This window comes from Heterodontus francisci, chromosome 1, assembly GCF_036365525.1.
Source record: "Heterodontus francisci isolate sHetFra1 chromosome 1, sHetFra1.hap1, whole genome shotgun sequence".
NCBI classification, from domain to species: domain Eukaryota; kingdom Metazoa; phylum Chordata; class Chondrichthyes; order Heterodontiformes; family Heterodontidae; genus Heterodontus; species Heterodontus francisci.
In genome coordinates this window covers 48,704,123-48,848,301 of record NC_090371.1, presented here as the reverse complement: position 1 = coordinate 48,848,301, position 144,179 = coordinate 48,704,123, and the positions used below count along the sequence as shown (strand labels likewise).

The 144,179-nt window shown below is 44.1% G+C and overlaps 1 protein-coding gene and 1 long non-coding RNA gene across 4 annotated transcripts; one reads left to right on the top strand and one right to left on the bottom strand.

The window, feature by feature from the left end:
- Positions 1 to 72,416: 72,416 nt before the first annotated feature.
- LOC137369297 (uncharacterized) lies at positions 72,417 to 99,902 on the bottom strand. Of its 2 annotated transcripts, none has more exons than XR_010974919.1 (3): positions 99,601 to 99,902; positions 90,836 to 90,951; positions 72,417 to 73,671 (listed from the first exon to the last, which is right to left on the bottom strand). It is a non-coding gene; the product is annotated as an uncharacterized lncRNA (long non-coding RNA). The 2 variants fall into 2 exon arrangements; XR_010974918.1 differs by lacking the exon at positions 72,417 to 73,671 and adding an exon at positions 73,888 to 74,501.
- An 89-nt stretch (positions 99,903 to 99,991) lies between these two features.
- smad7 (SMAD family member 7) lies at positions 99,992 to 141,849 on the top strand. Of its 2 annotated transcripts, XM_068030296.1 has the most exons (5): positions 99,994 to 100,492; positions 100,610 to 101,253; positions 102,563 to 102,616; positions 110,031 to 110,105; positions 140,964 to 141,849. In XM_068030296.1, the coding sequence occupies exons 2-5, from the start codon at positions 100,626 to 100,628 to the stop codon at positions 141,500 to 141,502; spliced, it is 1,296 nt and encodes a 431-aa protein (XP_067886397.1). In that variant the 5' UTR covers positions 99,994 to 100,492; positions 100,610 to 100,625; the 3' UTR covers positions 141,503 to 141,849. The 2 variants fall into 2 exon arrangements, with proteins under 2 accessions (XP_067886407.1, XP_067886397.1); XM_068030306.1 differs by lacking the exon at positions 102,563 to 102,616 and having other exon boundaries at positions 99,992 to 101,253.
- Positions 141,850 to 144,179: the final 2,330 nt, after the last annotated feature.

The following is a 144,179-nucleotide window of genomic DNA, read 5'->3' as shown; positions in this document are numbered from 1 at the left end:
CTGCCAGACCTGCTGAGTGAATCCAGCATTTCTTGTTTTTGTTTCAGATTTCCAGCATCCGCAGTATTTTGCTTTTACTCTCTGTTCTTATACCCACTTTAAAATTGAAGCACTTATTTTATATTGACTCTCCTCATTCTTCCTTCAAAAATGTATTGCTTCACACAGCAGTTATGGGTATTACTGTGCTTTGATAAGACTGGGAATGGTTCCTGATTATGGCTGTAATTGTAGATGAAACCTGAAGTTTTGTAGCCCTGGGAAGTGGGATTTTGTTACTGGGTGATTCCCAAGGTAATGGACTGGGCAGCCATTCCATTCTTTGGCAAAACTGGAGGTGAGCACAATTAGCACTGTTAGGATGTTTCAGAGACTGGGAGTATTAGAAGATATCAGATTCTGTCAGGATTAGAGAGATACAGGGTCCCAGGTTTATTGCAAGGGGAATAGAGTATAAAAGGAAGTTTTGCTACGGTTGTACAGGGCATTGGTGAGACCACATCTGGAGTATTGCGTGCAGTTTTGGTCTCCTTACTTAAGAAAGGATGTAATTGCATTAGAAGCAGTTCAGAGAAGGTTCATTCGACTGATTCCTGGGAGTTATCATTATGAGGAAGAGTTGGAAAGGTTGGGCCTGTATCCATCAGAGTTTAGAAGAATGAGAGGTGATCTTATTGAAATATATAAAATCCTGAGGGGACTTGATGGGGTGGATGCTGAGCGGATGTTTCCCATTATGAGAGAGACTAGAACCAGGGGACACAGTTTAAAAATAAGGGGTCTCCCATTTAAGATGGAGATAAGGAGAATTTTTTTCCCTCAGAGGGTCATTAGTCTGTGGAATTCTCTTCCTCAGAGAGAAGTGGAGGCAGGGTCATTGAATATTTATAAGGCTGAGTTAGATAAATTCTTGATTGACAAGGGAGTCAAAAGTTATAGTGGGTAGACAGGAAAGTAAAAGTTGAGGCCACAATTAGATCAGCCATGATTTTATCAAATAGTGGAGCAAGCTTGAGGGGCCGAATGGTCTACTCCAGCTCCTAATTCGAATGTACATATCTTCGTATGGTGTGGGTATTTAGCTGCACTAGGGGCAGTCACAGCATATGACAGCAGTGGCGCAAGATAATGGAGTCTGGAACCACTGGTCGAGAAGCATTTAGGGAAGATACGTTATATGGAACAGAGTGTGCCAGGGTCTCTCAGTGGAAGGAAGTTTCGAAGTAGTTCTAGGGATGAGTGCTTTCCAGCAGAAGCCTTTGAGTCCTTTGGTAGCCCTTATCACAGGACAGCTAAAGTGCTCAAGAGACCTGTTGCTGGCTGTGTGCTGGCTGCTGCTACAAGGGCAGCCTGATCCTGGATAACTCTTGGAATGTGTGCAGGCATTTGATGGGGTTGCTGAAGGAATACACATGATATCATTCTGAAAGATAGCGTATATCTGCTGAGCCAGTTCTGTTGAGCAGTGCTCCTCAGGAAAACAGACTGGTACAGTTCAGTAAGGTTACTGAAGCCTTGACAGAGAAGTAGGAAACTAGGTTTGAAAGGGCACACAATTTCCAGCTTCTTAACAAAAAACAGTAGAACAGCACCCCTATTTCTATTGACTTCTATTGTTGGAACTGATGTTTACAAAATCGCTACAGCACAGACGGAGGCTATTCAGCTCGTCGTGTCTGCACTTGCTCTTCTAAGGAGCAATTCACTTAGTGCCACTCCTCCACTTTCTGCTCGTAGCCCTGCACATTCTTCCTTTTCAGATAACAATCCAATTCCCTTTTAAGTAATAAAAACAAGAAATGCTGGAACCACTCAGCAGGTCTGGCAGCATCTGTGAAAAGAGAAGCAGAGTTAACGTTTCGGGTCAGTGAAGAAGGGTCACTGACCCGAAACGTTAACTCTGCTTCTCTTTTCACAGATGCTGCCAGACCTGCTGAGTGGTTCCAGCATTTCTTGTTCTTATTTCAGATTTCCAGCATCCGCAGTATTTTGCTTTTATTTCCCTTTTAAGTACCTCAGTTGAACCTGCCTCCACCACACTCTCAGGCAGTGCATTCCCGATCCCAACCACCCGTTGCGTGAAAAAGTTTTTCCTCATGTCACCATTGCTTCTTTTACCAATTACCTTAAATCAGGGCCCTCTTGTTCTTGATTCTTCCACCATTGGGAACAGTTTCTCTCTATCTGCTCTGTCCAGACACCTCATGATTTTGAATACTCTATCAAATCACCTCTCAACTTTCTCTTCTCCATGCACTCTCCTACCGCCCCCACTCCCCAATGGCATATCACAACATTCCTGCCCTTCACCCTCCCAGAATACCTGCCTTGGAAATTTGAGTATTCCCCCCACCAACGTTCAGAACATTTATCCTTTATCCTTTATCCCTTCCCATCAACACCACGGACTAATCCACAGCATTGTAACCCTGCTCCCCCCCCCGCCTCCTGCACAGAGAAAATTACCTCCTCCCTCCTCCCCACAGGTATCACGCCTCATTTCCCCAAACAGGGATTCGAAGGCGCGGCATTGCCAGTCGGCAGAATAAAGATTGCACCATGGTGGCTGAATCGCTGCAGCCTGCATGATAAGTAGGCATTAACATATTTTAATGCGGGTCCCATTGCCGAGCAGCAGGGCGGCCGCCACGAGGCCTCTCTGCCGCCGCCGCCAAGATCGGTATGGGGCCTGCTGCCGGCGGGGTTGGTGGCGGGCCTCCTCCGTGCTGATGTTCATTGCCCCCCTGCCACCGTTCCCAGCGACGGAGAGGCGTTAAAATCTAGCCCTTTGTGTCCTCCTCACAGCTTACATTACAACCTAGCTTCGTATTGTCACCAAACCTGGATACATTACTCTCTGTCTCTTTGTCTAAATCATAAATATTGTTAGCCACTAATATAACTGAGGCCCCAGCACTGATCCTTGTGGTACTCTGCTAGTTACAGACTGCTCTCTACTGATCCCTACTCTCTATTTCCTGTCCATTAACCAATCCTTTATCCATGCTAATCTATTACTCCCAGCTCCATGAGCCCTTATTTTAAATAGTAACCTTTTGTGTGGATCTTTATTGAATGCCTTTTGTAAATCTAAATATATTACATCTACTGGCTTCCCTTTATCTTCCCTTTATTTGTCAAAAGCAATTTCCCTTTCCTAAAACCATGTTGAGCATATCTGATCATACTACGATTTTGTAAGTGCATTAAGACTTACTTAATAATAGATTCCAGCATTTTCCCGATGACTGATGTCAGGCTAACTGGCCTGCAGTTCCCTGTTTTCTTTCTCCCTCTTTCTTGAGTAGCAGTGTTATATTTGCTAACTTCCAATCCACTGGGACCATTCCAAAATCTAAGGAATTTTGGAAAATCATAACCACTACATCCACTATCTCTGCAGCTACCTCTTTTAGAATCCTTGGACGTAGGCCATCGGATCCTGGGCATTTGTTGGCTTTAAGTCCCTTACGTTTCTCTAATACCTTTTCTCTGCTGATATTAATTACTTCAAGTTCCTCATTTTTATTAGCCCCTTGGGTACCTTTGATTTCTGGTATGTAGTTTATGTAGTTTGTGTCTTTTACTTCCCTAGTGAAGACAGACACAAAATATTTCTTCAACATCTCTGCCATTTCCTCATTTCCCATGATAATTTCTCCTGTCTCTGCCTCTAAGGGACCAACTTTAGCTACTCTTTTTTATACTTGCAAAAGCTCTTAGAATCATTTTTTATATTCCAGGCTAGTATATTTTCATATTCTATTTTGTCCCTTTTATTTTAATCAACTTTTTGGTTGCCCTTTGCTGGTTTCTCGAACTCTTCCAATCCTCAGGCTTCCTACTATTCTTTGCCCTCTCTTTTCATCTAATACTATCCTTTACTTCCCTAGTAAGCCATGAATGAATTTTTCTTGCTGACTTTTTATTTTTTAATGGAACGTATTTTTGTTGAACTATTTGAATAATTTCTTTAACTATTTCCCACTGGTTAAATACTGCCATACATTGGAGTCTATTTACCCAATCAATCTCAGCCACTTCTCCATTGGCTTTGTTTAAGTTTAAGATTGTTGTTTTGGACTCAAGTTTTTTTTAAATTTGTTCATGGGATGTGGGCATCGCTGGCTAGGCCAGCATTTACTGCCCATCAATAATTGCCCTTGAGAAAGTGGTGGTGAGCTGCCTTCTTAAACTGATGTATACCGTGTAGGGTAGGTCCACCCACAGTGCTGTTAGAAACTGAGTTCCAGGATTTTGACCCAGTGACAGTGAAAGAACGGTGATATAGTTCCATTTTAGGATGGTGTATGGTTTGGACAGAAAGCGGCAGATGGTTGTGTTCCCATGCATCTGCTGCCCTTGTCCTTCTAGGTGGTACAGGTCAAGGGTTTGGAAGGTGCTGTCTAAGGAACCTTGCTGCTTTGCTGCAGTGCAACTTGTAGATGGTACTGCTGCCACTGTGCATCGGTGGTGGAGGGAATGAATGTTTGTGGATGGGGTGCCAATCCTGCTCCTCCTGGGAAAACAAAAATAATTTTAAACTTACTTTTTTGGGACCCTTTACCTACACTCCTCGTAAAAGTGGGCAAAGCGTAAAAGGCATGGGTTTCGCCCTTTTGAGTCCTAAAATGGCAAATGTTGGGAGTGGAGGGTGTTGTTATAGCACTACAATTTGCATATTAAAAGGGCATACTGCCTGAAACAGGCAGGCACTCCACCTGCCCTATGATAGGCCTCTTTCAGAATGACAGTGGCAGGACAGGGCAGTGAGTGCTGCACAGCTATTTTAATTCGGTCCACCTGCCCCGTTACACTGTCAGCCCAAGTTTAAATCTACCCCAGAAAATGTGTAACATATGACTGCTAGTACATTATAGATCTATGGACAGCAAATCAGTTGCTCACAGAGTCACCTATCAACATTTGATGAATATAACTCTTTTTTAAAGACATACACGCACAAGAAAGACCTCAGTAAATCAGTCAGATTTTAGATTTAGATTTGGAGATACAGCACTGAAACAGGCCCTTTGGCCCACCGGGTCTGTGCCAACCATTAGCCATCCATTTATACTAATCCTACACTAATCCCATGTTCCTACCGCATCTTCACCTGTCCCTATATTCCCCTACCACCTACCTATACTAGGGGCAATTTATAATGGCCAATTTACCTATCAACCTGCAAGTCTTTAGGCTGTGGGAGGAAACCGGAGCACCCGGAGAAAACCCACGCAGACACAAGGAGAACTTGCAAACTCCACACAGTCATACTTGAGTGTTATCGAATGGCCCCAGCTGAAAAGTGCCTTGTGTGTGGGCAGGACAGCACCTGACAGTGATGGTCACCATGCTTGAAAAGCTTGTGAACACTCAATGTCTATACTTAGATATGGAGAATCATCTCTCAGCTACTAGCACTTATACAACCGTATTCCAAGATGAGCCAGTGTCTTAAGACGGAAGGAGATTTGCAGAGAAGCTATGCTGAAATAAGTGTAGGCAGGCACACGGACACGATATAAAAGGCGGCATGCAGCCCCAAAGAGATGAGAGAATAAATAAAGCATAAAATTAAAGAGGAATAATTCTCTTACCCCCACCCCAGAAACATAACATCTGGAATCTGCCAGGGTCACCCACAAACCACTAATATTTATGTATTACATGCCATACAGTACTGAGTTTATACATTGTGTAAAACCAACACATTGCAGTCTATGTCCAATATGTAATATATCCCAAAAAACAGTAACCACAATGCAATTGCAGAGCAGAAATAAATAACATGTGTGTCAGAGAGAAGTCTTCAATCTAGGATATAGAAATGTTTCAGGACAATTCAAATTAGCATAGTCTTGATAAACATGTTGAATTTCTGCTGAAGATTGGCAAATTCAGAACTGGGCAAATCCAAATCCATTCTCTAGAAATGTGTTTGGCTTCTGTCTAAGTTAAGGCTCCTGTTTTTTGATGGTCTATTCCAGCAGAGCCATGACATCTACCCAACAATTTGCATCTGCAGAAATACCTGAAGCTCAACACTTCCAGGATTGACAGACTATTTGTTCAGTGCCCATGTCACAAATATCCACCTGTTATTGCAACCATAGTATACCAGTAATGTATGTGCAATTGTAAGAATGCATTGCAACAAATCACCAAGCTTACTTCAACAACACCTTCCAGCCCTTCAACCATCACCACCAAAATAAAAAAACAAGGGCAGCAAGACCATTGGAACAACATCACATCCATGTGTCTCTCCAAGTTACACATCAACCTGACTTGGACAATTAACACCATTCCTTCAACGTAGATTGTTTAAAATCCTGGAATTACTTGCCTAGTTCTATCACACAAATACCAATATCAGAAGGACTGCAGTGATTCAAGATGGCTCACCAGCATCTTTTTGGAATAAGTACTGGATGACAATTAGATGCAGCTTTGTCAGTGTTACCCACATCCTGAGCCACAGCCACGACCACAACCTCAAAATAGGCTCCCCACATTGCACCAGTGACTACAATAGTCATCCTCATGGCTTCTGTGATTGGGATTGCCTGTTTGCACCAACTGATATTTTATGTGTATAGTTTCTTGTTTTGTGCTGTATACTGTGATAGTAAAATACAGCCAGCAGTCTCAGTACAACTTCTAACGTATCTGTATATGGTCTGGGATGATATTTTGTATACTGTTGCGAAAATATTAAGTCCTGCAACCTGAACTCATGCAGGTGAAGTCCATTCCACTCTTAAATTGAGCCTTGCGGAGAAACGTTGGGTTGAATTTTCTTTTCTTGCCGCCGCTCATGGCAGCAGGTGACAAAAATTGCGGCCCGCATACACAGGCTGCACGCCGCCATACTGCCGCAATCTAGCATGTGGTGGCTCATTTAAATATGCCAGGCCACACCCCCCCAATCACCTGACAGGGGCAGCCTCAGCAGCGCCGTGAACGGTGTCAACAGTCTCTGCACCGACGCTGGCACCATTTTTAAAGGGCTGCCGGACTTGCCACAAAAACGGCGGAGTTGAACCCCATACCGCCACCCCCCCCGCCACCATTACACCGCAAATAAATTCTCCACCGCTACCCCCCCCCCCCCCCCTGCAAATCACAGAGTTGACTCCCCCCACCCAACTGCACCAAGTACAGTGGTCACCCCCATCCACCACCCCCCCATACTACACATGCAGATTTGACTCCATCACACTGGACGGGAAAGTGAAGGCACGTGAGTGCCGCCTGTCGCACGGAAGATCCCAGACAGCAGGTAAGATCACAGGGAATTGTATGTAAATGTATTCATGAGGTTTATTTAAATATTTAAAGTCAGGTCCGGTCGCCAAGTAGCGGGGGGAGGACCGCCAGGGAGCCTTGCCGCCGCCGGGAAGATCGAGCCCAGCAATCCTGGTGTCGGCCTCTATGGCGAGCCGCTGCTGCTGCGATCTTCCGGCCCTCCCATGCCACGGAGCCCGATGTTGGGAGCTCAACAAAATTCAGCCTGTTGAATGATCAGGCAGGTGAACCACTTTTATAAGGAATACTATGCTCCTGGAGTGCTGATCGTGATATGGGTGCTGCAGTTAAGCCTCTGGTCATTGGTGATCTCAGGATGGTAATGGTGGTGGGCTCAGTCATGGTAGTGCCACTGTAGGGCAGGGGAATGGTTGGGTCTTTTCTTGTTAGAGATGGTTATTGCCTGGCACTTACCTGCCGTGAGTGTTATCTGCCACTCAAGCCTGGATGTTTTCCAGGACTGCTTCATTATCAAAGAAGTTGTGACTGGAGATGAGCACTGAAAACAGATGATAATTTCAACAATTTATTCATACATAAGAACAAGACTAAGCCATTTAGCTCCTCTAGCTTGTTCTGCCATTCAGTGAGATTTTGGCTGATCTGTGACCTAACTCCATATACTCACCTTTGCCCCATATCCTTTACTACTCCTGGCTAACAGAAACCAATCAATCACAGATTTAAAATTAACAATTGACCTAACATCAGAGAGTTAAAAGTTTCTATCATCCTTTGCATGTTTTCCTAACTTCACTCCTGAAAAGCCTGCCTCTAGTTTTTGGGCTATGTCCCCAAGGTTCCCCAGTCGGCAGAAATTATTTCTCTCTTTCTAACCTATCAGTTCCCCTTAATATACTGAAAACTTCGACCAAAACACTTCGTAATCTTCTAAATTCCAGGAAATGCAACCCTCGTTTGTCTAATCTCTCCTCGTAATTTAAGCCTGGAATTTCAGGTATTATTCTCATAAATCTACACTGCACTTCCTCCATGACCAATATATTCTTCCTAGGTTGTGCTGCCCAGAACTGCTCACTGTACTTCAGGTGTGGTCTCACCAGGGCTTTGTATAGCTATACCATGACTTCTACCCCTTGTTTTCTAGTCCTCTGTATATAAAGGCCAGCATTCCATTAGCCTTTTGATTATTTTTGTACCTGTCTATGACATAATAATCCATGTACACGGATCTCCAAGTCTCTTTGGACCTCCAATGTTCCGAGTTTTTCACTATTTAGAAAGTATTCTGATCTATCCTTTTGGATCCAAAATGGATGACCTCACATTTACCTGTATTAAGTTCCATTTGTCACAGTTATATCCATTAATATCTCTTCGTAATTTTATGCTTCCATCGACACTGCTTACAATGCCACCTAACGTTGTGTCTTTGGCAAATTTGGATATGTGGCTCCCTGTCCAATCATCTAAGTTATTAATAAATACAGTGAATAGTTGAGGCCTCGACACTAACAATAATGGCATCCCTGTGGGCCATCACTCAGCCAATTTCCTAACCAGGTAAATAATTTTTCCTCAATTCCATGAGCTTCAATTTTAGCAAACAGTACTTTATAAGGGACTTTATAAAATGCCTTCTGGAAGTCCATACAAATGATATCCATAGGCATTCCCCGGTCTACTAGTTTAGTCACCTCTTCAGAAGTGGCAATCAAATTCATGAGGTATGACCTACCCTTTACAAATTTATGCTGGCTCTCTCTGATCAGCTGAAAATTTTCAAAGTGTTCAGTTACTCTATCATTAATTATAGGCTCTAATAATTTCCCGACAACAGATGTTAGACTAACTGGTTTCCTGGTTTCCTTCCCTCACCTTTCTAAATCGCAAACTGGTATATGCAATTTTCCAATCTAAAGGAACGGTTCCTGAATTGAGAGGACTTTGGAAAATTATAGTTAGGGCGTCTGCAATGTTCTCACCCACTTCCTTTAAAACTCTGGGATGAAAACCATCTGGTCCTGGGGATCTGTCACTCTTTACTGACACTATTTTCTTCATAGATTCATAGAATAGTTACTGCACAGAAGGAGGCACGCTGAGCCCATAATGGCTCTCTGCAAAACCAATTTAGCTAGTCCCACTCCCCATCCTTTCCCCGTAGACTTGCAAATCATTTCCTTCAGGAGCTTACCTATTCCCTTTTGAAAGCCACGATTGAATCTGCCTCCACCCACACTCTTGGACAGTGTATTCCAGGTCCTGACCACTCACTGCATAAAAAAGTCTTTCCTTATGTTGTCTTTGATTCTTTTGCTTATCACCTTAAATCTGCATCTTCTGGTTCTTGACCCTTCTGCCAATGAGAACTGTTTCTCATCGCTCGCAATTCTAAACATCTCGATCAAATCTCCTCTCAACCTTTTCTAAGGAGAACATAACTGTTAATTTGCTTACATCAATTTTGTTGAGTGCCCAAATACAACAATTGCTCCCCATTGGCTCATGAATTCTATCCGGTCAGTAGCTGGATTATGTGGACCACAAGGTCAATAGCTTGATCTTTGGTCTATGCTTAGTTAGTTAATATCAACCAGAGTGATAAACAATTGGCCTGAATAAGGATGAATTAGAGTTCCTGTTTCTGATTGTGAGCCAGCAATCCTTACTAGTAATGTTCTGTGGGTATCAGGTGAGAACAGGATTGAGAAAACTTGTAACACACCGAGCAGTTAGCTTCTTAATCCTCACTCTCAATGAATAATGACCATGAGGGCAAGGTAACAGATGGTGACTGAAGCCTGCAGAACAATATCCCAGCAAGGGGTTAATGGCTGCAGGAGTGGAGAGGAAGAATAAGCAAAAAAAAAAATGAAAGGAAAATGAAGCGACATAAAAACTAACCACCTCCTCAACAGGTTAGGAGGTAATTATGTGACACTGAGTTATCCGATCAGGGCTGGAAAGTGGAAAATCAGCAAGGATTTGTAATCCTGATGGCGCATTAGTGACTCCTGTAGAAAGTATGCATGTTTGGACATTGGGTGAGGGCATGATGGAGCTAGACGATGACACATCTCTGACCTAACAGCCTGCCAACACTCACGGTGCAGGGTCTCACTTTGACACAGCAGCTGGTGCTCATTGAATTATGGCCAGCATGAGTCACTGCCTTCAGGATTGTCAGGAGGGTTCAGGGAAAATTGAGAGAGGAGGAATAGAAAGAAGAAAAACTTGCATTTTCATAACACCTTTCATGATCTCAGTAAGAAACTCTCTTAAAAGTTTGTCACCAATTTAAAAACAATATTTGTTTACTATGATCAATGTTAAACCTGCAGGTAGAATTTACACATTCAGCCAAATCAGTCACGTCGTAATGATCAGAGGACTTTGGTTTACACACTTAGGGGTTTCCTAGCAACTTCCATTCATAGACTATAATTAGAGCAATTTCAAAAGAGAAGATATATATATACACCGACGTGTATGTGTAGTATGTGCAGTTATTACACAATCTATAAAGGCTGAACACCAGACAGTCTGTTTTAATTCTGGGTTTAATATGAGTAGGAAATGAATTAATCAAATTTTGGCTGCTTGTCAAATGACCCTGGTAACAGAATGTCAGGACCCCTGATGTCAGCAGTGAGCCGAGGTAACACGTACACTACAACCAGAGCCAGCAATCACTGATGACATGCTTGAGGTGGGCCGCACATCATCCACAGAAATACGGCGACAGTCATTTCCACATTATTCTGGAATTTGAGGAAGTTGACTTCCAATTAGATTCCTTCCTGATACTTTTAGGTTATTGTCAATTTTATAGTACAGTTAACTGTAGGTCACACAGCTGCAATTATTTTTTGTTTGACGAGCAAAAAGATAACAAAGAGCTGTGTAATTTTTGTCAATATAAAGTCCTAAATATTATTTTCCAGTCAAAGTTCTCCAGTACACCAAAAACTTCAAGCCTCTACAAACCTATAAATCCTGTCAGGTACTCAGCTGCTGCTGTGGATATTCTGCTGGAGGAAGCCAGGCAGAGGAGGGAGATCCTCTTTGGTACCAAGCAACATGGGCCGCAGAACGATCTGCCTAAGATCAAGGAAAGGAGGTGGCCCCTGCTGTGAGAGTGCACATTAAAACCAAATGTGCTGGAAAAGGTTTAATGATCTTACCAGGTCAGGCAAGATAATATGGGCCTGCTAAGCCTTTAAGGAATGCACTAGATTCAGCATGTCTGCCATTTACAATGACACCCTCCTCCCCCCTCAGACTTGTAGATGCTAAGAAGCCATGACATTATTCAAAGAAGAGTAGGAAACATCTTCTGGTCTACTGGCCAACATTTATTCCTCAATCAAAGCCACCAAAACAGATTACCTGGACATTATTCTCATTGCTATTTGTGGGACATTTTACTGTGCACACATTTGCCTATATTATAAGTGACTATAATATGTTCAGTGTCCCACAGTTCCAATACACCTCTTCCACCAGTCTTCATCAGAAGACAAGCTGCAGTGCTTTTTGATACTATCCCTTTGACCAAATCTCAATGGCACTTCTCAGCCACAGATGATCCAAGATTCTCCTAGTCTTTCTGAGGAAGTGAAAGGCGCTAGATAAATGCATTTTCTTTCTTTTCATAATGGGCTTCAGGCTGACAACTGTGTATTACTGCATGTTATGGAAATCAAAAGTAATTTGGCTCTAATTGAATTATTTTTTTAAGAACACAAAAGCCAGGAGAAAGCTACAATAGGTATGAACCCAAACTGCTGACCGCTTGGCCAATAGAGTGAGAGGCCATGAAGGGTGTTGGAGATGGCGATTTAGGCATGAGGCAGCTGTAGGTTTGTAATATTCTATTTCTTTATTGTTTTATTCATTCACGGGATGTGGGCATTACTGGCAAGGCCAGCATTTATCACCTCTTTGCCCTTTGAAAGCTACAGTATGTGTGGTGAAAGCAACTCCCACTGTGCTATTAGGTAGGGAGTTCCAAGACTTATAAGCAGCAATGATGAACGATCGGCGATATAGTTCCAAGTCAGGATAGTGTGTGATTTGGAGGGGGACTTGCAGGTGGTGGTGTTCCCAGGTGCCTGCTGCCATCGTTCCTCTAGGTGGTAGAGGTGGTGGATTTGGGAGATACCTTGCAAGTTGCTGCAGTGCATCTTGTGGATGGTACACACTGTTGCCACTGCCTGTGGCACTGCCAGAGCTTCACAGCAATACCTGTACCAGAGATATCAACCCTGAGCCAGAAGGAAGTGTATTAAGAGCAAGAGTGAGCTGGAACAGCAGCTGGTGGCTCATGAGGAAGAAGACATTGCTGGCTGGAGCCTCATTATGTATCATCTCTCAGCTGAAGAGCCAAAGGATCTAGATCTCAAATTCTGTTTCGAAAGAATAATGCTTACAGAGCATCGTGTTAATGCATGCACTGAGTTATGTCACAGTGCTGCAGTTAGCTCAGATGGAGAAGTCCATGAGCAGCATGTGTAGCACACTGGAAGACGATCTACCACAGAGAATATGGCAGCTCTGGGAACATCTGCAATAGAGGCCCATATGAAAAGATTTAAAGTAGTTTCTGTTCAACCATGGATTTTGAAATTAGTGGGGTACCAGATTGAAGAGGGCTGTTTCTAACCATGAGGGAAGATTTCACTGATTGTGTTGTCTCCATTATGTCTGCTTTCCTGTGGATCAGTGGCCAGTGCCTAGATTTTGTAGAATTCATTTGCAGGATTTGAGTATCGCTGGCATGGCAGTATTTGTTGCCCATCGCTAATTGCCCTTGAGAAGGTGCAGGTGAGCTGTCTTCTTGAACCGCTGCAGTCCACGCGGTGTAGGTAAACCCACAGTGCTGTTAAGGAAAGGAATTCCCACATTTTGACCCAGCGACAGTGAAGGAACGGTGATATAGTTCCAAGTCAGGATGGTGTGTGGCTTGGAGGGGAACTTGCAGGTGGTGGTGTTCCCATGCGTCTACTGCTCTTGTTCTTCTAGGTGGTAGAGGTCACAGGTATGGAAGGTGCTGTGTAAGGAGCCTTGGTGCGTTGCTGTAGTGCATCTTGTAGATGGTACACACTGTTGCCACTGTGTATCAATGGTGGAAAGAGTGAATATTTAAGGTGATGGATGGGGTGCCGATTAAGCGGCTGCTTTGTCCTGGATGGTGTCAAGCTTCTTGAGTGTTGTTGGAGGCAAGTGGAGAATATTCCATCAGACTCCTGACTTGTGCCTTGTAGATGCTGGAGAGGCTTTGGGAGTCAGGAGATGCAAAATTCCCAGCCTCTGACCTGCTCTTGTAGCCACAATATTTATATGGCTGGTCCTGTTAAGTTTCTGGTGAATGGTGACCCGCAAGCGGGGGATTCAGCGATGGTAATGCTGTTGAATGTCAACGGGAGATGGTTAGATTCTCTCTTGTTGGAAGATGGTCATTGCCTGACATTTGTGTGGCGCCAATGTTACTTGCCACTTATCAGCCCAAACCTGAATGTTGTCCAGGCCTTGCTGCATGCAGGCATGGAATGCTTCAGTATCTGAGGAGTTGCGACTGGTATTGAATACTGTGTAATCATCAGCGAACATCCCCATATCTGATCTTATGTTTGAAGGAAGGTTGTTGATGAAGCAACTGAAGATGGTTGGGCCACTACCTTAAGGAACTCCTTTGTGTTAGGTATGACTTCAACCAGTGGAGAGTTTTCCTCTTGGTTCCCATTGACTACAGTTTTGCTAGAGCTCCTTGATGCCACACTGGGTCAAATGCTTCCTTGATGTTTCTCACCTCACTTCTGGAGTTCAATTCTTTTGTCCATGTTTAGACGGGGAATGCGCATCCTGTGACATGTGGGAAGTCATGGACGCTTCCCGTGGCCTAGACGACCACATGTGTAGGAACTGACACCAGCTGCAGAAAGTTGAACTTCAAGTTTCGGAACTCGAGTGACAGCTAGAGTCACTGTGGCGTATCCGCGAGGCTGAGAACGACGTGGATAGCACGTTTGGGGAAGTGGGTCACACCACAGGTTAAGAGAGTGCAGGCAGAGAGGCAATGGGTGACTGCCAGACAGTTTAGGAGGATAAAGCAGGTAGTGCAGGAGTCCCCTGAGTCTATCTCGCTTACTAACCAGTTTTCCGTTTTGGATACTGGTGAGGGCAATGGTTCCTCAGAGGAATGCAGTCAGAGCCAAGTCTGTGTCACCACAGGTGACTAAGCTGCACAGGAGGAGAGGAAAAAGAGTGGCAGAGCAATTGTGGTAGGGGATTTAATAGTAAGGGGAACAGACAGGTGTTTTTGCGGCCGTAGACGTGACTCCAGGATGGTATGTTGCATCCATGGTGCCAGGGTTAAGGATGTCACTGTGTGGCTGCAGGACCTTCTTATGGGGGAGGGTGAACAGCCAGAGATCGTGGTCCACATCGGTACCAATGACTTAGGTAGAAAGAGAGATGAGGTCCTGAAAGCAGATTGTAGCTACCTAGGCAAGAGATTAAAAAGCAGGACTTCAAAGGCAGTAAGCTCAGGATTACTCCCAATGCCACGTTCTAGTGAGTACAGAAATAGAAGGATAGAGCAAATGAACGGATGGCTGGAGCAATGGTGCAGGAGGGATTTCTGAGGCATTGCGACAGGTTCTGTGGCTGGTGCCAGCTGTACAAGGAGGACGGGTTACACCATAGCAGGACAGGGAGCAATATCCTCGCAGGGAGATTTGCTAGTGCTGTTGGGGAGGACTTAAACAAGCTTGGCAGGGGGATGGACACCTGAGAAGGATTTCAGATAGGAGAGAAACAAAGCTGGTAATGGTAAGAAGAAAAGTAGTAAGCAGAATTGGAAGGCAGCAGAAACAAAGGCAAGCAACAAATAGGGTCAAAATATGGAAAAATGTTAAAAAGGCAAAATTCAAGGCACTCTATCAAACACGCAGCATTTGCAACAGGGTAGATGAATTGATGGCACAAATAGAAGTAAACAGGTTTGATTTAATTGCCATTACGAAGACGTGGCTGCAGGGCGACCAAGGCTGGGAACTGAATGTTCAAGGGTATTCGACATTTAGGAAGAACAGGCAAAAAGGAAAAGGAGATGCAGTAGTGCTGTTAATAAAGGATGAGATCATAGAAACATAGAAAATAGGAGCAGGAGTAGGCCATTTGGCCCTTCGAGCCTGCTCTGACATTCATTAAGATCATGGCTGATCATCCGACTCAGTAACCTGTTCCCGCTTTCGCCTCATATCCTTTGATCCCTTTAAACCCAAGAACTATATCAGTACATTAGTGAGAGAGGATGTTAGATCGGACATTCAAGATGTAGAATCAGTTTGGATGGAGCTAAGAAACAGCAAGGGGCAGCAAACATTGTTGGGAGTTATTTATAGGCCACCAAGCAGTAGTGGTAATGCAAGAAATTAGAGGTGTATGTAACAAGGGCAATACAGTAATCATGGGGGACTTCAATCTACATATAGATTGAGTAAGCCTAATTAGCACTAATGCTTTTAGTTTAGTTTAGTTTAGAGATACAGCACTGAAACAGGCCCTTCGGCCCACCGAGTCTGTGCCGACCATTAACCACCCATTTATACTAATCCTACACTAATCCCATATTCCTGTCACATCCCCAACTGTCCCTATATATTTCCCTACCACCTACCTATACTAGGGGCAATTTCTAATGGCCAATTTACCTATCAACCTGCAAGTCTTTGGCATGTGGGAGGAAACCGGAGCACCCGAAGAAACCCACGCAGACACAGGGAGAACTTGCAAACTCCGCACAGGCAGTACCCAGAATCAAACCCGGGTCCCTGGAACTGTGAGGCTGTGGTGCTAACCACTGCGCCACTGTGCCGCCCGCCTGCTGTGGAGGATAAATTCCTGGAATGTATACAAGATGGTTTTCTAGAACAGTATGTTGAGGAACCAACTCGAGAATGAGCTATTTTAGATCTAGTATTGTGCAATGAGAAAGGGCTAATTAATAATTTCATTCTAAAGGAGCCTTTAAAGCAGAGTGACCATAATACAATAGAATTTACATTAAGTTTGAAAGTGATATCGTTCAATCTGAAACTAGGGTCTTAAATTTAAACAAAGGAAATGATAAAGGTATGAAGGGCAAGTTTGATGTGGTATATTGGGAAACTACATTAAAAGGTATGATGGTTGACAGGCAATAGCTAGCATTTAAATAATTAATACATGATTCACAACAAATATACATTCCTTTTAGGCACAAAAACCCAACTGGAAAAGTGATTCAACTATGGCTAACAAGAGGTTTATAAGGTTGCCAAGAAAAGTAGTAAGCCTGAGGATTGGGAGCATTTTAGAATTCAGCAAAGGAGGACCAAGGAACTCATAAAGAAAGGGAAAATAAAATATGAAAGTAAACTATCAAGAAACATAAAAACGAACTGTAAAAACTTCTATAGGTATATAAAAAGAAAAAGATTAGCAAAGGCAAATGTGGGCCCATTTCAGGCAGAAATAGGAGAATTCATAATGGGGAATAAGGAAATGTCAGAGAAACTAAATGAATACTTAGGATCTGTCTTCACGGAGGAAGATACAAAAAACTCCCAGAAATACTAGAGAACCAAGGGACTATTGAGAATGGGGTACTGAAAGAAATCAAATTAGTAAAAAAGTAGTACTGGAGAAATTAATGGGACTGAAAGTTGGTAGGTCACTGAGACCTAATGATCTACATCCCAGAGTGTTCAAGGAGGTGACTGCAGAGATAGTGAATAAAGGCCTGCTAACCGACCCGGACCCGACGACTGCTAACATGCAGGTACAGCAAGGAATTAGGAAGGCAGATGATATGTTGGCCTTTATTACAAGAGAATTTGAGTACAGGAGTAAAGAAGTCTTGCTGCAATTGTATAGAGCCTTGGTGAGACTGCACCTGGAGTATTGTGTACAGTTTTGGTCTCCTGACCTAAGGAAAAATATACTTGCTCTAGAGGGAGAGCAGCAAAGATTCACCAGACTAATTCCTGGGATGGTGGGATTGTCCTATGAGGAGAGATTGGAGACTGGGCCTATATTCCTGGCGTTTAGAAGAATGAGAGGTGATCTCATTGAAACCTACAAAATTCTTACAGAGCTCAACAGGGCAGATGCAAGAAGGATGTTTCCCCTGGCTGGGGGTCCAGAACCGGGGGACACAGTTTCAGAATAAGAGGTAGGCCATTTAGGATTGAGATGATGAGGAATTTCTGCACTCAGAAGGTGGTGAATCTTTGGAATTCTCTACTGCAGAGCGCAGTGGAGTCTCAGTCATTGAGTATATACAAGACAGAGATTGATAGTTTTCTAGATATTAAAGGCATCAAGGGTTATGGGGATAGTGCAAGAAAATGGCGATGTCATATCAGCCATGATCTAGTTGAATGGTGGAGCAGGCTCAAGGGGCCGAATGGCCTACTTCTGCTCCTATTTTCTATGTTCCTAAGTTCCTAGTCCAAGGCTGTACTGAGGTTTGGAGCCAAATGGCCTTGGCAAAGCCCAAATGGAACATCGGTGAGCAGGTTATTGCCACTTGATAGCACTGTTCCCTCAGTTTGCTAATGATTGAGAATAGACTGATGAGGTGGTAATTGGCTGGATTGGATTTGTCCTGATTTTTATGGACAGGAAATACCTCACAGAATCACAGAAACGTTACGCCACAGAAGGTGACCATTTGGCCTTCGTGTCTGCGCTGGCTTCTGAAGAAGCAATTTACCTAGGCCTGCTCCCGTGCCCTCTCCCAGTAGCCCTGCACATTCTTCCTTATCAGATAACAATCCAATTACCTCTTGAATGCCTCGATTGAACCTACCTCCACCACACTCTCAGGCAGAACATTCCAGATCTTAACCACTCGCTGCGTGAAAAAGCTTTTCCTCATGTTGCTATTGCTTCTTTTGCCAATTACCTTAAATCTGTGCCCTCTGGTTCTTGATTCCTCCACCAATGGGCATAGTTTTTCCCTATTTACTCTGTCCAGACCCCTCATGATTTTAAATACCTGTATCAAAACTCCTCCCAACCTTCTCTTAAGGAAAACAGTCCCAACTTCTCCAATCTATCTACCTAACTGAAGTTCCTCATCCCTGGAACCATTCTTGTGCATCTTTTCTGCACCCTCTCCTGCCTTCACATCCTTCCTAAAGTGTGGCACCCAGAACTGGTCACAATACTCCAGTTGAGGTTGAATTTTGGCACGGATTAATCAAGAATAGTCAGCATGGATTTGTTAAGGGAAGATTGTGTCTGACTAACTTGATTGAATTTTTTGAAGAAGTAACAAGGAGGATTGATGAGGGTAGTGCAGTTGATGTGGTCTACATGGACTTTAGCACGGCTTTTGACAAGGACCCATATGGCAGACTGGGTAAAAAAATAAAATCCCATGGAATCTAGTGGAATGCAGCAAGGTGGATACAAAATTGGCTCAGTGGCAGGACACAAAGGGTAATTGTTGATGGGTGTTTTTGCGACTTGAAGGCTGTTTCAAGTGGGGTTCCAAAGGGCTCATTACTAGGTCCCCTGGTTTTTGCGGTATATTTTAATGACTTGGTTGTAAATGTAGGAGGCATGATCAAGAAGTTTGCAGACAATACAAAAATTGGCCGTATGGTAAATAGTGAGGAGGATAGCTGTAGGCTGCAGGAAGATATCAATGAACTGGTCAGGTGGGCAGAAAGGTAGCAAATGGACTTCAACCCAGAGAGGTGCGAGATGATGCATTTGGGGAGGTCAAACAAAGCAAAGGAATACATAATAAATGGGAGAATACTGAGAGGTGTAGAGGAAGTGAGGAACCTTGGAGTGCATGTCCACAGATCCCTGAAGGTAGCAGGACAAGTCAATAAGGTGCTTAAGAAGGCATATGGAATCCTTTCCTTTATTAAGGGAGACGATAGTGTAGTGATATGGTCACTGGAATAGTAATACAGAGTCCTAGGCTAATGCTCTGGGGACATGGGTTGGATCCCACCACGGCAGATGGGGAAATTTGAATTCAATTAATAGATCTGGAATTAAAAGCTAGTCTAATGGTGACCATGAAACTATTGTCAATTGTTGAACCATCTGGTTCACTAATGTTCTTTAGGGAAGGAAATCTGCCATCCTTACCTGGTCTGGCCTACATGTGACTCCAGACCCACAGCAATGTGGTTGACTCTTAACTGCCCTCTGAAATGACCTAGCAAGCCACATAGTTGAATTAAAACTGCCACAAAGTGTAAGAAAAGGAATGAAACCGGTCGACCACCCAGCATCGACCTAGGCACGGAAACGACAACAGCAAACCCAACACTGTTGACCCTGCAAAGTCCTCCTTACTAACATCTGGCGGCTTGTGCCAAAATCGCAAGACCTGATATAGTCATACTCAAGGGATCATACCTGACGATATCCCTGATAGCACCTTAACCAGAGGTGGCAGCTCAGTGGTATACAGTCAGGAGGGAGTTGCCCTGGGAGTCCTCAACATTGACTCCGGACCCCATGAAGGCTCATGGCATCAGGCCAAACATGGGCAAGGAAACTTCCTGCTGATTACCACCTAGCGCTCCCTCCCCCCCCAACCCCCCACACCCACTCCCCGTCTCCTCGGCTGATGAATCATGTTGAGCACCAATTGGAAGAATTCAATGTCCATCACCAAGAGTGGCTCGGTAGCACCACTACTGACTGAGCTGGCTGAGTTCTAAAGGACTAGACTATGTCTGCAGCAGGTGGTGAGGGAACCAACAAGAGGGAAAAACGTACTTGACCTCATCTTCACCAATCTACCTGTCGCAGATGCATCTGTCCATGACAGTATTGGTGGGAGTGAACACCGCACAGTCCTTGTGGAGACTGTCCCGCCTTCACATCAAGGATACCCACCATCGTGTTGTGTGTCATTACCACCATGCTAAATGGGATAGATTTCGAACAGATCTAGCAACTCAAAACTGGGAATCTATGAGGTGCTGTGGGCCATCAGCAGCAGCAGAATTGGATTCAACCACAATCTGTAACCTCATGACCTGGCATATCCCTCACTCTACCATTACCATCAAGCCAGGGGTCCAAACCTGGTTCAACGAAGAGTACAGGAGGGCATGCCAGGGGCAACACCAGGCAGACCTAAAAATGAAATGCCAGCCTGGTGAAGCGACAACACAGGACTCCTTCCATTCCAAACAGCAGAAGCAGCATGTGAGCGACAGGGCTAAGCAACCCCACAATTAACAGATCAGATCTAAGCTTTGCAATCCTGCCACATCCAGTCATGAATGGGGGTGGACAATTAAACCACTGACAGGAGGAGGAGACTCCACAAACATCCCCATTCTCAATGATGGGGGAGCCCAGCGCATCAGTGCAAAGGCAAGGCTGAAGCATTTGCATCCATCTTCAGCCAGAAGTGCCAAATGGATGATCCATCTCGGCCTCCTCCTGAGGTTCCCAGCATCACAGATGCCAGTCTTCAGCCAATCCGATTCACCCCACGCGATATTAAGAAATGGCTGAAGGACTGGATACTGCAAAGGCAACAGGCCCAGACAACCTTCCGGCAATAGTACTGAAGACCAGTGCTCCAGAACTAGCCGCGCCCCTAGCCAAGCTTTTCCAGCTACAATACCGGCATCTACCCAGCAATGTGGAAAATTGCCCAAGTATGTCCTGTCCACAAATGGCAGGACAAATCCAACCTGGCCAATTATCGCCCCCATCAGTCTACTCTTGCTCATTAGCAAAGTGATGGAAGGGGTCGTTAACAGTGCTATCAAGCGGCACTGTCCCACTGAAGTTCATGTTGCGTTCCACCAGAGCCACTCAGCTCCTGACCTCATTACAGCCTTGATTGAAACATGGACAAAACAGCTGAACTCCAGAGGTGAAGTGAGAGTGACTTCCCTGAACACCAAGGCAGCATTTGACCGAGTATGGCATCAAGGACACTTAGCGAAACTGAAATCAATGAGTATCAGGGGGAAAACTCTCCGCTGGTTGGAGTCATACCTAATGCAAAGGAAGCTTGTGGTTGTTGGAGGCTAATCATCTCAGTCCCAGGACATCACTGCAGGAATTTCTCAAGGTAGTGTTCAAGGCCCAACCACCTTCAGCTGCTTCATCAATGACCTTCCTTCAATCATAAGGTCAGAAGTGGGGATGTTCACTGATGATTGCACAATGTTCAACACCATTCGCGACTCCTCAGATACAGAAGTAGCCCGTGTAGAAATGCAGCAAGACCTGGACAACATCCAGGATTGGGCTGATATTTGTGCCACACAATACCAGGCAATGACCATCTCCAACAAGAGAGAATCTAACCATTTCCCTTTGATGTTCAATGGCATTACCACTGCTGAATCCCCCGCTATCAACATCCTAGGGGTTACCATTGACCAGAAACTGAACTGGATCAGCCACATAAATACTGTGGCTACAAGAGCAGGTCAGAGGCTGGGAATTCTGCGGTGAGTAACTCACCTCCTGACTCCCCAAAGCCTGTCCACCATCTACAAGGCACAAGTCAGGAGTGTGATGCAGTACTCTCCACTTGCCTAGATAGGTGCAGCTCCAAACAACACTCAAGAAGCTTGACACCATCCAGGAAAAAGTTGCCTGTTTCATTTGCACCCCATCCACAACCTTCAACTTTCACTCCCTTCACACTGACGCACAGTGACAGCAGTGTGTACCATCTATAAGATGCACTGCAGCAACTCACCAAGGCTCCAAATCTGCGACCTCTGACACCTAGAAGGACTGATGCATGGGAACATCACCACCTGCAAGTTTCCCTCCAAGCTACACACCATCCTGACTTGGAACTATATCACTGTTCCTTCACTGTCGCTGGGTCAAAATCCTAGATCTCCCTTCCTAACAGCACTGTGGGTGTACCTACACCCCAAGGACTGCAGTGGTTCAAGAAGGCAACTCATCACCACCTTCTCAAGGGCAATTAGGGATGGGCAATAAATGCATGCGATGCCCACATCCCATGAGCGAATTTAAAAAAATTAGCCGAGGTATAGCATATAAGAGCAGGGAGGCTATTCTGGAACTATATAAATCATTAGTTAGGCAACAACTTGAGTACTGTGTGCAGTTCTGGTCACCTCATTACAGAAAGGATGTAATTGCACTGGAGAGGGTAGAGAGGAGATTTACGAGGATGTTGCCAGGACTGGAAAAATGCAGCTATGAGGAAAGATTGGATAGGCTGGAGTTCTCCTTGGAACAGAGGATGCTGAGGGGAGATTTGATTTTGATGTACAAAATTGTGAGGCCTGAATGGAATGGATGGAAAGGATCTCTTTACCTTAGCAGAGAGGTCAGTGACTAGGGGGCATAGATTTAAAGTGATTTGCAGGGAGATGACAAAATGTTTTTTCACCCAGAGGGTGGTGGGGGTCTGCAATTCATTGCCTGAAAGGGTAGTAGAGGCAGAAAACCTCCAATCATTTAAAAAGTGTGTGGATATGCACCTGAAGTGCCATAACCCGCAGGGCTAAGAACCAAATGCTGGAAAGTGAGATTAGGCTGGGTGGCTCATTTTTTGGCCGGTGCAGACACAATGGGTCAATTGGCCTCTTTCTGTGCCATAAGCATTCTATGATTCTCTGATTCAATGTTGTATATAAATTTAACATAACTTCCTTGCTTTTGTACTCTATGCCCCTATTAATAAAACCCAGGATGCTGCACGCTTTATTAATCACTTTCTTAACCTGACCTGTCATCTTCAAAGATTTATGCACATATACAACCAGGTTCCTCTGCTTCTGCACCCCCTTTGGAATTGTACCCTTTATTTTACATTGTATCTCTGCATTCTTCCTACCAAAATGAATCACTTCATACTTCTCTGCATTAAATTTCATCTGCCACTTATCTGCCCATTCCACCAACCTGTTGAAGTTCTACGCTATCCTCCTCACTATTCACAATGCTTCCAAGTTCGTAACACTCACAAATTTTTAAATTGTGCCCTGTTCACCAAAGCCTAGGCCAGTAATATAAATCAGGAAGAGCAAGGGTCCTAACAATGACCCTTGGGGAACTCCACTACAAACCTTCCTCCAGTCCATAAAACATCAATTAACCACTACTCTCATCCAATTTCATATCCATGTTGCTACTGTCTCTTTTAGTCCATGAGCTACACGTTTGCTCACAGGTCTGTTGTGCGGAACTTTATCAGACGCTTTTTGGAAGTCCATGTACACCACATCAACAGCATTACCCTGATCAACTCTCTCTCTGTTACCTCCTCAAAAAACTGCAGCAAGTTATTTAAACATGATTTTCCCTTAAGAAATCCATGCTGGCTTTCTTTAATTAACTCGCATTTGCCCAAGTGACTATTGATATTGTCCCAAATTATTTTTCCAAAAGCTTTCCCACTGCCAAAGTTAAACTGACTGGCCTGTAGTTGCTGGGCTTATCTTTACACCCTTTTTTGAACAAGGATGTAACATTTGCAATTCTGCAGTCCTCTGGCACAAGCCCTGAGTCTAAGGAAGACTGAAAAATTATGGCCAGTGCCTCTGCGATTTCCACTCTCACTTCCCTAAGTATCCTTGGATGCTTCTCATCTGGTCCTGGTGCCTTATCAATTTTAAGTACAGACAGCCAATCCAATACCTGCTCTTATCAATTTTAAACCCTTCAAGTGTCTGAATTACCTCCTCTTTCACCACGACCTGCGCAGCATCTTCTTCCTTCGTAAAGACAGATGCAAAGTATTAATTTAATACCTCAGCCATGCCACCTGCCTCCTTGCGTAAATGCCCTTTATGGTCCCTAATCAGCCCCACTCATCCTTTTACCACCATTTTACTATTTATATGCCTATAAAAGACTTTTGGATTCCCTTTTATGTTAGCTGCCAGTCTCTTTTCATACTCTCTCTTTGCTTTCCCCATTTGCTTTTTTACTTCCGCTCTGAACCTTCGATATTCAACCAGGTTCTCAGTTGTATTATCCACCTGACATCTGTCATTAGCATTCTTTTTCTTCTTCTTAATCTCTTTCTCTTTCGTCATCCAGGGTCATAGAGTCATAGAGTTATACAGCACAGAAACAGGCCCTTCGGCCCATCATGTCTGTGCCGGCCATCAAGCACCTAACTATTCTAATCCCATTTTCCAGCACTTGGCCCGTAGCCTTGTATGCTATGGCATTTCAAGTGCTCATCTAAATACTTCTTAAATGTTGTGAGGGTTCCTGCCTCTACCACCTCTTCAGGCAGTGTGTTCCAGATTCCAACCACCCTCTGGGTGAAAATATTTTTCCTCAAATCCCCTCTAAACCTCCTTTCCCTTACCTTAAATCTATAAGGGTGCTCTGGATTTGTTTGCTCACCTTTCCCCTTCCTGCGAATATACCTTGACTATACCCAAACTATCTCTTCCTTAAAAATAGCCCCGATGTTCAGTTACTGTTTTGCCTGCCAACTTTGGAATCTCATTTACCTGGGTCAGAACCATTCTTATCTCACAGTTAATTATTCTTACTCTGGATTGTTCCTTGTCCTTTTCCATAGTCAACCTAAACCTTATGATACAATGATCACTGTCCCCAAAATGCTCCCCGACTGACACTCAATCCACTTGGCTCACCTCATTCTCAAGAATCAGGTCTAGCGGTGCCTCCTTTCTCATTGAACTGGAAACAGACTGCTGTAGAAAATATTCCTGAACATACTCTAGGAACTCTTGTCCCTCTCTGCCCTTTACACTACTACTATCCCAGTCTATATTCGGAAAACTAAAATTCCTCATTATAACAACCCTATAATTCTTGCACCTCTCAATAACTTCCTTGCAAATTTATTCCTCTGTATCTTTCCCACTAGTTGGTGACCTATAGACTACACCGAACAATGTAATTGCACCTTTTTTGTTCCTTAGCTCTAGCCAAATAGATTCTGTCCTTGAGCCCTCTGGGACATCCTCTCTCTCCAGCACTACAATGTTCTCCTTATCAATATTGCCACCCTCCCCCTTTCCTTTCTTTCCTGAACACCTTGTATCCAGGAATATTTAACACCCAGTCCTGCCCTTCTTTGAGCCAGGTCTTTGTTATAGCCGCAACATCATATTTCCACATGGCAATCTGCGTGTAACTCACCAAGCTTATTTACCACACTCTGTGCATTCACATACATGCACCGTCACTCTAATTTAGACTTCATTACTTTCTCCCTTACTCTACACCCACCTAGTAACTTACTAAATTTACTATTTCCTACTCTGGTGCTAGCTACCTTTCCTAGTATTCTGTGCATCTTGGCATTCCTCTCTGATATTATCTCCTGGTTCTCACACCCTGCCAAGTTAGTTCAAAGCCTCCCTAATAGCACTAGCAAATCGCCCCGCAAAGAAATTGGTCTCAGCTCTGTTTAGGTGCAACCCGTCCGGCAACTTTCCACATTGTTGGGTAGATGCCAACATTGTAGCTGTACTGGAACAGCTTGGCTAGAGGCGCAGCTAGTTCTGGAGCACATCTTCAGTACCACAGCCAGGATGTTGTCAAGGCCATGGCCTTTTCTGTAACCAGTGCTTTCAGCTGTTTCTTGATATCATGTGCAGTGAATCAAATTAGCTGAAGACTGGCATCTGTGATGCTGTGGGGACCTCAGGAGGAGGCTGAAATGGATCATCCACTCGGCACTTCTGGCTGAAGATGTTTGCAAATGTTTCAGTCTTGTCTTTTGCACTGATGTGCAGGGCTCCCCCATCACTGAGGCTGAAGATGTTTGTGGAGCCTCCTCCTCCCTCCTCCGGTTAGTTGTTTATTTGTCCACCACGATTCATGACTGAATGTGGCAGGACTGCAGAGCTTAGACCTAATCTATTGATTGTGGGATCACTTAGGCCTGTCTATCAAATGCTCATTCCACTGTTTGGCATGCATGCAATCCTGTGTTGTAGCTTCATCAGGTTGACACCTCATTTTTAGGTATGTGTGGTGCTGCTCCTGGGATGCTTTCCTACACTCTTCATTGAACCAGGGTTGGTCGCCCAGCTTGATGGTAATGGTAGAGTGGGGGATATGCCGGGCCATGAGGTTAAAGATTATGGTCGAATACAATTCTGCTACGGCTGATGGTCCACAGAGTCTCATGGATGCCCAGTTTAGAGTTGCTAGATCTGTTCAAAATCTATCCCATTTAGCACGGTGATAGTGCCACACAATACAATGGAGCGTATTGACAGTGTGAAGACAGGACTTCATCTCCACAAGGACTGTGCGGTGGTCTAATACTGTCTAATACTAATACTGTCACGGACAGATGCATCTGCGACAGGTAGATTGGTGAGGCTGAGGTCAAGTAGGTGTTTCCGTCTTGATGGTTCTCTCACCACCTGCCACAGGCGCAGTCTAGCAGCTATGTCCTTCAGGACTCGGCCAGCTCAGTCAGTGGTGCTGAGACCAAGCCAGTCTTGGTGATGGACATTGATGTCTCCCACCCAGAGTAAATTCTTCCACGTGGTGTTCAACATGGAGGAGCACTCATTCATCAGTTGAGGGGGGATCGGTAGGTGGTAATCAGCAGGAGGTTTCCTTGCCCATATTTGACCTGATGCCATGAGACTTCATGAGAGTCAATGTTGAGCACTCCCAGGGACACTGCTGTATACCATTGTGCTGCCACCTCTGTTGGGTCTGGCCTGCCAATGGGTGACGACATACCCAGGAAACGTGATGGAGGAGTCTAGAACATTGGCTGTAAGGAATGATTTGGTGAGTACCAGTAACATGACAAAGGTGATAATATAATCTCTCAGTACGAGCAGCCTTTGTGTACCCTTCCACCAATGTCTACATGTGGTGAAACATAGCTCTTGGGTTTAAAGGGATCAAAGGATATGGGGCAAAAGCGGGAACAGGTTACGGAGTTGGATGATCAGCCATGATCATAATGAATGGCGGAGCAGGCTTGAAGGGCTGAATGGCCTACTCCTGCTCCTATTTTCTATGTTTTCTATGTTTCTATAGGGACATTGGAACAGGATTAGACCATTTAGCCCCTTGAGCATGTTCTGATATTCATTGAGATCATGACGACCAAACTCCATATACCCAGTGGTAAGAAAGGGTAATACAAGAGGTATAGCTGCAGCTGGTTCATTTTAAGACTTAGCTGCTGTGAGATAAGGACTATCTCAATCACAGTAGGGTTCCTATTGCAACACAGCAGCCAGCCAACCACCTTGCATATTCCTGCTTCTGCGCTAGCAACTAGTAGAGGTACAAGGCTGAGTTTGAGTAAGTACATCACACAGTGATTTTGTTTTCATTTTCGTTGATATAAAGTCAGATTCAGATTACAAAGGGTCAACTCCCAGTTGTTAATAGGACCTTCCCGTGGGGATAGAAGATGGGTCAGCCATCAAAGACCATTTATTTCTGTGTGTTAGGTCAGCTATGGGACAATGGGAAGTTGTTGAGTGTGTTCCATTGCTGTTTACCCCTGGTGCTGAAATGGTTTTCATTCAATGCATCCCAAAGTCCAACTTAGATGAACAGACATAGAGGTTCTGCAAGCATTCCAGCAAAATCAATCAGGTTGGTAACTTTGATTGACAGCTCACTGGACCAATACTTGATACAGAGTAAAAGAAGTCTGAAGGCAATCACTGCTTTTCGCTTTGGAGAGAAAGTCCAAGGCATTTTGAGATGCAGAGAGATGTCTCTTATTAGTCGGCATGAGTCAGTCACATATTCACATGCACACACATACTGCTGTATGGCTGTGAAACATGGGTGACTTACAGTTACCAGGAAAAGAAGCTCAATAATTTCTATCTTCGCTGTCTGTGGCACATCATGGGTATATCCTGCCAGGACAAAATCACAAATGTGGCAGTTCTCTCAAAGGCAGAGTTCCCAGGTGTGTTGGCACTAATCAAACAGAGGTGGATTCGGTAGATCTGACAAGTCCGCAGAATGAAAGGCAGTCGCATACCCAAGGACCTTCTGTATGGTGAGGTAGCTGGGGCCAAATGACCAGTGGAACGCCCAAAGCTTCGCTTCAAGAATATTTGCAAGCGTGACATGAAGGCCCTAAACTATCGCACCTGGGAGTCACTAACTGGCGAAAGAGGGAAATGGCGACACATCCTGTGGACTGGTGTGCACTACCACAACGATCAGTTGCTACAGCAGCTTGGCAACAGGCGCCAATGTCAAAAACAACAACTCACAGCGTTACTTGGCAGCGTCATGTGCAGCACTTGTGGCAGAACCTGCCTCTCAAGGATTGGCCTTCAAAGCCATCAACAAAGGTGCACCAGCAGAAGACACCCCACCTAAATGGATTGTTTGCTGGGTGTCCATCTTTCGTAGATGGAAGGATGCCAACCAATAATGGTAGATTGTACTCATATTGCTGGGTAACCCAAAGACAAGACCAGCTTAGCTCGTGACAACCAGCTTGTAAAGGAGTCATGTACTCATATGTTTTTATTATGGCATATGGTGCAGAAGGAAACAAATTCACCTCAGTGGAAAACTGAATTCTGTTTATTCATATATTTTATGTGTAATAAACTGATGTTAGTTTGTAATTGTGTCTTTACTCACGGTTTTCAGTCCAACTTCCATAAAGATAGGAGAACATAAGTGGCAGCATTTGCAAGGTCATAGAATCCACTACATGCAGCAAGGATCTGTGTTATAATCCCGAGTCATGTTACCATTTAGCTAGATATTGGGAAGTGAAGGGTTCCTCCAGATCGCAGGGGTGTGAGCTCCATTTATGGAAGTGACTGGGAGTTGCTGGGTCTGAGAGAATAACTGAGGACTAGTGAAATTAGTGTGCAGTGATGGAATTGTACATGATGGGATCTTTGTAGAAGGAAGGGGGAGGATATAAACTGGACTGATAATGCATTGGCCAGATATAGTCAATAGAAGGTCTCCTGGATGAGAGTGGTACAAATGTCTCATATTGTGGGCAGCAGGTTGTCCTCAGTGCATCCACAATGAGGCCTCTTTGTAAGGTAAAGTTGTGCAGTAATCAGCCCACAATCACCATTGGAAAAGGAATAGGTCATTCAGCCCCTTGAGTCTGTTCCACCATTCAGTTAGATCTTGGCTGATCTGTATCTCAATTCCATTTATCCACCTTTGATCATATCCCTTGATGCCATTACTAACAAACATCTGTCAATCTCAGTCTTGAAAATTTCAATTTTCCCGGCGTGCGAAACCATTTGGGGAAGAGAATTTTACATTTCCACTACTGGCTGTGTGAAAAAGTGCTTCTGATCTCACACCTAAATGGTCGGCCTCTACTTTCAAGATTATGCCCCCTTTTTTTCTGGATTCCCCCACACAAAAAAATACCTTCTCTGTATTTACTCTATTTTATCATTTTAAGCACCTCAACTGAATCACCTCTCAACTGCCTAAACTCAAAGGAATACAAGCCAAGTTTATGCAAACTGACCCTTTAAGCCTTGGTAACATTCTGGTGAATCTATATTGTATCGCCTCCAAAGCCAATATATGCTGCCTGAACACAAAACTCCAGATGGGGTCTGACTATGGCTCTGCACAATGGAAGTATAACTTGCTCCCCTTCTTATTCCAACTCCCTGGAGTCTTTACAATTAATTTGATTACTCTTTGTACCTGTGCACTAACTTTAGTGACACTCAAATCTATTTGCTCCTCCACAGTTTCAAGTCTCTCACTATTAAGAAAATAGTTCAATTTTTCCTTCTTGGCTTCAAAATGGATGACCTCACACTTCCCCACGTTGAACTCCATTCGCCACTGTTTAGCCTACTCTTTTAATCTATGTCCCTTTGTAACTTCCTGCTCTCATCTGCACAAATTACCTTGCCTCCTAATGATTCTTGAGACTCTAGTGTCTTCAACCTGCAATATATGTGCTTATTTATTACTCTGGTACAGGAATGGATCTCATTATGCTGGTGCTAATCTCATATCCTGGGAAAACATACAGGTGTTAAGAGCCAAGGCTGCAGGAGGATTGCTTTGATCTCCCCAAACTAACCAAGAGCCTTGACTTTCTGGGTCAGAGTGCTGGCAGGCTGGATTGCTTTAAAATGGAGGTATTGTATCAATTCCTTGAAGCCGTGCTGCTAGATGTACATAGAGAGAGTGGAATGCCTTCCTGTTGATGTAATTCATTGTGTAAAGTGCTTTTACTTTGCAAGTGAAATGCATGATATGAATGCGAGCTGTCTGCTGATTTGTACTGAGTAGCTGATCTTTGCTGGGGTCACAGTTGAGCAGTTATATTGACAGCACCCGTGGACTCAAAATCAACCAAAATCCAGATCTCTATCATAGAATCATAGAAATTTACAGCACAGAAGGAGCCCATTCGCCCCATCATGTCTGAGCTGGTCAACACATCCAGCCTAATCCCACTTTACAGCTCTTGTTCCGTAGCCTTGTAGGTTACGGCACTACAAGTGCACATTCAAGTACTTTTTAAATGTTATGAGGGTTTCTGCCTCTGTAACCCTTTCAGGTTCCCACCACTCTCTGAGTGAAATATTTCCCTTCAAATCCCTTCTAAACCTCCTTACTCTTACCCTAAATCTATGCCCTTGGTTATGGACCCTTCAACCAAGGGGAATAGAACCTTTGTATCCACTCTATCTGGACCCCTCATAATTTTATACACCTCAATTAGATCTCCCCTCAACCTCCTCTGTTGCAAAGAAAACAACCCTAGCCTATCCAATCTTTCCTCATAACTAAAATTCTCCAGTCCAGGCAACATCTTCGTCACTCTCCTCTGTACCCTCTTGAGTGCAAACACATCCTTCATATAGTGCGGTGACCAGAACTGCACACAATACTCCAGCTGTGGCCTAACTAGTGTTTTATACAGTTCCAGCATAATGTCCCAGCTCTTATATTCTATGTCTCAGCTAATAAAGACAAGTATCCCTTATCTACCTGTTCAGCCACCTTCTGTGGGCATGCAATGACACTTCTCAGTATCCTACCGTTTATTGTGTATTCTCTGCCTTGTTAGCCTTCCCCGAACGCATTACTTCACATTCCATTTGCCACTGTTCCACCCACCTGACTAGTCCATTAATATCTTCCTGCAGTCAACAGCTTTCTTCTTCATTATCAACCAAACGGCCAATTTTTGTATCATCTGCAAACTTCTTAATCATATCCCCTACATTCAAGTCCAAATCATTGATATATACCACAAAAAGCAAGGGATCTAGTACTGAGCCCTGCAGACCCCCACTGGAAACAACCTTCCAGTCACAAAAACACCCATCGACCATTATCCTTTGCTTCCTGCCTCTGAGCCAATTTAGGATCCAACTTGCCACTTTGTCTTGGATCCCATGGACTTTTACTTTTGTGGCCCGTCTGCCATGTGGGACCTTGTCAAAAGTCTTGCTAAAATCCATATAGACTACATCAAATGCACTACCCTCACCTACCCCCCCCCCCCCTTGTTACCTCCTCAAAAAATTCAAACATGTTAGTCAGACACAATTTTCCTTTAACAAATCTGTGCTGACTGTCTTTGATTAATCCGTGTCTTTCTAAATGAAGATTTACCCTGTTCCTCAGAATTTATTCCAATAATTTTACAGCCACCGAAATTAGGGTGACTGGCCTGTAATTACTTGGTCTATCCCTTTCTCCCTTTTTAAGCAATGGTACAATGCTAGCTGTCCTCCAGCCCTCTGGCACCATATCTGCAGCCAGAGAGTATTAGAAAATGATGATCAGAGCCTCCGCTATTTCTTCTCTTGCTTCCCTTAACAGCCTAGGATGCATTTCATCCAAGCCTGCAGATTTATCCACTTTCAAAGATGTTAAACTTCTTAATATTTCCTCTCTCACTATGTTAATTTCATCTAATATTTCACACTCCTCCTCCCTGATTGCAATGTCTGTATCGTCCCTCGCTCTTGTGAAATCAGACGCAAAGAACCATACCATATCCTCCGCCTCCACAGGTTACCCTTATGGTCCCTGATAGGCCCTACTCTCTTTAGTTATCCTTTTGCTCTTTATGTATTTATAAAAAAAGCTTTGGGTTTTCCTTAATTTTCTTTTTAATTCCACCGCGACGGCGGCTCAGTGGCGCAGTGGTTAGCACCGCAGCCTCACAGCTCCAGGGATCCGCGTTTGATTCTGGGTGCTGCCTGTGCGGAGTTTGCAAGTTCTCCCTGTGACCGCGTGGGTTTTCGCCGGATGCTCCGGTTTCCTCCCACAGCCAAAGACTTGCAGGTGATAGGTAAATTGGCCGTAGTAAATTGCCCCTAGTGTAGGTAGGTGGTAGGAAATATGGGATTACTGTAGGGTTAGTATAAATGGGTGGTTGTTGGTTGGCACAGACTCGGTGGGCCGAAGGGCCTGTTTCAGTGCCGTATCTCTAAATAAAATACACTTTTTATACTCCGCTAGGTTTTCTGCAGTATTGAGCCCTCGGTATCTGTCATAAGCTTCCCTTTTTTTCTTTAATTTGTCATTTAAATCCCTTAACATCCAGGGTCCTCTGGATTTGTTAGTCTCACCCTTTTCCTTTAAGGGAACATACTTGCTCTGAACCCTCACTATCTTTTCCTTGAATGCCTCCCATTGATCTGGCACTGATTTACCTTCAAGTAACTGTTTCCAGTCCACTTTAGCTAAATCACATCTCAACTTAGTACAATTAGCTTCTCCCCAATTGAGAACTTTTATTCTTGGTCTATCTTTGTCCTTTCCCATAACTACCCTAAATCTAACTGAATTGCCCTTCCACCTGCCCAACTTCACTCCCTAAAACTAAATCTAGAACCACCCCCATCTCTTGTTGGGCTTGCTACGTACTGGTTAGAAATGTTCTCCGAAATGCATTTTAAGAATTATGCTACCTCTGTGCCTTTCACACTAATTCTATCCTAGTTCATATTAGGGTAGTTGAAATCCTTCAATATTACTGCCCTATTGTTTTGCATTTCACAGAGATTTACCTACATATTTGCTCTTCTATCTCACGTCAACTGTTTGGGGGTCAATAGTACACTCACAGTAACATGATTGCCCTTTTTTTGTTCTTCAGTTCAACCCATGCCCTCACTGGATGATCCTTCAACCACAGGGTTGTCCAACAAACGGCCCACAGGCCAGAATTCGGCCCGCCAAAATTTCCATCTGGCCCACAGATGTATCTCAGAGATGAGAAATTTTTCATTGACTTCTTTAAGACCGGCTTTAAAAAAAATTTCAAGTCAGTTTCACAGCTGACAGGTGCTGACATCGGGAACAGAGGTTTTCCAACATTGGACAGATTTGGGGTTTTCCAGCAAATTCCGACTTTTTTTTTAAAAGCGTGCTGGAAAACCCCAAATCTGTCTGAAGTTGCGAAACTGCCATCCCCGCTCCCACCACCTGTCAGCTGTGAACTCACAACGCGAAAAAAACTGACCAACCACAACGCTGCTGTGCTGTGCGCTATCGCTCCCTGCAACTGTGAGAGAAAGAGAGAGGGGTGGGAAAGGGGGAGAGAAAGTGGGGTACAGAGAGAGGAGGGACAGAGAGAGAGGGGGGCAGAGAGAGTAGGGAATGGAGAGCAGGGGGACAGAGAGAGAGAGGGAGGACAGAGAGAGGATGACCCAGAGAAAGAAGGGGAGAGAGAGTGATCAAGATCACTCCTGACAGATGGACATCAATCCGGAACTCTGCTCTGCTACAAGTATGTGGGCAAACATTACTTGTGCAAGCAAATAAATGCCAGGTATTTCACTAAGTCAGTGTCCAACATAGTGATGAGAAAGTAAGTCAATAAATTCATCTACTCATTTAAAGCTTCTTCACAGAAATGCATATTTGTTGTTTTGATTAATAGTAAGATAACTTTTTAATGTCTTTATCTTTCTGAAATTGTCTCACTGGTCCTCTATGTAAGACAAAAATTGTAATGTGGCCCTGCATGTGAAAAGGTTGGAAAACCCTGTTCTACCATATAGAGTCACAGCACTGAAACAGGCCCTTCGAGTCTGTGCCAACCATCAACCACCCATTTATACTAACCCTACATTAATCCCATATTCCCTACCACATCCCCTCAATTCTCCTACCTACACTAGGAGCAATTTACAATGGCTAATTTACCTATCAACCTGCAAGTCTTTGGCTGTGGGAGGAAACCAGAGCATCCAGCAGAAACCACATGGTCAACTTACAAACTCATAGGTAGTACCCAGAGCTGAAGCCAGGTCATTGGAGCTGTGAGGCTGCAGTGCTAACCACTGCACCACTGTGCTGCCAAGAGAGATCATCCCTCTTCACAGCTATAATTGTTTCTTTAATCAATATTGTGACCAGGGGTCAGCAATATGTCTGCAGACAGACACCAGTGTCCGTGGTAAAAGATTTTAAGGTCTGTGACTGGTAATTTCAAGGATGAGAAATGTCCCATTGGCTTCTTCTTTGCAACCAGAGTGGCTGTAAAAAGAATCGCCCTGTCAGTTTCACAGCTGACAGCTGACAGGTGCTGAGAGCAGGAAAGGCACTTTTGAACTTGGGCCAGAGTCAGGGTTTTCTGGCGAGTTGTAATTTTTTTAAAAGCCCGCCAGAAATGCCCAAATATGTCCAAAGTTCAGAAGTGCCATTCCTGCTCTCAGCAAAGGTCAGAAAGAGGGGTGGGGGAGAGAGAGAGAGAGAGGGTTTGGGTGGGGAGAGAGAGAGGGCAGTGTGAGAGGGGTGAAAAGAACGAGGGAGAGAGAGGCGGGGGGCAGAGAGGCCAGAGAGAGAGAGAAGGGGAGCGAGAGAGAGAGAAAGAGAGAGGGGTTGGCCACACCTGAGTGTGGCGACCAGAATTGCACACAATATTCTAAGTGTGGCCTAACTAAAGTTCTGTACAGCTGCAGCATGACTTGCCAATTTTTATACTCTATGCCCCGACCGATGAAGGCAAGCATGCCGTATGCCTTCTTGACTACCTTATCCACCTGCGTTGCCACTTTCAGTGACCTGTGGACCTGTACGCCCAGATCTCTCTGCCTGTCAATACTCCTAAGGGTTCTGCCATTTACTGTATACTTCCCACCTGCATTAGATCTTCCAAAATGCATTACCTCACATTTGTCCAGATTAAACTCCATCTGCCATTTCTCTGCCCAAGTCTCCAACCGATCTATATCCTGCTATATCCTCTGACAATCCTCATCACTATCCGCAACTCCACCAACCTTTGTGTCGTCCGCAAATTTACTAATCAGACCAACTACATTTTCCTCCAAATCATTTATATATACTACAAACAGCAAAGGTCCCAGCACTGATCCCTGCGGAACACCACTAGTCACATCCCTCCATTCAGAAAAGCACCCTTCCACTGCTACCCTCTGTCTTCTATGATAGAGCCAGTTCTGTATCCAACAGAGCCAGTTCTGTATCCATTACATTCACTTGGAACACAAACCTAGTGCCATGTTGAAAGTTGCTGGACTTTTACTTCTATATAAATGTCACAATTCCGCTGCTATCCATTTGGAGTCACATTGTTCCAGAACTTGTACTGAGCAGAAAATGGGCAAGGAAATCCAAGGAATCACCAGAAGTCAGCACTGTTAAGTTCCTCATGAATACAAGAGTATACGGTGTAATGGGGCTGTGTGATGTTGGCAAAAACAGGATGCTGCTGACTCATATACAATAGTTAGTAAATACAGTGGAACACATAGCTTTAATAAACCTTAATCTATGATGAACTGTCTATGATTCCTCAACAAAATTCATGCTGCATATGCAGTTTTAAAAACTGTCAGGGAAGACATAGTAAAAATTTATTATGTTTCAATGACCATGTTCGCAGCAGTCATTAACTTATTTTTTTTTGCTGTGAACTGGATTAAAGGACAAGTTTTACAAGTATGGCAAAGATCAGTAACTGCAATGTACATCATTTACTATCCAGTTTGAGGCCAGATAACCTGAGTGGTCAATGTCATTTGAAAGTTGTCTGTATCATATAATTATATTACATTAAAAGTGCACCTTTGCTAACAGGTAAGTGATTTAGTTTGGACATAAATTGGTTAGTCTGGAGTACAATCTTACAGATAGTGACTAAATATTTTATAACTGTATAATATATGCAGTAACAACTGCTCAGCCTTTGCAGAAAAGCTTTTTGTTAATAATTATCTTGTCAGAGCTGAATTAGAATCAACAGTGATAAACTGAGATATAGACATAAGTGAATTTAAGAGACTCACTTTATTGGAGGAACTGAAGGGCTCTCTTTATTTGTCATTGTTTTGTCTAATTTTGTCACTAGATTTGGTGAACAAATGACATTTTGGCGGAGAGAGATTCTGTTGTTTCTGTATTTTAGAATCTAGGACTTAGTTTAACATCTTGTCAAGATGAATAAACTAGTCTTGGCTACCTACTGTTAATCTTTCTGTCCCTTCCTGTTCCACTCTGCTTTTTCTGTACATGACTCTTTGGAAGTACTTTCTACTCCATCCTACAAAATTCTCCTAATTTGGAGATCACTGTCCTTTTGTTGGATACCTTGTCTTCAGATACATATTCAAGCAGGTGAAGAAGTTGCACAAACATTGACCATCACGGGTTAAATTATCTTGTGACAACAGCAGTGTGAAAAATGGTCCATCTTCCTATTGCTGATTTTTCTACTGCCTCACCTCAATAACCACAGTAACAATCCTCTCCTTGAGTTTCATAGTTTATTGGATGAATTTTCACTCCTGACACAGTGTGAATCCACAGAGGTTATCCGATAAGGTCTATCTACCACCTTGTGACATGGTGTAGCTAGCTCTATTCTGTCAACAAAGTCAATTTGCATTGGCATTGCATACTGTTTTGGTTGCTATATAGCTAATACAGTTGTACTACTCTCCATTGATATTTGTATGTTTAGCTACTTTATTTATAAGGAGAAATGTGTTTTAAATTGGACTGTATTTTGATGGCATTAGGTTGGCTATACACTTTAGATACAGATTAATTGCCCCCATGTCCCTGGCTGAGTCAATAATTTTGTCAAATATCCATGGTGCAACATGTCGGTGCCTATCCATGATTGTGACCACCCCCCCCCCCCCCCCCACTTCCCCTTTTGATCCCCTTCTCTATCTTGTGTGTTATGACCGAGGTGGGAGGATTGCACTGTCCTTTCTAGTTCCACTTCTCCACAGGTCACAACATATATTTTAAATGTTTACCCAGTCACTGATACGGTCAATCATAGACTCTACTCTTTATCCCAGAATAAAATACACCAACCAGGTTTCTTTAATAAACAACAAAATTATCAGTTTATTATAAAACAAGACATAACCAGTAATGAAGCAAAGTATTAACATACAGAGTGAAATATGAATGTTCCCCTTTACCTTAGACACACACACACACACACATACCGGTTAACTGAAAAAAAGAGATTTTCTTTTTAGAGCTCGGTTACAAAAAAAAAAGAATACTTTTGCCAAATACTTGCCAATTCTTGAAGAAAAAAAGAGAAGATATGGAAAGATGTTAGTTGTCCCTTTTTTGTTTTGGCGTCCCAAATACACTTAGATGGCTGTCACTGGGATCTTTCCAGAACAGTTCTTTTCAGGCGATGTTGAAGATCAGTTTGGCAGGCTTTCCAGAAGAAACATGGCAACAGGGGTTTCTGGCAGGCTTTTCAGGAGGAATACAGCATCAATATCTCCATTTCTTACACTTGCTTCAAAGAAACTCACAAAGAGAAAGAAAAGCTGGCAGGCTTTTTAAAGAGATGGAAAAAGCTGAGCTGGGGTGACTGCTCTCTTGGCTGTTTTTTAAAACTCCTTTTCGAACACTTTCCAAACCCGAACTGACTGTGCAAAGCGAAACCAAAAACAATCTCAAGAGTCAAGCCTCCTGACCCCTATAAATCTTAACCTGTCACTTCTTTGTAAACATCTTCGTCAAGTCTCCAGCTGGGCATTTATCTGAAGACAGGTGACTTCCAGTAAGGATTGTTTACAAACCAAGTCTTCTCAGTATCCTTTCAATGACCCCAGTGAAAAAAACATCCGTGGAATCCTTTTTAGTTTTCCCAAATTAAATAATGTCTGTAATTCTAAAGTACAAGTCCTCAAATAAAAAACTTAACAAATAATATGGTAGCACTGTCATAACACATGTGAAAACTCTGCCATTCCTGCCCTTTTTTCAGCTCTATCTGAGCAATAGGTATAATATCATACTCTGAGTCAATCTGTTCTCTCAGATCATCTACCTTATTCCCTAGACTTCTTGCATTGAAGTATATACCATTTAGCAATGCCAAACTCCTTTGCTGTCCATATTCTAGCCTTTGTTTCCTCTGCCTTCCGAACACACTTACTAATTTTCTGCCTTCCATTTCCAACTTTTTTATCCAGTGATCCCAGTTGAAAAGGCATGTTCGGAGAAGCTGAATGAGTATAGGAGCAAAGTTCAGTATTGAAACAACCTGCTGAAGTCTACAGTCAAGGCTCACTTAACAAATGAGCCATCTTGATGCTAACCATGGTCAAATAGGCTGCGAACATTTGCTGTCAAGATTCTTTTATGACTAATTGATATTGGAGTCAAGAATGAGAGCGAGCCAAACAGCACTGTGGTGAACTGTAGCACCTCCACAGCCGAATTAAGTAACTCAGCACAGACCTTCTTCTTCTTTGGCCTCCTTATCTCAAGAGACAATGGGTAAGCGCCTGGAGGTGGTCAGTGGTGTGTGGAGCAGCGCCTGGAGTGGCTATAAAGGCCAATTCTAGAGTGACAGGCTCTTCCACAGGTGCTGCAGAAAAATTTGTTTGTCGGGGCTGTTACACAGTTGGCTCTCCCCTTGCGCCTCTGTCTTTTTCCTGCTAACTGCTAAGTCTCTTCGACTCGCCACACTTTAGCCCCGCCTTTATGGCTGCCCGCCAGCTCTGGCGAACGCTGGCAACTGACTCCCACGACTTGTGATCAATGTCGCAGGACTTCATGTCGCGTTTGCAGACGTCTTTAAAGCGGAGACATGGACGGCCAATGGGTCTGATACCAGTGGCGAGCTCGCTGTACAATGTGTCTTTGGGGATCCTGCCATCTTCCATGCGGCTCACATGGCCAAGCCATCTCAAGCGCCGCTGACTCAGTAGTGTGTACAAGCTGGGAATGTTGGCTGCCTCGAGGACTTCTGTGTTGGAGATATGGTCCAGCCACCTGATGCCAAGTATTCTCCGGAGGCAGCGAAGATGGAATGAATTGAGACGTCGCGCTTGGCTGACATACGTTGTCCAGGCCTCGCTGCCGTAGAGCAAGGTACTGAGGACACAGGCTTGTACACTCGGACTTTTGTGTTCCGTGTCAGTGCGCCATTTTCCCACACTCTCTTGGCCAGGCTGGACATAGCAGTGGAAGCCTTTCCCATGCGCTTGTTGATTTCTGCATCTAGAGACAGGTTACTGGTGATAGTTGAGCCTAGGTAGGTGAACTCTTGAACCACTTCCAGAGCGTGGTCGCCAATATTGATGGATGGAGCATTTCTGACGTCCTGCCCCATGATGTTCGTTTGCTTGAGGCTGATGGTTAGGCCAAATTCATTGCAGGCAGCCGCAAACCTGTCGATGAGACTCTGCAGGCACTCTTCAGTGTGAGATGTTAAAGCAGCATCGTCAGCAAAGAGGAGTTCCCTGATGAGGACTTTCCGTACTTTGGACTTCGCTCTTAGACGGGCAAGGTTGAACAACCTGCCCCCTGATCTTGTGTCGAGGAAAATTCCTTCTTCAGAGGACTTGAACGCATGTGAAAGCAGCAGAGAGAAGAAAATCCCAAAAAGTGTGGGTGCGAGAACACAGCCCTGTTTCAAGCCACTCAGGATAGGAAAGGGGTCTGATGAGGAGCCACCATGTTGAATTGTGCCTTTCATATTGTCATGGAATGAGATGATGATACTTAGTAGCTTTGGTGGACATCCAATCTTTTCTGGTAGTCTGAAGAGACCACGTCTGCTGACGAGGTCAAAGGCTTTCGTGAGATCAATGAAAGCAATGTAGAGAGGCATCTGTTGTTCGCGGCATTTCTCCTGTATCTGACCAGGAACATAACATAGTGTAAAATGCCTCAATACCACACTGAGCAGTGCAGTTATCAACTGAGCCATTCGGAGAGCCTGACAAAGTGTTTTATTTTAATACTACATAAAGAGTTGTCAATGAGTCTTGTGCATCCAGCACTGTGCAAAACTAGGGAGGAACTTCCACTTCTCTGAAGTGGGCCCTACACGTGAAAAACATGCTGAAGCCAACATCTCCTTTTGGGACTTTGAGATCTCAAGCTTCGTGCAGCTTATCTAATGAACCGTGCCAGCTGAAAGCTGCTTTATTTGTAAACTGATTGGCAGCGTTTTATCTGTCTGACTCTCCTGCTAATCTTTGGAGAGTGTTGTGACACTTGGCTCTTTCAGCTTTTCGCATTTTAGGGAGTTTGTTTGTGTACTGTGAAGAAGAAATTGTAAAAGACTGACTTTTTTTTTAAAGAGCAAGGATCCCAGAATAAACTCGCAGGCAATGTGGCCTTGCCAATGTACATCTACTGTTTGTTGGTACAGCACCTGAAGAATTTGTAAATCATTGGCTGTGAAGCTGTATTGATGTGAAAGGTGCTATATAAATGCAAGTTCTCTTTCTCTCTCACTCTGTGCCTACCTGACTGCCCAGTGTGAGGTTTTTAGGCATGAAATCCCCAAACATCCCAGGTGGACTTGCAATGAGATCTCAGCCTGGTAGGGTAATAGGATGCTGCATTGGACATCAGAACCCCTATATTAGCCAGGAGAAAACCAATTCTGTTAAGATTTCTACTCCTCATTACTGCCCAGTGACACATGCCAGAAATTGCATATGTGTGGGCATTGGCTGAGGTTAGTCTCAGGCTGAGTTGAGATAACCTGTCAATATTCATTGTTTACATTCATGTATGAAGAATGGGCAAGGAACCAGAGGGAGACTGGAATGAGCAAGAAATTTTTACATACCAGCAAATATGTACAATTAATTTCTACGAATTGGGAAATCTGTACAAAGCAACACTTATAGAAATGTCCAGACACACCAGCAACTATAGAAATATTGGAAGGTAAAATAATCTAATTGTTATTCTCAATGTGAATATGACAGGCTTTCAGGTGGGTTTTATTACATGAACAGCTGCCCCCTTTGTCGATCTCACACTCATCTCTGCCGGTCCAACTTATCGTATCCAATTTCTGAGTGAAAAATAAGAGTTGGGGACATCAATTTCCATATGCGATCTCATCTCCTTCTCTTCTCTACCCCACCCCCACCAACTAGCCCCTGTTAAAACAGGCCCATTGTATATGCTAATCAGGGCCTAGCAACTGTTTCAGGGGGCCTATGCCAAATTCAGCAACAACTGGATGGAGCTTAGAATAGAATCATAGAAAGTCTATGGCACAGAAAGAGGCCACTTGGCCCATTGTGACTGTTTCAGCTAGAAAAAAGAGGCCCACCCAGCCTAATCCCACTTTCCAGGATTTGGTCCATAGCCCTGCAGGTTATGGCACTTCAGGTGTACATCCGGACACTTTGTAAATGAGATGAGGTTTTCTGCTTCTGCCACCCTTTCAGGCAGTGAGGTCCAAATCCCACCACCCTCTGAGTGAAAAAATGATTCCTCATCCCCCCTCTCATCCTTCTACCAATCATTTTAAGTCTATGCCCTCCAGTCACTGACTTCTCTGCTAATGTAAAAAGGCCCTTCACATCCACTCTATCCCCTCATAATTTTATACATCTCATTCAGATCTCCCCTCAGCCTCCTCCATTCCAAGGAGCTTAATCCCAGCCTATCCAATATTTCCTCATAGCTGCAATTTTCCAGTCTCGGCAACATCCTCGTAAACCTCCTCTGTACCCTCTCTAGTGCAATTACATCTTTTCTGTAATGAGGTGACCAGAAATGCACACAGTACTCAAGTTGTGGCCTGAACTAATGATTTATATAGTTCCAGCATAACCTCCCTGCTCTTATATTCAATGCCTCGACTAATAAAGGAAAGGATTCCATATGCCTTCTTAACCACCTTATTGACCTGTCCTGCTACCTTCAGAGCTCTGGGAACATTCACGCCAAGGTCCCTCATTTCCTCCACACCTCTCAATATCCTCCCATTTATTGTGTATTCCTTTGCCTTGTTTGACCTCCCTAATGCATCACCTCACATTTCTCTGAGTTAAGTTCCATTTGCCACTTTTCTGCCCACCTGACCAGTCCATTCATATCTTCCTGCAGTCTACAGCTATCCTCCTCGCTACCAACCAAGCGGCCAATTTTTGTGTCGTCTGCAAACTTCTTGATCATTCCCCTACATTTACATCCAAATCATTAATATATGCCACAAAAAGACAAGGGACCTGGTAATGAGCCCTGAGGAACGCCACTGGAAACAGCCTTCAAGTCGCAAAAACACCCATCAACAATTACCCTTTGTTTCCTGCCACTGAGCCAATTTTGTATCCAGCTTGCTATATTCCGCTGGATCATATAAGCTTTTATTTTTTAAACCAGTCTGCCATGTGGCACCTTGTCAACAGCTAAAATACATGTAGACCACATCAACTGCACTACCCTCATAATTCTTCTTGTTACTTCCTCAAAAAATCAGTCAAGTTAGTCAGGCATGACCTTCCCTTAACAAATCCATGCTGACTATCCTTGATTTATCTGTGTCTTTCTTTGGCCAGCACTCCCGTGCCTTCGGATCCCCGTCTGGGGAACCGAGGCGGAACACTGGTGGGCAGCAGGTAAGTTTGTCAGAGTGGGTGGGTGTGGGGTCAAACTAATATTATTGGTTTAGGGGATGTGGGAAGGGTTAGAGTTTAACGTTTATGTACTTGGGGGGTAAGGTCAGGTAGACAGGGAAATGTTTTGGGTGGCCATTTCCCAGAGGCATTTTATTTTATTTTTATTTTTATTTTAGAGATACAGCACTGAAACAGGCCCTTCGACCCACCGAGTCTGTGCCGACCAGCAACCATCCATTTATACTAATTCTACATTAACCCCATATTCTCTACCACATCCCCACCATTCTCCTACCACCTACCTACACTAGGGGCAATTTACAATGGCCAATTTACCTATCAACCTGCAAGTCTTCGGCTGTGGAAGGAAACCGGAGCACCCAGCGGAAACCCACGCAGGCACAGGGAGAACTTGGAGAACCGAACCCCGGTCGCTGGAGCTGTGAGGCTGCAGTGCTAATCACTGTGCCACTGTGCCCCCCCACCCTCCCGCCATGACCCCGCGTTGGGAGGTCTGCAAAATTCAGTCCTGTGTCTCTCTATATAACTAGGCTATCCATCAAAATACAATCGAATGCCACCATAATCCTGATCTCAGGGAGATAGAAAAACATCATAAGAAGGAATTTTCATTTATATACTACCTGCCATGACCTCAGAATGTTCCAAAGCCCTAACAGCCAATGAAGTACTTTGGAAGTGTTGTGACTGTTCTAATGTAGAAAAGGCAGCAGCCAAACTGCACACAGCAAGCTCCCACAAACAGTAGTGTGATAATGACTAGATAACCTGTTTTTTTGCAATGTTGACTGAGGGATAGATATTGGCCAGGACACCCAGGATAACTTCCCTGCTCTTCTTCAAAATTGTGCCACGAGATCTTTCACTTCCACCTGGGAGGGCAGATGGGATTTTAATTTAACATCTCCAACTGTAGTTAGGGCTAAAGCTATTAATGTGACTTTATTGTAAGCTGTGAAGTTTTGCAGCAGCAAGAATAACTGAGAAGTTTAAACAATGCTTAATTCTTACCTGTACTTCACAATGATTATTTTGTGACAAAGTAAGAAAAAGTTTAGAAAGTCTTCGCAATCTTTAATAATTTTACATTTTTTTTTATTTCCAAAATATACTTTATTCATAAAAATCTGTAAAAATTACATTGCCAAACAGTTTCCAAACAGCACCAAAAAATACAAACATTGCAAGGGATATCAGTTTCCTTCAATACTGTCATGAGTTTCTTCCCAACCCTTCCGTTTCACAATTGTCATGTCAATTACAGTTTTACATTTACAGCAATTGAGAATATTAACGATCCAGTTCGAGGGGTTTCCCATGGATCCAGCCCCTCAGTCCAGCTTGGTGGGGGAACCTTACACTGTGGTCTTTCCCCATTGAGCCTTTGCTGCGGCTGCCCCAAGCTTTAGTGCGTCCCTCAGCACGTAGTCCTGGACCTTGGAATGTGCCAGTCTGCAACATTCGGTGGTGGACAACTCTTTGCGCTGGAAGACCAGCAAGTTTCGGGCAGACCAAAGGGCGTCTTTCACCGAATTGATAGTCCTCCAGCAGCAGTTGATGTTTGTCTCGGTGTGCGTCCCTGGGAACAGCCCGTAGAGCACAGACTCCTGTGTTACAGAGCTGCTTGGGATGAACCTTGACAAAAACCACTGCATCTCTTTCCACACCTGCTTTGCAAAGGCACATTCCAGGAGGAGGTGGGCGACCGTCTCTTCCCCACCACAGCCAACGCGGGGGCACTGTGCGGAGGGGGCGAGACTTCGGGTGTGCATGAAGGATCTGACGGGGAGGGCCCTTCTCACCACCAGCCAAGCTACGTCTTGGTGCTTGTTTGAAAGTTCTGGTGATGAGGCATTCCGCCAAATGACTTTGACGGTCTGCTCGGGGAACCATCCGACAGGATCCACCGTTTCCTTTTCCCGTAGGGCCTTGAGGACATTCCGTGCAGACCACTGCCTGATGGACCGGTGGTCAAAGGTGTTTTCCCGCAGAAACTGCTCCACGAAGGATAGGTGGTACGGCACCACCCAACTGCACGGAGCGTTCCGCGGCAATGTGACCAGGCCCATCCTTCGCAACACCGGGGACAGATAGAACCTCAGCACGTAGTGACACTTGGAGTTTGCGTACTGGGGACCTACACACAGCTTGATGCAGCCGCACATGAAGGTGGTCATCAGGATGAGGGCCACGTTGGGTACATTTTTCCCGCCCTTGTCCAGAGATTTGAACATCGTGTCCCTCCGGACCCGGTCCATTTTACATCCCCAGACGAAGCGGAAAATGGCTCGGGTGACTGCCACGGCGCAGGAGTGGGGTATGGGCCAGACCTGCGCCACGTAGAGCAACAACGTGAGCGCCTCGCACCTGATGACCAGGTTCTTACCCACAATGGAGAGAGATCGCTGCCCCCACATGCCCAACTTTTGTCGTACCTTGGCTACTCGCTCCTCCCATGTTTTGGTGCACGCCCCGGCCCTTCCGAACCATATCCCCAGCACCTTCAGGTAATCTGACCTGACGGTGAAGAGGACAAAGGATCGGTCAGCCCAGTTGCCAAAGAACATGGCCTCGCTCTTGCTGTGGTTAACTTTGGCTCCCGAGGCCAGTTCGAACTGGTCGCAGATGCTCATCAGTCTGCGCACGGACAGCGGATCCGAGCAGAAAACGGCGACGTCATCCATGTACAGGGAGGTTTTGACCTGAGTGCCTCCGCTGCCTGGGATTGTCACCCCTCTTATGCTCGCATCCTTCCTAATAGACTCAGCAAAGGGTTCAATACAGCAAACAAACAAGACCGGGGACAGAGGGCAGCCCTGTCTGACTCCAGATTTGATCGGGAAACTTTCCGATTCCCACCCGTTGATTGAGACTGCGCTACTGATGTTTGTGTAGAGCAGTTGGATCCAATTGCATAATAATTTTACATAAAACCAAAAAGGTCCATCCTGCTGTGGAGTGTTCTATCTGCAGCTCGACCCAGGGTACAAGGTCAATAAAGCTAGAGGCACCTCAAGCTCAGAGTGGTTATGGTAACCACTCTCTATAAGGCAGATCATTCAGCATATTTATTCCACACTTGAGGGACCTCTGGACATGGGCTTGTCAATCAAGTTAGCATTAACAACACTGAAACACCTTGTCTATGGCACCCATTGATTGAATACCAGTGCACACATTATTCAAGACTTGCAGAATCTTACAGCACAGAAGTAGGCCATTCAGCCCATTGTGGCTATGCCAACTCCTTTAAAGAGCTGTCCAATTAGTCCGATCCAGCTCCACTGTACTCAATTAATGTCTTGTAACATATTAAACGTAGTATTAGTTTCAGGCAGATCCATCTAGCCCACCTGTTCACAGTATTCCCTTAGTGTATTTTTAATAACCCTGAAATCTATTTGATGACAAGACATAATCGGATTAGACCTGGAACTAGTTAGCTGAGCTGCAGGCCAAAGCACCTGGCTTGCAGTGTACAGACACTCATAGCTCTGACATCACATTGTAAACAATAAAGTGGATAAGAACCTCCCTGTGTAACAAAGAATCATATTTCCTCCACGCTCAGTCAGTAATCAGTGAACAAACAGTTGCCCTTTAAACAGTATCTCACTTCATTAGCTATAGTTCAAGGATTACTGAAGTCCCAAACTGTACAACGTACCTGCACTCACTCAACCTGCTCCCTTGTCATCACAGTAATACCAGGGGACATGTACCTGGGTCTGTACCTGGGTGGACTGGCACAGCGAATGCCAGAAAATTGAGTAAGTTGGAGCACACATCCGTGAAGATACCCACCTGATTGGCCGTACATTGAGTTCCTTTACAGGAAAGCACTCCGACGTACCCGACTCTCTGATATTTACTGTGCCCAGGTATTCCAGTGTGTGTGGGCACAGACCCAGCGAAACCTCCCCTACAAAAAAAAACAGAAATCTCCTCCAGAAAAGCGTCAACAGAAGTCATTTTAAATTCCAGTAAGGACTCCATTATTTTTACCTGCTTGTTTTATTCGTGCTTCTCTAAAAATTCATGCCTTATGAAAAAATTGATATTAGTAGCTTTCAACTGAACAGCCTGTTAGCATGGTATTTATCCATCTCTTTGGCAGATTAGGAGCATGGTGCATCCCATACTATTTCAATGTATTCTTTCTTTTCTTTTGGGCCTCCTTATCTCGAGAGACAATGGATACGCGCCTGGAGGTGGTCAGTGGTTTGTGAAGCAGCGCCTGGAGTGGCTATAAAGGCAAATTCTAGAGTGACAGGCTCTTCCACAGGTGCTGCAGAGAAATTTGTTTGTTGGGGCTGTTGCACAGTTGGCTCTCCCCTTGCGCCTCTGTCTTTTTTCCTGCCAACTACTAAGTCTCTTCGACAATGTATAATCCTGTGTTATAAGAACACCTTGTTATAGCTGTGGTACGCTGGTCCATATACCTTAAGGCAGCAGGAACATGAAAATACTATCACCTCCAAATTTCCCTCCAGGTCACACACTACCCCTATCGCTGTTTCTACATCGACACTGGATCAAAATCCTTAAACTCTAACAGTGACCATGAAACCATTGTCGATTGCTGTAAAAACCCAGCTGGTTCAGTAATGCCCTTTAGGGAAGGAAATCTGCCATCCTTACCTGGTCTGGCCTACATGTGACTCCAGACCCACAGCGATGTGGTTGACTCTTAAATGCTCTCTGAAATGGCCTAGCAAGCCACTTAGTTCAAGGACAATTAGGGATGGGCAGTAAATGCTGGCATTGCCAGTGATGCCCACAACCCACAAACAAATAAAAAAATGCTAGCCTTGCCAGTGATGACCATATCCCGAGAATTAACGAAAACCAAGAAGAATGAGTTTCAGTTTATAGGAGAAATCGAACAGTCCTGTGGAAGCCATCACTCATGTTAACCCCACGATAATTAAAGTCATCAGAAGCTGTAGTTCAAAGGCCAAACTGTTGTCCCAAAACAAACAACATACATGCATTCACCCAAACTTCGCCATCACAGACACAAAGACAACAGGAATTCCTTCCAGAAAGCAATCAGCAGATGTCATGTTAACGTCATAAGAGCAGGCACAGCTACCAATTACATTGAAGAAGATACAACATAGAATTAAATTGAAACAGAATGGATCACAGTTCCTCACAGCTTGCTCTCAGAACACAAACAAAGCTGAATACCACTAGTCACACAACTCAACCTATTTTTAAGGAAAAGGATCATTTATCCGAGCACAAAAAATTCAGTAAAGTTGAAGCAGTTTATAGAGGAAGACTGGGTTGCTTTATTAATGCAGTAAACTGCATTCCAGACACGGGATCAAACACATGTAATTCTCAAGACGCTCACAGGGTGTCCGGGCATTTTTAACTTGGTTGGCAGCAGCCCAGGACCACAGCAAGAAACCTGTAATATTCAGCTTTCCAAGCTTGTAAATGCTGTACTACAAAAAATGATAAATTAAATATATGTGTACATATTCATCCAGTTCTATATATTATATGTATATATATATAAACGAATTACCTCTGCATGCACTGTCAATTTATTGTTTTATGAATTCCTATGCCCATATTTACAATGAAAGCAGACTGCGTAAACTTGTGCTTCACTTACAGCTCCCACCAGTGAAGATGCTATAGTACCTTTACTGTCAGTGGGTTTAATTGCAGCATGGCATGTCACAGAGACAGTTTTCATTGTAAATGTGCACATGGTAATTTATAACAGGAATATAAATATGTTTGGCTTTAAAATGGGGACTGAATTATGTCTGCTTGCCCTGGTCCAATTATCTCCAGCCTCTGAAGACTATATTTGGTCTTTGCTTTGAGTACCAAAAAATGGAAAGCTGCTGGGTTGTAAAAAACCCCCCAATTAGTTCACAAATATCCTTCTGGGAGGGGAACCTTCCATTCCTACCCAGTCTGTCTTGCATGCGACTCCAGTCCCGCAATGTGTGGTTAATTTATAATGCTTTCTGAAGTGGGCTAGCGAGCCACTTGGTCATAAAACAACAAATCAGAATAAGAAAAATTAGATGGATCGACTGGCAACAACTCAGACAATGCATCAGGATAAGGCTCAGGCAATCCCAGCATCTGAGGTCGGCCGGCCAGGTTGGCTGAGCTGTGATACAGATTAATCAACTGTCATGCAGATCACCACCTGCCAAGAACGAGGCATATTAATTTTGCCATAGGAACATTGATTTTAAACTGTTGCTGGAGTGAAGAAATGACTTGTTTGAAGATCACGAGGCACTTGGCTGGACGGACATTTGCATACTAAGAGATGCTGTTTGTGGAGACAAAGGGCTATTCCCTGCTCCAATTAACCCAAATGGATTTTAACCACCAGATAGTGAAGGTGTAAGGAATCGCATTTCAGGCCCTGCTAAGATGATATAATCCACAGAGCCAGGACTGGTTAAACCAGCTGGTCACATGACTAACTGGTTGGTCCAGGTTTTTTGAACTAGCCACAGGACAGTTTGAATTCAAAAGGCAGTTCGCAACTGAAGCTGAAACAAGCAAGTCTCCTGCCTGGCTGTCTCTCTCTCTCATTTTCTCCCCAAGCCTCCGGACCCATGGAAGACACATAAACCTCAAGAGAGAAAAGACTCCTACATCGGAACAAGTTGAAGCGTGAACTGGGCCCCAATGAATTGTAAGACGTACCAGCAACCAAAGACTCTAAATTGAATTTAAAGGACTGTAACTACCAGATATTGCCTCAAACTTTTCCCCTTTATTCTTTCTACTTTTTCTATCTCTATCTGCATGTGTGTTTATCGCGTATGCATGCTAGCGTGGTCGCGTCGCATATTCGTAGTCATTAACCGGATTAGAGTTTAAGATTAATAAACTTCTATCGTTCTTGTTTAAATCTAAGGAAACCTGTTTTATTTCTTTGCCTTACAATTGGAGCAGTGAACAAGGATTCACTGAGGGGGAGCTAAAAACACAGTGTTTTCAAATTGAACCCTGTTACGGTTAAACCAGGCAAAGGCTGAGAGGGAACCCCTAGACCCCGTCTCACTTGGTAAAACATAAGCCTAAAGAGCGCTTTCTTTTCATACAGCATCCCTGACTTCCCCATCACCTGAACCACTGGCAGCATACAGCCACCAAAAATGGAGCAGTGGTACACAGTTGGTGGGCTTCTGGAATTTCTCAAATTCCTCAAAACCTATGATGTCACATGGCTTCAGGTCAAACAAGGCCAAGGAAACCGCCTGTGGATTACTACCTCTCGCCGCTCAGCTGCTGAATCAGTATTCCTCTATGTTAAACAGCACTTGAAGGAAGTGTAGTCACAAAAAGTACTCTGAGTGATGGGGGTGGGGAGAGGGGCTTTAATAACCACCACCAACAGTGATTTAATAGGACCTCCTCTGACTGAGCTGGCGGAATGCCAAAGATTATAGAAGCCAGACTGGGATTGGTAGTGAGAGAACCAACATGAGGGAGCAACGTCTTTGACTTTACCTTCACCAACCTTGTTGGAGCCACATCTGTTCACAGTAACATTTGTAGGCATAGCCACCGCACAGTCCTTGTGAAGACACAGAGGTTATTAACCAGACCATTTTTGGTGGAAAAGCAGTGCAAAAATACTGCAAGAAAATTGTTCCAGCAAAAAAATCCAACAGAGGCCATTTCCGCCCATTTTGTAACTTTAAATTGCTCCCTCCCTCCCCGAGTTTCCTCGCACTTTTTGACCTTTCTAGGAATTGGTCACTGAGTCCCATTAACAAATATTCTAATGAAGGTCAGTGACACTGTAGCTTGAAGTTTTCTGATTTTGCATTCATAAAGCTCTGACAAAGTTACCCAGACAAATGAGAAGGTGCAGATTTTTTTTATTCATTCATGGGATATGGGCGTCGCTGGCTAGGACAGCATTTATTGCCCATCCCTAATTGCCCTTGAGAAGGTGATGGTGAGCTGCCTTCTTGAACCACTGCAGTCCATGTCAGGTAGGTACACCCACAGTGCTGTTAGGAAGGGAGTTCCAGGATTTTGACTAAGCAACAGTGAAGGAACAGCGATATAGTTCCAAGTCAGGATGGCGAGTGGTTTGGAGGGGAACTTGCAGGTGGTTCCCATGCATCTGCTGCCCTTGTTCTTCAAGGTGGTAGAGGTCATGGGTTTGGAAGGTGCTGTCTAAGGAGACTTGGTGAGTTGCTGCAGTGCATCTTGTAGACGGTACACACTGCTGCGAATGTGTGTCAGTGGTGGAGGGAGTGAATGTTTAACATGGTGGTTGGGGTGCTGATCAAGCAGGCTGTTTTGTCCTGAACGGTATCAAGCTTCTTGAGTTTTGTTGGAGCTGCACCCATCGAGGCAAGTGGAGAATATTCTATCACACTCCTGACTTGTCGATGGCGGACAGGCTTTGGGGAGTCAGGAGGATGGGCAATAAATGTTGGCCTTGCCAGTGATGCTCACATCCCAAGAACAAATTTAAAAAATATTTCTGACCAAGCAATGCTGGAGATGCAGAAGGCTAATACTGCACATGCTTGGTCAAAGGAGGAGAGGGATGTGGAGAAGTTTATGGATGAAATTTCAGAACGTTGTGGCTGAACACACAATGTACAGGTGATATACAGAGGAATTGATAACATGCGGTACAGGAGATTACAGATATAGAGATGGGTGCAGCTGTAAATGGATTTAAACACAAGGTTGAGAATTTGAAATGTAGGTCAGCGAGCACAGGTGTTTTTAGATATTCGTTCGGGGGAGGTGGGCATCGCTGGCTAGGCCCATCCTTAATTGCCTTTGAGAAGGTGGTGGTGAGCTGCTTTTTTGAACCACTGCAGTCTTTGTAGCAGTTTGATACAATTGAGTGGCTGGCCTAGGCCTGTTCAGAGGGCATTTAAGGGTCAACCACATTGCTGTGGATCTGGAGTTACATGTAGGCCAGACCAGGACTTGGTGCAGGATACAGGCAGCAGAATTTTGGCGTGTAATGTAGGGTGGAGGATAGAAGGTCAAACAGGAGAACGCTGAAATAGTCAGCTGGGGGTGACAAAGGCAAGGATGTAGGCTTAGAAGCAGATGGGCTGAGGCATGGGTGGAGGCAGGCGATGTTACAGAAGTGGAAGTAGACAGTATTTGTACTGGAGAAGATATGGGATCAGAAGCTCTACTTGGGATTGAATAAGATGTTAAGGTTGCAAACACTCTGCTTCAAACTGAGACGCTGGCAGAAAAGAGGATGGAATTGATAGCAAGGGTAAAGGGTTGTGGCAAGAGCTGAAGATGATGGCTTCAATCTTCCTCATATTTAACAGGAAGAAATTGCAATTATTCCAGGACTGGATATCGAGCAACACAGGCAGTGGAGGACTCACTGATAACTTCATCCCATCTCCGATGACATCTATCAGTAAGAGAATGCTCTTCACTTTCTCAAAGTGGCTGGCTTCCCAAAAATGCAAGGCCTCATTGAGGGAATCTGTGTGGGCACATGAATGCTCATATACTCTAACGTATGCTCCTTTCACTAGTGCAATGGCATACCTGAACAGGAATGGCTTCCATTCATTCCATGTTCTCTTTGTATGAGACTGTCTGAACTGCATCATGAACCATTACTTTGAGGCATTTCCGCCCAAGGTGGGTGGATCTTGGGCAATCAGGGATAACTTCCTGAGTCGTAACTGATGACACCAGTATGGAATTCAAGAAATGCAGCTGAAAGACATTATAATGACATGCATGCCTCTACAGGGATAGTAATGGAGCATACAATAGGCATGCTGAAACAAAGACGCCACTGGATGAATATGTACCTAGCATGCTGCAATACAGAAGCACAATCGTTACAGCGCAGAAGGAGGCCATTTGGCCCATCATGTCTGCACCAGCTCTCTGACAGAGCAACTCCCTCAGTTCCATTCACCTGCCTTCTCCCCATAACCCTACAGATCCTTCCTTTTTCATATAACTGTCTAATTCCCTTTTGAATGCTTCATTTGAACCTGCCTCCACCACGTTCTCAGGCAGTGCATTCCAGACCTTAAGCACTCGCTGCATGAAAAAGGTTTTCCTCATGTCACTTTTGCTTCTCTTACCAAATACTTTCAATCTGTGTCCTCTCGTTCTCAATCCTTTCACGAGTGGGAACAGTTTCTCTCTATCTACTCTGTCCAGACCCCTCATGATTTTGAATACCTCTATCAAATCACCTCTCAGCCTTCTTTTCTCCAAGGAAAACAGTCCTAACTTCTCCAATCTATCTTCATAACTGAAATTCCTCATCCCTGGAAACATTCTCATGAATCTCTTCTGTACTCTCTCCAATGCCCTCATGTCTTTCCTAAAGTGGAAGAACATGGAGAGACAATGTAGAATAAAGGCGGCACCCAGAACTGGACGCAATACTCCAGCTGAGGCCGAACTAGGGTCTTATACAAGTTCAACATAACTTACTTGCTCTTGTACTCTCTGCCTCTATTAATAAAGCCCAGGATACTGTATGCTTTATTAACTGCTCTCTCAACCTGTCCCGCCACCTTCAATGACTTATGTACATATACACTTAGGTCCCTCTGCTCCTGCACCCCCTTTAAAATTGCACCCTTTATTCTATATTGTCTGTCCATGTTCTTCCTATCAAAATGAATCACTTCACATTTTTCTGCATTGAACTTCATCTGCCACCTGTCTGCCCAATCCACCAACTTGTCTATGTCCTTTTGAAGTTCTACACTATCCTCCTCACTGTTCACAATGCTTCCAAGTTTCGTATCATCTGCAAACTTTGAAATTGTGCGCTGGACACCAAGGTCTAGGTCATTAATATATATCGGGAAAAGCAAGGGTCCCAACACTGATCCCTGGGGAACTCCAGTGCAAATCTTCCTCCGGCCCGAAAAACATCCATTAACCACTACTCTTTGTTTCCTGTCACTCAGCCAATTTCCTATCCATGTTGCTACCATCCCTTTTATTCCATGAGCTACAAGTTTGCTCACATGTCTGTTGTGTGGCACTGTATCAAATGCCTTTTGAAAGTCCATGTACACCAGATCAACAGCATTGCCCTCATCAACTCTCTCTGTTACCTCCTCAAAAAACTCCAGCAAGTTAGTTAAACATGATTTTCCCTTAAGAAATCTATGCTGGCTTTCCTTAATTTACTGACATTTGTCCATGTGACTATTGATTTTGTCCTGAATTATTTTTTCTAGAGATTTTCCCACCACCAAAGTTAAACTGTAGTCGCTGGGCTTATCTATACACTCTTTTTTTGAACAAAGGTGTAACGTTTGCAATTCTCCAGTCCTCTGGCACCACCCTAGAGTTCAAGGAAGACTGAAAAATTATGGCCAGTGCATCTCCGATTTCCACCCTCACTTCTCTCAGTATCTTTGGATGCATCTCATCTGGTCCTGGTACTTTATCCACTTTAAGTACAGACAGCCTATCTAATACTTCTTTATCAATTTTAAACCCCTCTAGTGTCTGACTTACCTCCTCTTTCAACATTGCCTGGGTTGCATCTTCCTTGTTAAAGACAGATGCAAAGTATTCATTTAATACCTCAGCTATGTCCTCTGCCTCCATGTGTAAATCCCCTTTCTGGTCCCTAATTGGCCCCACTCCTCCTTTTACCACCCTTTTACTATTTATATGCCTATTGAAAACTTTGGGATTTCCTTTAATGCTAGCTGCCAGTATCTTTTCATGCTCTCTCTTTGCTTCACTTATTTGCTTTTTCACTTGCCCTCTGGACCTTCTATATTCAGCCTGGTTCTCAATAGTATTTTCTACCTGGCTTCTGTCATAAGCACATTTTGTCTTCTTTATCTTAACCTCTACCTCTTTTATCATCCAGGGAGCTCTGGATTTGTTAGCCCTACTTTTCCCCTTCAAGGGAACAGACCTTGACTGTGCCCAAACTATCTCTTCTTTGAAGGTAGCCCATCTACCAGTTTTCCTGCCAGCTTTTGACTCCAATTTATTCGCCCCAGCTCCAAACAACCCTGAAATGGTCTCAAAAGTGATAGTACAATTGTGCAGCATACAGAATAACACTATCCAGACAGGAGTCACTCTGCAGCAGGTACCAAGATGGTTAGGAAGGGCCAGAAGAACACCAAGTGTGAGGTAAAGGATCTCTACCACAGAAGCAGCATGGAAACAAAATACTATAATATTAATAGAAAACTACTTCATTTAAACTTGGAAGCCTCCCACCAGACCAAGTATTTCTATATCCTGACCGCAATGGACTGCTGTAACAAACCCAAATGACATCATAACCGTGTACTACACCTAACCCACCAGACATTCATCACCTACTGCCAAAATGGGGTCTGGAGGTAAAGAACTCTACAGTTATAATCCAAATATAACAAACATATTAGTGCTAGAGTGTTTGTCATGGTGCCGGTGTCCTTTACCCTGGTGCTTCTGCTTTGTGATTGTGTATAGTGAGTATATTGTACGACCTAGTTTTTAGGTACCACTTTCCTACTGGGAAAAATGAATGAGGTGGCTGATTCCTGGATCTCCCAGAGGAATTTCTAGGTGTCTGGCCAGATGATCTTTATGCTTCCTTCTGTTTGCAAGTTCTCAAGTTCTTACTTATATTCAGATCCATCATACTTTACAAGCTGCTTTCACATTCTCCAATGACTCAATGAATTGACAGAGCTCAAGGAAACAGCATTCTTTTGTTCCAAGGAATGGCACCAATCCCAGGTTTCAGGTTCTAATGGTGGCCTTGAGCTGGCCCTTCAGCCAAACCATTCCAGCTCCTCAGCTACTACCTCACTGTTGCTGTGTGTTTCGCCTGGTGTTGGCTACTCTGGTGTCACCTTAAGATCAGGTTCTGCCGATTGAATCATCCTGGGCTAATGCTTCTTGCAGCCGAGTGAGAAGGGAAAAGAGTTGAAGGTTTTTCAAAAAAAATTGAGTGCCTTGGTAGATTTCTGTTCTGTTTTCTGTTATTAATAAATTTTCTTCACTGCTGATCCTTGATTTAATACTTTCACACGTGGTTCCTCATTGGCAGATTTTGACTACCTTCTTTGCTTTTGATTTGCCCATTCTGTATGCACTGAGTTCTGATTTGTTGTTCTTTGCTGAATATGAATCAATCAAAAAATGTAACACCCCAAAGTGATGTAGGAAGTGTGGCATGGCAAATGGAAAATGCACATTATCGTACTATTTTTACTAGATTATAATGTAACAGATAAATAGATACGTGTCTGACTGTCTGACTCGGAACAAATTCTGCAGTCAGTTATTTTTGACTTCGGAATAAAACATCAGTAAAGCATCAGGCACCTGACCATATGGGAAATGAGTGAGGAAATAGTTGAGTGTCTTGATAATATATTAGTACTTCCATAAATACAGAACTCTGTTTGAAGACTAGATGATGGTAAGTGTAATCTTATTATTTTAAAAAGGAATGAGGCTGTGGAATTATAGACCAGTTTTCTCCATGGCAACAGCAATAACATGGATTGATATAGGCCCCAATTTTAACTCCTGGCAGGTTTTGGTCTCAGCTTGAAACTCAGCAGAAATCAGGCACGGGCTATTTTTATCCCAGGCCTTATTAACTTGCCCAGAACAGGTGGAAAATGGATGGGAAGCAACTGCCCGACTTCCTAAAAATTAGGTAGCCCATGGCGATCAGTTAAGTGTGGGGATAGGAGGATCTGGGAGGGGTTCACAAGAGAGAGGGGGAAGAAGGAGAGTGCAGCTAGGGGAGGCCTCAACTTTCCTGGTGAGGACTGGAGGAACATTCCTGCTTCTTCGGCCTCACAAAGGAAAGTTAAGAAAAACCTACCTGTTTGGGTCTCTTCATCATCCCAACTTTCTTTTAGCCTGAGTTCCACATGGAACTGAAGTTGTTTTCATCGAAGAAAAGATAATCATCATAATTGAACAAACTGAATTCATAGAATTATATAATCAAAGAATGGTAACAGCACAGATGGAAGCCATTTGGCTGTTGTGTTCATGCCAATATTACAGAAAGCCTCCTGATATAAATGAGAAACTGGGTAGGAGATAAGAAGCAGAGAGTTGAGAAAATGGATATAGATATGTTAAGATGACAGATGCAGGTTAATGTCAGGTTATAAACTTTGGATATAAGATTGGTAGGTGGGGATATAATCTAAATGGAAATGGAAAAGTGCTAAAAGTGTAGATGGACAAAACTTATCCATTTCAAAAATCACAACCATGCCTCACAGGGACATAGGAACAGGAATAAGCCATCTGGACAATCTGTGATTGGAATAAACAAGAAAACAAAATCAAAATTTTCAGATGCTGGAAATCTAAAACAAAGACATAAAATCCGAGAAATCCTCTGCATTGGTGGAGAGAACAGACAAGATGATATTTCAGGTCCAATGTGGAGGCTGGTGTGATGAAAGGCAAGAACAATTATGAGAAGTTCCTGAAATCTCAAATTATCTGTTGCCTCCATGATGCTGCTAGACCTTCTAAGTGTTTTCAGCACTTTTTGTTTTTGTTCCAGGATCCTATTTCAATGAAGCTACTAGCCATGCAAAGTCCCTTCTTTGGTGCCACTCTGGCTGACTTTGTAATTGGTTCCCTCTCCTCGGGTACTGTTCCATTTTCATTCCCCCTGCCCCCGCCACCCTCACCCCCCACACTGCACCCACCACTCTAAAAACCACCCTCGGTCCTTGCAAACTACCACCCTATCTCCAACTTCCCATTCCTCTCCAAAATCTTTGAACGTGTTGTCACCTGCCAAATCTGTGCCCAACTTTCATGGAACTACACATCTCAATCTCCTTAATCATGTTTCCATCTCTGCCACAGCACTGAAACAGCCCTAATTAAAGTCACAAATGGGATCTTCAATGAATTTATTGCACCATTCTTCCTCATCCTTATCAACTTCTCTGCAGTCTGTGACATTGTCGACCACACCATCCTCCTACAATGCTTCTCCTCTGTTATCCAGCTCAGGTGGGACAGCCCTTGCTTGGTCCCACTCTTAACTACCAGAGCATCGCCAGTGATGGCGTCTCCCTCTGCCCGCACACCTATAACTCTATCCTTGAAAGCTTTCTACCTGTTGCTCCTAGGTGACAAAGACATCCAAAGAGATAGGGTTAGCTTCTACATGCACACTGATATCACCCAACTCTATTTCTCAACTACCTCTCTTGACCCCTCTGTTGTCAGACTACTTGTCTAACATCCAGTCTTGGATGAGTTCCAATTTCCTCCAGCTAAACATTGGGAAGACCAAAGTCATCGTCTTTTGCCCCATCACAAACTCCATTCCCTCGCTACTGATTCCATCCTCCTCCCAGCCATTGTCTCAGGTTTCTAACCGTTTTCAAAACAGTGCCATTGGGAGGACACATATGGCCTCAGTTTAACAGCTTTTCTGAAAGGCAGCACCTCTGACAGTGCAGCTTAGACTTTGTGCTTAAGTTTTTGGACTGGGTCTTAAATCTCGAATGGTACCACTGAGCCCCGGCTGATGTCTAAATTAACTTAGGGAATTTAACTCAGGGAATGGGTTAGCAAAGCCAAGCCTTGGCACAGATCCAGCAGGGATTACTAGAGAGCATTACAGGCATGTCCAATTCTATCCTCACCCCACATATACACTCTCCAGCAGGGAACACTGAGGGGCCATCAGGAGGGGGAAAACCCTGCCAGATTTTTCCTCTCCCAAGCTGAGTGATGCTGAGGCTAATTATGATGTTCCAACAACTATTTCTCCTGATGTTAGTTTACTCAGCAAAGACAAAAGGCATGATTTTAATCAGCAAGCGCAAAGAGCTGTGACTCAATTGGTAGCAATTTTGCTTCTGAGTCTGAAGGTTCTGGGTTCAAGTCCCATTCAGGAGACTTCAGTATGTAATCTAGTCTAACACTCCAGTGCAGTACTGAGGAAGCACTGTAGTCAGAGATGCTGTTGTTTCAAAGGTATGTTAAAAACTGAAGCCTTGTCTGGCCTCTCAGGTAATGTAAAAGGTTCCATGACACTATTTTGAAGAAGAGTAGGGAAGTTCTCCCCAGTGTTCTAGCTAATATTTATCCCTCAACAAACCAACATCATTAAAAGAAAACAGATTATCTGGTCATTATCTCGTTGCTGTTTGTGGGAGCTTGCTTTGAGCCAATTGGCTGTTGCATTTGCTGCATTACAGCAGTGACTACACTTCAAAAATACGTCATTGGCTGCAAAGCATTTTGGGATGTCCTAAGATCATGAAAGACGCTATATAAATGCAAGTTCTTTCTTTCTTTTCTTTAAACGTACCTGTTTGACTGCAACAAGGTGGTCAAAGTAGCAATACAGTATTTATCGTTGCATTCCTATATTCCTGTCCCTCCAAAGCGACTGTCACAGGCAGGCGGGGTCTCACAAATATATTTCAAATCAGGGTCCTACGAAGCAACTGGAACCCTGATACAATTTTAACGGGCAATGGCAGTTGTTCTCGCCCGTGCCAGATCTGCCTGTAAAACTGATGGTAATGGATTTGGAGCCCTAAGAGGCCTAGATAACTAAGAGAGTTTTAATTCTTTCCTGTTTCATTGTGCGCCATAAGGAGTAAGAGTGGTTCTTTGATTCCCTCAAATTAAATCTTGGGACTCTCGAACTTCCCTCCCTTTCCCGTGATGTCCTTCCAAACCCCATCCCGCCCCCAACACCAAACATTTACCCAAGTGCTGGCAACTCTTTTCCTTAGTGACTGCTCCTGCCATCTGAACTCACGCTTCCACCTGACAGCCAGCTAGTTCAGGCGGGATAGAGACTGACTGGGCCCATGCAAATGAGGCCAAGGAGTCAAAAATCACCTGAGCCCCTCACACTTACCATGTCATGGGCACCTGCCACCCACCACCAGCTCCCCTTCCCCAATGTTATAATCATTGCTCAGGAATCAAATCTGGAGCCTTCTGAATTACACTGGGTGGTCCTTTTACTCACTCCACCATCAGGAGAGCTGTTAGAATAGCATTCTTATCCAACTGGCGGTGATGAAGACTTTCATAAGTCGCTCATGAGTAATGCGGTCTTCATCACTCAAGGGATAGAAATGGTCTCCATAGTTACCCACTGATTACCCTCTGTTTATTTTCACATGTGTGTGAAATCGCACTCTCCTGTGGGCAGTGAAATTACCCATCACATCCATGGATTAAAAATAACTCTCTCTGTAAACCTGGAAATATTTGCAGTCTAAAAATATTTGCATTCTATTCTTGAACGGCAGATTCCTCGGCAAATATTTCTACGTGTGAAAATGCTTAGCAGCTCCTTGTTCACTCATTGAGCCGTCCCAAAATGTAGTGAGACAACTAGTTAAGACTGTTCATCGCTACTAAACTAATGATGTATTCTACCTCACAACATTACTGCTGCTGAAGTTCCAAGATCCACCAGAAGACATGGGCCCTGATTTTAAAGGGGACAGGACGTACTGGTTACAACGCACACGGGCCCTGAATCTGGCAGCTCCCCTGAGGACTTTGAGGCCCAGCCGATCTTAACAGCCAATATTATTATAATAACTTTCATCGGAGTCCTGCCCAAACCCGGTTAGGTGCTCTAACAGGCTGGCGGGCAGGAGTGGAAGATTGCATGCAGGAGACCACAGTCTGGGATCTAAGGGATCTGTCCCCGGCATTTCAGTTGAGTGATAAGAAGGAAGGGGGGACGGAAGTTCGGGGTATGGGAGGCCCAAGGCTTCACTGTGGGATGTAGAGGGGCTCATCCTGGCCCACAGGAAAATCAAAAATAAAAATTATAGACTTGCCTTCCTGGGACTCTTCTGGCCCACAACTCTGCTCCCAGCAGGTTTGGCCTGACAGGGAAGCTCCCCCTGCTCAGGACAGACTAAAATAGCAGATCAGGGCCTGGTGACATCATCAGCCCCCAATATATATACGGACCCACCAGCTTGGAGCTGGTGTCCTGCTCCTCTACCTCTCAGATAGGCAGGAGTATCAGACAGGATAAGACATTCCCCTCATTGTCACCCTCCCCCCATCCCCAAGTTATGCAAATAAGATGACAGAGCTTCTAAAAACAAATTGATTGCTTCAGTGGATAAACACAGAGCTTGATGTGGTACTGAGCCATATTAACTAGGATGGTTCCAGGTTTGATCGCTAGTTTGTGCTGAGTTAACTGATCTCATGAACTATTGTGGAGGTGCTACAATTAGCCTCAAGTGATTTTGGACTAAAGAGAGGAAAAATCCATCCAGGATTGTCTGCTGCTGATTTCCATTCACAGGATTGCGTGAGTATGGAGAAACTGAAGCATCCAGGATTGGATGTGATTATCCCACCCTGTCCTGGTTCACAATGAACAATAAATAAGCCACCAAAATACTGTCACCACCTACTGAACTGTATCCCAGGATGACAGAAGGGGGAAAATGTCAAAGGTGAGATTTCATCAGGCACTTTGTGCAGCCAATTTGGAAAGATTTTATGAACAATCTACATGTGGCACAGGAAGGATATGTACAGAATAATGGACATACTCCGCTTTCAGCTTCTCTACATAAATTCTTGGAAGCAAAAGATCAGCATTTTACATTGAATTCCAAAACTTCTCACCAAATTAATGTCGAGTCATCAATCATGCCAACAGATGAAGAGGTTTGGGAAACTGAAAAGGCCCTTCAGGCAACTGCTTTACTTTCCTATATGAGTCCAGGAGGAGCCAAAGACGTCTCCTGTCTAGACTCCACCGCTACTGATAGACCCCATTGAAACCCCCTCCTCATACTTATCCAAGTGCCAGCAGGCATCTGAGCCACATCCTGCCCACTCCCTGCTAATTCTGAGTGAGAACTAAATGATAATGAGATCAGATGGTTAAAATTGCCATGGTGTCATACTGCAGGCGTACAAGAAAGTAACTGAAACTGGCATTTCCCATCTAAAACCCACTGGCAGTGGAAGCTTTGAAATTTGAACCAAGTTGAAAGGCTGGGCCTCACCATGGTCTGAACCCCTTGAACATGCCTGGGGCTCCAATTAGTAGAGGCCACATACTTCTATTCAATTACAAAAGATTTCTTAAAATATTGACCATGAGCAATGCCAGGAAATTAAATAATTATTTTATCTTTTTCTCAGCTGTCCAAGAACTAGGTCAATAAAAGTCCCACCTCATGTTGTACTGAGTCGTAGAGCTGGATTTTGTTCTGAAGATGGTCCCGTCGGATTCCGTTGGACTCCCATTGCTGGGAGGTCCTCAGGGGCCCTGATTACCCCCAAAGGAGGGACTCCCCCCAACCCTGCTAAGACTTTCTCCCAACCTGGCATTGTCTCCCCGTAGTGGCGGGCCATTCCACCTTCAATTAAATTAAGGTGGAGGTGGGAAGTGGTCCTTGTTGCCATTAATTAGCTACTTAAGGGCCTCAATTGGCCTGGATGGGAAGGCCATCCTTGGGAAGGCGACAGGCACGCCACCCCTTGCCTTCTGATGCAATTTTATGGCCCCCCCCCCCCCCCACCTGTGTTCCCGTCCTGAGGATGCCCATAAAATTTAGCCTATAAGGGGAGATTCTGGGTTTGAATACTGCGGATGCTGGAAATCTGAAATAAAAGCAGAAAATGCTGGAAATATTCAGCAGGTCTGACAGCATCTGTGTTGAGAGAAACAAAGTTAACATTTCTGTCCTAACAAAAGGACATTGACCTGAAACATTATCTCTGTTTATCTCTCGATGTTATCATTTTGTTTTTTTATTCAACCTTGGATTGCATTGAGTTATAGCTGATGTCAGTAAGGGTGGAAATGGAGGGGCTACAATTGACTGCAATGTCCCTGGGCTTGAGACAAATCAACCAAAGCTCTCACACCTGATCACTGCCCAGTGACGACTCCTGAAAAGTGCAGACACACATACAAAAATTGACTGCGGACAGGGTCACAGTTGTGATCCCACCCCCACACAAATATGGTCAAATTGTCTGCTGACACTCCTTGTTTAAATATGAATCATGGCAATATGAATGAGATACCAGAAGGTAACCTGTGTCCCACTATGCTAGAGGCCTCCGCCTGGGAGAGATTTTCGAGGTGACTTTTCAGTCTGTGACAGACCTGGCCACTTTACTCAAATGCAAACTTGTGACCATTAATTAAAAACTGAGACCCAATATTCATGATTATTTTTAACAACCAAGACAAGTCAGCAGCCTTACGATGAGGATGTCTGAAAGAAGTCTCAAGGCACACAGACAGCCAGTACACCTACATGGGGGAAAAAAACCTAATCCACCTAGCCTGGATTTATAACTTGGCTCCCAGCCAATTAGAGTATCTGCGTGTATCACATCCTTCTGACTTTCTCAAGTCTGCTGGGTCCTAACGCCCACAGCTTCCTGACCTTCACAACTCTCCGGTCTGTGTCACCAGCACCTTCAGGTCAGGATAGGGGAAGGTTTGGCATAAGTTGTGGTGGTGGGTGGGGGAGAGGGGAGGTTGGGGGAGGGGGTTCGGTGGTGCTGACTATTCTTTGTTTTGTATATTAGGTAACCTTAGCAATCAGAGACAACTGTAATGATATCAAACATCTTGGAAAATTGGCCCTTTGTGCTTTGCTGAGAGTAATCATGCTGGGATACCGAAGGTAAGTTACAGGTTTCCTATAAGATATTTCCTTGTACTCCAGCAGACCTGGTTCATTAAGTGATGGAAATAAGATATACCCCTGTCAAATCTTTTGAAGGAAAATTGTTTTAAAATCTCTAAAAGTTCTTGTTATTGCTTTACCACTGATACTGAGTCACACAGATAGGAAGATACCAGGGTCTGTTCCCAGTTAGATAAATCAACTGAGGTAGCAGTATGAAAGCATGATAGTGTGACCTTCCGGGTACAGGGACCTGCTTCACAGGCAGAAGATGCTGCATGTGAGTCTTCACCCCTAGTGTGGTCTTTGTTCACTGATACAGAATGTTGCATGTCAGCAGCTCTCATATTCCTGGAATTAAGATGAAGCTCCAGGTAACAACTCGTGATATTGCCCACTCATAATCTTGTAAAAGATTAACACCTGGCCATATCTCAATGAGTTTGATGGGTGGGTGATGGTGTGGAGTCAGAAGGTCATCTTTGACAGGTCTGTTGGTCTACATCACTCTTTACTGTTCTGAATCCAGGACTAAGAGTTGGGCTGCCTCTGCAGTCTGGCAAACAGGCCTATACTGTCCACTACTGTGCAGATGCAGGCTTTGTAAAAGGTTCCTGATGTCACTCGCTTCAGTAAGTGCCAATGTTACCTATCAGTTTAAGTGTGTGATTTAGAGATGTTCCCTTAAGGATGAATTGGGCATCAGTTTAATCCAGACTTCCCCCCGGAAGGGACTACAAAATGGAGTTTTGTATGCAAAGCCTAAACTGCAGCTGTTATGTAATATTTCAAGCCTCAATTGAGTTATTCCTCTTATTTAATTTTGGACAATAAGTTCAAAGTAAGAACATTGCTTGGAATCTGGCAACTTTCTGGATCATTCCCACTCTTCTGCCAGCTTTTCCAGCCATCTTGTTCTACTTATTTAAACATGATTGCATACAAAGTTGTTTTTCTTTTCTAAATTTCCCCGCTCCATTCCTGACAGTAGTGACTCATACTGTAGTGCAGTTCCACTGGCCCCCGCAGTCCTTAAATTTCTCTCTGAAGCAGCTATTCTTCATGTGTGAGACAGTCAGCTGGCAAGCTATTTGACTATGGAGTGCATCACAGCTAAGCCCAATCCTGTTGATTCCAGATATCCACAGATGAGTGCTTTCCAGCAAAATAGCAATAGAAAAGCGGAAATCTTGAGTGATAGTTCCGTTCCTTAGGTTAGATATCCTGAAGCCAACTGTCGCATCTCAAGCAGAGATCAGTAAACAGCGCAGATCAGAGATTGAACCTGGAAGCTTCTTGGTTGGTATAGCTCACGTACCACATAATTTGTTTGCATTATTACTATAGCCAGAGCCTTTCTCATCAATGCCACACATAACAGCTTAGGATTTTAAGACAACTAAAAATGGTGATTTGAAATTTTATTTTCTGAGCAGTTCTCACAAATTTTCATGCATCTTCAATTCACCAGGCCCTCAAATTCTTTCCCTATGTTTATGGCTTGCATCGTACCATATAGATCAGGGTGGCCAACACAGGTCACAGGTCAAATCCAGCCCACTCCCTTATCTCATCCAGTCCACAGAGCTCCATTTTTTAATCCAGCCGTAGAAACAGCAGGATAAGTTTATGAGACTTTGTTAAAAAGAAAATCACAGGCAACATTACTAGTGTTGTCAGAAAGAATGCATTCAATTGGGATGTAGCTGTGGTTCTCAGCAACTCTTGCTTTCCTCCTTCAGTCGGTACTTGCCTCAATTGAAGGAATCAGAGCTTCTGTGTGTGATTTTCTTTTCCATTAGCTATTTCTGTTGGCAGGTTTTTTTTATCTCACTTATCTAAGCCTCTGTCCTGTTTGTGGGACAGTACACCTTTGAGCAATGACTCAGAATCAATGAGCCTGAGGATCCCAGCACCTTTAATCGACGACCAACCAAGAGATTCTCAAACTCTACCCACACCCATCCACTCAGAACGTGGCAACAGCCACCATGCACCATGCATTGTCCGGAACATTCAGGCCACACCAATTTCACAATGGGACCAGTCTGTGCAGATTGAGCGCAGGCTCTTCCATTGCTAAATTAGTGCCTTTTGTGCCCATTATATACCCAATGGTGCAATGCAAACCAGTTTCTATCCCAATGCCTTCATGCAAAGAACAGAAGGGAGAAAAATGAGCAAGAAAAAAATCGTGATTTTTTAAAAATTCATAACATTGTCAACAAACACCAATATTTCTGTAAATTATAGCAGCAAATCAATCTCCTGAAGAACATATAAGGCACTTGTCTAAAGGAGGCACAGTGTTAAAACCTGCTTCAAACGAATTCAGTGCACAATAAAATTCTACCAAGTCACCAACTGTTTTTTCTGTCAGATCCACCCTTTGATAATTAGCTTAATTGATGTTGTACTCATTGTAGAGTTATGTATTGTGCCTCTGCTTAACTGAGGAACAACTGGGTTTATTGCATTGATAGTTTGGTTCACTCCCACATTTTTTTAAAAATTGTCTCCTCCTAGAATCATAGAATGATCCAGAACATAAGGAGGTCATTTGGCCCATTGTGTGTGTGTCGGCTCTTTGAAAGAGTTATCCAATTAGTCCCACTACCCTGCCCTTTCTCCATGGCCCTGCAAATGTTTTCCCTTCAAGTATTTATCCAATTTCCTTCTGAAAAATATTCTTGAATCTGCTTCCACCACCCTTTCAGGCAGTGCATTCCAACATAAAAACACAATTTAATAAAAATAAATTCTCCTCATCTTACCTTTGGTACTTTTGCCAATTACCATAAATCTGTGTCCTCTGGTTACTGACCCTTCTGCCACTGGAAACAGTTTCTTTTTATTTACTCTATCAAAACCCTTCATAATTTTGAATGCCTCTATTAAATCTCCTCTCCTGGAAGTGCTGACTAATCCTGGAGGTATGAGTCCACAGCCTTTCACAGTTTGTCACTGTACATCTGCATGGAACCCAGACAGGGAGTATGAGCAGGCTATCCGATCACAGCTAATGGGGAAGCGACGGAGCATCAGAGTTGATTCAGATCTTGACATGTGCAGGCGTACTTTCTAGCTGGGATCACTGCATAGTGATTGGGAGAGGGAACTGTGACTGGAATTTCTACCCTCTAAAGTGGTGCTGAAGCATGATCTGGCTGGCTGAGATTAGCTGACAACTAACTCAGCTTGGGATGGAACCAGAGACCTTCCTGGTTCTCATGGTTCAATTGCACAGCATACAATGTACTTACCCACTGAGTCTTCAGGGTGAGCTGGTAATATATAGGATTATCTCCAACACCCATTCCATCATAAACTTATAACTGGGATAACATTACTGGAGACTGGATGCTTCCACCTGTAGCTTTTTATAATATGCTATTCTTTTGGGCCTCCTTATCTCGAGAGACAATGGATACGCGCCTGGAGGTGGTCAGTGGTTTGTGAAGCAGCGCCTGGAGTGGCTATAAAGGCCAATTCTGCAGTGACAGGCTCTTCCACAGGTGCTGCAGAGAAATTTGTTTGTTGGGGCTGTTGCACAGTTGGCTCTCCCCTTGCGCCTCTGTCTTTTTTCCTGCCAACTACTAAGTCTCTTCGACTCGCCACAATTTAGCCCTGTCTTTATGGCTGCCCGCCAGCTCTGGCGAATGCTGGCAACTGACTCCCACGACTTGTGATCAATGTCACACGATTTCATGTCGCGTTTGCAGACGTCTTTATAACGGAGACATGGACGGCCGGTGGGTCTGATACCAGTGGCGAGCTCGCTGTACAATGTGTCTTTGGGGATCCTGCCATCTTCCATGCGGCTCACATGGCCAAGCCATCTCAAGCGCCGCTGACTCAGTAGTGTGTATAAGCTGGGGATGTTGGCCGCTTCAAGGACTTCTGTGTTGGAGATATAGTCCTGCCACCTGATGCCAAGTATTCTCCGAAGGCAGCGAAGATGGAATGAATTGAGACGTCGCTCTTGGCTGGCATACGTTGTCCAGGCCTCGCTGCTGTAGAGCAAGGTACTGAGGACACAGGCCTGATACACTCGGACTTTTGTGTTCCGTGTCAGTGCGCCATTTTCCCACACTCTCTTGGCCAGTCTGAACATAGCAGTGGAAGCCTTACCCATGCGCTTGTTGATTTCTGCATCTAGAGACAGGTTACTGGTGATAGTTGAGCCTAGGTAGGTGAACTCTTGAACCACTTCCAGAGCGTGGTCGCCAATATTGATGGATGGAGCATTTCTGACATCCTGCCCCATGATGTTCGTTTTCTTGAGGCTGATGGTTAGGCCAAATTCATTGCAGGCAGACGCAAACCTGTCGATGAGACTCTGCAGGCATTCTTCAGTGTGAGATGTTAAAGCAGCATCGTCAGCAAAGAGGAGTTCTCTGATGAGGACTTTCCGTACTTTGGACTTCGCTCTTAGACGGGCAAGGTTGAACAACCTGCCCCCTGATCTTGTGTGGAGGAAAATTCCTTCTTCAGAGGATTTGAACGCATGTGAAAGCAGCAGGGAGAAGAAAATCCCAAAAAGTGTGGGTGCGAGAACACAGCCCTGTTTCACACCACTCAGGATAGGAAAGGGCTCTGATGAGGAGCCACCATGTTGAATTGTGCCTTTCATATTGTCATGGAATGAGGTGATGATACTTAGTAGCTTTGGTGGACATCCGATCTTTTCTAGTAGTCTGAAGAGACCACGTCTGCTGACGAGGTCAAAGGCTTTGGTGAGATAATATGCTATAGGGTGATGACATGTTAAGACCTTCCAACCTCAGGGAAATTTTACAAGGGTCAAGAATTAGCAAGTGCCAAAGGTGCAAGATGCAGCCAAATTTGTTGGGGATTCAGGGTGTGCTTAAGGCTCAGAAGATTTAGGTTGTCACAAATCTTTCGCTTTTTCTGTTGAATGCCAAATAAACCAAGTAATGAGATAAGGGCTGTTGTGTATATACATAAAAAAACACAGGTGATGCTTGACAAGTGCGGGTTGAAGGTCTGTATCATGTGTGTATATATTGCAGCATATAATCTACCTCAGTTGTTGCCCCTAAACACTGTGTACATGCACAAGGAATGCATTATAATTGAATCTTGATCATTTGACTGAATCACCTTGAGACAGACAGCACAGGTCAGGTAATCACCTGCAGCAATACAGATTGAATACCAGGTGCCAAAAGAGCTTGTGGATAAATAACCTTGACAGTCAGACCTGACACTGTGACTCTTTCTCGCAACAATTACTGAACCCAAGCTATTTCCATATAGCCTTTTGTTGTTTTACACCCCTGCTTTGAATGCTGCCCCTATGCTGTTTATAAAACAATTAAGCTAATGTGCTCTGGCTCCAACTTGTCTGTCACACAACCATCACTAATACAAGGACTGTAACTCCCTATCGGCCTCAGGTCAACAATATCAATTTGATTAGAAAGTCTTCACTACATTAAGTAATTATCCATCTGTATATTGATGAACAAATCTTTTGATTACGTAATATTTTCAGTTTTGAAAATAGCTTTCTTTCTTTGAGGGTAAGACAAAGGCTTCAGGTTATTTTCTTCTTTTCCTCAATCTTACCCTGACCCAATCCCCATCATTTCTTGCAGAGAGAAAGTTGGCCAAGCAACACAGTTACTGTTATATAGGAAAATGGAGAACCCATTCTGCCCCAGTGAGACCCCACAACACATTGCAATGTGATAAGTGACCAGCTAATCTGCTTTGGTAGTACTATCTGAGAGACAGTAATGTTGGACAGGACACTAGGAATATTGCCATAGGACTGCGAACATCCACCTGAGCCACTTGAGCCACCAAAATGGGCAGGTCAACCCTTGGGTTACTGTCTCATTCTAAGGATGACACCTCATTCACTGTGTGTTAGCAATGGAAAGTGAGGTTTAGGGAGGGAATTCCAGAGACTTGTACATAAAATCCAAGCTGACACTCCAGTGTAGTACTGGGGGAGTGCTGCACTGTCCGAGCTGCCATCTGCCCTCTCAGTTGGGTGTAAGATATGCCATGACACTATTTGAAAAAGAGTAGGAGAGTTCTCCCAGTATCCTGGTCAATATTTATCATTTAGCCAACATCATTAAAACAGATTATCTGGTCATTTGGTCATTATCACATTGCAGTGTGCAAATTGACTGCTGTGATTCCTACATTTCAACAGTGACTACACTTCAAAAGTATTTTGTTGGCTGTAAGGTGCTTTGGGATGTTGTGAAAGGTGCTATATAAATGCAAGCACTTTCTTTTATTGCTCTGGAGCATCAGACTACAATATTAGTTCACTACTTTACAATGATCCCCTGCTGGAAGATTTGGGATGTGTGTTTTTGTGTGTGTTTGTGGGGGAACATTTATGCTGTCTCCTGTGTCAGGTTTGGAGGCAGGGAGAGCATATAATTGGGCAGGATGGTGGTTGGGGGAGACCTTCCTGCCTTCATCCAAATTAAGTCTGGGGCGAGAAGGCCTGTGAACGGTCTACCCACCCTGCTGCCAATTGAGGTCCTTAAGTGGGCAATTAATGCCGCCGGAATTAGCTGAGCAGAGAGCGGGCCTGTTTCCGCACGGGAAACACGCCAAACAAACCCATGCGGGCTGCTTCCTAGCTCTGGGACGGGGAGTGGGGGAGTCCCTCGTTAAAAGGCACTTAGTGCCTGAACGAGGAACCCGGCATCAGGAAGGGGTGGGCCTGCCATGGGCCACCCCCCCTATCCTTGCTGGCAATCTCCCTAAAACTCTTCCCCGGGGCCCCCACATCGAAACCCCTCCCACTGAGGCTTACCTGTGGCCTGCGTACAGTGCCTCCGTTGAGTCCAGTACCTGCAGCAGTCACCGCCTCGGCCTCTGATTGGCTGATAGCTCTCAGGAGGCAGAACTTCCGCTGTTGGGGTCCTTGATCCTGGGAAAGGCCCAACACTGTCCACTTGTGTCTAATTGGCACTTGTTCCTGCGGGCCTTCCCCAGAGGAGGTGACATGGGGCTCTCGTCGGTGCTTTTGCCGGTGGTCGAGACCCCCGTGGCCCAGATAAAATCCCAGCATCTGTTTTTTTGTGTGTGTGTTTTTGTGTGTGTGTGTGTTTGTGTACACATGCAAAAGCATTAGCTGAGGACTCACTGGAATATAAGAACAGGAATAGGCCATTTAGCCCCTTGAGCTGCCTACTCCATTCAATTAGATCATGGTGGCCTGTGACCTAACTGCATATATCCACCTTTGCCCCATATCTCTTAATAACTTTGGCTAACAAAAATCTATCAATCTCAGATTTAAAATTAATAATTGATCTAGCATTAATTGCCATTTACAGAAGAGAACTCCAAAATTCTGTGTTTCCTAATTTCACTCCTGAAAGGTCTGGCTCTAATTTTTACACTATTCCCCCCCTAGTCCTAGAGAACCAGCAGAAATAGTTTCTCTTTATCTACCTTCTCTGTTCCCCTTAATTCTTGAAAACTTTGATCAAGTCACCACCTAACCTTCTAAATTCCAGGGAATACAATTCTGGTTTGTGGAATCTCTCATTGTAATTTAACCCTCAGACTCCAGGTATCAGTCTGGTGAATCTACGCTGCACTCCCTGCAAGGCCAATATATTCCTAAAATATGGTGTTCAGAACTGCTCACAGCTCTACAGGTGTGGTTTAACCAAGGTTTTGTATAGCTGTAGCATTATTTCTACCCCCTTATATTCTAGTCTTCTAGTCTTTTTGATTATTTTCTGTACCTGTTCATTTTAATGATCCATGTACTTAGACCCGGAAGTCTCTTCAGACTTCCATTGTTTCTAACATTTCACAATTTAGAAATACTCTGTTCTATCTCTTTCAGTTCCAATGTGGATGATCTCACATTTGCCTACATTGAAATCCATTTGTCACAGTTTTGCCTACTCACTTATCTATCAATATCTCTTTGGAATTCTATGCTTCCATCTACACTGCTTACAATGCCACCTATCTTTTCATCATTGGCAAACTTGGATAAATGACTTTCTATCCCATTGTCTAAGCTGTTAATAGATACGGTGAATAGTTGATGTTCATCTGTGATGAACACCAAAATCAACTAACCTGCAAGCACTCACCAGCCAGGCACACATACTTGGAAATGTTTTAGGCTACTGGTGCATTTCAAGGCTGAGCAGTCCATGTCAACTTCTGAGAGGGACCAATGGCGTATAACCACACGAGATTAAGCAATAAAGGAATTGTTTTTGGTGGCAGAGCACTACATGTCGACCAACCCATCCCATCGTTTGTTCAAACACTGGGTTTTTTTGTGGTGGGCAGCGTATGTGTTATTTTTCTGTGTTATGTATCAGTGCTCCGTTTTTTTTTTACAGGATTTTGTTTTTGGTAACAAGTAGCGTCTTGTTCTCATCCATTAACTCCTCTAAAATTAATGAGATTACAGTCATTTAAAAACAGTAATTAAAATACTTTAAGTCTAAAGAGGTGTATTATAAATAAAATCTACACAATTTACTCAAAGCCTTTTCGGGAAGCTGAACAGATCATAGTATATGAAGTCACATGAAAACATAATGCAGGCTGCGTTTTTTAATTTAATGAAAGTGCTTGAATTTTCGACGGAGCCACTTATACAAGTATACAATGTTACACAAAGTATTTTGGCAAAATAAGATCCTGAAATGCAAGAACTCTATTAACAACCAGTATAAACTGTCCTATTTAGTGAGGGCTAGTGTTGATTGACAGAAAAATGTGCTTTTTTAAATTAAGATAAGGTTTTGTAGGAAATGGAGGAACTGAGCATAACAGTGTGTCAGTAGAGGAGGGGAAGAAATTAGAGAAATAAATGAAGAGGGAGAAAACACAAAGTGAAAGACAGTAAGACTTTGTGCTTGTTAGTTTTTTCAAAACACTGTGCAATTTTATTGTGGTGTCTGGCGCACACCTCTGTACAGCTGCTGATTTTCTAGACTGAGCCTGAAGCATGTGGTTTATAACAATTGGAAAAATGCAATGTCTCCATTTTATCTTCTGCAAATATTTCCTTGCAATTATTTTTTTAAACTATTTTAAGCCTGCATTAGTCCCCTGTAATCAGGGTAGACTAAATATTTTGATGCCTTTTATTGGATCAGCTCTTATGTTAGTGCAATAAAAGATCCAAATATTTTGTCTGTACTCAAGGTTGTGTAAAATTGTGTAGTAGCCATCTGGGATACTCATGCCATTGCTTCCAAGTTAGCCCAGGTATACAGAAACTGATGGGAAGGATTTGAGTATCTTCTGCATTTCGCTTTCCTAAAAATTGTCTGTTCATAAACAAGGAAAATTAGCAAAGTCATAGCACCTTATCATGTTTGTCAAAAATGTCTCAAAGTGCTACTGTGAAGTGCAGTGATTATTGTTATGTCAGCAAATGTGACAGTCATTTTGCGCACAGGAAGATTCCACAAACATTAATGTTTCAATCCAAACCCCAAAATTCAGTGCGTAAATCACTGGGGTGCAAATAAACCTCGATCTATCAGGAACCTAATGTAGGCAGCGATGGATGCAATGACAAGCCACAATCTTTCTAAAAACTAAAACTGACAGAGGGCAGGATAAGACACAGGGCAGATGTGATGTGAGGCCATTGTTTTAGTTCTGATGTTTGGTTTGCTCCTGAAGTAATTGAAAATCTTAAGCCCGATTCCCTGATCCTGGAGGGGGTAAATGGTCTGCAAGGCACAGTACTTCGCGATTCACATCAAGGAAGGTTCCAGTTTAGCGGATCTCTAGTGAAGCAATCGGGGTATTACAATTACCTTAGCACCCATGGAATAAGGAAGGAAGATAATCTTCTGGGGTTCCCAGTGCTGATTGGCATCCAGTGATATCTGCGACAAAATGAATGTGTATGAATATCAGGTTTGAAAGTGATGCACTCCAAAATCCAATTGGCAGTTGATGTTCACAAAGAGACAATGGCCATTTGGGCAAGGCACTAAAGTGTTGCCTGCAGGCAGTTGGAGGGAGGAGATCATGTGATGATACCTCCAGGATATTTTGCTTTCAAAAAATATAGTTTATTCATGAAATTTGTAAAGGTACATTACATAACAGTTCAAAATGACATTGCATAAAGTGCAATACAGTTCAATTTCTTTCAGTACAGTCTGTGGCACTTTGAGGTGCCTCACTGCACTGACAGTTACAGGCTACATTTACAACATATCTTTACATTTCAGGTCAAACATTCTCTGGTGCATACAGCTTGAAGGGTTTTACATGGGTTCCAGCTCCTCCATGTATAATGATGGGAGGGCCTTAGACTGTGGCCTTTCCCCATTGAGCAGCACCTGCTTAATGCATCCCTCAGCACGTAGTCCTGGACCTTGGAATGTAACAGTCTGCAACAGTCAGTCATGGACAGCTCTTTGCACTGAAAAACTAGCAAGTTTCAGGCAGACCAAAGAGCATCTTTCACCGAGTTGATGGTCCTCCAGCAGCAGTTGATGTTTGTCTTGGTGTGCGTCCCTGGGAACAGTTCGTAGATCACAAGATGGAACATTATGGAGCTGCTCAGGATGAACCTCAACAAAAACCACTGCATCTCTTTCCAGACCTTTTCTACAAAGACACCTTCCTGTAGGAGGTGGGCAACAGCCTCTTCCCCAACCTCCAGGATTACTTTCAGACATAGTTGGTAACCCGAGGTGGAAGCGCCCTGAAGAGATTACAAATTTTTTAAGCCTTGGCCGAACAAGGTGAATGTGTTGAACCATTGTACAGGGAGAGCAGGCCTCAATTAGGCCTCTCTCTTTATTAAAAGAATTTTGGGGCCTTGCTACCACTACACCATGGGCCTACTACTGTCACCTTTCTCCAGGTATTCTCCTGCAGTGTCATATGAGAACTGGATTCCAGCATGATCATCTGAGTAGCCAAGTTCCAGCCCCACACACCAGCACTGACATGTACTAAGCAGGAAAGAGGCAGTGGGCAAAGCTTCTAGCAGGGGAGAGAGATGGAGGTCAGGGTGGGAATGCAATGTTAGGCCTCCTTTTCCAACACTATCCCAAACACTTTCAAAGGCAAATCCAGCCCCAGGACACTAGGAATCCTGTGGTGCAACCTCCTTCAATCTTTCTCTCCAATTTCCGCTGGAGTGGTAGACACAATGGTCAGCCTGGAGATTTTAACACTGTAGTCATACCCATGTTTTTTCACGGTAAACACTGAATAGATGCAACTACGGTAAGTAAACAAAACAAATCTGTTTAATCAGTGTCACTGAGGCTTCACAACTCAGTTCAGTACAAACAGAAATGTTTGGAAAAGCACTGGTTTCCTGAGATCTAGTTAACTCCAGGCTGATATTATAGTACCATCTATTCCCCTTCCCACCCACACTCTCCTCTCATTCAGGAGGTGACTTGTTCTGTAGAATGGTTCCACAGGCAACAGCTCTTCACATGCAGTACAAGGCAAGGTATTCACCCAAGCAAGGGGGTTACAGCTGAGCCAAATGCTGTCTCCCAACCAATTCCCATACGTGCACACTGAGGTAAAACTAGATCAAGGTGGGACCTCCAATGCTAACCCAGGAAATAGTAACTAATTCAGCACACACCAGAGATCAATGGTGGGAGCCTCCTGGTTTTGTTTTAGTCCCTCTTTAATCTCACCTTCTCTTCAAAACATGTCTACATGGGTAAAGTTCTATTCGTACCAGCAGCCCTCCAGGACCTCAACCAAATTCTTTGCAATGGCAGCCTGTTTAAATGTGAAGGGCATCACAGTTGAGCAGATGCTTTTCTCAGTGGACAGTCACTGGATAGTGGTCAGGCGAAAGAATTTGACTAGCCCAGGAGCACTCCAGTTATCATCCAGCCCAATATCAGCTAATTCTGGATGCACCAGTACTCAAGTCTGCGTGGCATAGTTCCACAATGGTCCACACAGAGCACACTCCTCCTGGCTTGTATCATTTCACAACAACAATGTGCATTTATATTGCATCTTTAATGTAGTTAAAGTCCCAAGGTGCTTCACAGGAGCATTATCATGCCAAATTTGATACTGATACGACAAGGGTCATATCATTTAGTCCATTTACCCACTGAGCTATCAAGGGAGTTCCAAGTAAATGAAGCACCTTTCATATTGAAACAAAAGCAAAATACTGCAGATGCTGGAAATCTGAAATAAAAAGAGGAAATGCTGGAAATGTTCAGCAGGTCAGGCAGTGTCTGTGGAGAGAGAAACAGTTATGTTTCAGGTCATTGACCTTTCCTCAGAACTGATATTTATATCAATACAGTCTCACCTCAGGTTCCAGGGAACTGGCAGCTGTGAGTAGTTTCTGTGTTGACAGCAAATGCATTTTAGTGGCAGCCGACTCGCAGACCCATGAAAAACTGGGGCTACAAGTTTGTAGCCTGCATAAGGGGACGTGGATATAGCAGTGAGCACAGATGCAAATCTAGAATTAGAACAAAGAGCGACCAGTATTAAAACTGCTTGCATCTTTTTCTCAGAGATAGTGAAGAGCCATACACATGATTTTTATGGCAATGATGCTTTACTGCAAATGCTGTCATTCTTTAAGAATTTTGTACTGAGCATTTTTAATAAGGAATGTGTATGCCCCTTTACGTATTATGCATGGCTCATGAATTCTATACAATAGGTGTAAATGGGACAAGGGCTGGCCCATTGGAATTCTATGCTTGGGTCAGTATTATGCTTGGATTAGGAATGCGCTTACTTGGAGCTGAATGCATTGCTAAATTCATCCTTCTGAGAGAGCCTTTTATCTCACTTGCATGCCCCCAGGCAACCAAGGAAGTGATCTTCTAGTGACATCAGCCAGGGGGATTTCCATGGTGTGTCTGTGGCCAGTCTCTGGCGACAATGTTGGACTAAGTGATATGTTTTCCCCTGCTCTATTGAAGGCATTTGACGAACCCTTAAAGACAGTTCCACCCTTGGACGTAGAAAATTGAGGGGTGATCTGATCTAGGTGTTTAAAATGTTAAATGGATTTGATGGGATACATACTGTCAGGCAAGCCCCCTCACCTGCCAAGAATGAGGAAAATTAATTTTGCCACATGAATATTGATTTTGGACTGTTGTTGGTGAAGAAAGAACTTGCTTTAAAAAATAATTGGAGACTTTGGCTGGAGAGAGACATTAGCATATCAACAGACAGTACTTTAAAGGACAAAGAGGCTATTCCCTGGTCCAATTTAATCCACAATGGACTTTTGATTATCAGACATTGGAAGTGGAAAAGCTAGCATTCCAGGTTAACTGCTAAGATGGCCGAATACACAAACACGTGATCGGACCAGTTTGGGTCACATGACTAACTGACTGTTGGAGTTTTTTGAATTTGAATTTCCAACAAGGAATTTGAAATCAGAAAGTTGTTTTCTCCTGGACTGAGAACACCTCTCTCCTGTCTGCTCTCATTTCGCTCTCACCAGCTTCAGAAACCATTGAAGACACATGATCTCCAAGAGAGAAAAGTCTCCTACAGTAAACAAGGTTTAAGAAGAATACTGGGGCCCCAACGAAAAGGAAGACTACTTATAAAAGGACTACAGTGAGCTCGAAGCACAGTAAACAAGAAACTCTTCTGATATTGTCCCAAACCTCTCCATTTTTCTTCTGCTCTTTTCTGTCCCTATTTGCATGTGTGTATCACGTGTGCATGCTAGCTTGGGCGCGTCGTATATCCATGGGCGTTAACCATATTAGAGTTTAAGTTTAAGGTTTAATAAATTACACTTTTCTTCTTTAAACCTAAGAAAGCCTGTTTATGCTCATTTCTTTGCCTTATAATTGGAAAGTGGTGAAAAAGGATTCACCAAAAGGGGAGCTCAAAACAGTGTATTTAAAATTAAACCCTGTTACAATAAGACCAGGTGAAGACAGTAAAAGACCCCTAGACACCTTTCTCACCTGGTCGTAACAATACTGAGAAACTGTTTCCTCTGGTAGTGGAATCAAGGATGAGGGGACATATTCCTAAAAGTTGGCCAGGCCATTTAGAAAGGAAATGGTGATAGAAATCTGGAACTTGCTCCACCAAAAAATCTGTAGATACTGGTTCAATTGGAGCTTTCAACATTGAAACCAATAGATTTTTATCAGGTAAGGGTTTCAAGGGATATGGTGCTCAGGCAGGTAAATGGAGCTGAGGTGCATGTCAGCTATTATCTAATTGACTGGCAGAGCAAGCTTGAATGGCTGAATGGCCTACTCCTGTTCCTATGACAGCAGCCCTTTGGTACCTCAAACAAATGGCTATTCTTTACTTATCAGCCCAGAGTATGAGTGTCAACATGCCATTCAACCATCAAGGACCAGCACAGCCATGTTCATTCCTGTTTTCACTGGATTTAAAAAGATATATATTTACTCATTCTCGGGATGTGGCCATCACTGGAAGGCCAGCATTTATTGTCCATCCTTGGTTGCCCTTGAGGAGGTGCTGGTGAGCCAATTTCTTTGAGCCCCAGTGATCAGGAGCTGACTTTATTTTTACCTGAGAGAAACTGAACCAGATTGCAACTTGTAGGATTCCCACTGCCAACTTGGCCAATAACAGCTAATGCAGCATAGATCAGGGATCAGCTATTGGGACCTTTCTGATCTGCATGGCTCAGTAGTCGTCCACAATGTGCATTTACTAAATGGGAAGAAAGGATTGGGCTAGCTTGCAATACTCAATTTCTAGCTTCACACATGAATACTGACCATTCAGGTGAGTAACCAGAGGCCTACTAGCAACCACGGAACTGTACTCCACCAGAACTCACTCCCTCTGGGGGAAGGGAAACACAGCAGTAGAATCTCCACAGCTGTTTATGCCTTTTCTCAGGAGATTCTGACAATCTTCCTCTGAAGTTACATCTGGAGATCGGGAGGAACTCCACAGAAATTCTGAGCCCGAGCTTTATCTGGAAGGGAGAAACATTGAACTGTGAAGAAGCATGCAGAATTTTATTGTGTGTCTATATTGAGAGATGGGGGTAGCTTTCTCTCTGGCTATATTTTAAACCTAACTTGCTGCCTGCAAAATCAGCAGATGCATTACAGTGCATTACACAGAAGTGAATGAAAGATTGAGAAGTTTATTTTAACAATGAAGAGTACTTGATTCAGATCCAATGGGCTGGATTTTATGAGCCCGCCACTGATCTCGCCAAAGAGCCGCCATGATCTCAAGCACAGCGCCTCATTTAAATAGCCGGGGCGGCCAACCCCCACAATCACGTGGAGGGGGCAGGCTGCCCGTTCCTGGCAATGGCATCAGCTGCTTGTGTGCAGACGCTCACGCCATTTTTAATGGACAGCTAGCCTTGCCGGCTTATTTAAATATTTAAAGTGAACTTCCCCCAAAATTAAATAAAGTTCCAACACTCCTTTTCCCCCTTCCAATAACAATTACATTAACTATTTGCCCTTTCCCCCCTAAAACACTTACCTTTTACATCTGAGCTTCCCCTTCCCAAACTGCACAAAGTTTAAGGTTCAATCCTTCCCACCATCCCCTACACCCATTACGTGTATTTGATCCCATTCCCCCCACCCCACACTGATAAACTTACCTCCTCCCCCCTCCCCACCAGTGTGGCGCCTCGTTTCACTGGATGGAGATTTGAAGGCGTGGGACTGCCAGCCGCTGCGTCGAAGATCGCATGGGGTCCTCAACATCTAAGGTAGGTGTATGTAAATTAATTAATTTTATTGATTTGAATCTTCAAATTGTGGTCCTGTCGTCCAGCAGCGGGGGAGCCACCACAGAGCCTCACCACTGCCGGGAGGATCGGGCCGGGCCCTGCTGGCGTCGAGGTCCATGGCGGGCCTCATCCGGAGCCATCCTCAGGCCCCTCCCCCACGGATCAACGTCAAGGACTCCTTAAAATCCAGTCCAATAATGCTGTCTTTGCCCCTCTACATTGCCTTCATAGATCTCACCAAAGCCTTTGACCTCGTCAGCAGATGCGGTCTCTTCAGACTACTAGCAAAGATCGGATGTCCACCAAAGCTACTAAGTATCATCCCCTCATTCCATGACAATATGAAAGGCACAATTCAGCACAGCGGTGCCTCATCAGACCCCTTTCCTATCCTGAGTGGCGTGAAACAGGGCTGGGCTCTTGCACCTACACTGTTTGGGATCTTCTTCTCCCTGCTGCTCTCACATGCGTTCAAGTCTTCAGAAGAAGGAATTTTCATCCACACAAGATCAAATGGCAGGTTGTTCAACCTTGCCCATCTTACAGCGAAGACAAAAGTACAGAAAGTCCTCATCATGGAACTCCTCTTTGCTGACGATGCTGCATTAAGATCCCACAGAGAAGAGTGTCTGCAGAGACTCATCGACAGGCTTGCAGCTGCCTGCAATGAATTTGGCCTAACCATCTGTTTCAAGAAAATGAACATCATGGGACAGGACATCTGAAATGCTCCTCCATCAATATCGGCAACCACATTCTGGAAGTGATTCAAGAGTTCACCTACCTGGGCTCAACCATTACCAGCAACCTGTCTCTCGATGCAGAAATCAACAAGCACATTGGAAAGGCGTCTGCTGCTATGTCCAGACTGGCCAAGAGGGTGTGGGAAAATGGCGCACTGACACGGAACACAAAAGTCCGAGTGTTTCAAGCCTGTGTCCTCAATATCTTGCTCCATGGCAGCGAGGCCTGGACATTGTATGTCAGCCAAGAGTGATGTCTCAATGCATTCCATCTTCGCTGTCTCCGGAGAATCCTTGGCATCAGGTGGCAGCACCGTATCTCCAACGCAGCAGTCCTCAAGGCAGCCAACATCCCCAGCATGTATGCCCTACTGAGCCAGCGACACTTGAAATGGCTTGGCCATGTGTGCCGCATGGAAGATGGTAGGATCCCCAAGGACGCATTGTACAGTGAGCTTGTCACTGGTATCAGACCCACTGGCCGTCAATGTCTCTGCTTTAAAGACATCTGCAAATGCAACATGAAGTCTTGTGACATTGACTACAAGTCGTGGGAGCCAGTTGCCAGCGATTGCCAGAGCAGGGCTAAAGAGAGGCGAGTCGAAGAGACTCAGCAGTGGGCAGGAAAAGAGACAGCAGTGTAAGGAGAGAGTCAACTGTGTAACAGCCCCAACAACCAAGTTTATCTTCAGCACCTGTGGAAGAGCCTGTCACTCTAGAATTGGCCTTTATAGCCACTCCAGGCGCTGCTCCACAAACCACTGACCATCTCTAGGCACTTACCCATTGTCTTTCGAGACAAGGAGGCCAAAAGGAAGAATATTTTCCGAATACCAGTGTATACTGTCGACATTTTCCTCACAGCACCATTAACATCTCCAGCATAATACCCATTCAGCTTAATCCTTTAAGTTTGGGTCCACAGCCCTAGGGGTGTACACGTGGATCCTGGGAGGTGGTTGGTCTGTCAGGTCATCAAAATCTCTCCCTCTGGGCCCCAAGGCTTTTAGATGCAGCAAACAATGTTTGGAGAATTCTGCACTCTATATTGTTTCTGTATTTGTTGAATTACTGGCACTTGTCAATACTAATACAGCAATGTTTTCTGTACTGATACCACTGTTTTTTCTTGGGTAGGCACCACTGCTTGTCTAAAGTTAGAAGTTGCCGGATATTACTGGGGATATGTCATTAGTTCTAGTGGGTCCCCCACACAGAAAAGTTTGAAAACTTAATTCATAAAGGAAAATATATAAGCTTCCAAATGGAGTCAAAGGCCCTTTTCTGTCCCGTTTTCTTTCCTCCTGTCTGGAAGTTCTGATTCATACTGGGGCAAAGTTCCACAGTCATGAACAGCAACAACAATAATTTACATTTATGTAACACATTTAATGTAATAAAATGTCCCAAGGCACATAACCAGAGTAATATCAATAAAAATATTTTTGACGACGAGTCACAGAAGGAGAAATCAGGAAAATGATCAAAGCTTCATCAAAGAGGTAGGTTTTAATGAGCATCCTATAAAAGGAGAGACAGGTAGAGAGGAAGAAAGGTTTAAGGAGGGAATTGAACAACAACAGCTTGTATTTATATAGCACCTTTCATGTAATAAGACATCCCAAGACACTTCACAGGGGCATAATAAAACAAAATATGACATGAAGAGATATTAGAGGAGACGACCAAATTCCTCATCAAAGAATCAATCTTAAGGAGGGTCTTAAAGGAGGAGAGCAAGGTGGAGAGGTGTAGGGAGGATATTCCAGAGTTTGAGGCCTAGGCAACTGAAGACGTGGTCACCAATGGTGGAGCGAATAAAATCAGGGATGCTCAAGAGGCCAGAATTAGAGGAGCGCAGATATCTTGGAGGATTGTTGGGCTGGAGGAGATTACAGAGATTTGGAGCAGCAAGGCAATGGAGGTAGGGACAAAGCAGCAGACTGGAGTGAATGTCAGCATCAGGGAGCAAGGTAAAAAAACTAAAAGTACCGTCAGCACAAGGGAGGGTGCTGACTGATGAGTTGTTTTTTAATAAGTAATTTGTAAGTCTTTAGTTTATTTCTGTTAAGTTGAGTTAGTCTAATAAATAGAGGCATAGCAGGTATCTTCAATCCCAGGGAGAGCACATCCTGTAATATGTGGGAACTCCAGGACACTTGTTGTGACCTTGACAACTGCATGTGCAGGAAGTGTTGTCAATAAGAGGAGCTCCAGCTCCAGGTTTCAGAGCTTGAGCGGCAGCTGGCATCACTGCAGTGCATCTGGGAGGCTGAGAGATACATGGATAGCATGTTTTTGGATGTGCTCACCCTGCAGCTTAAGGATAGGCAGGCAGAGAGGGAATGGATGACTGGCAGGCAGTTGAGGAGGACCAGGCAGGTAGTGCAGGAGTCCCTGCATGTGTCTTACTCTCAAACCTATTTCTGAATACTGGTGAGGGTGATGGTTACTCTTGGGAGTGCTGCCAGAACCAAGTCCACAGCACCATGGCTGACTCAGTTGTACAGGGGGCAAGAGGAAGTTTGGGTTAACAATAATAATAGGGGATGTGAGAGGTAGAGGAACAGACAAGCATTTCTGTGGTCGCAGACGTGAATCCAGGATGGTATATTGCCTCCATGGTGCCAGAGTCAAGGATGTCACTGAGTGACTGCAGAGCACTCTGAGGGGGCAGGGTGAACAGTCAGAGGTCGTGATCCATATTGGTACTAACGACACAGTTAGAAAGAGGGATGAGGCCCTACAGGCAGATTTTAGGGAACTAGGAAAGAAACTAGCAAGCAGGAGCTCAAAGGTAGTAATCTCTCGATTACTCCTGGTGCCACACGCTATGAGAATAGAAATAGGAGGATAGAGCAGATGAATGCAGGGCTGGAGAGATGGTGCAAGAGGGAGCACTTTAGATTCCTGGGATATTGGGACTGGTTCTAGGTGAAATGGGACCTGCACAGGCCAGACAGGTTGCACCAGAACAGAGCTGGGACCAATGACCTTGTGGGGTGTTTTGCTAGTGCTATTGGGGAGGGTTTAAAATAACTTGGCAGGGGGATGGGAACCCACAGTGGCGCCGTGGTTAGCACCGCAGCCTCACAGCTCCAGGGACCCGGGTTCGATTCCGGGTACTGCCTGTGTGGAGTTTGCAAGTTCTCCCTGTGTCTGCGTGAGTTTTCTCCGGGTGCTCCGGTTTCCTCCCACAAGCCAAAAGACTTGCAGGTTAATAGGTAAATTGGCCATTATAAATTGTCACTAGTATAGGTAGGTGGTCGGGAAATATAGGGACAGGTGGGGATATTTGGTAGGAATATGGGATTAGTGTAGGATTAGTATAAATGGGTGTTTGATGTTCGGCACAGACTCGGTGGGCCGAAGGGCCTGTTTCAGTGCTGTATCTCTAATCTAATCTAATTAGAGAGGAAAAACAAGGTTCACAAAGAATTGGGACAGACAGATAGCACGAGAGTAAGAAACAGTAAGATATTAGGTGGGATCAGAGTAAGAGGGAATGAAATAAGGTCTAAATTAGCTTTACTGTGCATGTATGTGAACACACAGAATGGGGTAAATAAGGTTGGTGAGCTGCAGGTGCAGATAGCCACAGGGAATATGATGCTGCGGCGATAACAGAGACCTGGCTCAAAAAGGGCAGGACTGGATACTAAATATTCCTGGATACAAGGTGTTCAGGGAAGATACGGAAGAAGTGAAAGGAGGAGGGGTGGCAGTATTGACTAAGGATTATAGTGAAGTGCCGAAGAGAGAGGATGTCCTATGGCGGTGGGGGGGTGGGCTCAGGGACGGAATCTATTTGGTTAAAGCTAAGAAACAATAGAGGTATCATTGTATTACTTGGTGTATTCTATAGGTCACCAACTAGTTGGACAGATATATAGAGGAACAAATTTGTGAAGAAATTACAGAGAGGTGCATATACTATAGAGTAGTTATATGGGAGACTTTAATGATCCTAATATGGACATGGATAGTAATAGTGTAAAGGGCAGAGTGGGAAAGAGTTTTGAAGTGTGTTCAGGAGAATTTTCTACATCAGCATGTTTCCAGTTCAATGAAGGCATTGCTGGATCAGATTCAAGCATCAGTAGGGGAACATTTCGGGACAGTGATCATAGTATCATAGAGCCGGATTTTGTTCTCATCCTGATGGCAGGTTTCGTGGCAGGGGGCTGAAGGGCCAGAGAATCGGGGCAGAATTGCCCACCACGGAACCCAATGCTGGATTCCAGGTTCCGATTCTCCCGAGAGTGGGACAGGCTGACGACGACCTTCCCGTCCACAGGCCAAATAAGGACCTTTTCCTGCCACTGTTGGGATCTTACCACGAGGCGCCCTCCCTACGAGCTTGCAGTGGGGGGTTCCCTCCTTCGTGGGCAATTTGTGGCCCACGGAGGACCCCCAACGGGAACAACTGTACCTGCCCCCCCGCGGAACCGCCCCCCCCACCCCACCGACTTGCCGGCGCCTTCCAGTCTGGCTGCAGTGAACCCGCCTCACCTATCTCTTCTTTAGGGTTTCACTGCTGGGACTAGGTCCGAGGCCTCTGCAGTACTGGCAGTGGCCACCACTCCTGGAGGCGCTGCCAATACTGCTGAGCTGCTGGCCCTGTGATTGGCTGGCATCTCTTGAAGGGGGGATCCTTGTCCCAATAAAGTCTTTAAAGGGACGACGATTCTGCCTCCTTAAATTTTGACCCCAAAAGACTGGAGGATCACTTTGGGGGTCTGAAGAAATGCAGAGGCAGGGTCACCCCAACTTTTTGGCCCGACGCCAGGAGTACTGCCTCCTGCATAAAATCCAGCCCAAAAGGAACAATCTAGAGTAAGGATAATTAATTGGGGGAGGGCCAATTTTGATGGAGTGAGAATGGATCTGGCCCAGGCAAATTGGAGTCAAAGATTGTCAGGCAAAACTGTGATTGAACAATGTGCTTCCTTTAAAGAGGAGATAGTTTGTGTATAGTCAAGCTACATTGCCACGAGGGGGAAAGGTAGGACAAGGTTATCCAAAGCTCCCTGGATGACGAAAGAGATAGAGAGTAAAATGAAGCAGATAAAGGGTGCGTATGACAGATGTCAGGTTGATAATACAAGTGAAAATGAGGCTGAATATAGAAAGTTCAGAAGGGAAGTGAAAAAAAAAAATAAGAGCAGCAAAAAGAGAGTATGAGAGGAGGCTGGCAGCCAAATAGCAGGCATATAGTCCTGTTAGAGACAAAGAGGGTAATATATGCTTAGAGGTGCAGGGCGAGGCTAATATACTTAATTAGTACTTTGCATCAGTGTTCACTAAGGAATAGGAATCTGACAAAATATCAGTAGAAGCAGAGATTAGAGGCAATGGATAAGGTAAAAATTGAGGGGGAAGGTACTAAAAAGGCTGGCTATGCTTAGGGTCGATAAGTCACCTGGTCTATATGGCTTGCATCCCAGGTTTTTAAAGGAAGTTGGGGTGGAGATAACGGAAGGGCTTACCATAATCCCTGAATCGGAGGAGGTGCTGGAGGATTGGAGAATGGCAAATGTGACACCCTTATTCAAGAAAGGGTGTAAGGACAGGCCAGTTAGTTTATCGTCAGTGGTGGGTAAGGTTTTAGAAACAATAATCAGGGAAAATAACAACAAATACTTGAAGAGGTTTGAGTTAATTAAGGACAGCCAGCATGGATTTGTAAAAGGGAGGTCATGTTTGACTAATCTAATTACATTTTTTGATGAAGTAACAGAGAAGGTTGATGAAAGGAATGCAGTGGATGTTGTCTATATGGATTTTAAGAAGGTATTTGATAAGGTTCCACATAAAAGGCTGGTTAACAAAACTGAGGCTCTTGCAATAGGAAGGTCAGTGTCCAACTGGATAAAAAATTAACTTAAGGACAGAAAACAGCGGGTCGTAGCAAATGGTTGCTTTTCAGATTGGAGGATGGTAGACAGTGGTTTTTCCCAAAGGTCAGTGCTGGGGCCAATGCTTTTATTTGCCATAAATAAATGACTTAGATCTTGGAATACAGAGTAGAATCTCAAAATTTGCTGACGACACAAAAATTGGAGGTGTGGCAAACAATGAGAATGATGTGAACTGCCTGCAACAGGACATAGATAGGCTAGTACAATGGGCAGACAGGTGGCAGATGGAATTTAATACTGGTAAGTGTGAGGTGATGCATTTTGTTAAAAGAAATAGGGAGAGCCAATATATACTTAATGGCACAGTTCTAAAGAGTGTGCATCAATCTTTGAAGGTGGTAGGACATATTGAGAGAGTGGTTAGTAAAGAAAATGGGATCTTGGGCTTCATAAATCGAGACATAGAGTATAAAAGGGAAGTCAGGCTGAACCTTTATTAGGTTATCTGGTGAGGCCCCAACTGGAGCATTGCGTCCAGTCCTGATCACATTTTAGGAAGGTTGTGAGGGTCCTTGAGACGGTACAGAGGAGAGGTTCCAGGGATGGGGGATTTTAGTTACAAGGTTAGGTTGGAAAAGCTGGGGTTGTTCTCCTTTGAACAAAGGAGGCTGAGGGGAAATTTAATAGAAGTGTACAAGATTATGACAGGCTTAGATAAGTCAGATAAGGAAAAACTGTTTGCATTAACTAATGGTACAAGGACTAGGGGACACAGATTGAAGGTTTTGAGCAAGAGATGCAGGGGGAATATGAAGAAGAACTTTTTTATGCAGTGGATGGTAATAGATTGGAACTTGCTGCCCACAAGGGTGGTGGAAGCGGAGACAATCAATGATTTCAAAAGGAAATTGGATGACCGCTTGAAGGAAATAAACTTGCAGGACTACAGGGATCAAGCAGGGGAGTGAGACTGACTGGATAGCTCCGTGGAGAGCCAGTATTGACTTGATGGGCTGAATGGCCTCCTTCTGTGCCATAAAAGACTATGACTCTAAAATATTGGTAAGATTGGGCAGAGTCAACATGGATTTATGAAAGGGAAATCATGATTGACAAACTTGTTGGGATTTTTTGAGGGTGTAACTAGCAGAATAGATAAGGGGGAACTAGTGGATGTGGTGTATTTGGATTATCAGGATCCCCAAGGATGTGTTGTACAGCGAGCTCGTCACTGGTTTCAGACCCACCGGCCGTCCATGTCTCCACTTTAAAGACGTCCACAAACATGAAGTCCTGTGACATTGACCACAAATCGTGGGAGTCAGTTGCCAGTGATCGCCAGAGCTGGTGGACAGCCATAAAGGCGGGGCTGAAGAATGGCGAGTCGAAGAGACTTAGCAGTTGGCAGGAAAAAAGAACGAAGTGGAAGGAGAGAGCCAACTGTGTAACAGCCCCGACAACCAATTTTATCTGCAGCGCCTGTGGAAGAGTCTGTCACTCTAGAATTGGCCTTTATAGCCACTCCAGGTACTGCTTCACAAACCACTGACCACCTCCAGTGGTCTTGAGACAAGGAGGCCAAAGAAGAAGAAGAAGATTATCAAATGGTTTTCGAAAAGGTCCCACACATTATCTTAGTAAACAAAATTAAAGCACATGGGATTGGGGTTAATATACTGGCATAGATTGAGAATTGGTTAACAGATAGAAAACAGAGAGTAGGAATAAAACAGCCATTTTCAGGTTGGCAGGCTGTGACTAGTGTGGTACTGCAAGGATCAGTGCTTGGGACCCAGCTATTCACAATCTTCAATGATTTGAATGTGGGGACCAAATGTAATATTTCCAAATTTGCTGATGGCACCAAACTAGGTGGGAATATAAGTTGTGAGGAGGATTCAAAGAGACTTCAAGGGGATTTAGACAGGCTAAGTGAGTGGGCAAGAACATGGCAGATGGAATATAATGTGGCAAAATGTGAAGTTATCCACTTTGGTAGGAAAAACATAGAAATGCAGAGTATTTATTAAATGGTGAGAGATTGGGAAGTGTTGATGTCCAAAGGGACCTGGGTGTCCTTATTCATAAGTCACTGAAAGCTAACATGGCAGGTGCAGTAAGCAATTAGGAAGGCAAATGGTATGTTGGCCTTTATTGCAAGAGGGTTTGTGTACAGGAGCAAAGAAGTCTTGCTGCAATTGTATAGAGCTTTGGTGAGACTGCACCTGGAGTATTGTGTACAGTTTTGGTCTCCTTACCTAAGAAAGGATATACTTGCCATAGAGGGAGTGCAATGGAAGTTCACCAGGCTGATCCCTGGGATGGCGGGATTGTCCTATGAGGAGAGACTGAGAATACTGGACCTGTATTCGCTAGAGTTTAGAAGAATGAGAGGTGATCTCTTTGAAGCATACAAAATCATTACAGGGCTCGACAAGGTAGATGCAGGAAGAATGTTTCCCCTGGCTGGGTGGGGAGGGCAGTGGTGGGGGAGGGTGGTGGTGTCTAGAACCAGGGGACATAGTCTCAGCAAAAGAGATAGGCCATTTAGGACAGAAATGAGGAGGAATATCTTCACTCAGAGGGTGGTGAATCTTTGGAATTCTCTATCCCAGTGGGATGTGGAGGTTCAGTCATTGAGTACATTCAAGACAGAGGTCGATAGATTTCTAGATATTAAAGATATCAAGGGATATGGGGATAGTCCAGGAAAATGTCGTAGATGTAGCAGATCGACCATGTTCTAGCTGAATGGCGGAGTAGCTTGAGGGGCCGAATGGCATACTCCTGTTCCTATTTCCTATGTTTCTATGTTCCTTTAAGGAGGATTAGGGCCAATTAGGGACCAAAAAGGGAATTTACATATGAAGGCAGGGGACATGGCTGAGGTACTAAATGAGTACTTCGCATCTGTCTTTACCAAGGAAGAAGATGCTGCCAAAGTTGTAGTGAAAGAGGAAGTAGTTGAGACACTGGATGGGCTAAAAATTGATAAAGAGGAGATATTAGAAAGGCTGGCTGTACTTAAAGTTGATAACTCACCAGGACCAGATCAGATGCATCTGAAGATACTGAGGGAAGTAAGGGTGGAAATTGCTGAGGCATTGGCCATAATCTTCCAATCCTCCTTCGATATTCTCCTTAGGTGGTGCCAGAGGACTGGAGAATTGCAAATGTCATTACTTTGTTCAAAAAAGTGTGTAAGGATAAACTTAACTACAGACCAGTCAGTTTATCCTCAGTGGTGGGAAAGCTTTTAGAAACGATAATCTAGAAAAAAAATTAACAGTCACTTGGACAAATGTGGATTAATTAAGAAAAGCCAGACAGATTTGTTAAGGGCAAATAGTGTTTACCTAATTTGATTGAATTTTTCGATGAGCTAATATAGAGTGTTGATGGACGTTTTGCAATTGATGTGGTGTACATGGACTTTCAAAAGGCATTTGATAAAATGCCACATAACAAGCTTGTCAGCAAAGTTAAACCCCATGGAATAAAAGGAACAGTAGCAGCATTGATATGAAGTTGGCTGAATGACAGGAAACAGAGAGTAGTGGAGAACAGTTGTTTTTTGGAGTGGAGGATGGTATATAGTGGGGGTTCCCCCGGGTCGGTATTAGGACCACTGCTTTTCTTGATTTACATTAATGACCCCTCGATTTGGGTGTGCAGGTCACAATTTCAAAATTTGCAGATGACACAAAACTTGGAAGTATTGTGAACTATGAGGAGGATAGTGATAAACTTCAAAAGGACATAAACAGGCTGGTGGAACGGATGGACAAGTGGTAGGTGAAATTTAATGCAGAGAAGTGTGGTAGGTAGAACGAGGAGAGGCAATATAAAATAAAGGATACAATTTTAAAGGGGGTGCAGAAGCAGTGAGACCTGGGGGTATATATGTACAAGTTGTTGAAGGTGGCAGGGAAGATTCAGAAAGCATTTAATAAAGTATACAACATCCTGAGCTTTAAACATAGTGGCATAGAGTACAAAATTAAGGAAGTTATGATGAACCCATATAAAACAAAGGTTCAGCCTCAACTGGAGTATTATGTCCACATCTGGGACTGCACTTTAGGAAGGATAAGAGGGTTCAGAAAAGATCTGCAAGAATGATTCCGGGGGTGAGAAACTTCAGTTACATGGATAGTTTGGCGAAGTTGGGGCTGTTCTCCTTCGAGAAGAGAAGGTTGAGAGGAGATTTGATTGAAGTGTTCAAAATCATGAAGGGTCTGGACAGAGTAGATAGGGAGAAATTGTTACCATTGGTGGAAGGGTTGAGAACCAGAGGACAGAGATTTAAAGTGATTGGCAAAAGAATCAAACGCAACATGTGCAGCAAGTGGTTAGAGTCTGGAATACACACCTGAAAGGAAGGTGGAGGTAGATTCAGTCCTGACTTTCAAAAGGGAATTGGATAAGCACCTGAAAGGAAAAAAATTGCAGAGCTATGGGAAAGGACCAGGAAGTGGGACTAGCTAAATTGTTCTTGCAGAGAGCTGGCATAGACACCTTGGGCTGAGGGACATTTTCATGTGATGAAATCATTCTATGATTCTGTGATTCTAATTCCAGAAATTGATTATATCAAAGACCATCTGTCACATCAGGAATTTGCTCAGATTATAACTTCAGTTATACTAAGAGAGTGTCAGTGCTGTCATCTACATTGCTTGTACAGGCCCATTTTGCTAACCTGATATTGGTGAAGATGTACAACCAACATGACACAATAGTTCCGGTGTTGGCAAATCCCACAAGTGTAAATGGGTCAAATCAGCACTTCAGGAGCTGTGTCCTGTTATCGAACTGCTGTAATTGAAAACAGTTTCACAATATTAATTGGATATTAGTGAGTTGAAACCCTCAGTAAGCCCTCAGTGTACTCAATACACTAAGTAATCTCAGTATGTGGGAGTACCGGGGATAGATTAGTACAAGTAACTTGATCTTATCAAAACTTTGTGCTGTGATCTGAGCTCATTATAACAACAACTTGCAATTATATTGCACATTTAACATAGTAAAACATCATAATGGGAACACCATGCGCAAGGAACTTTTATATCGCCTATTTTTACTATTTTTGTCCGGTGAATGATCTCTGTGCATCGCTCTCCCCCTTTTACTTTTGCAGTGAGTTGCTGGTTGCACTGCGGAATACCAAAGCCCAATTTCTGCGTCAGAGGAAAGGCGAAGGACCTGCCCCCTGTTTTTACTTTCCTGAAGTCAGCTCCTTTCTACCCAATGGCACATTTTTATGGGCCTACCATGACATAATATATTTATATTGTGGATTACAGTTGATGGAGGGAGGCCCATGCACATCCATTCAGTTGCACTCTTTTAATCTAAAATTACTTGTAGATTAATGGAGCTATCTCAGATATATGAGACTCAGTATTTCAATCCATCCATCATCTTTCGTAGATGGAAGGATGCCAACAGCACTACCTCAATATTGGGAATACAAAGTGTAGGTTTGTGAAGCTCGTTATAAGGAACGCAATGAACATGCAACTGAAAATATGAAAATAAACAATATGGTGGCTTTGGTTAACTGGTACTGATTCAGGACTTGTGGTTCAGATAGGTTGTGCTGCATACTGGAGGTCAGGTTGTGGAAGATTTTGTTAACAGATCCAAACTCCATTGTGCAGTATAATCAGCATGTCAAATTTGCATTGAGAAGGATTAAAATAAATTCTTTTATTGGATGCTGTTCAGCTGCCAAGAAAATTAAGGACACGATGAGTGAGTGTGGGGTGAGAAGGTGCACTGGATCATTAAACTGGACGTTAACTCCACTTAAACCACTTTGGCTCCCTCTATGGCTCTTTATGTAAATGAACCACCAGATATGGTACTGAGCTAGAGATTGAAGGTTTCATTCCTGGCCTGTGACACTCTCAGGTGGAAGTCGGTAGGGATTGTCTAATTCACCTCAACTGTTAGGAAAGGGAAAAATTCAGACCAAATTGCAATTCTTGATCACTATGCAGTGATCCACTGCTGCAGAGTGTGGGCTGGATTTTAAGAGATTGGTGGCGAGCTCAATAAAGGGTAGCCCGCATGCAAAAGAGACGCCGCGATCTCACGTGCAGCGGTTCATTTAAATAGCCGGGTGGCATGCCCCCACAGTCTCGTGGAAGGGGCAGGCTGTTCGTCCCTGGCAAAGGCATCAGCTGCACAGGCGCTGGTGCGATTTTTAAAGGGCAGCCAGCCCTGCCAGTCAATTTGAATTTTTAAAGATACACTCCCCCAGAATTTATTAAATAAATTTCTAAAGTCCCCTTCCCACCCCCCCAATAACAATTCCATTAACTATCTGACCTTCCCTGCCAACCCCCCCCCAGACTGCACAAAGTTTAAAGTTCACCCCTTCCCACCATCCCCTATACCCATTATGTTTATTTGACCCTGTTCCACGCCACAGTACTGAAAATCTTAACTCTTCCCCCCCACCAGTGTCTGACTCCTAACATAACGGAAAAAGCCCTTGCCATCACTGCCATGCTTGCCACAATCCATTTATCATTGATTGATCTCACAGATGATTCTGTTACCTTCAACTGACCCCTATAGCCATCCCTATTTACTTTTTATCTATATATTTTAACTGATGTAAATGGCTCAGTGGGTAAATGCACAGCATGGCATGGTATTAAGTCATAAAAAACAGGATTTCGCTAATTCTCTCTGCTTCTCCAAATCTTATTTCTCTAATTCTGGCTTTGTTCACATCCCAAATTTTCTTTGTGGCCATGTCTTCAACGGTTTAGGTTCTAAGCTCTGGAGTTTTCTTCCAAAGCCTCTCTGTCTCTCTATTTCTCTTCTCCTTTAAGACATTCCTTAAATCCTGCCTCTTTCACTTGTCCTAATATCTACTTATGTGGCTCGTGGTCAAATTTTGTTTAATAACGCTCTGGTGAAGCACAAAGTTGCCAAATAAATACAAAATCTTTTTTAGAACCCTCGTTAAAAGTCACCTCTTTGACCAAGCTTTGGTAGCTGCTCCTAACATCTCCTTCTTTGGCTCAGCACCTATTTTTGTCTGATTATGCTTTTGTGGAAGCATTTTACAATATTTCTCTACTTTAAAGGAACTGTATTAATGCAAGTTGTAGTTGTTGAATTTCTGTGCTGAGTTAGCTGATCTTAGCCAAGGATAGCAATGGCAGCACTACATGAGGGCACCAGAGTCTTTGAACTAGAATGTACAGCAATTGCCCCCTGGTCACTATCCAGTGACTTCTGTGGATCCCGGGACAGGGACTCAAAATTAACGTATGCAGGATAACAGTAATGGAGAAATTAATGGCACTAAAGAGCGACAAAACTCCAGGACCAGATGGTTTTCAACTAGGCTTTTAAAAGAAGTAGGTGGGAACATTGCAGACACCCTAAAGTTCTCTCAATTCAGGAACTGTTTCTTTTGATTGAAAAATTGTGCATGTCAAGCTATTATTTAAGAAAGGTGACAGAAGGAAACCAGGGAATTATAGACCAGTTAGCCTAACATCTGTTGTAGGGAAATTGCAGGAGTCTATAATTAAGGATAGGATGACTGAACATCTTAATAATTTTCAGCTGATCAGAGAGAGCCAGCATGGATTTACCTTACGAAGCTGATTGCATTTTTTGAAGAGGTGATAAAGTCGTGGATAGGGGACTGTCTATGGATGTTATTTAGATGTGCTTCCAGAAAGTATCTGATAAAGTCCGTCACTAGCTCATGGAATTGAAGACAGATTATTAGCCTGATTAGGAAATTGACTGAGTGGAAGGAGACAGAGAGTAGGAATAATGGGCAAGTACTCTAATTGACAGGATGTGACTAGTGGTGTTCCACATGGTTCTTTGTTGGGACTTCAACTATTAAACACATAGATTATGAGATAGAAAGCCACATATCCAAATTTGCCAATGACACAAAGATAGGTGGTATTGTAAGCAATATAGATGGAAGCCTAAAATTACAAAGAGATATTGGTAGATTAAGTGAATGGACAAAACTGTGGCAAATGGATCTCAATGTAGGAAACTGTGAGGTCAACCACTTTGAACCGAAAACGAATAGAACAGGGTACTTTCCGAATGATGAAAAGCTGGAAATAGTGGCGGTCCAAAGAGACTTGGGGATCCAAGTACACAGCTCATTAAAATATCATGAACAGGTACGGAAAATAATCAAAAGGGCTAATGGAATGCTGGCCTTTAAATCCAGAGGATTAGAATACAAGGGGGTAGAAGTCATTCTTCAGCTATACAAAGCCCCTGTTGGGCAACACCTGGGCCAGGACTTTGCAAGAATTGGTGAGGAGGGGAGGGTGGGGCCGGAAGTGGATGGCATTGATGTTCCCACTCCAAACCCCGATCTGACCAAAATCTTGTGCTGACCAGCTAATTACCGGCCAGTATGCAGGGTGGGGGGGGGTGGGGGGCGGTTGTGAGTGGGAGTGGTTGGGCTGACCATTCAGAAGTTGAAGGCGGGGACTGAGGTGACAGCTGAATCATCAGCTAATGCCAATGGATGTGCTGGCAGCATTTTTAAAGGACTGCCAGCACCGGATGCAGCTGAAGGCCTCCTCCAGACCTGCTTCAGTCATCCCCTCCAGACCTGCTTCAGTCATCCCCTCCAGACGTGCTTCAGTCATCCCCTCCAGACCTGCTTCAGTCATCCCCTCCAGACGTGCTTCAGTCATCCCCTCCAGACCTGCTTCAGTCATCCCCTCCAGACGTGCTTCAGTCATCCCCTCCAGACCTGCTTCAGTCATCCCCTCCAGACCTGCTTCAGTCATCCCCTCCAGACCTGCTTCAGTCATCCCCTCCAGACGTGCTTCAGTCATCCCCTCCAGACCTGCTTCAGTCATCCCCTCCAGACCTGCTTCAGTCATCCCCTCCAGACCTGCTTCAGTCATCCCCTCCAGACGTGCTTCAGTCATCCCCTCCAGACCTGCTTCAGTCATCACCTCCAGACCTGCTTCAGTCATCCCCTCCAGACCTGCTTCAGTCATCCCCTCCAGACCTGCTTCAGTCATCCCCTCCAGACGTGCTTCAGTCACCCCCTCCAGACCTGCTTCAGTCACCCCCTCCAGACCTGCTTCAGTCATCCCCTCCAGACCTGCTTCAGTCATCCCCTCCAGACCTGCTTCAGTCATCACCTCCAGACCTGCTTCAGTCATCCCCTCCAGACCTGCTTCAGTCATCACCTCCAGACCTGCTTCAGTCATCACCTCCAGACCTGCTTCAGTCATCACCTCCAGACCTGCTTCAGTCATCCCCTCCAGACCTGCTTCAGTCATCACCTCCAGACCTGCTTCAGTCATCACCTCCAGACCTGCTTCAGTCATCCCCTCCAGACCTGCTTCAGTCATCCCCTCCAGACGTGCTTCAGTCATCCCCTCCAGACCTGCTTCAGTCATCCCCTCCAGACGTGCTTCAGTCATCCCCTCCAGACCTGCTTCAGTCATCCCCTCCAGACGTGCTTCAGTCATCCCCTCCAGACCTGCTTCAGTCATCCCCTCCAGACCTGCTTCAGTCATCCCCTCCAGACCTGCTTCAGTCATCCCCTCCAGACCTGCTTCAGTCATCCCCTCCAGACGTGCTTCAGTCATCCCCTCCAGACGTGCTTCAGTCATCCCCTCCAGACCTGCTTCAGTCATCCCCTCCAGACGTGCTTCAGTCATCCCCTCCAGACCTGCTTCAGTCATCCCCTCCAGACCTGCTTCAGTCATCCCCTCCAGACCTGCTTCAGTCATCCCCTCCAGACCTGCTTCAGTCATCACCTCCAGACCTGCTTCAGTCATCACCTCCAGACCTGCTTCAGTCATCACCTCCAGACCTGCTTCAGTCATCACCTCCAGACCTGCTTCAGTCATCCCCTCCAGACCTGCTTCAGTCATCACCTCCAGACGTGCTTCAGTCATCCCCTCCAGACCTGCTTCAGTCACCCCCTCGTTATCTGCTTCAGTCATCCCCTCCAGACCTGCTTCAGTCACCCCCTCGTTATCTGCTTCAGTCATCCCCTCCAGACCTGCTTCAGTCATCCCCTCCAGACCTGCTTCAGTCATCCCCTCAAGATCTGATTCAGTCATCCCCTCCAGACCTGCTTCAGTCACCCCCTCAAGATCTGATTCAGTCATCCCCTCAAGACCTGTTTCAGTCATCTCCACAAGACCTGCTTCAGGCATCTCCTCAAGACCTCCAGCCAGTAGTGCAGCCCTGCCAGTGGGAGGAGACCAAGAGCTCAGTGAGGCAGGCCTGGTGAAGGCCAGCAGAGTCTTTGGTGACACTGCTGCTCCGACATCTAGAGGTAGCTCATGCTCTGTCTGTACACCATTGCTACAGGGAACCTCTTCCCCACGTTGGCACTTGCTCGTGGTCCCTTCTGCGGTCTTCTGCCGCTTCCCCATCCTGAGGTTGCCCCTGCAGGTAGCCATGAGGTTGTTGCTGTCCGGATCCCTCTGACTACACTTCCCTTCCTCTTAGGTTCTCCTCCTTGCTGGGTGGACGATGTCCATGGCAGGTGTGACCTATTAGTCTGAAGGGCCACTCTACCAGATGTTTCCTTGAAACAGCCCATCCCTCTCCCTCTCTGCACCCTCTCAATGCACCCACCTGCCAGTGGTCAGATGGCACTATGGAGGCTTGATCCGAAAGCTCTGGCATCTGAATTCCCCCTCCTCAATGCAAATTACTTTGGCTGTGCTGCCCCAGCTCCTGTGAAGGCACACTGCCTCACACCATGGCTGCCGAATACAGCAATAAACTCAGCTGATGGCCTGTTGCTGTCCTGATATACCTGCTGGGGCTCTGACGCCCCGTAGCCCCCATGCATTTGCGGGAAAATTCAAACAGGCCCATAAAATACCAATCAATTATAATTTTAATTACATTAACTACCTCTTAATTGCCATTTTTCCAAAAGTGTGCGCCGTTCACACCTTGGCATCCGCCACCAGTAACATCTGGATCTACTGTGATGACATTAGAAGTCCATGCCAACGACACGCCATGTGATTTTTCGAACCCCACCCCTCCTCTAAGGCCATCCTCAAAGTGACTGGAAAATCCTGGCCTTGGAGTACAGTGAACAGTTCTGGGCACAACACCTAAGGAGGAATACATTGGACTCGGAGGGAGTATAGTCCAGATTTACCAGAATGATCCCTGGACTCCAGGGGTTAAGCTACAACGAGATATTACACAAACTAGGGTTGTATTCCCTGGAATATTGAAGTTTAAGGGGTGACTTGATCAAAGTCTTCAAGATATTAAGGGGAACAGATAGGGTAGATTGGGGGAAATTATTTCTGCTGGTTGGGGAGTCTAGGGCTGGGGGCATAGCAATTTAGAGCCAGACTTCCGAGGAGAGAAATTAGGAAACATTTGTTCCCATAAAGGCTGGTAGAAGTTTGGAACTCACTTCTGCAAATGACAACTGATGCTAGGTCAATTGTTAATTTTAAATCTGAGATTGATAGATTTTTATGGGGCAATGGCAGGTATATGGATTATGTCTCAGATCAGCCATCATCTCATTGATTGGCGGAACAGGTTCGAGGCTTCTTCTTTGGCCTCCTTGTCTCGAGAGATAATGGGTAAGCGACTGGAGGTGGTCAGTGGTTTGTGAAGCAGCGCCTGGAATGGCTATAAAGGCCAATTCTAGAGTGACAGTCTCTTCCACAGGTGCTACAGATAAAAATTTGTTTGTCGGGGCTGTTACACAGTTGTTTCTCCCCTTGCGCTTCTGTCTTTTTTCCTGCCAACTGCTGAGTCTCTTTGACTCGCCACACTTTAGCCCCGCCTTTATGGCTGTCTGCCAGCTCTGGCAATCGCTGGCAACAGACTCCCACGACTTGTGATCAATGTCACAAGACTTCATGTCGCGTTTGCAGACGTCTTTAAAGCGGAGACATGGACGGCCAGTGGGTCTGATACCAGTGACGAGCTCACTGTACAATGTGTGCTTGGGAATCCTACCATCTTCCATGTGGCTCACATGGCCAAGCCATCTCAAGCGCCGCTGGCTCAGTCGGGTGTATATGCTGGGGATGTTGGCCGCCTCGAGGACTTCTGTGTTGGCAATGCGGTCCTGCCACCTGATGCCAAGGATTCTCCGGAGGCAGCGAAGATGGAATGAATTGAGACATCGCTCTTGGCTGACATACGTTGTCCAGGCCTCGCTGCCATAGAGCAAGGTACTGAGGACGCAGGCTTGATACACTCGGACTTTTGTGTTCCATTTCAGTGCGCCATTTTTCCACATCTCTTGGCCAGTCTGGACATAGCAGTGGAAGCCTTTCCCATGCGCTTGTTGATTTCTGCATCGAGAGACAGGTTACTGGTGATAGTTGGGCCTAGGTAGGTGAACTCTTGAACCACTTCCAGAGCGTGGTCGCTGATATTGGTGGATGGAGCATTTCTGACGTCCTGTCCCATGATGTTCGTTTTCTTGAGGCTGATTAGGCCAAATTCGTTGCAGGCAGCCGCAATCCTGTCAATGAGTCTCTGCAGACATTCTTCAGTGTGAGATGTTAATGCAGCATCATCAACAAAGAGGAGTTCCCTGATGAGAACTTTCCGTACTTTGGTCTTCGCTCTTAGACGGGCAAGGTACACCTGTTCTATGGCCCGATGATGCTTGACTGGCATCTAGTCTTGAAAGAGCAGTAATTGCCCCCAGCTAAAGTTTGTGAGAACAGAAGCCATTCTCTTTGGTCTATTGTTCGGCCTCTGCTGGAGTATCACGTCCAGTTCTGAGCGCAGCACTTTAGAAAAGACGTGAGAGCACTGGAGAGAGTACAGAAAAGATTCACGCGAATGATTCCAGAGATGAGGAATTTCAGTTATGAAGATAGATTGGAGAACTTGGGACTGTTTTCCTTGGAGAAGAGAAGGCTGAGAGGTGATTTGATAGAGGTATTCAAAATCATGAGGGGTCTGGACAGAGTAGATAAACTGTTCCCACTCGTGAAAGGATAGAGAACGGGAGGGTACAGATTTAAAGTATTTGGTAAGAGAAACAAAAACGATAGGAGGAAAAACTTCTGTAAACATGGAGGAGGCAGGTTCAATTGAAGCATTCAAAAGCAAATTGGACAGTTATATCAAAGGAAGAATGTGCAGGGGTACGGGGAGAAGGCAGGGGAATGGAACTGAGGGCATTGCTCTTTCAGAGAGCCCATGCGGACATGATGGACCGAATGGCCTCCTTTTGCGCTGTAACAGTTCTGTGATTCATTGGTGCAACATAAATGCAAGTTGTTGTTGGCTTCTATATGAATTGAATTGGACCATATCCCAGCAAGGTGTCAATTGTTAGATGTGAGGCATATTTTGTAACCTTAGAGGCACTGTAAAGATGCAAGTTGTCTTTGTTGATCTATCTATCACACAGAAATCAATAGGTTAAAACCTTTAACACAACCTTCAAAATTCGATTCAGTCCTAACCCACCTTTATGTAGCACAGCACCGTGCAATAGCCTCCAGAAGCCAGTCTGCTTTCACATCTCGGCGTCGCTACCTGTTTCGGTACACTACGCTGGATTCCAGTGAAGGCAAAAATGTCAGAAATTTTTATACAAGAATCTGGAGCAAGTTTCAGTTCCCTAAATTTCCCGACTGATTTTTTTTTTCCTTTCGCTCCCCCCAAAACAAAAAAAATTCTAGTGTGTGTTAATTGTTGAGGTGATTAACAGGGGTTTAATGTTGCCAGTAGTTTGTTGTAATGGTGTGTATATGTGTTGGTGGGGGTAACGGTTTAGAAGTAAAAGGGGCTGTTAGTAATGTGATCGCTTGTTTGCGTAACAATCACTTTAAACCGGGGGCCGCGACAAAGTGTCTAGACGCACACGTGATCGACCGCGCCACTGCGCAGCCAAACCAAGGGCTTGTAAATTTCAAGCCTTGTGTCAGTTTCAGGCAGCAGTTCCGAGTCCTCAGGAAATCCACAAGCAGAGTAGAGAGAAGAGCTGGAAACGGCGACAACTTTCTTGGGTTTTTTTCCTCCCTTTATAAATCGTGTGTTTTTTTTTTAAAGAGAGAGATTAAGTTAGTGAAAGGAGAGTGGGGAAAGAGAGACAGACAAGCAGACGCACGTACAAGTCAAAGAGAAAGAGAGAACTGGAACAGATTAAAGACACTGCATGTGTATCTATAACCGCCGAAAGGAAGAAGGGAAAACGAAGGAAGAAAGCGATCTGCATAGTCATCAGCACAGCCTTGCCTGCCGGATTAAGGGTTTGGATTAAGCTACCCAAAAAGCCAAGGAAGGAACAAGAAGCGAACGCTTGGGTTACATTTTCATGGATACATATTCTTGGCTACATTTCTCCTACTTTATATCGGTGGGTTACAATGCATGATTGTATCTGTGGGGAGCTCTGACCCATCCCCCTGTATTTAATTGCAGTATTGTTTAAACCAATTTTCCGGATCTTTTATTTTTTAAACCTCTTTTTTAGAATAAGGGGGTGGCGTATGCTACAGATTTGTGCGGCTGTTACTGTGTTGTTGCCACCGAGAATAGGCTGGATTCATGTTTTGCGGATATGTCTTTGCTGTACCTGGCTGGGTTTTAGCAGATTTCTCTCTGGCGGATCTTCGTCTCGCATGTTCAGGACGAAACGATCGGGTCTGGTCCGGCGACTTTGGCGGAGCCGTGCGTTGGCAGAGGCAGACGGACAGACGGATAACGAGGGCGATGCAAACCGGGGAGGAGGAGGAGGAGGAGGAGGAGGGGGAGGCAGCGGCGGGGGATGCTGCGGGGGGAAAGGATCCAAGTCCACCGCCTCGGACCCTGAATTAAAAACCCTCACCCACTCGCTGCTGAAGAAGCTGAAAGAGAAACAGTTGGAATTATTGTTACAGTCGGTGGAGAGTAAAGGGGGAGCCCGCACCGGCTGCCTCCTTTTACCCAAGATGATTGAGCCCAAACTGAGCAAACAAACTTACTCGTTACCGGTACTGATCTGCAAAGTCTTCCGTTGGGCTGACCTGAGGAACTGTTCCGAATTGAAAAGGCTCTATTGCTGTGAATCGTACGGAACGAGTAACCCGGATTCCGTCTGTTGTAACCCGCATCACCTTAGCAGACTCTGTGAACTCGGTAAGAACGATTTGGCTCATTTTAAATTATTTAATGTTTTTTTTAAAAAATGGTAGGTTGTATTTTTTTTAATGGATTTTTGGAGCATTTGCTTTTATGACCTCTCCTTCTGAATGTTGTGATCACCTGGGCCATCTCTTATGAAACAAGGGGATACATTCATTTTTTCATACAGTCAGCCCACCAGGCGTGGTGACTTTTTAAAGATCGAGAACCCTTAACTTTTTAGTTCTTTTACAAACTCAACCCACCATCGCTCTTTTACGCCCTGGAGCGTGTCCATATAAGAGCAGAATTTGCTTTATGAATCTTAGGTGCAATTTACTTAAGTGAGTTTTTTTTTACATCTATAAGCTTATGGCGTAATTTCATGAAAAGAATCGCTTTTTAAAGAAGTGTTTTGTTGCAGCGTTCACATTGCAAACAATCGAGTTTGATCCCGGATTAGTATTAATTGCGGGCGATCCGGTTTAAAACAGAATTTTATCCCATACTAATTCAGGGGCAGAGTTATATAAAAAAAAACACATGGATTGCTTTCTCATGGTGATTTAAAACTGCCCATTAAATCAAACATTACTGGGCAACATTCTGCCTATTGCTTTTTAAAAATGTAAATATGTCGCGATTTCAAAGAATTGCCTAATAACAATTAATTCTCTATAAATGTAGATGTATTTTCATTCCAGCTTGCGATCCGAATAGAAACTGTTGTAAATGTTGGAATTAGATCGAGGACGGGGTGGGGGGTGCGGGGGTGCAACTGTACATTTTTATTTTCATCTGTCTAACATGTATCTGGGAATTGTCTGAACATCAAAGTTATTATTTAAATTCACATTCCTTTTAGAAGGAAGGAGGAGGAAAGCTATTTTAAAACGCCCTATTAAAGCCTGTCAAATGTACCAATCAAGTAGCTAAAAGTTTTTTTTGACGCGAAAAAAAAAGTTGTCTAGAAGACTTGTCGCCGCGGTAAATGGGTGATTTTCCAGTTAGATGGCGCGGTCAGATCCACAGCCAGTCTGATTCAGTGGTAATTTCCAGAGCAGAAGTGGTTTACGTGAGCCAAGGAGGGGCGATTAGACACACAAGTTGCATATCAGTGAGACTGGCGCCAGGCTGACTCTTTTGTTTATGTGACTGTTAACTATCAAGGCAATCGCCGCCTTTGCTGTTCTGCCTCCAGCCCCCAGAGCTAAGACAAACAGTTTACGAAAGAATGCCGGCTCTCCTGCCAGTGTTATCATAAGTTTTTATCTCTTTTCTCATGGCTTTGCCTTTTTTTCTCTTTTTATTTTTACGTTTCCAGAGTCACCCCCGCCTCCCTATTCTAGATTTCCAATGGACTCACTCAAACAACCTGGTAAGTCTTGTGTTCGCGTTATTTATGATTGGAATGCACTTTTTTTCCCTGTGTATTTTAATATAAACGATTTCTCAATAACCTCCAACCACTTAAAATATCATTTTACTGTGTATATGTAGGAGAAAGTTGTAACGATTTTTAAAAAAAGTTTAAAAATATTTGATTTATTCCATTTTGAAGGCATTTCCAATGAGTCAAATCTTGGGAATACTGGGGAGGGGGAGGGGGTAGATGTTAACAGAGCTTCCACTAGGAAAGAGAATGTTTCAGAACTGACTTGGGGCACAGCCAGAAAGTTGGTCCTTCGGGGCATTGTCGGTTGGGGAAATTTGAGCCGGTTTCTGAGTTACTGTAGAGTTGGACCAGTACATTCATACTGTACAAGAAAGTAATAAATACACCATATACAGCTCAAGACAAGAAATGCCATGCATGGTTTCCACACATATTTCTATGAAATATCTGTATATCTAAACATATGGAAATTTTGATGCTTGAAGTTTATTAGAGACTCAGTGGAGCCAGTGAAATAAGTTAGCAGCATATTCCTGGGTTTGGTCCCATTGCTGCTTGCCACATTGCAGGACCTCATCCATATGATAATTTTTTGGGAGCTTAGATGCTGATTATTAGTAGGCTTTTCGACAATGGGGAGGGGGCTACCACAGACCAACTTGGACTTACCCTCATCCACCCAATGTCCTCACTTTCCAGAAGTCATTGTGATAGTGAAGGGAAATAAAATAAAGTGCCTTTCTCAACTTTGGATGTCCAAATGTGCTTTACAGCCAATGACCTTTGTTGAAGTGGAGTCATTGTTGTACTGTAGAAAGTGCAATGGCCTATTTGTGCACAGCAAGCTCCCATAATTGACCATGTGATCTGGCCAGATCATCTATTTTAGTGATATTGATTGAGTGATAAATAGTGGAAACCTTGGCTGGTTTTCCCCATTCTAGCCTATGATTGCTGAGGCTAATTGCACTGGCTCACTATGATATCAGCTAACATAAGAAAACTTAATTTAAAATTTAAAACCCTTTTATTCTGCATGGCTCAATACCACACAGTAGACAGTGCATTTAATTCTTGGCAGTTCAAAAATGCCTTGCTGCAGTTAAGTGATTTGTGCTTGTAAGGGACTTGTGTTCTGCCACTGGAGTGCAGTTGAGGTGTTCCAGCTGGGAGTCACCTCAAGTGCCCATAACCTGCAGGGCTACGGGCCAAATGCTGGAAGGTGGGATTAGGCTGGGTGGCTTGTTTTCAGCCAGCGCAGACACGATGGGCCAAGTGGTCTCTTTCTGTGCCGTAAACTTTCTATGATTCTATTCCATGACTACAGTTAGTCATCAGCAGCAACATTTAAAAAGGTGCTCAGGCTCAGACATTACAGAAAAATGTCCATGGTGTAGGTAGAGAAGCCTATTGAACTGTTACAGATACAAATCAGATTTTTTTTATCTCAAAGTGACTGTTCTTTAAGATCTCCCAGTGTTGGACAGTATTCTAAGGGTGTGACCTATCTATGCCACTCTGAGCCATTCTTCAGGATGCATGCAAGAAAGGCTGTATGACTCACTGTTTGTATTTGCCTGTCTCTCTGTGTGTATGTGGAATTGTACAGTTCTCCAATGGCACCATCCACCCCCCACCACTTCTTCATTACCATAACGTAAAAACCATAACATCTATCCTATAGGCTTCCATGTTGAGAGGAACACTGCATTGTCAGTAAAATTTCTCTACACAAGTAACTGGCATTAGAGATCTGATTTAATGTGGTGCAGTGATGTTTTTACATGAGTTCTGCTGTCAAATGCATTGAGTAGAACATGACAATGTCTGTTGATTGTCTCTGACATGGAAATTATGTAGTTGTCTGAAGAAAGCCTCCTGGTGGCAGACAGTAGTCTTCATTAAAGGAAAGAGGCAGCAAAGATGACTTTGGGTGAGATGTGTATCTGCGGAAATAGATCAATAATTATTTTAGACACAGAAATTCTTTTCAAGTTCTCAGCTGTGGCTCCACCTTTGAGTCAGACAGTTTGTGGGTTTAAGTCCCACTCCAGAAACTTGAGCACTAAAATCTAGACTGACACTTTAGTGCAGTACTGAGGGATTGCTGCAATGTTGTTCGTATATGTTTTAGATGAGACAGTAAACCATAACACTGTTTCAAAGAGAAGGGGAGTTCTCTTCATTGTTGTGACCAATATTTATCTTCAACCATCATCACTGAAACAAATTATCTGGCTATTATCTCATTGCTGTTTGTGGGATCTTGCTGTGTGCAAATTGACTGCCTTGTTTCCTTTGTTACAACAGTGATTGCACTTGAAAATGTAGTTCCTTGGCTGTAAAGCAATTTGGGATTTCCTGAGATCGTGTAATGTGCTATATAAATGCAAATACACATGTCAAATGTGATTACCTTTCCAATGAAATGCAGTTGTGCAGCCAGAGACAAATAGAGTTCACCTCTTTCTACTTTGCACTCATTTTCTGAAGGCTCTTGTTGCTGCTGTGCAATTCCATGGGAGCTATCTACTCGCTTGTCCCATGCCCAACCAAACCTAACTTTCCAGTCCAATTTTTCTCCCCATCTCATCTGAAGATGGCACCTTGAGGTTCAGTTGACTCCCTCCCTTTCTGTGGGGAAGAGCTTGGCCTCTTGTGGCAACATGACCCAAAATAAGCCAGTGTGTGGAGGACCATGCTCATGGATCAGCTCTGCAGTGCCATCCTAGCATTTTAGACAAGTTGGTTGGTGAAAATACTCCCATCCAAGAAATTAAGAATAGGACCAGAATAAGATTTTCTATTTTATACTCGAGCTGACTTTTGCAATAAAGTTATTATTGACCTGAGGAATGTCACGCCCGTGGGGAAAAAAATTGTGCTGGCTACAAATTGGATGCACTGACCTCCATGACCAAATTCCTCGCACGTGCTCCTGTCAGACGAAGATCTGTAAATTGTAGTATTTACCCATGCATTTTTATTTTCTTAAGTGGGATGAAGATCTACAAGTCAATCGAGGGATTGTTTCGACTGTGCAGCATCCCTACCATGCGTCTCGTAATTCACCCTGTGAATTGTCAAGAAGTAACAGTTCAAAATGAATTTCTGTGTGATAGCCATGCTGGACTGTAAGCAACACACATGCATTGAGGAAGGGAAAATAAATCAAAAAAATGCTGAAATTGAATTTGCTTTTATAGTGATCCAGTATGGTTTTTAAGTATTATTATCCACCTCTCATGGTCAGGTACAGCTCCACAGGCATCTGTAGGACTTTTGATAACTTTATGTGTGAGCCTAGACTGAATCCTGGTAGGCTATTTGACTGTAGGGGCATTGCATCTGAGTCTGATACAAGGCTCACACCCAATACCCATGCACAGCACTTCTAGCAGGGATATGCAGCAGGAATCTTGACTGATACTTTTTGTCTCCCTAACCCAAGGTGGAGAGACCAAGTCTTAGCATCAGTATTACCTCCCTGTCTGAGATCAACCAACTGGCCTGGAATAAAAGCTGAACCTTCCCAGTACTGCATCAAGCAGTGCTGTTACCCACTGGAGCAGTTTTGTGAACCAAATTAGTGCCCAGCAACAAAATGTAAGGTCCTGATTTTCTGAATTGCATGTTGCTGCTGTTGTGCATCACGCACCGGCAGCACAAGATGGCAAACTGGCCGTACATTTCCCGTGATTGTCCCTCCGTAAGGTAGAAAATCACAATAAGTGTGCCCACGATTTTCCAACACTCGCTGCCAATGGGTACACCCCTGAGCTGGCAGCATGCATTATTTTTCTGAGTAAGGATAGTAAAGATTATAGATCCAAGGTGGGCTGTGAAGTTAAGATACTGATCAGCCATGAGAATTGAATGGGCTCGGGGGCTGAGTGCCTACTCCTTATTCAAAAACTTGACCCATTAATTGAACAGTATTTTATAGACTGTAACTTAGGTATGTAGCTGTTTAATGAGTCGGGAAAGGACTGGCAGAGGCATTTTTATCGGTACAGTGGTGGTGCCCTGATATGCACTAAGCAAACAAATATATACCAAACTTGTGTGTTTTCTGATTCATGAGTGCTATCTCCATTCCCTTCCTAAGTACAGTCCTGTGGCGTTTCTTCTTCCAACTAGTCAGATTTCTACCCAGAGGGTAGAACCACTGGGAAATTTGACAATTGGTAATAAAATGTAAATTTATTAGCAAATTATAAGGTTTATTGATTAGCCAAATTTGCTGGGGCTGCATCCATTGCAGATTCTGTCCTGAGGCATTGTGCAGGGCTTGGAGGTGCCAGAGGCAGCAGCTTGAGCAGAGCAGAAACTTAACTAAACAGTTTGGGCCCTCGTGTAAATTAGACGCACAGCGACGTCTGCACCTGATGTGTCCCATTAGATGAGTGGAACAACTTCCTGTGAAGTGTTGACATAAAGGTTAACGTTATGTATGCAAACAGAAAGCCACAATCTAAAGCTGCATTTATGGAAGGGAAAGCCCATTCACTTTCGAGGAAGTAATGCCAATTTTGGCATTTGGAAGCTGCTTTCCTTTCGGGTTTTGAGTGAAAACAAACAAGAATTTATATCCATTTCTATGTAACTGCTTGTCAGTGTTAGCAGTAATGGTGTTTTTAAAAAATGGTGACACTGGTAAGACAGCATTTTGCCAATTGGGCTATAATTAAGGATATAATTATTAAAAAAAAAGACACTGGTAACATAGGCTTCACTTTTTATTTAAACTCTCACCACTTCTGCCAGGCATCAGTGTGGCCGAGCAGGAATCCCAAGGAAAGTCCCATTGTAGTACACTATTTGGGCACTTTGAAATTTATTTTATGCCATGAAGCAAATTTTTATTTTTGAAAAATTCTATGCATTGGAAAGGTAAAATATAGGTGCTTCCCAGTGAGGAGCTGAGTCAAACATTCTAGAAAGATCCAATATGCTATCTTTGCTGCTGGCACAAGTGTGTGTTAAAGGATGCTCCAGCTGATGCCAATGCCCTTGGGTCAGGGGTCCTCCTGCTGCTGACTGTTAATTCCTGCCAGAAGTTACTCGTGTGCAATTTATTGCATGAGAACAGAATTTGACATTGACTACAATTCCAATCCCTCCCACACCAAGAAAAATACCATGGCCGCTCTCCAGTACCTGGGTTCACATTATTGGGGGGACATACCAGTGCATTTCTGGTACCTGGTAAACTGTACCCCAGCTTGAAAATGTGCCTTTGGGGGGAAGGGAGTGGGAAACAAAACCCAACATTTTGAAAGATCAACAATGCTACAACAAAATGGTGTGGCAGATATAACATTTGTTGGGAGTGCACTCTCGTGGCCTTAGATACCCACAAACGTATGAAAAAGGAAGATGGGTAAAGACCAGCTGGACAATTGACCCTGCCCTGTACAGTCATGTTGCAATTCAGCATTTTGACTTCCACCCTTCAGCAGCCATGTAAGCTCCTGGGAGAGACACAAAACAGATTGACAAAAACCTGAGGCCAATTCAGAGAAGAAAGAAATTCCCTCTGATGAACACTAACAGTAGGAATGTTTTTGACCTTTGCTGCCCTAGGAGCAGAGCTGGCCTAAATAGCTCAGGTAATTGTTTTTTTAAACAAGCCATTCATTGAGGAGGTTTACACTTATATAGACTTTAGTAATGGCCGCATGATGGTTAAGAGATACCCCTGCCTGTTAAATATCAGGGCCTGACTTTGAAAAGTTTCTTATGATCTGAGCTGGGTAGAATTTGGAGCCAGTGCAGCAGGAGACTGATGTGGGTTTAAGGTAGTTTTTGTGAAGATCTGTTGACAAGCTTTCAGCTGAAGTCTGAATAGGCTCACCACACATAGTGACAAACATCCTTCATAAGAAGAGAGAGACGGGGAGAGAGATGTTTGGAGACACACTGTAATTGTGCCCAGTCTTATCAGAGGTTGGTCTTCTTAAAAGCCACATAGCTCTGGGTTTTAGTGCATCGCCGAGTATTTGAGATATTTCACGGTGTCTGGCTGGGAAATGGAGATAGCTTGGAGCGGAGCCAAAGAAAATGGGCCCACATCACTCCCTCACTGTCCAGCTCTTAATGTGGAACTGTGGCATGAAAACAAGGCTGAGGCTTTTTAGGAGATGGCTTTCAGCAGCTCCGTTAAAAATGGGCTGTAGGTAAAGGAAAATGCAGGTTAACCCTTTGAGGGCTGGATGGATTTCTGTGTCATTTCACCAGATGTTTACCTTCTCATCAATAACTGGCATTGTAACACATTGTGTGAACCCTAGGCGGTGTTTTCCTCCCCACTGCCAACCTCCCCAATATAACTTTGCGACCATCCTTCTGCAACTGTGTACCTGATGCATACTTTCTGTAGATTGGAGTATCCTGTAATTATGTAATTGTAAGCATTGAAGGAAATGAAGGCGGGACCTCCCTGCCTTTTTGAAGAGGCATAATCCCTTTTTTTGTCTGCCTACCTGGTGAGCTCCTGAAGTAGGCTATGAGTCAGAAGGATGCTGCAGTAAACTGGCAGTCATACTCCCCCAGAAAATGTCAGAGATTATCGGCTGAATTTTCAGGCCCCGCTGAGGGTGGGAACAGAGGCAGACTGGGGCCTGACAATACCAGCACCGGCTGGCTTGCCGGTTTCCTAACCCTGTTCTCGGCACCGACCGTTTTTGCCGAGGCAGGTTTTAAAAAGTTTTTAAAAAGTTGGTGAGAGGACACCTCCACATTGAAGCACCCTCTCAGTGACTTACCCTCTATTGCAGCCTGGTGCTCCTCTCAAGCTGGAAGGCCTCTGATTGGCCATCCAACTTCAAGAGTCCGCCCACCACCCTTAATTGGACAGGGAACCTGTCTCCATGCCAATTAAGGGGCTGCTTCCGTGAAAGTCCGAAAGAGTGACTGTTTGTTTTTGCCAGCTCCCCCCCCCCCACCCCCCCACCGCCCCAGTGAAAATGGATTTGGGACCCGGAAACAGTCCTGACTCCTGCTTGCCACCCCTGAAGTGAAAATTCAGGCCTATATGTGTCACCCCGGGCAATGGTCTTGAAAGTGGCACTGGGAGTAATTGGGCTGTGAGGGCGATGGTAGCGATTAGATATTTGAAGAGAGAAGTGTGATATGTGGTGGCTATGGTTGCTTTTTTTCTCTTCCCAATTCCTGATGATTGAGATTTTCTGGGATACAGTTTCATAGACACTGGTGACCCTCTAGTATCTTGTTCAAGTGACCTTTATACAAGAGTCTAGTTAGTGAGTGTCAGTAAGCTTTTTAACGACAGAGGGCAGGTAATTATATGTGACATCCAGGTTGAATGATTCAAACGATGCCAGAAAAAAATGTTATGAATTATTTTAATGTGTGCTTTTCCTTTTGCTTACAGCAAATTCACCAGATTCTGTGCCTCCCTCTACTGAAACTGGGGGAACTCATTATATGGCCCCTGGGGGGCTTTCAGGTAAGAGATACTATATTCTCAGCCAGTTCATGGTACTGTGATTCCTCTCAAGTGTTAAAACAGAATGTTCACAATTTTAAAAAAGATCATTATTTTGGAAACGTTTATGTGTGTGAGGGAAGGAGGAAGTTTGAGATCACTGGATGGATCTTTTGTCTTCAATGCTTGGAGCAGATTGCCTGCTTAGTTCTCATTCCATTGAAATCAATGGGATGAAAATTAGATGGGTTCCTTAATGGGTGGCCAGTCTGCTCTACCAGATTGCTGCCCAGACAGTGAAGAGAAAAATCTACCACCCCCACACCCCACCACCATGACACTAAGCAGCTAAGATGTTTCCCCTGGTTGGGGAGTCTAGAACCAGGGGACACAATTTCAAAATAAGGGGGAAGCCACTTAGGTGAGGAGAAATTTCTTTACTCAGAGGGTTGTGAATCTTTGGAATTCTCTTCCCCAGAGGGCTGTGGAAGCTCAGTCATTGAGTATGTTTAAAGCAGAGATTGACAGCTTTCTAAATACAAATGACATAAGGGGATATGAGGATAGTGTGGGAAAAAGACATTGGAGTGGATGATCAGACATGATCACATTGAATGGCGGGGCAGGCTCGATGGGCTGAATGGCCTACTCCTGCTCCTATGTTCCAATGACACACATTGAGAGCAAAGAACAGTGATGTTGATGACTTTAACTTCATGGATCAGTGACAAAATATGGCTTGATATCTTGAGTGTGTGGTATGCTGTGGTATTCTAGATGTACCGTGCTATATAGGATCCCACGTTTACACTATTTTGTGGTATTGAAAGCCCACAGTATAATTTGGTATTCTGAGTGTACAGCATGTTTTCATATTGTCAGTGGACGCCATACTGTGGCCTTCCAACTATGTATACTTTATATTCTAGGAATACATTGTAGTGTGGTAGTCTCGATAAATAATGCTGGGGTATGATGAACTATTGCTACCTCTAATACAGAAAGCTCTGCTTTGAATATGCTATGTTGTCCATACTAGTTCTGAAGGGATGCACATTTTGGGAGGCAGTTGTGGTGCAAGGATGTAAGAGTTTGTGTGCTCTTCATCCCAGTGCCAGAGGAAGTCAATGGCTTGAACAGACAAAATGGCGGACACCCTAAACCGACCTGGGCTGCCGAAGTAGGGCAAATTGGACTGTTTTCATTTTACAACTCAGTTGTTTTTTATTTGAGCTGTAACTATGCAGTTATTGAAGCAGCCAATTATAAATTGCAAACCAGCGAGAATTGCAGACTTAGGGTGAGGTTTGTTCTCTGTGCCAAAGTTTCCAGGCTCCACCTAGGTCTGGACTTTAGTTGTGTTGGGGTTCCAAGAGGTGAGGGTTCCCATTTTGCAGGCTTTGACTGGTAGAGGAGCATTTCTTGGAGGTTGTTTGTGAAACTTGGAGCTGGCTTTACATCAGATCTATGGAATAAAATACGCAAGTGGAGAGTAAATCCCTTGGATTTTAAAGGGGCAGTGCTGTCCTTAGGAAAATGTTTCTTATTTCCACATTCGAACGTTTGCAATCCATCATGTGGTGAATTATGATGAGGGTGTAGAAGGTGGGGTTGAGGGTAGAGCTCGACGTCATCTTATTAGCACATTGTGTTATTGCATCAACATACTTGATCAGTTGTGTGTCTCATTTTCAAGTCTTAGTTGGGTCTCACATAAGTGTGTTTGACTAATTGCTGGAGATCAGGTCTGTGGGAAATTTTAAAACATTGTGATACCGAGTGAGCTATTTGACAATAGGAAACGAATGAAGACACAAAGGCAGAATCTCCCCTGAGCCAGCAGTACTCTTAGCTCTCTCTCTCTCTCTCTCAAATAAAATGTGTGAGTTGATATTTCAGTGACTAACATTCTGGTCAGGATCCAACATTGTAGGAAGTTGTTGGAGCTCAAAGTAACAATCAGTCCCACTTAACCACTGTTAACCTGCACAGGGAGTCCTGATATAGGGGAGCTGTGTCAATTCTGTCAGTTGGAGTCTGCTTCAGTGCAATGGGTGTCATGCAGAATTTTCTGTGCTCTGTTCATTTGAACTGCGGATAATATTTTGTGGTATATGAGTTGTGTCTGAAGTGATTATTTTGAGCTGTATGGCATTAAAGTGAAGCACTGATAATTCCAGGTCTGTTACTGGCAGTGGGAACAATTTGAGCTAATTAATTAAGAATATCGCAGAATGAATGGACGATGTAGCTTTCATGTATGTTCATTCAAATTGTTCATTCAAGTCTTCCATATAGCATACTGGTACCAATAGTCCAAATAAGCCTGGCGACGACACTGAGTTACAGTAAATAACTGGGACATGTCAGTGAGGGGAATCTGTCTCAACGAGGGATTTGAAATTGATTTGGTAATAGCAAAGGGATATCCCGTATATGCCAGGAGTTAGAATGGACACTTTATTCACATCATTTGTGAGACCAGTCTCTCTGTGGCCTGATATTAAAAAAAAATGTAGCATGCCTTATTAATCCGGACGTAATCCTTTATTATCTGTCAAACTGAGGTTGAGTAAACTGGCATAATTAGTTGCAACTCATTTAAAAACAGCCATGATTTCTGACTCCAGAGAGAACAAAATGGTGAAGTGTGTGAGTAGGGAGAGGATTTGGACTATTCTGTCTTTTTTACTATGGGTAAGGATGGGGGGAGCTTGATAAGATGATGAACCTTATGCAGCAATGTATCCCATTGTAATGCGACCCGCTCTGCACACGTAGGCCCATTGACTAATAATGGGTAGTACAAGAAGGTGGAATTGCTTTGCCTGTGTGGTCCGAATTCTGCTGTTTTAATGGGAGAAGGAAGACTCCTAGTTGAGTGGCTTCTGTGACTTAATTGCTATAGAAATGTCTCCCACTCCCAAAAATTATTGATAAACTGCTGGCTGGTATGAAACCTCAGACACGAGGGGCTGGTTTTTCCTCTAGGTGGGATAGTGGTGGAGAATGAGGGGAAATTGAGCGGCGATGCCCACAGTCAGATTCCAGTCTAACTTCAAGCCCTCCTCCCCAGCAACCGGGTGGTCATCACCTGCCCTATCACTGCCTGCTGCATACAAATGCCCATGGGGAGGTGTGAGCTTAGCAAGCCTCCTGCTTATCACCGTTGGAGTCTTGGACCCTAGGAGGAATGTGGGAGTTGTCCCTGGGTAGTGACCGTAAGACTCCAAAAGTTTCAGGACTCTACTAATTAATGAGCCCCTCCCTGGGAAAATGGGTCGTCGTTACGCCAAGTTCTGAGCAGTAGCTCTAAGTCCCATGCTGCTGTGACCATCACCCACCCAATGTGCTGTAGCACATTGCAGATGGAATTTATTTTAGTAACATAAGGGTCATAGATAGGAAGAAACTTTTTCCCTTAGCGAAGGGGTCAATAACCAGGGGACATAGATTTAAGGTAAGGGGCAGGAGGTTTAGAGGGGATTTGAGGAAACATTTTTTCACCCAGAGGGTGGTTGGAATCTGGAACACACTGCCTGAAGAGGTGGTAGAGACAAGAACCCTCACAACATTTAAGAAGTATTTAGATGAGCACTTGAAACGCCATAGCATACAGGGCTACGGGCCATGTGCTGGAAAATGGGATTAGAATAGTTAGGTGCTTGATGGCCGGCACAGACACGATGGGCTGAACGGTCTGCTTCTGTGCTGCATAACTCTATGACTCTATGACACTGTGGCTTGGTAACAATGGAGGGCTACTGTGTTTGTACTGTCAGTTCCAAAACAGTGCATGGATTGAAATGACTTCTATCTTGACCCGACAATCCCATAGCTGCACCATTACATGAGGAACAGTAGCAAAACATGGATTGCTTCAGGTTTCTTGTTTACCTTACGGTCTTGTATTTACTCAACTGTGCTCAACTCATTAAGTGGCTGGACTCCAACAAGAGGACAGAGGACATGATCCAGACACATTGTAATAGTAGGACCCGGACACTTTAATGAAGTGAGCACACAGCGGCTTTGTTCAAAAGTGAGCATATGCAGCATTCATTATAAAGGCCATCCTTCTTTCTCTGCCTTTTGGAAGGCACTAACTCATACAGAGACAGACGATTCCACAGGCACTGGCATCTCGGCCAAATGGCTATTATTGAGGAGTGAAAATGGACAAGTTGACCATTGGAGACAGTTTGCAGGAATCTTTGAATGTGATCTTGTGCTTACCAACCAACTGATCTTGGGCTGTGCAATCAGAAGGGGGCAGTACCACCACGGGGAGGACGAGGCACCATGGATTGCACTTGTGCAGGCTCTAGTGGCCAGGTACGGATTTACTAATTCTTAAGCAGGGAGCAGCCGACTTTGGAACAGATTCAAGGGGCCAAATGGCCTACTCCTGTCCCTATTTCCTATGTCTCTGCAACTAATAGCTGGGGAGGCAGGGGGGTGCAAGTAATGCAAACATCAAAAAAAGTTGCTTTTTTCCCAGCCATCCTGAAAGATTTATATCCTCGATGGGGTACAGCCCCAGGGGTACGTGTAACTCTCAGGCACCTTATGCAAGTGACCATTCTTCATGGGTGTGTCTGTATGGGCAGGCTATTTGACTGTGAGTGCATCATAGCTATGTCGATCCTTTACTCACCACACATGTCTAGCATGGGTCACTGATCATGAGGAGTAACATGGCTGAATTTCAGCTCTCTCCTTAGCCCAGAGACAGTGAGGCTAATTGTAACACCTCTCCCACTAACTCAACACAGATGGGTGGGTCGGCTGAGGCAGAGAAATGCTCTTGCAAATAGGGAAAGGAAGACTTGCATTTATGTAGCACCTTTCACAATCTCAGGATGTCTCCAAGCACTTTACAGTCAATGATGTTCTTTTGAAATCTAGTCACTGTTGTAATGTAGGAAATGTGGCAGTCAGTTTGCGCACAGCAAGGTCCTAGAAGCAGCAATGTAAGGGATGACCAGATAATCTATTTAAGTGACGTTGATTGAGGTAAATATTGGCCAGGAAGCCAGGGATAAATCCCCCACCCCACCACCACCCTTCTTCAAAATAGTGTCATGGGACACTGAGAGAGCAGACAGGACCTCAGTTTAATTCTCATGCGAAAGACGGCACCTCTGACAGTGCAGCACTGGGCGTCGTCTAGATGTTTTTGCGCTCAAATCTTTGGAACTTGAACGCAGAACCATCTGATTCAGAGGCAGGCCAAGGCTGACACTCAACAACCCTATAAAGTTGTGTCATGTTTGGAAATCAGCAGCGAGCCTTACAAGGAGATGTCACTTTTACAGAGCGGATCCCTCTGACCTGAAGGTGCATTCAGAAGATGTGAGGCCTGTATGAGAAAGTATCCTGGATGCAAAGGCTCTCTCTGTCTCTGTCCAGGGTGTTTTGTGTTTTCTTTGGCCTAATATCCACAGAGAAGGATTTAAGAGGGAGTTGACCATTATTTGATAGTGGAGTTTTAACAAATGCTGTACCGCAACAGGAAAGCAATTGCTTTTTCTTAAAAACTGTCCAAATGAGTTTTTTTTCTAGAAATGGAGAAAGATATAAAGCTGGAGTTGGAATGTGAATTTTACTGCTGGGTCTGAGGGATGTGAAGGAAGGGGAACAGTTCCTCAAGATCCCTGATGGAACAGCCAAAGGAAATACTAGCTTTTAAAAAGGTGCTTTTTGAAAGGTTTCTATTCCTGATGACATCTTGTCTGTCAGACCTACTTATGATGAAGAGAGGGGTGGGACTGGGAGGGAGGAGGGGTGCAGGAAATGTTATGTGCTGGAGAGAAGGAACTGATGCTGACCAGGGTAGTGGAGGAACAAACAGCAAAGAGTCGGGCATTCACGATGGCTGTCCCACTGGGACCTGCAAACGATTGAACTGGTTTGGGTGTTGAGAATAGAATTGATTTTTTTTAAAGTAGAGGAATAGTAATGTAAAGGCTTTTTAATCTTTTTTATTCCCCCCCTTCCTTCAGTTGATGAAATACTCAGGGCCTTTATAAGTTTGCAGGAGTCCACCCAGACTTGATATTTTTTAAAATCAATGTCTTGTCTGTGAGTATTTAAGGCAGCTCAGTTTTTCAAAGGTCCTTCTGGCTAAGCTCCTCCTGCATTTGCTAAATGTCAAGCTTGCTGTTTGTGGAGTATGAAACTTGCTGGATCTGTTTCTCTTTGAACACGCCAGCAGAGACCGCAGGGTGGTGTGGATTGTGCTTAGCTTTTTTGCTTCTCATAGCTAGATTTTTTTGATGGTTGAAAACCACAAAGGAAGACTTTGTTTTTTTTTTGAAAAAAAAATGTTTTTAATCAACTTTATAGTGTGCTGTCGCTGGAGTGAACTCTTTTACTGTGCATCCATGTAGTGTTTTCAAAGAGCAGGATGCGGGTGATGTGCTTGATCTATCACTGCTGCCTCTCTCTCCACCGCCCCCCCTGCCCATACTCATGCCTTGCTCCCTTCCTCCCTGAAGGGGTTGAGAGGGAAGGCTTCATGGCTGCCGCTTGCCCGAGTGGTTGCATTTCTGGTGTGACTTTAGACAGCGAGCGTTGGCAGGAGGCCCTTCCCTGGAAAGTGATCACAACTGATTCCTACTCTGATCTCACCCAAATACCACACACACACACACTTTTTCCAGCGGGAACTGCTAGATAGCAATCAGGAGTGCGACAATCCCTATCCAATTCCCACCTCAACCTCCCTCCATTCCTACGTCCAGGGTAACATGGCCAGTTGTCATGCCCTGACTCACCCTGAGATAAATTAATTCTGGACAGACCAAGATTTAAACCTGGGACTTGACCAGCACTACATTTTCCCACTGAGCTATCAGCATTTATTTCCTCCCCGTTTCACTTCTTTAGCTTCTTTACTTCTGTTTTATGTCTGTCTCCTCTCTACCTCAATTCTCTTTCTCTTCCAAATTTCTCTCCATCGGTTTCTGTGTGTTTCTTCCTATCTACGTTCCTCTCTCTCTCTCCTCACCCACTCCCACCCCCGTCACTTGAATATTTCTTGTCTTTTTTGTAATCTCGGTCTTTGATATTTACATTAGAGATTAAACTCCAATGATAGGCCTGTTGGTCAAGCCTAAATCTGATATCCCCTGTATTTGCACTCACCTCTGCTCCTTCCCAGGACGTGCCCAAAACACTATTAAATAACAGTGCACTGCGGGTGTGGGTACAACATGAGCTGAGGGAGGCAAGAAATTCCAATCAGATGCTTCACCTCGGTCTGATATAAAACTCCATCTGTCTTCGGAAGTTGCTAACAACCCTTTGAAGGCATCAAAGGCATTTGCTCAGCTTTTAAAAGAAAAAAAAATTACACTTTGTAGCCCTTTAGAATTATCTTCTGTCTGAAATGTTATATGAATTGAATAGGTAGAGATTGAATTTTCTGTCTTGTGCTCTGTCGCTTCTTTGTCCACATTCATGTCTCTGTTCCAGTCTTTGTGTGTGTCTGTTTATCTGTCTAGTTCTTCTCCTCCGGTCTGCATATCTGTGTGTCTGCATTTCCCTTTAGGGTATGTTCAGTGAGATTGGGCATGCTGCTGGCTGGAGCGATGCTCAAAGCGAGCACGGACTGGAGAACTGGGAGTCGGATTTTTGGGTTGTTAAAATGAATGACTGGATAATTACATGCAGTGAGCTCCACCCTGATTCTCCACTATGTGGGCCCATAGCCTCACTCAATCTACCCTTTTGTCTCTGCCTTCTCTAGCCCTCTTTGTCTTTTCTCAGTTTTGCTATCTCCAATGTGTCAGCCATGGCTCAGTTGGTAGCCCTCTTGCCTCTGAGTTACAAGGTTCCCTGTTTAAGTCCCAATCCAGGACTTGAGCACAAAAATCAATGCCAACACTGCAGTGCAGTACCGACTGAGCGCTGCACTGTTGCAGGCGCTGTCTTTTGGTTGAGATGTTAAACTGAGGCTCCATCTACTCCGTCAGGAAGATGTAAAAGATCCCATGGCACTATTTTGAAGAAGAGCAGTGGGGTTATTCCCAATGTCCTGATCAATATTTATCCCTCAATCAACATTACAAAAAGATTATCTGGTCATTATCACCTTGCTGTTTGCAGGAGTTTGCTGTGTGCAGATTGGCTGCCATGTTTCCTACATTACAACAGTGACTACACTTCAAAAGTACTTCATTGACTGTAAAGTGCTTTGAGGCATCCAATGGTCGTGAAAGGTGCTATATAAATGCAAGTCTTTCTTTTCTCATTACCTCTGTATCCATTGCTCTCTCTCTCTCTCTCTCTGACTTTCTTCTGTCCATCTGTATATTTACTTTTATCTGGATCTTGTGTTTCTCTCCCTCTCATTTGTGGTGATCTCTGTATCTCCCAAATCTGCCTGCCTCTGTAGCTGATTTTTTCTGAACCTGTTTGTGTATGTCTCTCCTTCTGTCTTTAACTCTAGTTTCCCCCTCCCTCTGTACCTTTCTCTGTGTTAGTCTTTTCTGTCTCTCTCTCTCCATATCTCTACATTTTTCAGTCTACCCTCTGTCACTAATACGTCTGTCATTTGTTATCCCTCCCTTTCTTTCTCTGTCATTAACTCTCTCTCTCTGTCTCTTCCTGGCAAATGCAGAGCTAGTCAGCGAGAGTAATGAATGAGGCTCAGTTCAGGGCAGGCGGAAGGTCTGGAGGCTGGAGCCAGGGACTGACTTAAGTTCCTCTGGCAACTCCAATTGTATAGAGCCTTAGTGAGACCACACCTGGAGTATTGTGTACAGTTTTGATCTCCTCATCTAAGGAAGGAGATACTTGCCATAGAGGGAGTGCAGCGAAGGTTCACCAGACTAATCCCTGGGATGGCGGGATTGCCTTATGAGGAGAGATTGCAGAAAATGGACCTGTATTCTCTAGAGTTTCAAAGAATGAGAGGTGATCTCATTGAAACTTACAAAATTCTTACAGGGCGAGATAGGATAGATGGGGATAGGATGTTTCCTCTGGCTGGTGAGTCTCGATACAGGGGACACAGTATTAGAATAAGGGGCAGACCATTTAAGACTGAGATGAGGAGGAATTCCTTTACTCAGAGGGTGGTGAATCTTTGGAATTCTCTACCCCAGAGGGCTGTGGAAGCTCAATCATTGTTCAAGACAGAAATCTGGATACTAATGACATCAAAGGATATGGGATAGTGCGGGAACGTGGCATTGAGGTAGATGATCAGCCATAATCTAATTGAATGGCGGAGCAGGCTCGACAGGCAGAAGGGCCTACTCCGTTCCTATTTCCCGACAGGAAAAAAAACTGAACACTGAGTTTAATCCCTGGGGCCTTGACAAAGAAGTGGCTCCTCCTGAAATTGCTGAGATGACCTTTAATTCACTGGTTGTGCCCTTTCATGTCATGTTTAAAACTTTTGAGGTGGCGGGTAGAGGGTCTGAGCATGGGCTGAACAGTGAAGACACAGCTTTAAGCCGAAGTCATCACCCTCAAGAAATATAATCACAGATCCATTAGTTGGCATTTCTTTATTTTCACAATATATTACATTTTCACATTTTAAACCAATTTCTGTAAAATTCTGATGTATCAATACATTTCTGAGGTTGTTAGAATGTGACATGTACCCCAGCTTTTAATGTGTGTGGACAGGTTGAAAGGGAAGGTTTGTTGGGTGAATCGTACATTTGTAGCTAAGTAGAAGGTCCCCTCACAAGCACTTCAGTCTATTTAGTTCTGCTGGGGTGGGGGTGTGAGTCTAGGATTTAACTGTCGCAATTATTACAGAACATGGTAAAGTTAATTTGTGCTGTACTTGCGGGGTGGAGAGTAGAGTTTCTCAAATTGCCTGTGTTCCTGCATTAACATTGTTGTGTTAGACATTTTAAGTTAGCCCCTTAGCTGAGGCTTCTGTTCTTAAATATACGCAGACTGTGCTGACTCCACCTCCCCACTTTATAGACTGATTCTGGGACACTAAAGGGCACGCATGCACTTGAGAAATGCTTAAATATATAGTTTTCACTCTGCAGGAACATAAATAACATTAAAAAATATCATTGTAAATATGAAAAAGAATTGTGCCTCTGCGCTTGCTGGTGAATTTTGACCAGACTGACTTTTTAAACTGATGTTTATTGAATATAAAAAAAAGCAGACTGAAGGAAGTTACTGAAGGGTTAACTTAAGCCATGAAATGCCTTTATTGCTCTCTAGGCCGCCTGCCAGACTGGGAGCCTTGCAACTAGCCTCTCACACATCACATGACTAGAACAAAATGTAGTCAGCCAGTGAAGTGTGGAGACTAGGACTTGGCACCGTCTGCCTGTAGCTGTTGGCCTTCCACATCCAGTTCCCCCAACCCCTGTTTCCCCCCCTTCCCCCACCACCCCACCCCCCATCTCAGTTCCCTCTTGCGCTTTGCCTTCCTAGCTTCATACCCCTTCTTGTGCAGCCAAGGTGGGCTTTTAATTTTTGTAGGATCTGCAGCAGCAGGATGTGGTGAGGAGGGCAGGGGACTGACATTTGAAGAGGCCCAAGAAAGGCTCATGTTTGAAATTTTTTTTAAATTGTAAAATCCCTCACACAATTTTGTTCCTGTGAATTACCATAGTGGAGATATCTTTGTTTTAAAATGTAAAGTAAGACCCATCTCTTCCTTGCTAACTATCATTTGCAGTTCCTATTTGGGGTCAGGTCCGATGGGTGAAGTCAAGTTGCCTTTGTTTTGAACCTCCTTTTTTTTCCTTTCTATTCTTCCCACGCATCCCATACCATTCCCCCCCCGCCCCCCCCCCCCCCCCTGCCCCCACACACACAACCCCACCTCCAGAAATATTACACCGGCAGAGCAGGAGCAGCCCAGAAGAAACACTGGGCTAATGTCTGCTTCTAGATTGTGACCAGCACTCCTGAGTAAAGCAGGAATCATTGAAAGACACCATAAAGTGCACATACATCAGCCTTTCATAACCTTTATTATTATGGGGCATTTATTAGAGTGCATGTCCCCTTTAAGCAGTCACTGCAGGCACAGTTTGCTATCTTATTGTTTGTTCTGGACATTGCTGCCAACTTGTCTGGAACTTGCCAAAGAAATGTAGTAATCTTACAAAACAATTTTTTTTAATAACTTGGGTCCTGAGAGGGCATGTGTGCCCTTCTGGCTTCCTTGACCACAGGCGATTTGCCAAGTGGCAGAAAGGTCAAGAGAAGTATTAGACAAGTAAGGACGTATTTCAGCATTGTGCTGAACTCACAGCCAACAGAAGTCCCGTTGCTATAGCAGTTGGCAGGATGACCCCCTTGGCTTTTTGCCTTTGGTTGAGGCCGTGGTCACATGCAGAAGCTGACCTCTTGATTCAGGATTACTTGTGGTAGGGGAAGAGGGCGCCAGAGGGTTCTTATCAGCTGCATGTCACAGTTGCCTTCCACCGAGAGGACATGGAATGCCTGCTGGTGCCCTCTTGTACTGACCTTTGCGCTGCACTGTGAAAAAGAATACTGTAACACTGTGCTGACACACTGGCACCGCTCTGGAGTCGGGATTGAATGACCCACAGGCACTGGCTTGGCTGCCTGCCCACTGTCATCGAGATGTTTCCTCGAGTATGTGTGTGTGTATGTATGCGTATTTCTTTCCTTCTGAGAGGGTCACCTAACTTTTGGGTTATCCCTGGTTCATGCTTTTTCATGGTAGCTCTGTGCTCCCCAGTTACATTGAGAAAAAGGGAATGCATATGAATCATTGCTACAGACAACCCCTCTTAAGCACTGATTATTTATAAGCCATTTGTGCTGTCTGAAGATGGAATAGGTAACGGTCGTACACAGGCCTGAAGATCCCAGGCCTGTGCTCAATCGTGTTGCAGTAGGGGGGGGTGGGGGGTGACACAATTGACCTCCGTGTGTTTGACCTACGAAATGGCGGAATTAGCACCATTAAATGAGATCAGGATTGGCTTACCTGGTATCCAGTCCTCAATCAAAATGGTCTGCAAAAAACAATGTTAGGGCTCAGAAATAAAGAGACCACTTGAGTGAGGAACTGTACCCTGTAGGAGTGACCCATTTCAGGGCAGGAGGGGAGAAAAGAGAGAAACAACACATTTCCCCATTATGTCCCTTGTTGTCACAAAGTGTTCAGCAGATGCCGCGTGTGTAACATTTTCTATACTTCCACCTGAATAAAACATGCAGCAAATAACTAGATTTCTGTTTTGAGCAAAGTATTTTGTGCTACATTATTTAACATTAGATGTACTACTTTTGGTGACAGGTCTGTTCACTGTCATGGGTAGCAATTTAAAGTGATGTATATTGAGTATTACACCAGATATATGTTGCATAATATTAAAGCAAATTGACTTAAGTGTGAATTTTCCTGTCGTACAATACACTCAATAAGCGCGGTTTCAACCCGATCAGTTATCACTTCCTATCAGCTCAAGAGGAGGTGTTGTCATAGTAACAAGTGTTGTCAGAAAGCTGTTCTTGTCCAAATATGATAACAATCTTCTCGATTGCTACTTAGCATTTTTAACCTAGGTTTTAATAACAACTTGATACTGTGCAGTTAAAAATAGAATATTCTCTGCATGTCTGTATGTTGCTCTGTCATTTGTTTGTATATATTGTTGGCTTGAATATGATTATTTTCATTTTTCTAGCCTCTTCTGTCTTTGTTAGGATGTCCTTCCTCAGCTAGCTAACTCTGCAGTCCTTCTTCTGTGTGACTGTTCTTCATATGTACACCTAGACTGTGAACATTGGCAGGCAATTTGACTGTGTAGGGCATCACGGCCAAATCCAACACCCACACACACATGCACATCCCATTCGACCTTATTTGACTCGTGCCTCTAGGTTCACATACATGCTCATTTCTTTGAATTTATCTGAATTTAAATCAGAGCTAGGCACATAACTGTCTGTTGCACATTCCTATTGCTAGGCTATATGCAAGAAATCAGGTTGCATCACAAGGTGACGCCTAGAATTTGACAGGTCCCTAAGAATTGTTTTGAATTGCAGTCCCTGTTAGTTGTACGCGAATGTAGCAGCCATTTTGCGCACGGCCCTGCAAACAGTGGTAAGATGAATTAGTTAATATGTTTTAAGTGAGAAATGTTGGTCAGGGCATTGGAGAAATGCCGGCATTCCTTCAAATAGTGCAATAGGAGCGTTGGAGGAAGAAATCTGGGCTACTATACTTTTTAAAAAAAAAAGGAAAATAAAAATGCAGCCTTGCTGAGGCAGCATAGAGCCAGAGGATAAAACCTATGTACACAGAACTGGGACTGACTAGAGACATTTTCAAGGCAGAATGGAAGCAAGGAAGACAGACAATGAAAGTACTGTGTTCTATTTATTTAATTTTTTCTTCTCCTCCTGATGGTAGGATGGTAACGTTTCTCTTTAATTTGAATACGGCCTTGATCATTACCCAGAGGGATGTGGTCGTCTGCTTCTTGTTTATGGATATTTCATTCCTTTCCCAGTTTCCTTCCCTGCTGTGAAGCCAAGGAAGCTCTTGGCTGAAGAGCTGGTTTTGATTTGTACTTGGGTTTGGTCCCAGTCCTCTGGGCCTTGCACACTGGGCTCCACCCAGTCTCATCAGCATGAACTAGGAAAAGAATTACACCTTTGCTTGGACCCCTTCTTCCTCCTCCTGCCCCAAAATAAATTATTATTCTGCTAAAAGGGGAAGTACATTTTGCTGAATTGATCAGTCCTAATGTTTTACTGCCGAGAGGCCCAAGTGCAAGGCCTACAAGTCCAAGACACCACTACTGTATAAAGAATAGAATCAGGAATTTGTGTTTTGGTGAGGTCTAGCTCGGGTTTTAAAACATTCGCGACACACAAGTGCCAGGCAATGACCATCTCAAACAAGAGAGAATCTTAACCATCTCCCCTTGACATTCAGTGGCATTACCATCACTGAATCCCCCACTATCAACATCCTGGGGGTTACCATTGACCAAAAACTGAACTGGAGTAGCCATATAAATACTGTGGCTACAAGAACAGGTCAGAGGCTAGGAATCCTGCAGCGAGTAGCTCACCTTCTGACTCCCCAATGCCTGTCCACCTTCTAAAAGGCAGAAGTCGGTCAGGAGTGTGATGGAATACTCTCCACTTGCCTGGATGGATGCAGCTCTAACAACACTCAAGAAGCTCGAAACCATCCAGGCTTGATCGGCACCCCATCCACAAACATTCACTCCCTCCACCACCGACGCACAGTGACAGCAGTGTGTACCACCTACAAGATGCACTGCAGCAATGCACCGAGGCTCCTTCGACAGCACCTTCCAGACCTGCGACCTCTACCACCTAGAAGGACAAGGGCAGTGGATGCATGGGAACACCACCACCTGAAAGTTCCCCTCCAAGTCACACACCATCCTGACTTGGAACTATATTACCGTTCCTTCACTGTCGCTGGGTCAAAATCCTGGAACTCCCTTCCTAACAGCACCTACCCCAAATGGACTGCAGCGGTTCAAGGCGGCAGCTCGCCACCACCCTCTCATGGGCAATAAATGCTGTCCTAGCCAGCGATGCCCACATCCCATGAACGAATAAAAAAAAAGCCTGTAGATTGTAGGAGGAAGGGAAATGTGATGGAGGTTAGCAGTTCTTTAGTTTTGAAATCTTGGTAATATGATAAAGTGCACTCTTCGGCATCTCAGTCGCCTCTTCTTTTTTTGTAATGTAGAACTGCAAGTTTTGTAAACATTGCAAAGTCCTAACAGTCTTCATGAGGGAGAATAGTAGTCGTGATGTAAAATTGTATAAGGCATGACTCACTGTATCTGTGATATAAGAAACTGTAGGCTGCTCACTCATAACAAAGAACAAAAAAAAGCTTTTCTCTGTAATTAATGTTTTTGAAAAATCACCAGTTTCAAAGTTGAATTCTCCTCTGACTCAATCAATTACAGAGAAAAAAAGGATCGTCTTCTATTTTTTTTATTAAGAACGGAATTTCTCACCCACACAAATCATAACAAACCTCCACTCACTGTGGCTCCCGTTAATACAGAAGCACTATAAAACACACTTTACTTCCTTTGAAAGAGTTTAGTTCACTTAGCAACATATGTGAGTGTTGCCTCTAACCTCTATGTCACATTTTGAAATGTGTAAATGATTTAAAAAGGAGGCAGGAAGTACCATCATTTCTAACTGGTTTCTTCTGACCTGGAACTGGGAATGTACAGGCATATGACAATTTGCAGACGTCATCAATAGCAAACCTTTAATTGACCTTAGCATTTACAGCAATCTGCCTTTCTGGCCTTAAAGAGATAGCACATCTCAAAAACAGCCCCACCTTAGCAACAGCATTATATTGGGCATTACATGGTGTTATGCTCCTCTCTCCAAAAAACAGAATATCATCTGACTTGCCATGAGCAATGGCACAGGATCTTCACTAATTTATAGGTAGAAGTTCAGTGGAGTATGTAAAGGAGGACCTTTTCTTTGGAAACGATGCCAAAATCTATTTAGCCTTTCTGTGTATAATTAATCCACATATTGCTTGATATAAGTCAAGCAGCCTCTTGTTTATACATTTGAAGCAAGATTCCACTCTCCCATGGCATTGTTACATAGCTTATATCTGTATCTAAATCATGAGAGAAAGTTCTAAGATAACGCCCTTCTCAGCTGACAGGTTGAGTGATAAGGAATGATGATGAGAGGTATTTTGCTCTTGCCTGGGGAACTTCTTGAAGTTTGGACAAGTTAGTTATCAATAATTTGTTTATTCTGGATGTTGTGGCCAGTAAGTTGCTTTTAATCATTATTTTCATTTGTCATCATGGAGCTGAAGTTGAAAATGGCAATAGGTGGGAGGAGAACTGGAGGGTGAATTGTCAAAACTGACTGGGATCGAAACAAGTTGTAGCTTGTTGAACAAAAAAACCATTACTTTAAAGGAGGAAGTATCAATCCTGCAAGGAAAATCAATGTTTATGAATGGTTAGATGGGGAAGGAAGGGCATGTGGCAGATCTAGGATGGTGGCATAAAGGGAGTTGAACAACATTTCTGTCAAAGTGCCTTTGAATGCTTCTCAAATAATTATTAATTAGATTGCTATATTTTTGAAATAGCCGAGAAATACTGTGGGCAGGAATTCTCTTGAGTTACTCCTGCTCCGTCATTGTAACTTTGGGGGTGCGGAGGAGACTCTCGTTCCTCCCCACTGCTTCTCCAGATGGCTTTGGGTTACTTTTTACTGGACCATCCCAAGCTCTGGCACTGGACAAGGACCCCACCCTCCAGTTACATTGCCCTCCCCAGGACAAGTGTTGGCCAATTTTAGTGTCTCAAGCCATTAACTTGGCTCCAGGAGCACCCCTGATGTAGGCCTGCACCATGGCATTGGTAAGCAGGGGAGGAAAATAGAGTGTAGCAGTGGGCTGGAAGTGCCAGCAGCTGCATACCTGGCTGCAGGCCTCCTGTCTGCTGCTCCCCAGCACCCCAACAGCCAAGAATAACTGTTTTAAAAAAAATATCTTTTATCTTTGATATGCTGCCAGACAGCCTCAGGTCCTCCAATTTGAACATGGTCCTGCTGAAACCTCATGCCAGCTTTGTGTCCAGGCACTCTAGTCTACATAAACAGGAAATTGAGATTGGAAGACCAGGAATATTGCTCCCACTTCCTCGGCACCCCCCCCCACACCACCTCCACTCTCACTTTATTTGCACATGAATGTGTTGGGCCTGCTCATGTGCTTTGCCCCTGAGGAAAAGCCTTGGGAATCCTGGGTGAAGTATAAAGGCAGAGAAGACCTGGCCAAATGGATTTCTGTCCCCGTTTTCCCCAAGACCTTTGTGCTTGGGAAATGGATATTGCGAAAGAGTGTGGGTGTAAAAGTCATGAAAATCGGCCCCCATATTTTTGAGGGTATGTAGCAGCATACGAAGAGTTGAGAGATCCCCTTGCAGTACTGGATGCAAAAGGAATTTGGCTGCCTGTTCTGTATCGCTACTCTTGGCGCTCTCTCCAGGAAAAGAACAGAAGGGAAGATTGACGTCATGGCCACACTTGACTCCACATGCACTCATGCCTGGTTGTCACGCTGTTTGAAACTTGGTAAAATATCTGCAGATCTTGTGAAAGAGTTTCAGTAATTATCAAAAATTTCTTGTAGCATTGTGATTTGAAATGGGAAAAGCCCGAGTAATGGGCCTTTGTTGAGATTTCAGGGGTGAAATTGGTCTAGGCCGGCAACATAAACCGAGCTCGTAGTGAATCTGCAGCTGATTTTTCACCACACTGAATCCCCCTTCCACTGAAGTTCAAAGAATTATAGTTCAAACTCTTTTTGGAGACTTGTTTCCTCACCTCACTGTCGCTTTTACTCGGTTTGAAATTAAAAATCTTGGCAATATTTTCTAAGTCAATGGAAAATAAACACTGGCACAGTGAAAAACCAGCTGCCAATTTGTTATGAGCCTGTTTCACATTGCTAGCTTTTAGACTATTTTCATCCTCGTGATCTTGAAAGGCCCAATGATGATTTTACAGTGTTGTTGGCGATGTCAGGACCTGGGTGGGAAATAACAGGGCCACATGACCTTGTGATTCAACAATGGTGATTCCTTCAAAGGTGTGGTAGTAATGCAGTTCTAAACAGTAAGGCCCATCGCATCACCGGGCAAAAGTGTTGCTGTGGCACAACCCTGAGCTCCCCCTGGAGCCTGCAATTTGTGTTCGTAAGCGCGGGAAACCTTATCAATTTTACTCTTCTGAAGACAGCAACAATGCTTCCGCGCACCGACCTTGAACTTAGGGTTGTTAAAATATTGCAATCATTCAGCTCACTCTAAGCTTCTTGAACTTTATCAATAGAAGTTCTTCTGCTGCCCTTCCCTTTTCTGAATTCATTTACCAGACGTTGTAACGAAAACACATAGGTGGCTTTTCCTGACGGGTTTTGACTTTGTTGTTTGCCATCGCCAATTTAGGCAGGCTCCATACACAGTTTAAAGTTGTTAAAGAACATCTGAGTATCATTGATATACACAAGTGCTCCTCAGTTACATAATACTTGCTTCTATTCCTCGTTTGCACTCTCTCTCTCTTTTCAGGTTTCTTTGCCATTTCCTCAATTAGATTACATTGACATACTAACATCCTACAAGGCTGATGCTGTTCCGGTTTCAGACGAGCCAAAACACTCAGTCTGAGTCACGCATTGTGTTCCTCTAGACTGCTGCTGGTTAAAGTTCTGGCGGGTGGGGCGCTGTTATTAATGTCATCGTTTACTTTGAGCTAATAGCTGGAAAACAGCTGGCATTTTGTCAAGAAGACGGAACAAGGTCTCAGTGGGGAGGGTTTTGTTGAAGATAATTTTTTTTTCCGCTCTGCATAGTCTCCCAAGGTTGTCTACGACGGGTTTAGTCACATCATGAAATCTATCTCGGTAACGAGGAAAATAAAGATATCCCAGCATGCCCTGCAGGTATTTCAGACAGCAATAGATTCTGAAACCACAATGAAAAGGCGTGGGAAACCATTAGAGGAACGGCAGCTGAAGACGACATTGGTTAGAAGGCGGTGCACAGATGGGAACTTGCTGTGTGAGATGAAAGATTGGATAAGCTCAACCAGTTGACTTCAGATTTCAATCAGTTGAACACATGCAAGCGTGAGCTATCATACGAGACTTGAATGGCCTTTTTTTGAAGTGTGGGAAGGAGGGGTGTATTTGGGGCATTTGCAGGCCTAGCTTGGCTTTGAAAGCTCCACCAGGACAGTAATGTCATTATGCCAAAGGTATGGGGGAGGAGGTTTGAGCTATAAAATGAGGCGCAGAGGAAGTGATTGGTGGTGTATTGATGCCATTGTGCTGCTTAAGCATGACATTGGCCCCTCTCTGTAACAATGGAACCAAATCCATTTATTGGAGGCACTATTCAACCCAGGAATCTGAAACAATAAAGGCATAGTTTGAATGTCAGCATTTGTGAGATTTTCAATCAAAAGGAGGTAGTTGTCACACACCTTGGGCGGGGTTTGATCAGAATGTTCCAATTGGTGGAATTCTGGGTTCAATGCTCAATTGGAGAAGTTGAATGCAATCATGGCCTCGAAAGGTTGTTCTAACACATTGCATTGGGCAGCAGCCAATGATTCTTTTCAGCGTTCGGGGCAATACTGAATTTTGTCCTGAGGTGTAGTCGTGGCTTTGTGAAGAGCTGGGTTTTTAAAATTCAATGAAAGGTTCTGAAATGGGATATTGACTTGAATGGGTAGAGGGACACCTCTAGGAACAGAGTAGTAGGTCCTGTGGCCACTTTTACATTGATTAACCTCACTTGCCCACCAGAAACTTCTCTCCAGAAACTCTCCAAATTGCCCTTTGAACTATCATTGGTAACTTATTCCACAGTTTTGAATATAAAAATTCTGCTCGAGTGCCCTTCTATACTACCAAAAACAAATGAACTCATTCATCTCATTGCTGCTTGTGCGACCTTGTCGTGTGAAAAACACCTGCTGCATTTACCTACCAAACGACACAGACTGTGCTAAAGGAAAGCACTTAGATGTGAAGCACTTTAAAATGTCCAGAGTGATATGATAAGGTGTCAGATAAATGTAAGTTCTTTTTTAGTTCTGGACCTTTTAATTTTTAACTCATGTCCCTAGTACTTGAACTCTTTTGCTATTGTGAAAAAAAAATGTGATGAATCCGTCTGCTGAATAATGTTGAAAACTTCCTGCTTAGTCCCAAATTTCTAATTTTAATAAATTACATCCCCCTAGCTTTTGAACCTTTCTTTGGAGAGTCATAGAAATAATGATCAAATAGCAATAGGAGAGGCTCCAGCGAGACTGTAAGGGGGAATAAAACTCACAGACTATGCTTTCGTCCTTCACACTGACCTGCCGAGCCTCCATTTCACCCAGCACGCTACAGACAGTTGTCTGTTCTTATTTCACGACCTGCTATTTGGGCCAGAATAGCTGAGAGAGTATGTATGGTGACAGAGTGGGGTGGGGGGAGGGAGGAATTAATTTACTTGAAAATTAAAACCTCCAGGATAAAAACCCTTTATGATATGGGAGATGTACCCAGAGAGTGCTGGCGGCGAGTGAATTGTATCATAAGCTGCAACCTCATTCTGCCTATGTGGTACGTCAGGGAAGAAAAGCCGTGTGATCAGGAATAGAAATGATTTGATTATAAAGCCAGACAGAAGTAATCATTAACTTCTTCAGGCTGCTCTCTGTCTCCAGTCTGCCGGATGGTGTTGTTTTTCCCCTTCAGATGCCACGGGGACACAGTCTGCAGGTTGTTAAAGTTGTAAAGTTGGCCAATGGTTGGAGGGATTAAAGGGGCAGGGAATGGGGGAGGGGTGGAGGGGCGGGGGAAGAGAAGTAAAGAGAAGGTACAGAATTTCACAGGATTTGCAACCACAGCAGTTTTCAGTGAAGTGTAATGGTGGGTGTGCAATATTTTAAAACTATGACCACTTCAACTATGAAAAACAGCACACTAGTACAGATATTGGGTTGTGTTTGTAGAAACCATTTCATGTCCCACTTGTATTGTAGCACTGACATATAATTTGTCAGGAAATGTGCTTTTGATGGAATTGTTCATTGCTCTAACAAGTGCCATTTTCATATAGCTGGCCTGTTGACGTCAGTGAAAGTCCATTGACTGAAATATATTATCACAATTCCACTTGGTCATGAATAAGGGGGGACATTCAGATCATATTATAGAATTGGATCTCCATTATAAAGAAGAAAGAGCTTGTATTTATATAGCTTAACGACTTCAGGATGTCCCAAAGCAATGAAGTACTTTTGAAGGCTTGTCACTCACTGTGTTAATGTAGGAAACGTGGCTGCCAATTTGCACACAGCAAGCGCCCACAAACAGTAATAGGCTGTTGGCCAAATACTTGTTCTTTTAGTGATGTTAATTGAGGAATAAATGTTGGCCAGGACACTGGAGAGATCCCCTGCCCCCCACCCCTCCCCAGCTCCTCTTCAGATAGTTCAAGATGGTTCATGGAATCTTCTATATCCACCTGAGAGGGCAGACAGGGCCTTGGCTAAATGTCTCCTCTGAAAAGCTGCACTGGTGCTTCTAGACCTGTTGCTGTTAGGGAGAGGGCACTGGTAGGTGCAATTTGAAGTGGATATTTAAAAGTATTACACACAAAATGAATTGTAAAACATTATGATAACACTGAGTGTACATTACCTAGACCACTAAGGGACCTTCTGATGCCCAGCGAGTTGGCCAAGCACGCAATCTTGGAAAGGACAAAAGGCTGCCACCAAGTACACCAGCTCCAGACACATATTCCCATATAAGGAATAGTCCTGTCTACCAAAGACCTTGAACTGGTTACAACGCGGGTGCTAATATAGTAGTTCAGTCAAAACCAGCAGGCACTAAAATGATCACATGCTCAGAATTGAAATGATTACCAGTCTTTTCCCTTTCAGTGTGATTTCTCTTCGGTCTGTTTCAATTACCTCATCCACTTTTACGGAACTGAGTAAAATTTGGCTATAGAAAGTGTTTTTTAAAAAAAATCATACGTTGGTTATTTTTTCATTGCCCCTCCCCCTTAATATTTTACATGCTTGAGGGTTATCAATGGGTTCAGTCATCAAGACTTGGCAGAAAGGCTTTTCCCATCTCCATGCTTGAATATGATTTTTTTAAAAACATTTTTAATAGGGGAAAAATATATTAAATATGTTTTTCTCGTACGATTTTATCAAACTGGATGATGGTATTGCGACCCTCCTGCGTGAAGGATTCACTACTATACGATAGAAAACCAGTTGTGCTTTTTTCCATTGGGATTCTTTTCTATGAAGTATCCCCCTCCCTCCCCATCCCAACGAAGTCACCTCCCTGAGTTGTCTTGTGTGTGCACATTTATAACCAAATGAAGATTTGTACAAGGCCTTATCACATCTCAAATGCTTTGCACACAAATAAGTGCAGCAACTTTTGTGATGTTGGCATAATTAAAAATAAGCAAGTTTAAAATAAAATGTAAGTTTTACCAAAAAAAAACAAATTAATGTGCCTTTCCCATAAACCTGTCATGGTCCACCCAACCAGCCTGCCTAACCACCTTTGCCATTTTGTTGGCAACGCCAGAGCTCCTCTTAGTTTTAATCCCAACCTCCCGCCCTGTCTCAGTTGGCGATAGTTGTCTGGTATTTTACTGAAGGCATTAACCCATTTCAAATAAATAGGTTATTGCCTGTGTTAACATAGAGGAGGAGATGAGAGTTCAGATGCTAATATCTGCAACAGTAATTTCCAGGTTCATATGCTTAATAGGAATATATCTCTGTTAATCCGTTAGCTTTCAAGAGCAATAGAACACCTTGCCAAAGAGGCTGAAGGTATTTGTCTGAGAGCCTTTTATGTAACAGGACTGGGTTAATACCATGATGATAGCCCTGACAGCTGCAGACAAATACTTACCCTGTATTGCTGAACACAAGAGTTTGTTAAAAAGGAAATGTATTTAAAATGTTTACACCTCATTTTCCCCTTCACCCAGTTACTCCCTTCCCCACTTGAAGTTGGCACTGACCTCCCATTGAGATGCTGGCAGCCCTCGGTATCATGCCCCAAAGGGGCCATTCCTCAAACTGTGTGCTTTTAAATAATTGACGATTAGTAGGCCATTCGACCATTGAGTGCATCGCAGCACTGCTTGACCCTGCTTTCATGTGTATCCATACTGGACTGTGATCAGGAGCAGCTTCCTGGCTGAGGAGCGTGAGAGCACTTTATTTTTTTTGTTACAGAATTCTCACTACTGTCAGTTTCTTTCAGATAACTAGCCAGGTATAATTGTCATCTTTGGCACAATAATTTTAAAGTGCGCAAAGTGTATTTGCATGAAAATTATGGATGGCCTCTTCACTAAATTTATACCTAAATCTTTAATTGCATAAAATAATTATCTATATGTACTGTATAATATAAAAAATGGGACAAGAAGGCTCCTAGGACAATTATACTCTGTCTGGAAATAAATTGTCTTAAACTGTAAATCCCCCGCCCTCCCTTTAAGGGTTTAACTGACTTGAGTGAAGTGCGTGCAGCAGTTGCCCTGCGGACAGAGTTGCACTCTGTAATTTGCATGGCTGATGAGCAGCATACGCCTATGGATAAAGAATGTCAGCAGGAAGCAGTAATCAGCTGTCTGCCCCATTCACTGGAGACAGGCTCTCGCAGACAAAAGGAGCAGTTACTGCTCCTTTTCCCTTGGTTTATTGTTCAGGCCCCAGCTACTGCAACGAATGGGAGGGCTCCAACAGCCAGCTAAGCAGAAGCGCCTTTGTGTGGTCTGTCTCTTTTATTGACGGTGCATTTACAAACCTGCAAGCAGTCACCCCCACTCCTGGCTTTATGCATAACCTCATACATAATCATGTCCCACTGAAGTGGGCCAGAGTTGTCTTTTAAAATTTTATGCTTACTATTATCAAGGCTTTTAGCCTTGCAAAGTAATTTGCATCGGTTCCCTCTCCTCCCTCCACAATTTCAAATTTGGAAGGCCATGTGCTCTGCCCAGTTTTACCCAGCTGCACAGTGGAAAAGCGACCAGTTGGTGTATTTAGCGGCATCTTATAAAAGCAGGAGGAGGTGGACTACGCTCCACTCGCTCCCTGCACCACTCCTGGTACCCACCTACCAGCCAATATTGCGGTGGTCCAGAGGTGACAAGTATGCCCACCAGCTGCCCACTGGTTGCAAGGTAGGCACTATCAGCCAGCTGGGATGCTTCACCAGCCAACTGCTCCAATAGTTAAAATCTACCCCACGGAGTCTTTATGATAATTTGTCCACACACTAACTCACCAGAATATAAACACTGATATTATGTGTGAGGGTCTAGACGGTGTCTGGAGGCTTTACTGCCATAACAGGGCACAAACACTGAGCCTATCCAATCCCAGCTGGGGAGGAGGAGGGACGGGATGATGGGGATGTTGCAGGGTCATTGGACAGAGATGTGGGCAAAAATGCTGGCCTTGGTTTTTTCTCCCCCGCCCCTTCAGATGAGGGGACCTGAGGCCAATCAAAGCAGGCCCTGTGCCGCACTGGCTGGGATTAACTTGCCCAGGATCTAATCTGGCTCATCCCTACTCTGAATGGTTCAGAGCTTCCCTCCGAGTGAGATTTCAAATAATTATTTGGAGCCACACTGTTCTAAAATGAATGCTCAAGAATTTAAACCTCAGACATTCAACACACACAAACACAACAGGGGAGAGTGGTAGTTATTTTTACAATGCACCAGACAGGGGTGGAAGGAGCGACTGGGTTGAGCTGCCACTTTAAGGACTCTAGAAACAGAACTCAGTTCATCCAGGATGAGCAAATAATGGAATCTGTGAATCCACTGCACTGACGTCTCTCTGAAAATTGCTGGGCGGTTTGCAGGGCTGTGAAGATGAAAGAGAAATTGTCCCAGCCAATCTGGGATTTTCTTTGGCGCGACGGGTGGTTACAGTCAGGTCTCAGGAGTGGAATAAAGTTCTTGGTGTTTGTTAAGATTATTTTTGTCTTTGTTTTTCTTTTCTCTCTTCTTTCATTTTGGAGATGAATGTATTCCTGTTTTACGTGCTGAGGGGCAACATTAAGAACTGCAGGGGGGAAAAAGAGCCCCATTGAACATGTTCTTCTTTGATTCTAGTGCATGTTTTATGGAGCATTTTTGAAGGGGAGTTTTGAAGTAATTTGACACAGATCCTTTTATTTCCCTTTTCCTGCTTCTTGTTCACTGTCAGGATTTCAGCTGGATGTAGTCGAGCTGGAGAGGGTTACGAGGGGCACTGCAAGGGGTGGGGGGTGTGTGGGGGATGAAGGGAGTGATGGAGTTGGGGGAGGGGTGACAGAGTACACTTAAAGGGGCAGGGCAGCACTTCCTCATTCCAGCTTCCAGAAAAGTGAATGAGCCAACCACATTGCTTGCTGACTAGCTCCTGCTGCTACGACAGAGCTAAATAAATGGATAACATGTCAAACACACAGAGACATCACTTAGAGACAGTGCTGTGGGCTGTTGGATTAACCAAAGATACAGAAGAAGAACTTGAGTCACAACTGTAAATAAACCAGACATTCATAAAACATTTATGTCCGTGTGTCTGCACTGTTTTGACATTAATAATTCAGACTGGATTTCGGTTAGTTAAAGGGGTGTTACTGCTTGGGCAGTGGTGAGCTTACTGGCAAGCCCAGTCTCCCCAAACAGCCAAACTAAACTAGAATGCAACGATAATTTTTTTTAAACTCCAGGCTGCTTTCGTATAGCAAAACCAGGTGTGCACACTCACCCTCCTCTTGGTTTAACATCACTGCACACACAGCAACATTTAAGACTTTCGACGCCATCCAGGACAAAGCGGCCCGCTTGATTGGCACCCCATCCGCCACCTTCAACATTCACTCCCTCCACCACTGACGCACAGTAGCAGCAGTCTGTACCATCTACAAAATGCACTGCAGCGACTCACCAAGGCTCCTTCAACAGCAACTTCCAAACCCGTGACCTCTACCAACTAGAAGGACAAGGGCAGCAGATACATGGGAACAACACCACCTGCAAGTTCCCCTCCAAGCCACACACCATCCTGACTTGGAACTATATCGCCGTTCCCTCACTGTCACTGGGTCAAAATCCTGGAACTCCCTTCCTAACAGCACTGTGGGTGTACCTACACCCCAAGGCCTGTAGTGGTTGAAGAAGGCAGCTCACCACCAACTTCTCAAGGGGAATTAAGGGTGGGCAATAAATGCTGGCCTAGCCAGCGACGTCCACATCCCATGAACGAATTAAAGGAGGCTGACTGGAATTTTGCCAAGTTTGTTGCTGTCAGCAGTGTAAAAGGGATATAAATTTCAAGTGTAAAGCTAGTTGTCTTTTAAGAGTTTGACTTTAATAACCATATGAAAAAGGATATGTGGGTAGCTGTCGTCCTGTGAAGAATTGGAAAGGCCGAGAGGGAGGGGGCATAATTTTGGATCTTTAGCATCATACACTTTGGTTTTTTCATGTGTTTCTGTGCCTATTTCTATAACTATGTGTTTGTGTGTATGTGTCTCTTGTTCCGTGTGTTTCAATGGGCTGGATTTTAAGGAGCCCTTAACATTGGGATACGTGGCAGTGGGGGGCCTGAAGATGGCCCCAGATGAGTCCTGCCATGGACCTCGCGCCAGCAGAGCCCGGCCCGATATTACTGGCATTGGTGAGGCCTCGTGGCGGCGCCCCCCGCTGCTTGGCGACAGGCCCACAATTTATATATGTGAATAAATTAAAATACCTGAATTAATTAATATCCCGTTGCCTCCTGATGTCCTGCCAGCGGCTGGCACTACTGTGCCTTCGGATCCCCGTCCGGGCAAATGAGGTGGAATACTTGTGGGGAGTGGGATGAAGGTAAGTTTATCAGTGCAGGGGGTGGGGAAGCAGGGTCACATTATAGTCATGGGTGTAGGTGTTGGCGGGAAGGGTTATAGTTTAAAGTTTGTGCAGTTGTCGTGGGGGGTGGGGAAGGTCAGATGGTAAAGGTAAGTGTTTTGGGGGGGGGAGGGCGAGTAATTAATTTAATTGTTATTGGGGCGGTGGGAGAGGGGCAAAAGAAATTGAATTTAACTTGAAATATTGAAAGTTCCCGGCAGGGCTGACAGCTTGCCCCCTCCATGCTGGGGGGAGGCCTGCTCCGGCTATTTAAATGAACAGCTGTGCTTGGAATCACGGCGGCTCTTTGGTATGCAGCCCACATGGGCAGGCCGCCATTTTTATCGTCCACTGCCGATTTTGGTGGCAGGCTTGTAAAATTCAGCCCAATGTGTCTGTGTTGCTGTCTGTTTCTGTGTGTATCTCTGCTGTCTGTGTTTCTATTTGATGCATCTCTGTGTTGCTGGTATGCGTCTCTGTTGCTGTCTGTATTTCTGTATGTGTGTCTGTGTTACTCTCTGTTTCTCTGTGTGTGTGTTTGTGTTTTTTTTCCCTTGCTATACAAATACACACTGGTGCAGATTAGTACATTCATACATCAGTGACGACAGTAACCTAACCACATCTATTAAAAGCAAATAGGGTTAAGGAAAATCCCAAAGCCTTTTATTCATATATAAGGAGCAAGAGGGTAACTAGAGAAAGGATTGGCCCACTCAAGGACAAAGGAGGAAAGTTATGCGTGGAGTCAGAGAAAATGGGTGAGATTCTAAACGAGTACTTTGCATCGGTATTCACCAAGGAGAGGGACATGACGGATGTTGAGGTTAGGGACAGATGTTTGATTACTCTAGGTCAAGTCGGCATAAGGAGGGAGGAAGTGTTGGGTATTCTAAAAGGCATTAAGGTGGACAAGTCCCCAGGTCCGGATGGGATCTATCCCAGGTTACTGAGGGAAGCAAGAGAGGAAATAGCTGGGGCCTTAACAGATATCTTTGCAGCATCCTTAAACACGGGTGAGGTCCCGGAGGACTGGAGAATTGCTAATATTGTCCCCTTGTTTAAGAAGGGTAGCAGGGATAATCCAGGTAATTATAGACCGGTGAGCCTGACGTCAGTGGTAGGGAAGCTGCTGGAGAAGATACTGAGGGATAGGATCTATTCCCATTTGGAAGAAAATGGGCTTATCAGTGATAGGCAACATGGTTTTGTGCAGGGAAGGTCATGTCTTACCAACTTAATAGAATTCTTTGAGGAAGTGACAAAGGTGATTGATGAGGGAAGGGCTGTAGATGTCATATACATGGACTTCAGTAAGGCGTTTGATAAGGTTCCCCATGGTAGGCTGATGGAGAAAGTGAAGTCGCATGGGGTCCAGGGTGTACTAGCTAGATGGATAAAGAACTGGCTGGGCAACAGGAGACAGAGAGTAGCAGTGGAAGGGAGTTTCTCAAAATGGAGACGTGTGACCAGTGGTGTTCCCAGGGATCCGTGCTGGGACCACTGTTTGTGATATACATAAATGATTTGGAGGAAAGTATAGGTGGTCTCATTAGCAAGTTTGCAGACGACACTAAGATTGGTGGAGTAGCAGATAGTGAAGGGGACTATCCGAGAATACAGCAGAATATAGATAGATTGGAGAGTTGGGCAGAGAAATGGCAGATGGAGTTCAATCAGGGCAAATGCGAGGTGATGCATTTTGGAAGATCCAATTCAAGAGTGAACTATACAGTAAATGGAAAAGTCCTGGGGAAAACTGCAGAGGTGATGGTGTAGTGGTACTGTCACTAAACTAATAATCCAGGGACCCAGGCTACAGTTCTGGGGACTCGGTTCAAATCCCATCCATAGCAGATGGTGACATTTGAGTTCAATTGCTAAGTCTGGAATTAAAAAGCTAGTATAACTGTGTGATGTAAAAAAAGAAACCTATCTGGTTTACCAATACCCTTTAAGGGCGGCACAGTGGCGCAGTGGTTAGCACCGCAGCCTCACAGCTCCAGGGACCCGGGTTCGATTCCGGGTACTGTCTGTGTGGAGTTTGCAAGTTCTCCCTGTGTCTGCGTGGGTTTCCTCCGGGTGCTCCGGTTTCCTCCCGCAAGCCAAAAGACTTGCAGGTTGGTAAGTAAATTGGCCATTATAAATTGTCACTAGTATAGGTAGGTGGTAGGGAAATATATAGGGACAGGTGGGGATGTCTGGTAGGAATATGGGATTAGTGTAGGATTAGTATAAATGGGTGGTTGATGTTCGGCACAGACTCGGTGGGCCGAAGGGCCTGTTTCAGTGCTGTATCTCTAATCTAATCTATAAAAAAAAAAAAAATTGATGTACAGAGAGATTTGGGTGTTCAGGTCCATTGTTCCCTGAAGGTGGCAACGCAGGTCAATAGAGTGGTCAAGAAGGCATACGGCATGCTTTCCTTCATCGGACGGGGTATTGAGTACAAGAGTTGGCAGGTCATGTTACAGTTGTATAGGACTTTGGTTCGGCCACATTTGGAATACTGCGTGCAGTTCTGGTCGCCACATTACCAAAAGGATGTAGATGCTTTGGAGAGGGTGCAGAGGAAGTTCACCAGGATGTTGCCTGGTATGGAGGGTGCTAGCTATGAAGAGAGGTTGAGTAGATTAGGATTATTTTCATTAGAAAGACGGAGGTTGAGGGGGGACCTGATTGAGGTGTACAAAATCATGAGAGGTATAGACAGGGTGGATAGCAAGAAGCTTTTTCCCAGAGTGGGGGATTCAATTACTAGGGGTCACAAGTTCAAAGTGAGAGGGGAAAAGTTTAGGGGGGATATGCGTGGAAAGTTCTTTACGCGGAGAGTGGTGGGTGCCTGGAACGCGTTGCCAGCGGAGGTGGTAGACGCGGGCACGATAGCGTCTTTTAAGATGTATCTAGACAGATACATGAATGGGCAGGAAGCAAAGAGATACAGACCCTTAGAAAATAGGCGGCAGGTTTAGATAGAAGATCTGGATCGGCGCAGGTTTGGAGGGCCGAAGGGCCTGTTCCTGTGCTGTAATTTTCTTTGTTCTTTGTTCAAACATCATTTGATTGACAAGGCCACTGGTTAATAGGAAGCCATTTTCACAGTGCACATTTAGATATCACAAAATATAGAGCTAACATTTGCTATTTGAGCTCCCCCATTCATGTAACCAGGTTACATATTGATGTTTTCTCTTTGTGATTGTGTGTATCAGAACTGCCAGTTAAGTTAAAAGATCCTGCCATGTATAAAATATTTTATTTCCAGTACTTTTCTTTTTGACTCTGCATTAATATCTGTGCTGTTAATAACATTTTACAAATTATTGTAAAGTATGTCCACTTGAACTGGAAATACACCCAGCAGTACATAGAGATTATTAGTGCAGTTAGCGATTTGGCCCTTCCAAACTTGGCCCCGGTATTGAGTATTTCGGTATGTGTAACACTCAGGTAAAGTATTAATGGTTATAGATTTGTCACTGGTAGTGGGAAGATATTGAAGTATATTTGAAAAAACAAAAGACGACATTTTTAGAGTGCGTTTCACAATGTCAGGATGTTCCAAAGTGCTTTACAGCCAATTAAGTATTTTTGAATGTAGTCACTATTGTAATAAAGAACAACAAACAAAGAACAAAGAAAATTACAGCACAGGAACAGGCCCTTCGGCCCTCCAAGCCTGCGCCGATCCAGATCCTCTATCTAAACATGTCGCCTATTTTTTAAGGGTCTGTATCTCTTTACTTACTGCCCATTCATGTATCTGTCTAGATACATCTTAAAAGACGCCATCGTGCCCGCATCTACCACCTCCGCTGGCAACGCGTTCCAGGCACCCACCACCCTCTGCGTAAAGAACTTTCCATGCATATCCCCCCTAAACTTTTCCCCTTTCACTTTGAACTCGTGTCCTCTAGTAATTGAATCCCCCACTCTGGGAAAAAGCCTCTTGCTATCCACCCTGTCTATACCTCTTGTGATTTTGTACACCTCAATCAGGTCCCCCCTCAACCTCCGTCTTTCTAATGAAAATAATCCTAATCTACTCAACCTCTCTTCATAGCTAGCGCCCTCCATACCAGGCAACACCCTGGTGAACCTCCTCTGCACCCTCTCCAAAGCATCCACATCCTTTTGGTAATGTGGCGACCAGAACTGCACGCAGTATTCCAAATGTGGCCGAACCAAAGTCCTATACAACTGTAACATGACCTGCCAACTCTTGTACTCAATACCCCGTCCGATGTAATGTAGGAACTATATCCCCCGATGGTGTGCTGATGTCAATATCCTGAACTGCGGTAGATAATAATCATGAAAATAACCAGTATCCTTCTGACATTTCATTATTTTGGTTGCTAAGCTAAAGGTTTTTATTCTTCTCCTTCCACAGATTCCCGAATAAGTCAGGAGCTGGGAAGTCGGTCGCACTGGTGTGTTGTTGCATACTGGGAGGAACGGACACGAGTGGGGCGTTTATACACTGTCCAAGAACCCTCCCTCGATATCTTCTACGATCTACCTCACGGGAACGGATTCTGCCTGGGACAGTTAAACTCGGACAACAAGAGCCAGCTGGTGACCAAAGTCCGGAGCAAAATCGGCTACGGCATCCAGCTGAGCAAAGAGCCGGACGGGGTGTGGGTCTACAACCGCAGCAACTACCCAATCTTCATCAAGTCAGTCACACTGGACAACCCAGACTCCAGGACTTTACTGGTTCACAAAGTGTTCCCGGGCTATTCCATCAAGGCTTTCGACTATGAGAAGTCTTACACCTTGCAGAGACCCAACGACCACGATTTCACACATGAGCCATGGTCTGGATTCAGCGTCCAAATTAGTTTTGTAAAAGGTTGGGGCCAATGCTACACAAGACAGTTCATAACCAGCTGCCCTTGCTGGCTGGAGGTGTTCCTCAATAACCGATAGAGTGGAGTTATTAAAGGACTCGGATTCAGCAGAGATGCTTTCAATGAAAAGTAATGAGATTTAATAAAAGAAAAAGTGTATTTTATGTTATATATAAATATATTATATTACTTGTAAATATGAAGACGTTTTATAGCATTATTTATGTATTGTGCAATGTGTAAACCAGACAAATAAAGATGCACTTTGCTTAATATAAATGCAAATAAGATGATAAAAACGCCAAAATTTAAATAACACAAAATTGGTGTTCTTATGGGTGCTGAAACCAAGAAGAATGTGTTTTTTTAAATAGAGGAGTTTATGTTCCAGTGGAAAAATAAAATTGTACACCTGATTTAAAACAATGCTTTGAGCATCTTTTAAAGGTGAATCAATGCAAGTGGGAAAATTTCCTTTGAGTTCTTTATCGAGGAGTTTATGATTTCATTATTCAGAACACAGGAAAATTCCCCGTCTGGTGTCAATTAAAACTCCTTTTGACCGTCAATAAATTTGACATTGAATGGGATGAGTGAAGGACTGATTTGGGTTACAACACATCTTAACCTCTTTAAATATTTTTTAGTTAGTTAAATCTCTCTGTCATCCTTCATTTGAGGAAGCACAGGCAAGGTTAATGGCTTTTCTTCAAATTTTCTTTCTCACCTCCTCTCTTGAAGGCACTGGCTCGTGTATGTTATAATTCCTGTTTGCTGATAGGCCCTCCGTACCTCATCCACGTAATAATTTTGCACATGTCAGCTTAGACAGAGAGCATCACAAGGTATTTGATAAGAGGGCTGAGGGAGGCATCACAACCCAATTGTCAACCCAACATTCGCACAAAGGTTCTTTCCATCAAGGGCCATTAGATAGGGATCGTGAACAAGAAGTCCGGTCTGTGGTGCCAAGGTCATTTGTGCGAGTCTGTTGCTGCTCCTGCAGAGATCAGTCTAGACGTGTTCCCTACCCTGGTCTGTATGGTTCAGTACCATATCAAATGGTGTATTAGTCCACTGAACTACCAGAGCAACACCAATGTTAGTCTTTTAATCAGGAGGAGCATAAGAAGAGAGCTGTTTGAATCGCCCATCAAACTTCTCACATTTCTGTGTAGCATATTTACATTTTTGCCTCCCTAATTGCAACTTCCTCTATAGACACTGAACTTGCTGTAGGGGAGAAGTAATATTGTGGACACAAAACCACATCTTGCCATTATGTGGCTCAGTGCCTTACTGCATGTAACAATGTCCCACTGAGCTAAAGTAAGGTCAAAAGATCATATCTCCAGGACAGAGAAGAGTTTTAAATTAGTCTGATTATAAAACAGTGAGATGGGCTAATGTTCCAGAATCAAACCCGTGCCAGTTAGCTGACCTGCATTGGGATGAAGATTGACACACTGCAATTAGCCTCATCCTAATGAGTTAGAGAGGGAATAATAGACTCCAATCTGGATTGCTATGCAATGTCACCCGTTGGAATTGTACCCGTGTGGACAGTGGGTGAGGACAGGATGGGGCCCGATTGTGATGCCCCTGCTGTTGAAAAGCCTGTTGGCACTCGCTCTTAAGCTCATCAATGAACCCATGAATACTTACCCCTTACACAATGTAGCAGAGGGTCACCAGCTCCTGTGACACTGAACCACAGTAAGGAGTCAAATGTATTCAGGAGAGGTGAGAGGAGATGGGAAGAAATTGGTGGAAGTGCAAGCAGTGGATGGAATTCTCTTAATTTAATCTGGAATTCTCAACCCAAGCAGGTAATTTAATAATCACCACAGAGAAACAGCCTTCATGGCAAACCCCCGGGGCCCTGTCCTGATCCAAAAGGAATGTGAACTCTACAGAGCTGAAAGTACTGATGCATCTTTGAGCTAAGTATAAATATATTTAACCGAGACTCATTTGGAGCTGTTCTTAATTAGAGTTAGAAATTCATCCAGTTTGCTTTTCAGGTTTTCCAAAGCTTATTAGGATATAACCATGGTTACAAGGCCTACCATGGTGATTATTCCAGAAGCAGCCTACAGTGATTACATTATTTTTCCTGCACTTATTCCAATACTGTCGAAATAACTTTGTAATCTTGTTTCAGAAAAGCAGGATTGAGCTCACTTATTGTTCTTCATTTATATGTGCTAGTCACAGTAATTCCCTCAGAAAATTAGTCATATCAGTTACATATCACCAAGCAATGAACACATTAGAAAAGATGGGAAAAAAATAAATGGAAACATTTGAAGGCTGGTTGATGTATTAGTTAAGGATAAAGCTTTTGAATACTCTCCAAATTAGCAGTTTAAAAGTCCACTCAATTTACATGAGACCTAAATGTGTTTTTCCTTCTTTTGTTTCTAAATGCTTTTTAGTTTATTTTTCTTTTAAAATTCTGTTCATCTGCAATATTCATCCAAGGATGGATTTATATCCAAAGCATCCAACTGCATCATGTTTTCTTGATGGATGATGCCGGACCTGCAAGTCCATTTTTTTCTGTTTCTAGTTCTGATTTCAAGCAATATTTTGTGTTTTGCCAACATTAAATGAGTTTTTTTAAAACTCAATTCAATAATGAGCAAGAATCCATAACTTTATATGACCTGCCACTGATTGGGCATTATCAAACAAGAGAGACTATAGCAATAGTTGATATGAAAATGTGACAACAATGCAGCGAGGGGACTCCT

Excerpts from the sequence above, each read along its gene's own strand:
- smad7 (XM_068030296.1), top strand. The coding sequence starts at position 100,626 with ATGCTACAGATTTGTGCGGCTGTTACTGTGTTGTTGCCACCGAGAATA. Across the intron at positions 101,254-102,562 it reads TAGCAGACTCTGTGAACTCG|AGTCACCCCCGCCTCCCTAT; the intron begins GTAAGAACGATT and ends TTACGTTTCCAG. Across the intron at positions 110,106-140,963 it reads GGCCCCTGGGGGGCTTTCAG|ATTCCCGAATAAGTCAGGAG; the intron begins GTAAGAGATACT and ends CTCCTTCCACAG.